Source organism: Barbus barbus (genome assembly GCF_936440315.1).
Source record: "Barbus barbus genome assembly, chromosome: 21".
NCBI classification, from domain to species: domain Eukaryota; kingdom Metazoa; phylum Chordata; class Actinopteri; order Cypriniformes; family Cyprinidae; genus Barbus; species Barbus barbus.
Window position 1 is genome coordinate 18244855 of NC_136749.1, and position 121896 is coordinate 18366750.

Sequence of the window (121896 nt, forward strand, 5' to 3'; positions counted from 1 at the left end):
ATCGTCTAACATGAAATCCATTAAATGGAGGATCGGAGCTGAAACGGGCTGATGGAGTCAAACGGGCCTTTACTATGCATATGCCCCATCATCAGATAAAAGACAGCACTTTAACTCATTCAACTTCAGTTGATTAACTTTCAACTCATAGTTCTACATGACTTCAATCTTTGGCATTTTTGAAGCAGTTATAGCATCTAATGTTCTAAGGGCTGTATGTTGCGAGCCAAGTGTGTGTGTGTGTGTGTGTGTGAAACTCTTTGTACGGGTCTGGGTCAAAGTACTCAACAAATTGTGTATTTGTACAAATGCACTTGTTTGGGATTCTCCAAGTCTAAAAAGATTTTATTCGGGTAGTTCTATAGTCAATTTAATGAGGGTTTTCTAGAAAATGTCATTTTTAAAGGTCAATGATTTAGGTACTTTTTGATGAAAAGAAAAGAAAGAGATTTAAAAAAATGTCTTATAATGAATTCAGTTAAACACCATCAGAAATAGTCTGTCTTGGTACAATCTTTAGCATATTGCACTTTATAACATATAAACTGATTTTTTTTTTTTAGTTCAGTAGTTTTCAGTAAGGAAAATGTAGTGGCCTGTGTACATTCCCTAATGTATTTCTCCAATAACTGATTGCTAAATGAAATCTAACATGAATTATTAGAAATGGTGTGTGAGGCTCTGTAGATTCTGCATGTATGAGACCCACGGCAGTGGTGAACGATACTGCACTCTGATTGGACAGCTCAGTGTGTTGTGTGTCACACACTTGTTGGACAGAGAGCTGTTGTCTTTAATTTCTATGCAATTGCGTTGGGTTTGCAATCACCTGGAAGAGAAGGCAGATCAGAGCAGCAATTTTTGACAGCAGGTTAAATCTGTTTTAAGGTGCGAGGAATATTTAGCAGAATACGTATGAATATTTCATTCCGACTAAAACTGGTTTCAACAACAAACTGTGAAGTCATCGACCACTAAAAAGCATCTTCATCTAGCTTTTGTGTTTTTTAATTTTAGTTTCAGCACTCAAAATAGAAACAAATTTAAGGGGTATTAAATGCTCTCTAAATGTCTCTCTATATTTTGTGTTCCAATCAATCATGGCTGAAGAATTCAGTTCAATATGCAAATGTTTTACAAAGTTATTACAATTTGAAGAGAATTGTGTAATTTATTTTATAATAATTGTTCTTCAAATAATTTTTAATTGTTCTCTGTTTTTTATTTCCCTGCAAAATTTGACAAATCAAGTGAATGTGAAGACAATAGATTGATGAAATGGGGCCTTTACTATGCAATTCTTAATTTTTCTGGGATTTTGTAGAAAGTGATTTTCAGCTAGTCATAGTCCTGTAATGATAATGATAATAACTGAAATCATACTTTAACTTGTAATGCTTGTAAAGTTCTGTTCTTACTGTATGTTTTTCTTTCATGTTGCAGTTGAACGCAAATGTGTAAGATTTTTTTGTTTCCATATTTTTTTTGTATTTCCGCATGTGCCTTTTATTGTCCTGGTATGGATATTAATAAAAGTTTACTTTGAAAACACACTTCTGCTGTTGCTATCACTAATATTTTGGAGAACAAATTTCATACACATACAATTAAATTCAAGAATCCTAAAGGCACCATGTCAGATTTTGCAAAAAAACTAAGATGGTGTAAGCATATAAGACTGACTCATTTTCTTCTGAAGATTTTTTGGACCAGCAATGAACCACATCCAGTCTAGAGTATTACAGTCCAACAGCATTTCTTGGCCGCTCAGATCTGTGTGGCTGTGTGCCAGGAGACAAGGTGCATTAGTGTACTGTAGTCCGTAATGCTGCTGATCTGACACACACTTTAGTCTGTGCCTGAATTTTAACTATTCAATTAAACAACCAAAAATTTAGCTTACTCTGTCTTTGTGTATAGGACTACTACAGCCGTGGCCACATACCAATACATTTTGGAGTTTTCAAAAAGGTTGCTAGTTACAAAGAATGCAAAAATCACAGAATAACTTCAGTAAAAGGATGGACCACGTTCAATAGCATCACTTACAGAAGTGAATAAGACAGCATGCTGCAAATCGTGGTCTTTGTGCCCTTTGGGCTGCAAACAGAACAAAGGAGAACAGAAAACAAAGAGCTATACATCCACCTACCAAAACATCTTGTACAACACTGCTGGATTTCAATATAAACCAGGGCAGTAAGTGAAGGACAGAGAATCTGTGAGTGATCATAAGAAAGACGTGTCCTTCACTGATTACCTTAAGCTGCGTGCAAGGAAACTGTTTTCAGAGAAGCTTACAAGTGACCAGAACTTCATACGTTTAACATACATTACATTTTTTATTTAAAAGTAATGTTATTAACATTTAAAGTATTTAATAATTTGACATTTTTACACTCTCTTTCATGTATTTCCACACAAGTGCTTTTTAACAGTGTCGTGTTATGGATATTAATAAAAGGTACTTTGAAAACAAACCTGCAGTCACACTTTTGCCTCAAACTCCTAATTTGCTGCTTATTATTAATTAAGTAAGGTAGTTGTTAAGTTTAGGAATTGATGTAGGATTAGGGATGTAGAATATGGTCATGCAGAGTATGTGCTTTATAAGTACTAAAAAGAGCCAGTATGTTAATAATAGGCATGCTAATAAGCAACTAGTTAATAGTGAGAATTGGTCTCTATACTAAAGTGTTACCACGTGCTGCCGTCACTAGAGGATTTTGGGACTGTTTATATGTAATACAATTTTAAATATTAAAAATTAAACATACAATTCATTATAAAATTACAACGATGTATATTAATTATTTACCTCTTTACACTGACATCCTTTTCTCCACCAACTGCTGAACCATATGTGTTGAGGATTGTGGAATAACATTGGCAAGAATGCATTGGTGGCCTTCAAGATGATGAAGAGATCTCCGTATAGACTTGTTGTCTTCCTCCATATACTGTCTGTGAATGCTTTCGGATGCAGCCTTGATTTCCAGCGCACATTGATGACTGTCCTCAAATCTCCATCTTAGTAATCAAATGCTAAACAATTCCTGTCATCTGCTAACGGTAGAGTAAATCAACATTGATGTTACTTTGTTGAAAGAAAAATATTGCTCTTTGATTTACTGGTGCCAATGACAAAGGAGCCACAAATGTTTTATTCATCTTTACATCAAGTTTACATTTTAATATTAACAGCACTGTATGAAAATGGCATACAGTAAATTAAGATACTGATGTAAAAACATAATTGTGAGGCTCTTGTATTTTAAGTATCATGTGAAATCCTAATGGAAATTACTAAAGATTCCAAATACTGGTGGTACATAAAAATAGAGATGATAAACCCTGAAAGAAAAAACAGGACATTGCATTAATGATTTATTATTTAACATAAAAGGCTTTTCATATGATTATAAATCAGTAAAGTTTCAATAAGGCTGTAATTTGAGACTTCAAAATGAAAACAAATGTGCACACAAACCCAAAATCCGGCACATTGTATTTTAGTGGTAACTAAACAATTTGGTCTTTGTGATGAAACCTGGGGGAAAAAAAGAGTTTGTGATTACTAGGATATCATTTATCAAGCAGCGCTTATATCCTCATGAATCACCATTTCATTGTTTCTTTGACAGCTCCACTCCAGTCCTGAGCTGCATCTGACCTGGTGTCTGCCTGGTTTGCAAATCCTGTTCAAGCTGCTGAAGTCACTCGGCTAAAACAAAAGCAAGTAAATACAAGATGGAGGATGTGGGAAAGGAATTGCCTCATGGGAAAGCGAACAGCCCCAATGGGCGTGTGCGGCAGGGACGAGGTCACCCCAGCCCGCCGTGCTGGTGTGAATGAGGAGGGACCGGAGAGAGGAGTCAATGCAGACAACGCAACAATGAGAGTTTAAGGGTGAGAAGGATGAGAGGAACAAGAGAACAGACCTGAGGTCAAGTTCAAGGCCATTCTCACTGTCTGGCGATGTAAATGAGCTTTAACACACACACACACAAACACATTCACATAAACAAATTCACACTTTTCCCAGCCCACACAGCATTCCCTCAATACAGCTTCTGCAATGAACTAATGTGTGTGCAACTATTATTTTGTAGATTTAATAGGCTGTTTACACGAGAGCACATTTCCACCTCAAAGCTAAAAAGAAAATTGTGACTTTATTTCCCAATTATGAATTGATATCACACAATGCATCTTTATATTGAGCAATTATCTTTTTTATGTTTTGCTCTGAGGTGGAAATGGGCTTCAAGAGTTTTAGCAACTGCAACCTAGTTTAAAAGAGGATTTTATTAGTATTTTTAGGCTAGTTTGTATCTCGATTTTTTAGATTCTAGATCTCCCATTATTAACACAATCTAAACGATTAACATAATCAAAACTATATTTTTTCAATATTAAATGAAAATGAGATTTAAACTCCAGTGTCTAGAAATTTCGACCTAAACATTGCATAGATATTGTGTTCTGTCAGGAATATGTTTTCTGCTATCTTTTGGTTTTACTGAAACATGTCTCTAAAACTCTTTTGTCTAAATAAAGGTTCTTTATTGGCATCGATGGTTCCATGAAGAACCTTTAACATCCATTTAAACTTCCATTGCACAAAAGGTTCTTTATAGTGGAAAAAAGCTCTTCAAACTAAGAAACAATGGTTCTTTTAGGAACCGTTCATTGAAGGTTCTTTTAGGAACCGAAATGGTTCTTCTATGGCATCACTGTGAAAACCTCCTTTATATTTAAGAGTGTAATTTATGTGATTATTTGCGTTGTTCCCGAATCAGCTAGGAATAATGTCTTGAGAATTTCCAGCACATTCTGCACAACATACACACAAAGACCACATCCTACATTATAATGAGTCAAAACGGCTGTCACTTGCTGATAGACTGTCAGAAGGATGCCTGTTAATTTGAAACAATAGAAAGCTGGCTACACAGATTCACAGAGATTCACTGATAAATATCAGTATTTATTTACAGATACAATACTGAATCTTAATTGCAGAGGAAGGATTTTTTTTAAATGACTTTTTTTTTCTACAGTATATGATTTGGTGTATTATTATGTGCCAATAGACAGGACCACACAAACACACACACTCGTACAGTCTCTCAACCACACCCAGAGAACGTGCACAGCGTCCCAGTGCTGTTCCACAGCTGCTGCGAGTCGGCTTTGTGCCATGCTCCACCTCACTCTCTCCCTCGGTCTTCTCTCACTAGCTTTCATGCTGCCTCCTGGTTGCCGTAGCAACTGATGGCACTGACTCAGAGAGGAAAGAGGTCTGCAGCAGAGAACAACACTTGCGAGCACACACACACGCACAGAACACAAATATATGCCAACGCACAAACAAACACTCGCAGCAATTGGAACATACACTCGTGCCACTGCTCGCACACCAACAAAAACATATTGTATGAATACTTTCTGAAATGTATAATGTTAAGTTCAGTCTCTTACTGAGTGATACAATTATGTTATAAAGAGACATAACCTGTACAGATGATGCAACTGGTTCTGGACTAATAATAACATTTAAACAATGAATCCAGATTTTGACATTTCATTCCACAAGCCCTAAATGAATAGAGTGTTTCAGAAGCAGACCGCAGGTAAATGCACTGGTACTGTGCTGATTGACAGGACCACCAATGCAAGGGGACTGAGGGTTTTGTGTACTGTGTGGAACTTAAAAAAGCTAGTTCTAAAATAATGTACACTACCATTTAAAAATGTGGGGACAGGAAGAGGTTTTAATGTTTTTCTGAAAATTGTACATTTAATCTAAACATTAGTACAATTTTAAATCATTATTTTCTATTTTAGTATATTTTGTCATTTATTCCTGTGACGGCAAAGCTGAATTTTCAGCAGCCATTACTTCAGTCTTCAGTGTAATATGATTCTTCAGAAACCATTCTAACATGCTAATTCAGTGCTCAAGAAACATTTCTGATTATTAAGATTGAAAACAGTTATGCTGCTTAATATTTTTGTGGAAACTGTAAATTTTATTTCAGGACTCTTGAAGGAAAGTATCATTTGAAATACAAATATTTTGTAACATTAAATGTCTTTAATTCCTTTTGATCAATTTAATGCATACTTGCTGAATAAAAGTATTGATTTCTCTAAAATATATTCTTACTGTCCCCAAACTTTTCAATGGTACTATAAGTGGAGTGATTCAGTCATATTAATTTACGCATTTGGCTTGACTAATAGCATTCGAATTAAATGATGTGAATTACATTTTTAGGTACTGGTCACTTGGTTTAGAACAAAATACCAAGGTCAAACCTGGCAGTTATCACTGGTCTGCAAGCTCTACAGGACCAGGGACACCCTACTCAGACCAAACCAGGCCCCCATACTCTAAATAATACTTTATAGTAACTTTTAACAACTTTCAATGCAATGTCCATTGACTACCTGCAATATTATCAAAGATCCATGGCCTATTAGAGCATTGAACAGCATCTATTGAGACTCTTTCCTCAACACCACTACGACTGCATACTTCTGCCGCAGTTTTACACTGGCAATTCGCTGCAACCACTAGGAGAAGCTACAACCATAATCCTTTAGGAATTTGAATTAAACCTAAATCTGCTGGTTAAACAGTGACTGATCAAACTCAACCAGGATTAATAAAACAGGGGAAAACTAAATGAATTTTTAAGTTCAGCATATCACTTCTAATACCAAAATAAAATGGACTTCAATTTCAGGTGTTTGAGAAGGAATCAAAAATCATAATAGGAGATGACACCGAATCAAGGTTTTAAGTGACACTTAAGATTTGCCAATATACACACAAGTATTTAAAGGCATAGTTCATCCAACAATTCTATAATCCCCGACTCACCCTTATGTTGTTCCAAAACTGTATGACTTTCTCCTCCAGAGCACAACTTTTGGAGATATTTTGAAAAATGTTGGGAAGCAAACAGTTTTGGTTACCATAAAAAAAAAAAACATTTCTCAAAATATATTATTTTATGTTCCACAGGTGAAATAATGTCATACACTTTCTGAACGACATTAGGGTGAGTAGTGAGTAAATGATGACAATTTTTATTTTTGTGTGAACTATCCCTTTGTTGTAATGCACTAGCTTTAATGAGACACAATTCAAAAGTTAATGCGATTTTTTCAGAAGTTCCCACAAAATGCCAACCATGTTTCAGACAGATATGAGTCCATTCATTATCATGGTGTGACGTGAAATTTGATAGGAAAGGCTTTCTGTGTGGGATGATATCGTAGATACAGGAGGCCACCGTGCTCTTCTGAGAGTCCTCTTTAATGCTGTCTCTAATATATCACATATGGTCTCGGGATTAAGTGGAAGACAGACAGGAACACACATAAAACAGAGGGCTTGAACACTGGCTGCACTCCACAATGACACTTTTAGGGGGCTGGAACCCTTAATTAAAGCACAGACGTGAAAAGAGGGTGCAGACTGAGAGTAGAGCAGAAGAAAAGCAAATGAGATGGAGTCCTCCAGACTGTCTGGGAAAGAGTGTGGGAGCGTGTTGCCCCTTGTGCATGCGTGCACGTTTATTTTTATTTTTTGGGGGGGGTTGACATATATCAAACTGTTACATGCACAAAATCACTTTAATTAAAACTCATTGTTTCATACTAATGTCCAGTTCTGTTCTAATATTTCAGACAAACACATCACCATACATGGATGTAGGGCACTGCACATACACACCAGTCTTCTGTGTGAGAGGCACAAAGAGTAGGGGTGAAAGGTCAAATAAGCACACTAAGATGGGTGGCTTTCTCATGCTAATTGCCATACCCATGCACCCCAGTTCTGTCTGATACAGAGTTTTGGGGCTCCCTGATGAAATGGGTAACATCCTCCATGAGAATCCTGGGAAGTGGGTGGTAACTGATGGTATGTGTCAAAGATGGATAAAAAGTGAAATATCGTTTAGCCTCATGGGGAGAGAAACGACGACAGGCCGAGACATTAGAGACTTCGTGAAAAGAGCGACGTCTAGACACAAATGAAAGATATTTGAGGCCACGTTCAAGAAGATTGGATTGTTTCAGTCATGCTGTCGAATTACATTGAACCTGGAAAAGACTGTGTTGCATGAGTTTACATGCATAAAAAAAATTGGATTTATTCTGTTTCATGTAAATTGGAGTAAAGCAACATCAATGTCAGAGAAAGTGACTTTTTTGAACTGGTGAAATATGGAAAGCTAATGCAGTCTTGGTTTTTTAAAAATAATGCATCACAATGCATAAAAAAAACACAAAAAAACCCCAAAGTGAAACAATCACCAGAAAAGGCACCTTATAGATAAGCATGGGAGTGAAAACCACCCTTTTATGCGTTAACACACACACACTTTTTTGGCCGTCTAAATGGGGACATTGCATAGACTTATTCCTAACAGAAACTTCTCTGAATTTTTGCAATTTTATAAAAACTTGAATATAAAAACTTAACTTTTTTACTTCTAGCTACAAATATGTTCAGATGGTTAAGTAGGCGTGCACACACACACACATACACACACACACACACACACACACACACACACACAAACATGTAATTGATATATACACAGATATAAGCAACAAATATCAACAGGCCATTTTTCTACTGTGTGCAATTATTTTTAAGTACAGTCAACCTGTGAATGCTTGCTAATCATTATCTAATAATGATGGTGGATGCAGAATTTTGCTGACTTGGAGCCAACTTCTAGAAAAAAAAGACACATCCATTAGCCTAAACTGTGTGCCAATTAAGCCTTAATAGCTAAGAAACTGTTTGGAAACTCAAACCTCACACTTCCCTAATTCTCTCACTTTTTTAATCACCCCTTTGTCATTTTCTAAACTAAAACTCACACATATATAATTTTAATCACGAGCTTAATTACAGCTGCTAAATGTGTAGTTGTGTTACATTCAAAGAAACGGTCTACATAGCTTCACGATCAATGTATTAGCGGTTTCAGACGCTGTCATTGACGGGACAATCCGTGAAATTGTAATGAAGCGAATGCGCGCGCAGCCGCAGGGTGTGTCTGGGAAACCACAAAGCACGACTGGTTTCTTTCTGTAACAACCGTGATAGCGACTCGCGGAGATGAAAGAGTTAATACCACAAACTTGGCGAACAATAACTTATAGCAGTGACACATAAAAGTGAGTTAGGCTATCGATTTGCCATTGAGAATAGCGACATCAAAAGTCAATACTACGGTGGCCGAGAAGTGCAAAACAAATAACGATTCTGAAAACAAAATAACAAATTACAAATTACAAAATAACAAATTACAAAGTGAAAAAAACAGTATGCAATAATAACGTATTGAGTGTAAATTATCATTTTAATTCAAATGGATGCCACCTTATTGGTACAATACAGCTCTCCCTGCACCTATACCCTAACCCTACCCGATACTTTATTTTCAACTTTTGTATTATTTCCTTAATTTTTATTGAAAATAAATACCTTTCCGATGCGATACGAGATTTGAAAAGGAAGAAAAAGAAAAGTTCGGCAAAAGGCGGATTCGAACCCGGGTCGATCACATCCAAAAACACAATGACACGCGCTCTACCATCTGCGTCACTGGAACTGACACTGTCAATAGTTGACTCTGCTGTTCTTCTTCTCGTTCTTCCTGTACACCTTGATTGACAGATGTCTCGTCCAATCAGCGATGAGTAATCTATTCCCAAACCAATGGCGCTGTCTCAAACTATACCTACCTCTTCCGGTTTGTCTGATTTGTCGTTGTGTTTTCTGACTTGTTAATTTGTTTTCTGACTTGTTATTTTGTTTTCGGATTTGTCATTGTGTTTTCTTATTGTTATAATGTTTTCGGAATTGTTGTTGTGTTTTCTGAATTGTTATTTTGTTTTTTAGATTTGCATTTGCGTTTGTAATTTGTTATTTTGTTTTCAGAATCGTGATTTGTTTTGCACTTCTCGGCCACCGTACAATACTGCCCTATAGACCACCATCTATGCTAGAGAAACGAAAATGGTAATAGTATACAAGTAACTTTAGATTTATAAATAAATAATTGTGTGAAGGCAACACAAACACTAACCGTATATATGAACGATTAGACTGCATCAGCCCATACCGTGCTGTTGTATACTTTATACATTCTATTATATTTCTATATATAGGCTAAATTCTGCTTTAGTTCATCATTAAATGGATGTTTATTTGTTTCATCTTAGAAAAACAGAGCAAATAATAATAATAGCTAATAAAAATAGCAAATTCAAGGAAGGAGGAGAATGTCAATAATTAGAAATTACAATGAAATTGTTTTTTTTTTTTTAACTGTCAGTTCTGTCTTAAATGTTCATGATGTCTTCCTTCATTTTTTAAATATTTTATATTAAATAAAAGGAAAACACTGTTGCTCTTAACATGCAACTTCTGGTGAATAACCCAATTATGCCGCCTCATTTTTTTTTCGTTCTTTTGATTTTAGGCATAATTGCGTGGCCATATAGTTCATGGTGTGGAACTTCATCACACGCCTAGCTGTGTTGAGAGAGTGGCGCCCTCATTAGTGCGCGCGCATCTTCATTTTCCTCCACGAGGAATTATGTGACGTCAGCCTCAATTAACAACACACAGGGTCAACGGGATTAAAACACAGACTACCAGTTCTCACAGTTTCGCTCGCATCAAAGTAAAGCGCCTTTTGTTTACTGCGCCTCTTCGGCTGGACTGTGTGCATTCTATACACTGCAGGACCCAATTAAAAACCGGAAAATAGTAAATGAAGGCAATGAGATCATTCACGGACCCGCTGCTATAATCAGAGTGAGCCAAATAAACCCAGTGATTTTCTAAACGCAAATAAGGTTTGTGATTGGGAGGGGGATGCAGACTTATTTCCGAGTGACTGAAACGTAAATATCCATTTAAAGGCATATTTTTGTTATAATATTCGTTGCATTTGGAAGGAATACCCGCGTTTAAAGCTAGATTAATTATTATTTGTGCAGGTTTATTTATTTTAGCTGTGAAGTTACATATGTAGGCTACCTACCAATAAAAATAACAAATATGATTAGAATGCACAGCAATAGTAGCTTTATTTTTGAGACATATCAAATATTATATTATGTTGATCTGATTATATTCGTTTGAATGCAAATGTCAGTATCACGAGCAATGTATTTAGCTTTTTAACATTTCGAGGCATAAACCAAGTTGCATAATTTTTAAAGACACTTCGAATTAATCAGAAGGCAAATATTTTATTGCTAAGAAAATGTCAACACTGTAGATTTCTTTGTACAATTGTTGGTGCGTCAAGAAATTGAAAATATAAGCTAAAGCCAAACAATTTCACTTGCCAGTTATCTTTATGATGCCACTCATTCATTTATTAAATCGTGCATTGATTTGATAAAATAAATATTTATTCAGGACAAACAACTAAATCGTTTTAATTTTACGTTAATTGTAAACAAATAGTAGGCTAAAACATCCAAAACATGCGAAATATAAACTGTAAAATAGACAAAATCAGACCAACAGAAATAAATGTAGCCTACTGTATAACTAAGATAAATGGTCCAAATACAACATAAATGTTTTTACAGTCTGATAATAACTTCAGGTTGCACAAACAACTTTTTTTATTTATTTAGCTATTTAGAAAACCATTTATATACTAGAATAGGCTACTTTAAAGAACCATTTAGCAGATCAATAAATGTGCATCTTTGGAAATGAAAAAGTCCCGTATGCAGCGAAAAATCTGGTGCTGCAAAGAAGCATATATTTGTAGCTATGTGGCGCTGAAGGCCTGGAGCTAAGGTATAGTGAAGCAAGAGTAAGATCAAAAGCTGTGTTCAAGATCATGAACATTTTCCAGAGAAGTGAGGAGAGCTTAAGCGTGGGCTCGCATATACACTTTTTCCGGGTTTGATGTCAACCGAAGGGTGGCTAATGAGAAACGACAAGCGACTGACGAAGGGACGAGAGGTAATTGGCACGGAGTCGTGGGAAACCATAAACAAACAGCTGCCAGTGGCATTTTGTTTTTCTCATCCCTAGTGAAAAGAATCAGAAGCGGAGCGGAGAGCGCGCGAGAGGCCCAAATAACAAGTTTAGGGATTATATACAGTGTGTCACTGGCATCACAGGGTCACCAACACTCACCATTACAGAAAAAAACTCATCATTGTCCCATCACAACTCCTGTTCGTCAAAAATACGTACCTTATTAACGGCGGACGCCATTTTTTAATTGTTCGCCAGTGAAAACGAAGCTGTGAGAGGAGTTTGTACTTTTGGTTACTGCTGTGTTCCTGAATGACGACTATTGATAACATATCATTCCAATAATAATATAATTATACAATTAAAACAAATCCTGGTAAAGTGATATACATTAAATAAATATTATAGAATAAATGGCATATATTTTATACATATAAAATAGGCCTATATTAAATGAAATAAAGTTTATATGAACATTTATATTATTTATGTATTTAAATGACTAATGTAGATACTACCTGCAGTGACACTTTTAATTTTCAGCCACTTTGAGATTCATTACTGATGATGAAAATTGATCTAAAAATCTGAAAACTCATTAAATTAAGTGGAAATAAATAGTTTAGATGAAAATGAGACGTTGTTATAATTATGAAAACATTTTTACTGTGTGTGCCATGCAGAGAGAGAATAAAAAGATAGAACGGCTTCATAAACTAGAACTGTTCAAAGAAAAGATTTGGATTGTTTGTTTTTAATTACAGGGCAAATAGAGGGGATGCATTTCAATTAATGAAAATAAAAACCATTAAAACATTTCTTTTCTGGGTGAAAAGCATCAATATTATGTTTTGTATTTTGGGTTGAAAAAGTTTTTCTGTTGCTTCCAAAGATTTATTGTTTGTGGTCAAATTATAGTGATCTTAGTTTAAGCAAGGAAGTTCATAATATGCCATAGCTGACTCACACGAACAATGAATGAACTGATATATGAATGTTGGTTTAACCTCACAGTGGGATGGACATATCCTTAATCAGTCATAAGGTGGATGTTAAACATAAGGAGGGGTCCCTGGGGTAAGCCCTTGGGGCATATCCCTCCCTTAGCACACCCCGCTATCCTTGTGACCTGCTTGTCCTTGCCTAACAGGGTCAAGCCTCCAATTAGCCAGAGGTCAAAGGTCAGGGTCCTCTCCTCTAACATATGTCTCTATAGGCTGATGGCCTGCTCTTCAACAACAGGTCAGTGTCAGCCATGCAATGTTATGTGAGCAGTGTATTGTAGAAATATTATTTGTTATGCAAAAACTGTTTAGGGTCAATTGGTCCAGTGACTTAGAGACATAAGGAACTGTTTTATTAGCTTGTATGCTAGAATATATATATATTTTTAAGTATACGATTATCGTTGATGAGTTTAAAAATATGATCCAGAGTTGCAATTCCTGTAACTCAGCATAGCTTGTTTCATTAAAGTGAAATAAAAGACGAGCTGGATTTCCCACAATTCTTGTATGTGCTGAGCAAGCGAAAATCAGGTACAAATAGATTTTGTCATCAAACTAGCTTGATTATGTTATAGAAAGCATTTTAATCTATGTGCACATGTAATGGCTTTATCAAAGGTAGAGAGAGTTCAAAAGGACTGTAAATTTAATTCAATTGAATTAATCTTGAATCCCAAAATCTTTTTTTCAGCTGCCCATTTGTGGTTTTCATGTAATCGTGAATGCTTGCTTTGGGATTGACGAAGGCACATAAACTGCTCCCCACCATGGTGTCGCAAAACTACATCGTTTGTGATATATATTCTAGCGATTTGGGGTTTGGAAGGAAAATGTTAAAAGGGTACAATTGAGCCAGTCATGCATGTTCTGTGCATTCACTAGGCGTGGGTGTAATTCTCCAGAACACTTTTCCTTTGATTTCTTTCAGTTTTCACAGTGTCTCTCAAATGCCAATAATAGACTTGTCCATCAGCCTCTCCCTCCCTTGGAGTTAATTGGAGCTGTAGAGATTCAGACCAAGCTCTGAAGTTTGATTCATCATTGGATCACTAGATTATTAGATTAATCCTCCCCAAGATTAATGCCCCACCTGGACCCCCTCTACCCCCCTGCCAGGCTGTCCTGCCCCTTCAATGCCCCTAACAGCCCCTGGGCTCTTTGATAAGGCTGACCTGTATCGTTTCACATACAGATTTTCACTGGGACGCTCTGGGATGTGTGTGTGTGTACTCATGGCCAACCACCAGGGTTGTTTGCTTACAGGAGACTTTTGCAGAAATGCATCCTGAAAACAAGGAGCTAGAAACTCTGAGATTCCTTATTTCACAATGGCACCATGTGCGTTTTGTTTTAATCTAAAAGAAACAGCCATGGATTTAAAAGAGCATGTACAAGTATCTTTGTTGCAGCCCAGCAATGCTGATACTGTATACTGTAAAAAAAATGTTTTAATAGCATTTTTATCAGTAGTCTGCAATGTTCTTAGTTAAGAATCTCCTTTCACAAATGTATAAAATCATGCTCATAATATATTTCACAGTATGAATGGACCAAGCAAATTTGTGCTTGATAGAATTATGATTATGATTTTTTAAAACAATACTAAATATTAACACTAGTACTTGAATGGTACAATCAGTTTTGCCTGGCAGAATTGTTTTTATATTTTTCAAACTAGCACTAAATATTAATGCTAATGATTAAATGGTCTTATGCATTTTTCCTGACAGAATTGTTTTTGTATTTAAAAAAATAACACTAAATATTAATATTAGTGCTTAAGTTGTCAGATAAAATTTGCCTGACAATTATTTTATACTTAAAAAAATAACACAAAACATTAACACTATATTGTGTGAATGGTCAAATAGATTTCACCTGATAGAATACTTTTTATATTTAAAAAATAACACATCACCACTGCTTGAATTTTCAAATAAAATTTGACTGACAAAATTTTTCTATATTAAAAAAATGTAACACTAGTGTTAGAATGGACACATACATTTTGCCTAATGGAAATATTTAATATTTAATAAAATAACACTAAATTAAGCGGCAGTTTCTCTCTAAGTAATATTCTGATCTCACTTCCACGTCTAAATCTGGACCGATCGATACAAACCCAGCATTTGATGCTCCTGTCAGGGCTAGTGAGTTGCACATCCCTTCACAGCAGAGAGCAGAGTGGCACAAAGAGTCAGGCTAATGAGGCTTGAGTGGCACTGGCATATACAAAACGCTTGGCATCTCTTGGCAAGCACATCCTTCCATCTCTCTCTCTCTGCTCGCCCTCTCAGCTCTCACTCTCTCTCTCTTTCTCTCATCATCGCCTTTGCTGGCTCTTTCCGCCAGGCCCATGGTTTCCTGGCAGCGATGCCCGTCTCTGTATGCCATCCTGGGAGGCGTCATATCCCCTCCAGAGAGCTGGCCCCTGCGGCTGATGGAGCCTTTCAGTCCAGAGAATGAGGGCATTGTGAGGAATTGTGGGTCATGGCCGGAGTAGGCGGCAGTTTGCTCATATACAGGCCCCTCACACACTCACACAGGGCGCTTAGAACTGAGAGCCAAAGATAGACATCCAACCTCTCAGCTTTAAAAATGCCTCCTCAGGAAGTAGCTGTGTGAGAAAGTGTGTGTGAGAGAGGTGCATGGCAACACTGGAAGTATGCTTGCAAGTGTTTGTGTGTGTGTTTCTCTTTGACTGCTTAAAAGCTAAAAAGAAACAATTTCACGGCATTGTGCGAAGGCATGTTTGTGTATGTGATTTGGTGCTTGCATACATGCATTCATTGCCTTCGTGTCTATTAGAGAAAGCATTTTTGATCATGCAGCATTTCTGGAGGCACGTTTCTTCGAAGCAGTAAAGTTTTTTTTTTTTTTTTTGGTCTGGATCTATTCATTTGTTCAAATATGTTTATATTTAAAATACCATTTTTAGTAATAAAATGCAATTCTTACATGCAATAACTTGAATAAACCTTTTCTATGATTTTCTGATTTAAAAATCCAAGCTGTAAAATGTCATGTGGGGGGGGGATGTTATGATATTCATGAATATATAACAGGATACAAAAAATATTCTGTTTGAAAATAAAGATGCATAGGCTACACTCACATGTACAGTACTGAAGGTTTTATACTCATGGTTACATTTTTCCTTTATGACATTTAAGAGTCAACAAATTGTAACGTTTTAAAATGTAGAAACGTTTTTCAAAACCAAATTTATTCTGTCAACTTGTCAAATGTTTTAAACAACATTTGTCATTTTATTCATCATGGAAACTCTTTTTTTTTTTTTTTTTTTTTTTTTGCCATTGACACACCGTAAGGACAAAACGGTAATGTAACGTTTGCCTATGAAAACAAAGCATCGATCAGTCGTTCACCAAAAAGCTGGATGATTTCTGAGGGAAGAAAGAAACCGCACAACACAGGCATATAGGCCTATATATAGGATTATACTATATTTTAATCAGAGAACATGTGTATCCATCTGTAGATAGTTTAGCAGCTAAACATCGATGAAGCTCAGTCAGGTAGCTAGCTAGTGTAGAGTGACAAACAAGCACCAGCTCCGTCTCGAAGCTCACTCAGCTCCACCTACTGGCTTGAAGAGGCCACACAATCATTCACCCATTCACTCACTGCATTTTCACACCAGCATCCTAGTTATAGGCTACCTCTTACACATTCTCTCAATGCATAGTGCTCATTTCCCCACCGCTGGCAGCCGGAGTGGCCGGAGGTGTTTTGGCACATGATGTATCCTTCCACAAGCGTAGGAGGAGGAAAATAGTACCAGTGTTTTTATCCTCTGCTCGTGCAGCCCATCCACGGACACCCTACCTCATTAAAATTCAGCCACCGGACTCCTTTCTCTCACCGTGCTGCACTAAGACAAAAGAGCATTGTGGAGAAACCTCCTGTTTTAATTATGACGAGAAGGTGCGGAGGGGGTGTGAATCATGGTGTGTGTGTGTGTGTGTGTGTGTGTGTGAGAGAGAGAGAGAGGACAAACAGCGAATGCATTGATTTGTGTATAAACGTGTGATTTGCTGGTGTGTAAGTCACTCTTTGTGACATTTTATGTGTCTTAAAGTGTGTATGTTTGTGTTTTGTATGGGGTTTTGTTTTCTATAAGGCTATGTTTCTCTCTATCTTTGTGTGTGTGTGTGTGTGTAGTGCAGCTGCAAGTCTGTTGTGGCTTGTTGCCATCATGCAAATTGGCATCTGATAAAACAGCATTGACTGAATTTGCTTAAGGGATGTAGAGGGAAGGAGTAAATAGGAGATAATTAGTTCTTGTTGCAAAACCCATACAGTCACACAGAATTTCTTGCTCTCTCTCTCTTTGTCTTTTTTCCCTCCATCCCAATGAATCATCCCCAAATGAATAAACTAATATCTTCTTTGAACTTAAAATAGCTCCTCCTTTCTTGCTCTTTTTATTTCTTGGAGAAATATGTGCGTTTGATGTCTGACACTAAACTCTGATTCTCTAAGATTCCATAAGCTCCTGATTGAACCGCACTGTGATTAGACAATGTTAATATTTATATTTTTTCAGATTTATATTTATAAGGTGGCCTGTGACTGAGAAGAGTATATTGGCATGTTGATGATTTAAAAAAATATATATTATCATATTATTTTCTCACTGATTTTGGATTTTTAATAATTTCTGACTTGATTTATTTTAAATAACCATTTTCCACTAATTTAATATATTTAATTTATTATTAAAAATATTAAACATTTTTTATTTAAATATTTAACCTTTGAAAACACTATAAGAAGAGTGTAGTGTTGTCATTTGAATAGGCTATTTAAGTTATTATATTTTTTTAACTGAATAAAATAGATTTATAGAGTTATCAGCCTGAAAAAAAGTATCATTATATCAATAATATTTTCTTGTTGGTATAGGAAAGAATTTCATTATTGGTCCATTCCTAGTTTCATTTATTTGATGAATGGATATGTCCCATTTTTGAGTCCGTAAAATATATTTAAATGAGTAAAATCTAAGAAGAAGTAAATGATCATCAAAATTTGGAGTCCACTGTAAACAACTGTAATGTGTACAAATCTTTAATGTAGGCTAAAATTTGTCATGCGCATGTCAAGAGCTGTCATGATCATGTCTTAACGTGGCCTAAGACATCCAGGCACACTTCACATAAGCTTTAATAGTGACCCACTCCATCAGCTGAGCTAGAGGAGAGCCCCTGCACTGTCACTGCCTCATTCAACAGCACCAACTCAATTAAGACTCTATGATGGCTTCACCCCACTTGACCCATACTGACCTCTGACCTCAAAGTTCATGCCTCCCACAATGTCAAGCATGCGTGTGGATGTGCTTGGCCAAGGGGGGGATCACGAGGGGGTCGCTAAAGGGCTTTTGTCCCATGTCCAGCCACCCTCTCTCGCTAAAGGATGCTGTCAGTGCTTTTGTTGTATTCCTTTGAATGTACTGGCCCCTGAGGGAGGGCTTATGAAAGCAAAAATCCCTTAATCACCACACAAATATGAGTTTAAAGTCAGTTTTGAGTGATTTGAGATATCCGGCTAGGTTTTTTTTTTATTTGTGAAAATATTTCGACATTTGTTTTTCTTTTATATGATGAAAATCACCACTGGTCACCTATTAAGTTGGTATTTAATTTCTCACGATTTTGTTGTTCATTTTGTTCTTGCTTTGCTCTAGACTTAATGAACCTCTTGAACTTTGCTGCTCTTGGCGGAAGCAGGTGTGAGCTCCACTGTGACCATATTAGTCCGATTCTCTTGTCTCTGCTCCATTCAGATTCAAACACCTTCACTTGCCAAAGTGTAGAAAATGGGAAACTCACATAAGCACCAATTTCTGCTAACAGGAGACTTCCTGACCACAACGGCCTTTGTTAATACCCATAGGGTGAGATTTTAGCATTCTTATTGTTCTGTAAACTATCAACTGTCAATCAAAAGTTAACACATTTAAAATTAACTAGTCTTATTAAGTCAAAATGATATGTTAGCCAAACTAATTTTAAGGGTCTCATTTTAACCCTTTCGCTGTGATGAAAATCCTTTAACTATTTACATGTTTTTAAATATTGCTTGTAAACCTCCCATTATGCTGTGTTGTTACCAAATATTCGTTATAGTGGAAAAAGGTTCATTAGATTTTTAAAATGTTCTTCACACTCAAAACAAAAAAACAAACAACAACAAAAAAAACACTTCACTGAAAGGTTCTTTTAGAAACCCAAAAAACGGTTCTTTATGACATCACTGTGAAAAACCACATTTGGAACCTTTCTTTATAGGAGTGTAGGTATAGCTCCATAACACAACAACAAAATAGAATAAAATAGAATAGAATAGAATAGAATACAGTGCATCTTGTAGCTGGACACACTGACATATCCATATCCAAAGTTCTGCTGTCTTCGTAGAAATGTAAAATAAATATATGCAAGATAGTGTCATTGTATTTGTAATCCACTAGCTCTCTGTCTATTTTTCTCGTTGTGCTGTTTGTGTGAGCACCGATCAGAGGGAGGCCTGCAGTTGAAAGGGTCCATGGCCCCTGAGTACAGCCTGCCTGTAATCCTGTTAATGTGAGCTAAAGAGAGGCACTCTCCCCATACAGACATGCTTTCAGAGCGCACACAGGACGTTCCCCTCGGCACACACTCCCACTGACTCACTTAAGAGACATTCTTACCGGAGAAAATGGATAAACTCTCAGAGTTGGTCATTCCTGATTCAGGTGTGTCACTAAAAGGTGAATGCCAAATAAACAAAGAATGTTCTCCTAACGTTAGCAAATTTTTCCCATTTGGTTATTTTTTGGGGAACCAATTTCTAATATTCTAGGAAAATTCTCTTTAGGTTCTTTAGACTTTCTGTATTCTCATAACATGCAGGGAGGTAAGAACCTTGTAAGAACATAGCTATATAGAACGTTTCTAATGGTTATTTTTCGGTTTTATCAACAAAAACAAATCCCATAAACTAAAATGAGTGTGCTAAAATTAACTTAATGGCTCTAGGTTTAAACACAGACACACACACACATACAATTGCAATAGACTAGAAAACACAACAATTAATCAAAGTCTGTCACGTGGGCTTCAATCTCCAGCGCAGTTTCATTTTGAAACCCTTAAAGCTCCATTTCAAACAAAACACACAAACAAATCAAGTATGTAAATACCCTATTACGTGCAGTTAGTATTCTACATTTTTGCTGATTATAAAGCGCAATTAAGCACTTCGGCGTTAGCGCCTATTCACATCCCAGCTGTCCACCTGTCTGAGGCCTGGGAAAAGACCTTGGCGCTGGTTCACGCCGCGGCGCCGTCTCTGTAAAACACGCAGTGCGCGAATGAAAAGGGGTGTAGAGCTGCTCCTCGCACAGCCCGTGAGCTCCAGGCGCTCCTAATAACGTGCTATCAAAATAAGACCCCCACTTTCCCTTCTCCGTTTGATCCTAGAAAGTGAAACTGTGCTAATTACGCGACGGAGACCATCTGGACTCTTCGTTAACCCTTTCAGCAGTGATTGTAGGCGCCATTGAGTATTCTTGAATTAAACGGCGCCTTCACTAGGAATCGGCGTGATTTGACAACAAACTGAATGTAGAATTCACGCCCGCGTGACTTTGAAAAAATCACTTAAGCCCACGTGCTGAAAAAACAAACACATTCCCAATTCGGAAAATATACAGTGTATTTCTCTCACACACACCATGACACTTAAGCAATATAAATTTGAACAATTTATTGAATGTCATTCCATACAGAATTTGTCGTTCAAACGCAGGTTATGTCGAGTAGAAATAATCCTTGTAAAGAAACATGTTTTCTTTAAAACAGATAAACATCAGATAAACTATATACATTTAATATCTTCAATCAATCAATAAAAAAAATAAAAAAAATCCAATTTGAGTAGTCAATAAAACATGTTCATTAATGTCCCATATTCACAGTATTTCTAAACTTTTTGTTTGAAACAAATAATCCAGAAATCTGAAAATGTACACTCGTAGGAAATGTTTTAGAAAACCTGTAACTCACAGAAAGTTTTGTTGTAGATATTAAATTCCAGCTGTTTAGGATGAATAAAATTTCTTATTCAATTTTAGGAAAATAAAAAAAAATATATATATATACCAAATGAATACAAAATATTTTCCCAAACATCCCACAACACATTTTCATTGTTCTTGTAAAAATATTCAAAATAAAGAAGAAAGGATAAACTGTATTTTACAGTCAGCTATCTTAAATTACAAATATTTCTAGAAGCTAATCGTGAGAACAATCAGCTTGTCCTCTGTCACGCGCAGCTCTTCATCACCATCTAGTGGTCTTATAATGAATCACAGGTTTGTTGGCTCAGTTATACATTCTCAAAGTTCCTTAGGTAAACTGGGCTAATAGTTTTATATAATAACATATAAACAATAATGGAACAAAGTTTACCTTTTTATTTTAAGAGTGTAAGTAAAATAAATGGCACCTGAAGTGAACGTCACAGGTGATAGGAAGTGATGAACAAATGCAAACAGGTGAACGCAGGCAATTTAGCTGCTGAGTTTTTCCACTTCGTTTTGTGAGGCCACTTCATTAAGCTCATGATGACCTTCCTCCTCTCCTGGTACCTGTTACACATTCACATTTCCTATTAGCACACGATAAGACTGAGTGTCGTTCAAAATACTCAAACTGTCTCTGCATATTGTACATGCAATGTCATATAATACTGCGCATTAGGCAATAATGCCTAATAAGTCGAGGACAGTCAAGGAATCTATGGCTTACAGAATACAGTATAAACTATAAAATGCTATAAAAATGACACTGAAAAGTCTTTACCTCCCAGTAGAGTCCATCCTCAAAGCAGTGAGTATCTGGAGGAGCACCGTAAATAGGCAGCTTCAGAATGAACCCTGAGAAAAACACAGACATATTGTTATGTTTGATCTGAGATCAATAAATCACAATATACTGAACACACATGTATACACAGGGAAGCATGAACAATCTAGAGTTGTCATGATGATCAAATTTTGGTTGATGATTAATTGTAACTGCAATTTAACAATTCAAACGGGAATCATTTCTGTTTTGTTACTCAAGTGTTTTAGGATATTTTTGTCTGTGTTTTAACCAAACCAAACTGAATATATTACTGTGATCATTATTGTTGTGAATATTACAATATAATTATAACAATATTATATATTCCTGTCCCAAACATGAAAATGAAATGAAAATATTTGACATTTTCCAATTAATAAAACATTAATCTCTATGCATTTTGCCTTGTTTATGTTTTCAGTGTGGCACAAATGTGCATTTCATAACATTTGTATATCTACATCAAATTCTTTCATTCGAATGGCACAATATGATAATAGTGCAAAACTTCAAACTGATAAGATCAAATAATTGGCCTAGTGGAAGCATACACACACTGCACTTTCAAACTGTACACCCACCTGTAATGAGACCACCAAACAGAGCCATTCCTAGTGTGACAGCCAGGGAAATTGCCTGAAATCCACCCTTAGATTGAGGTTTCCATTCCCCAGTCTCAACATCAGCAAAAACTCTTTGCAATCTGTGTAAGATGAGATACAAAGGCACATATGTGTCAGGGAATCGAAAATCGATTCCAATTCCAGAATCGGATACTTAAGGTCAGGAATCAGCTACTTGTAAAATTTACATTTCAATTCCACCTATTGATTCCTGTGCTTGCTTTTTTTCTGTGAAGACTAGAGATGCACCGGTTGACCAGCCAATGATCGGAATCGGCCGATTTTTCACATAACCGGCCCGGATCGGTGACCGGCCGGTCAGTCCCACGTCTTGCCGATTCCAAGCCAATCCTTTTATTGCCAGCGGCACAGGCAGAGACGTCACAGCCACGTTCACACTCACAGTCACGTGAGATTCTAATTTTAATGGCATTCAGTGTAAACGGTGACTGATAATGTATTTATGTCGTGCCAGATGAGGCTTGCACAGCCAGAGTGAGTGCGTGAGAGAGACAGCACACACAAAGTAACTCACAGAAATGTATAGATGCATACTGCGGTAGAAAAAAAAAAAAACGAGATTTACAAAATATGATTTAGGTAAGCAACATTAGACGTCCATGATGTTTCCCCGAATAACAATATCAGCACGATTGCAATGTGACACTGATTTTATACAATGGTATGTCAGTAAACATGAGTTAAAATTAAGTGACTTAGATTTTAGACAAAATATTGACTCAGTTTTTGCTCAATTTCGCCGACGAAAATAGTTGAATGACTTTACTGAATGAATCCACGTTTTTGAACGAATCGAGTGAGTCAATGATTCAGTGGCCCATTCATAAGGACAGTCAATTGCCTCGTTTCTGAATGAATCAGCCGTTTGAATGAATAAATGACTCGCTCGTTAAAACAGACATTTGCCACCACCTACATTTATTTGTATGTTTTAAAAAATATGTAAAACATTAATCTTATCAAATTATTTATGCATTTGAAATTTTGCAGTGTAAATGCATGTATGGCACCTCAGCTTCATCAAACTGTCTGTGTAAATGCATCTAATACCACTTCAGATGCAGCTTCTGTTTCCTCAGCCATGGAAAGATAGAGTTTGTTAATACTAATTTCATTTGAATGGTAACAACTCTACAGTTTCTTATTATGCTAACTGAATTAATTGAAACAAAGTAAGAATTTGATGTGAAAGATGGCACATTTAATAAGGTTAGGTGAAAGAAATGACCATTTATAAACAGTGGGAAATGACATCTGTTTTGTTACATAAAACAACTCATTTTAAGTTAACTATTTCTTCCTCTTTCCAGTCACACAGCACTTTATTTTGAGAGTTGTTTAAGTGAGAGAAAATTTGTAAATTATTCCAGATTGGGGGAATTGTAATGTTTAATAATATATTTTATTATGTAAATAATTTTTTGTTGAAATTTGCATAGATTTCTGTTTGTATATGCTGTCAATTATAGTTGACAAAAATCGGTATCGGCAGGGCACACTTCCAAACAATCGGAATCGGCCAAGAAAATTGCAATCGGTGCATCTCTAGTTAAGACCCGACCTGGCGATCTGCCAGGACTTCACTCTTGGTTTGTCAGTGCAGCGTATGATCACACAAGTGTGATTTGAACATTCAGATATGCGTTCACGCTGCCGCTGACCTGCTGTCAGCTGTCATGTATGAAACATCTTCATGAACAGTCTTTTCAACCACACAGTATCAGTATATCGGTGTTACAAACATTCAAATAATAACAGAACTACTGGGATAAACGTTTATAGTTCTGAAAACTCTGATGTGTACGGTCGCGATTAAAATATAGTAAATCACCTTTTGAAAGCAATTTGACTGATCTATTGATTACTTTGTTACACCAGTAGGTGGCGAAAAGGGGCTATTAAAATGTATTTGTCGTTGAACCATTCCGGAGAATCGTTCAAAAATGCTGATTCATCCAGTAATGAAACAAGAACATCTTGATTGAGTCATAAATTACATGTGATTTTGTTTAGTTGTCTAACGTTTTTTTCTTCAGAATGGTGAGAGAACCACGATCTCCATAAAAAAAATCTCAATTTATCGAGAATCATGCAGCTCTATTTTGCACACAAACAGCTCTTAAACGAGTCCAGTTTTTATGTAAAAGCCTGCTGATTTTTGTTCATCGTATTCAACTGCAATTGATAAGCAGAATGGGAAACTGAATTGATCAAATTTAAACGATTCCCAACCCTAGTTCTCACAAAGAATGAGTTCTGCAATATTTTCAGCCATGACACACAAGTATGCAAAACAAAGCAAAAATATGACCTTATTAAATAACAATAATTATCATATAAAATATGAATACAATACTGTTGTGTGACCAGAGGTGTTTGTGGACCAAATCACAAATCATTAATTATGCAAATAATTATTTATGTATATTAACTACTGACTTACCCATGACCATATACGTCTGGGGATGCCAGTGCAGCGGTGACAGCACCCACCACAGCTCCCAGAATTCCTGGCATTCCATGCAGGTTATGAACGCCACAAGTGTCCTGAATCTTCAGTTTTGATTCCAAAAATGGCTAAAAGAGCACAAAACAGCAACAAACATGATATTGAGGCTTCTTGTGGATGTTTACATGTGTCAGAGAAATGTGTGAAACTAACCGTGAGGTATTTGTATCCCAGTACTGAAATAGTTCCAGCAAGGAATCCCACAATCATAGAGCCAAACGCAGTCAGCATCATCTCTCCAGCTGTTCCCACAGCAACACCACCAGCCAGTGCGGCATTCTGAATGTGCACCTGAAAAAGACAGAGGCTTGTAAGAGGGTTTGTTGCGTTGCAGTTTGTAACGTGTTATCAAAGATGGCCATTATCAAGGGGATGCTCACCATATCCAATTTGCCTTCAGGGTTGACTAGGGCGGAGAAAGCGAATGTAGCCAGTGTGCAGGCAGCCAGAGAGTAGTAAGTGTTCATGGCGGTTCTGTGCTGTGGGTCACCGTAGTTTGTAATGGCTGAGTTGAAGCTGGGCCAGAACATCCACAGATAGATGGTACCTGAGCAGAACCCAAGCTTTAGTGGATCAGAGAATCCGGGTTGACCTCAGGCTAGAATTTTTAGGTGTGTAAACTCTACGAGCGACTTACCGATCATGGCAAAGAGGTCTGAGTGGTAGACAGATGAGTTTCTGTGTTTGCTCTTGTCCAGGTTTGGCCTGTACAGCACACGGGTCACCACGAGGCCGAAGTATGCACCAAATGTATGAATGGTCATGGATCCTCCAGCATCATTGGCCTAGAGATACCGGTAACATTTAAATTTGTACTGTTATGATTACACTCAGAAATGTAAGAATATAAATATGTATATAGTTTTTTATAGTCTCTATGCAAACTTCAGCTTATTTGTATTAGTTTTCTCTGTGGATATTTAATTTAGATGTAAAATAAATGTAAATGCGAAGTACTTTAATGTAATCTAGTAGAACTTGTTTTGTTAAAATCTAAGGTGAAGCTGTTACTACATATGCAAGTCTACATTTGGCAAGACCAAAAAATTTATGAAAGTAATCTATACAGTTGGGCAATTTATAATGGCATTAGATATAAAGAGAAAGCAATTCATACTTAATCTACTCAGGATGCAGAATTTTTATAATAGCTTCCAACAAGCTATACTGTGATTATGATCAAACAAAAGTAGTAGGGTACAACAGGGCTAAAGGCCTCCCTTAAGAAAAAATTTGCTATTCACTGTGCCTAAAATGTATAATTGCAGAAAAAATATATACGTTGTATTGAATATTAATGGAGCAACAGATTTTGTGTGAAAATAAATCATTCAAGCTGTTTATTTTGTACCCAAAATCTTATAAATGTATGAGGTGGCAAGAGGGTAAAAGGCACACGGTATTGATGCAAATACTTCAGCTAAAATAATGGTTTTTAAAATAATGTCTAAGTTAATACTTGTTCAAAACAATCACTTTAGCAAAGTTTGTAGTATTTTTCTGCTTATTTTGAAAAATAAAATAATTTAATATAATTATATAAAATATAATACTATAATAATATAAAAAAAACAATTAAAATACAGAAACAAAATCATTTTAATAAGTAAAGATTCTGAAAGTATTGAAGGAGATCCAATAATAATAGAATATATATTTACAGTAATAACAACAAATTATATTTTATTATATGATATGATTAATATCATGTTTTTAAATATGATGGTTTCATTCTAAACATGGTGATTGTCTCTAATATGGACACCCAACATAATATATGATTTACCATCTGAATCTAACCATGTCATGTCAACAAATGGAAAAGTCAGCAATCTATTAATTATCATGTCAATTACTGTGCGCCTTTAGCCCCAACAGCAGGGGTGCTTTTTACCCCAAATACCATACTTTTACATATTCTTTTGTTATTTAAAACCTGTTGCTTTAATTATCTTAAACAAAACTGAAAATAATAAAGAACACCTTTGTCTCCAAATATATGTATTAATTTTAGCGATTCTCATTTTGCTATCTACAACATTTTAAAAAACATAATATATTAGATCAAGTACGCACAGAATCAACTTTGCACTGCTGCGCATGATTGCGTCAAAGATCAGATAAATATACACCTGCACCTTGAAAAGTGGATGTTTTGGAAAGTACTAAGCCATGTTTTTGTGCCATCTAGTGGTGCAGATGAAAATAATATCAAAGGCGCCTTTAGCCCCGTTGTAGCCTACCATGATTTTATCTTTACTATACATGTGTGAAATATTTGGGGTGCATAAAATGTTAGAGAATTTTTTAACTACCTGTATTGGTCGATATTGGATATTTAATTGTGTATGCTCATTTCTTCTGTTTTGCAATACGGTACTTTATAATTCTTTGATGCCGTATGAAGCATTTAAAATGATAAATTTTATGCTTTTGTAGATCAGATAGATAGTGTGTTTGCACTCACCCCAAGGATAGAAAGCAGGATGAACTCATTTACGGCAAACAATATCACTTCGAAAATGGCCATAACAAGTAGCTGCACAGGACTGGTCTTCCCCAAAACGGCGCCAAAAGAGATCAGCACGGAACCAGTGCAGAAGTCTGCATTTATCATGCTGCAGAACAAACATACTCACTGTGAGTAATTATAAATACAGTAGTGCATGTGTCTGTGAGTCGGGGGCTGCACAGTCTAGTCAGCTGCTCAACCGCCAGGTCCACTTGGTGGCGCTGTGTTCAGCTGTAATCTACTTTACACACAAGGCCACAGCAGCAGCAAATGTGCACACACACCTAACAATTACAGAACATAGCAAAGACATTATTTTATCTGTCCTTTTTTCATGAATCACCCCTTCACAGAGCTGAAGTGATCAGACTGTTGTAACCCTTTGATAAAAGATCTTTATTTGCCACAACTGCCGCTGGCCTCCAAACATCACCAGCCTCTTAAAAATGTAAATTACTGTATTGTAAGAAACAAAAACATAAAAGTCATATGTGGGGTTCAAGCTTTACCTAGTCACGCCAACGTGGATCTTGCCATGGTGCAAGCCATGGACAAAGCCCTGCATAAGTGTGGCCCACTGTAGGGAAAAGGCTGCGATGAGGAAGTTAAATCCGACGCTACTGAATCCATAACGTTGCAGAAACGTCATCAGGAACCCGAAGCCCACGAAGATCATGACATGAACATCCTGGAAACCTAAAACACAAAGTCAGTTAGCTGTTTTCCCTATTCTTTCCCCTCTCGTTCTCACAGTTTTACATTTTTAATGGTAATCTCATAAACTGCAATTGCTCACTGACTGGCATGTGTGTGGACTGGACACATACAGATTTTTTTTTTTTGACATAGGTAGCAGCACCATTCAGGGCCAATTTTACACTATGGGTAAGCTGAACCCTACATTAACTCCTGATTTCTTCTCTGTGTAGAGCCATTCATTCACCCATTTCACTTCTTTTGACACAATTAGACTGTTGCCAAGCAACTGGCCATTGACCTGGGCACCAATGAGGATGACATGGCCCTGTGGGAAAACTGTCCCAAATACCTCTCCCTTCTTTGGCAGCCCATAAATAAGTCTATGAGCTCTATGTGTAAGCTGAGTTTACTGCAGGACAAATAAGTCTTTAAATTGATAGTTAACCCAAAAATGATACTAATGTCTTTCCAAACCTGAATGACCAAACTGGTTGGACCCCACTGACTTTGATTGTATGGACAAAATATCTTCTTTTGCATTCAAAGGAAGAAAGAAAGTTCTTTTAGGTTTGAAACAACATTAGAGTAAGTAAATGATCACAGAATTTTCATTTTTTTGGGTGAAGTATCCCTTTAATGAAACCAATTGTGAAGCAATGTATTCACATCCTTACAAAGTAGATAACTAAACTGTGATCAGCAAAGACCACTCAAATAATTATAATACATTATAATTTATTGTATTTGAATACATAATATACAAAAATGTGATTCATCAATCGTCTTAAACCCCTAAATGCAGCTGTTTTAATGTCACACCTGTTGTGTAGTTATGTGTCCTGCAGTTGAGCAGTGACAAGCGAAACAGATGTGACCACTCCCATAAAGGTGAAGATGCATATTGGATTAGTTGAAGATTAGTGAGCAATTACTGTACAGATAAGAAGTCTATTACAAGTCTATTATTCTTTGCAGAGGATTCGCCCCTTTTTCTTTATCCTACATAATTTATGTAGAATTCTGTTAAACCTGTTGAGTGAAGTCTGTGAAATTTGTCATGATTTATGCGAGTCACATGTAGGTGTGTCTTGGGCTTCCAGTGTAGACACAACATGAAATGCAGTAAATGTTATTAAGTGCTTCACAGAAGTCTGGTGCTGAGGGCAAGTTTAGAGCAAATCGCAGAGATTAAAGGACGAGACAGTTTTAGTAAAGCGAGGTGGGTGTGAAATTCAACTAAGGCTGAAATTTGATGACAACTGCACAAAGACAAGCACAAAGTAAACAATAAATCAAGCTTTTTAAAGAGATCAAAGTCTCAATGAAATATAAATGTGCTTCACTTAAACCTGTCAGACCACTCAAACACAAGTTACACAGTTTAGGCCAATGTTCATCTGCAGTTCAACTAATCAAACACATTCTTCGGTTATCAAGTTAAAAGGCACCACATGTGTGTTTCTACTGGTGAACTCGATACATTTTTCAATAATTATCCAATTGCTTGATCATCTCAGATCCGCAAAGATCTTCTCAACATTGAGTGCTGAATATAGTTTTAGTAGTTTTCTACACACCATTCATTAAAAAAGTGTCACTTACTGGGATAACGATAGTAGAACTCGTTCTCGTGATCATTTCTAGTAGCACTATGGGTTCTGTTTTCATTCCACAGCTTGGCATGAGTGTCATCGTTATACTCCACCAGCGTTCCAAAGAGGATGATGAGGATGACTTCCAAGATGATGCATAACAGCGGCAGCCGTAGCCTCATGTTAGTAGACTCAGCCATAGTGCTTCCCGTAGCGCTCACTCTCTATCCCCTTCCCTCTTTCTGGAGCAGGGCACAGGCTCTGATGGGTCTGGAGGCAGAGTGCAACAGAACATTAGCTGACACAAGTCTTTTTATTGTTAGTTTGGCCACTTGATGATCTTGTTAACGCCCACCTGCTCTCTCAAGTCTGCTGATTTGCAGCAGTTCTGGGCTCCTCCCTCACCTTTTTGCTCATGAGGTGCACAAGGAGTACATTTTGAGCCAATGAGAGTATTCAAGTAAAATGTGAACGATGCTATTTTAACAGAGCGATCTTTAACAGGAAGGTCAAAGATTTGGGTGGAAAGGTGAAAAATGTATTTCTGGATTTTTCCCTGGATATGGGAGGCATGAAGTGGCTAAGTGTAAATGGGTCCAGTATATTGGGGAATTTTCTCACAATAAAAAATAAATAACTACAAACTATTTAGGCACAGCTTTCTAGACTAACCCAAAAGCTAAACCCATCAAGTGTTACTTTGACTCTTCTGGTCAACAGTACTTGACCTTTGATCTCTTTCACCTCTGCTTGCATCTATGAGAAGCTGAAGAATGCTGGGATTACAAACATCTGTGTGTACAAGTCCTTTCTCAACTCTCACTTTTCTTTTTCAGACTGAAGTCTTGTGCGAATGCTATTATCTCAGATACCAATATTTCAAGCTCAGAAAATGTGGGTTGGACGTATGAAAAGGAGACAGATATGTTTGTGTAGGAAATAATAATTTGATAAGTGCACAGTCTCCTATCTAAAGTGAGAAAAAAAATGACAAAACCAATCAAAAATGGGCAGCGTAGCTTTCGTGAACAGACGTTTTAACAAGACAAACTCAAATTATCTGTGTGAACCAGCACATTGTACACCAGAGGGAATTTCATGGTGCATGAAAATCAAGTCAAACCTGCACTCCCACTAAGTCTGTCACTGCTTTGGGTGCAGAAGACAAATCTGAACAATTCTTGGGTGTTCAAAGCAGTGAACTTGGTGGTAAAGGCCTGTAGTTAAATCTGTACAAGATAACGCCGCTTCCAAGAGATTCTCTTCATCATCTACAAAGCTACTGCCCAGAGGGGTCTTTTAAAAGATCTCGAGATTTCATATTCCAGGATTCCTCTGCATGCAGCTACAGGCCCTGGTACACACATCCATTCATCATCTGATATCATACGACAGAAGACGGTTAACTTCAATTATAACCAGTGAACCGCTAAATGTCATTCAGAAACTGAATGTATACTTTTATATAACTGGCATGAAGGAATGCCAAGTGTTCTCTTTCTGACAAAGAGGCAAAAATATTATTTATCAAACGATGAAGAACTGCAATAACCATTAAGGAAGCAAACAAAAATGATCGTGTTGCATCATTGCAGGACAACTGTGAAGATTGACAATTGTGAAGATATTGTTAATTGTCAAAAAAATTTAACACCTACTGATAGGAAGATCTATATTATGTCTATAAAAATTATATAAGTCATATCTGAACCAATTACTTTATGTATTAACTGGGAGTGAGTGACCTCGTAAGTGTTTAGAAACATCCACAAATGTGTTATATTGACAGTAAACAAGAAAGAAGCCTAAGTGCCCCTCTTTGAGTCAGAGAGCAGACTGAGGGTAAGGACAGGACTTTTACCAGGGCATGACAAATCATTTCACCACGTCTCTTTTAACTCAGTCTTTAACTGATAAAATGTTTGCATACTCATTTTAAGCTATGGGGGTCTCGGGCATGTGATCCTGTCACAGGCACATAATATATGAGATCAAGTTACGCATACAAACATAAATAATCAAAATGCTACAGAGGTAAATTATGTACCAGTATGAAAATCTCATTTTGACAGACAGTTGACCAGTTCATCATGTTGTAACTATAACTTACCAGACATTTAATAATCAAACAAATAACATTCAAACTGTGCTTCTGGTCAACCATAAAAATACAAAATAGACAACATGCAGAATTTCTCGAGGTCTGCATAATGATTTAATTGTTTTAATTTTTCGCTGCTGATTTGGGTTTATGGATTTGCAGTCTGTTTTGGAGAATTCAGACATGCCTATGGAGAAGAACATGAAAGGACAAATATTCAAGGCAGCTGAAAAAGTGAGCAATCACCGTTATGAAAAACCCTCCTGAGATTTGAATGAGTCTGAAAGCTCCCCTAGAGGAAGACCAATAAGTTAACGTTACGTTACCTGTCCAAAACGGTTAGCGCTCAACTGCAGTAATTAGCAATTAACCAATACACAATAATTCATAACAAACCTCAAGATGCTAACCATACAAATTTGAAATACAAAATATGCCACGAATAAATATATAAAAGCGCTAGACTCCATCCTGGTAAATTCAGTAATATAGGTTAACTAACGTTATCGTGTACACTACAGTGAGGGAGAGGTTTCTAAAACAGACAGCAAAACCATCTATAAAATTTGTGATAACGTTACACGTTTTATGTTCAATTTGCACACGATTACAATAAGGTGTGTATTTTATAACAGTGGTTTTACTCATTACATACCTGACTGGACAGGAAGAAGACGTTAGCTTTCTTCAAACTGGGCTCGTGAGTACCAGGGTGTCGGTGGGGGAGGGGCGCGCTACTGACACCCGCGAAAAGTTTGAAGTAAAACCGATATCGTTATTATTTTTTAATGTCTTAATTTTTAAATAAAAAGTTTATATGGGAAGTTTTTCACAGTATAAATCCTGTTAAATAATAATTTTTATTTTATTTTTTCTCCTTTTTGGTTTAGAGGTGCAGTAAGTAATTTTGTCGTTCTTAAAAAAGTGTTTACTCAAAGTGTGACTTGATTTATTTCAATACCCTAATAAAATCTGTTTATATTGGACATGCAGCAGGTCAGCTCATAGCATGACATTTTAATGCATGCCATGTCTGAATGTTCAATTCTATGAACCCTTGTCACATGGGGTTCACAGAAGCAGAAGCTGTCAAAGTTTGGTAAATGAATGGAAATTTGCCCTAAACCCAAGGAAAAAAACATTAGAAGTGTTTCTATGACTTTCCAAAAGATGGAAAAAAAAAAAAAGTTTTTAATAAAATAAAATAATGCTAAGGTAAAACACAAGTACTATAAATGTAGGCCTACATTAATTTAAAACAAAACCTGAAATATATATAGCCTAATAAGTTTTCATTGTTAGATTTAGTGTTTATTGTAACAGTGGAAACGCATTATCAGAGTATAAAAAAGGTCTGAGTGAAAAGCACATGATCAGCTGTGTGTCCAAGAGGGATACTGAACATCTCAGTCATTCCAAACAATAGTGAAGCCTAAAAAACCTAATGGTCTCGAGTTCTTTAAACCTTAAACGCACAGACACCATCATTTGACTCACAAATGTTTTCAGCAAATTATTTTTTTTTAGTTTAGTATAACCAAATGTAAGATTCTCAAACGTTGCATAAGACCCGCTCCCCACCCTTTGTCCACTCAAAAAAAAATATATACATATATATTCTTGCCAAAACCGCCACAAGCATGCCATGCATGCAATAGATTGTGAGTTTGTGTCACTTGATCATTCCACTTCATCTTTGTGAGATAACACAATCAAGTGATCAGTGAGTATACCTTGGGGTGGGGGTGGGGGGTGATAAACTGAGGAACATATAGGTAACAGAAACAGCTTCAGGAGACGCCAAGATCTCTCCAGATAAGAACATGACAAGACCTGTCAGTTACATAACAGACACATACATAGTTTTAAACAGAAATCAACAGAAACTTAATATCAGAAAGGGAGAAAAGGTGAGAGTGCTTGTGCATTAAATAATATAAAATCAGTAGCAGTTCAGTATACTTTTAACCTCTGTTCTCTTTTTTCACACAGTTGCTCAGTCGTGACCTGGTCATGTGCGTTATGCAAGCCCTCGAATGAGGATCGCTTCAGGGAGCTACAGGTGAGCATTGAGATATGTGTGAGTGAGATTCCATTCATGTGTGAGCGAGAGAGAAAGAGATGTCTATCTAAATGTGTGACTGTCACATGGAAACACGTGCCCAAAAATATCTCCGCAAAAATGTCAACCATCAGCAATTTTAAAAACAGAGGTTTGATGTCGAGGATAAAAAAAGAATTTAGAGCATGATGATAATTGCAACACTCTAATCATAATTAAAATTGATGTAATTACTTATTTTCATTTGTTTGAGTGAATCATTAGATGTACATGTGAGCCAAAGCACTGCAGGTATAGGCTACTGTTTTAGTGCCTCAAAACCCAGCATCAATAAAATAATAAAGTAAATGGTGAACCTAGCATTAATTAAGATTAATAAATGCTGCATAAGTATTGTTCATGTTAACTATAACTAATTCTGACAAATGAAACCTTATTTAAAGTGTTACCAAAAATGCACAAAACCAATTTCTACATGATACTGAAAGATCATGTAGATTGTAAGATTAAAGTTGAATTTAATTAAATTGCAAATACGTTTTCTAGAAATTAGTTGCATTTTTATGTTTTTTTTTTATTTCATGTTTTATTTACATTGTTTACATAGTAATTACTCAATAATATTTACATAATTTTTATTAATATTTATTAAATCTCGTGTTTGTATTTAATTTTGTTTTATTTTTTGACTTCATTGTATTTTATTATTCTTTATAGATTTATTTTGATGATTTCATTATTTCATGTGCTTGCATATGTGAAATGAAGCACACGCAGAAAAAATCTCTAATTAGTCTGCAGTGTGTTCAGAGCAATATAAAGCAGTGATGAAGAAAGTTTTGAGCTGGTGAAACTTGAACAGGTGTGTTCTTACACTGCAGACTTTGCATGCGAGTGAATAACACAGTCCCTCTCCAGAACGTTATCTGATCAGAAGTCTGCGCCAATCTGCTATAAGAATCTCACACTAGTGGCAAACAATGAACATATGACTGAAAAAGAGAATGAAATGGCTATTCATAGAGGAATGTGTGAATATAGCCAGTCTTATCAGTCAGCCCACCAGGGACTGCAGACTTTATTGCAAAGAATACGATTCTTTCTCTCTCATCAAACTTTAGCTTCTGAAGACAATAAAAAAATGATTCAGTGAGTAAAGGTTTAATAATTAATATAATGGAAAAAATAGCCTATACAAACAACAAAAAAACAGGAAGTTCTCTTGCAGATTTCTCTGAATTTTTACATCACTTTTTGTCTGATACAAATGATCTTAATGCGGCATTTTGTGTGGGCATGAAATAAAATAAATGTATACAATAATATTATAACTGCACTTAGCTCTTGAAACTAACAACCCTAACTAGTCTTCTATCATGTTACAATCCATCACGCTTCACAAGGTCGCAAAACTCTGGACTCTTGGTAGTCCCTAGCAAAGTCCACTAAAGGAAGTAGAGCTTTTTGGCATTTGGCTCCTAAACTCTGGAACAGCCTTCCTGATAACGTTTGGGGTTCAGACACACTCTCTCCGTTTAAATCTAGATTAAAGACACATCTCTTTAGCCAAGCATTCACATAATGTACCTCGTAACCCTCATTATATCTGATCAAATGCCCATGATCATAATTTCTGCTTGGTTGGAACATGGAACAGCAGCTATACTCCAAATGTTGTCTCTATTTGCTTCTCTGTCTGCCATGGGATTGGCATCCCAAGGTAACTACACAAGCTTCAGTCTGGATCCAACCCTTACGAAGATCTGAGATGACCGAACACCTGAGAAGAGATGATGCCAACCCCCCAGAAGACCTCAGATGATGCCAACCCTCAGACAACATACAAAACCACCAAATTTTGCTACAAGTTGGATCGCAATATATAATCATTGCATGCTTTTTACTGTACATTTCTGCCATATGGACATCAACTTGACATATAGTCACCACTGTCAAGCTGCTACTAAATATAATGTAGAAACTTTAATTTTCTGTAAAGCTGCTTTGCAATGATTTGTATCATGAAAAGCACTAAATAAACTCGAACTTAATTGAAACTCAAAATTTAGATTCTAAATACAAATGACACAATAAAATTAACAGGCCACACCGGGTACCTGAAGAGCTCTTCTATCACATTATTGAATCTGTAATGTTTGACTTTAGTCTGACTCCAGATAGACTGAGCTTAGTTTGCTCTGTACACAGAGAGCCTGACTAACCTGCTACTGTCTATACACAGAGCAAGAATTAACATGTTTGGTTATGACAGACCCACATACACATATCTGATCAGGTATGGTGTTGATAATGGTATGAAACCTCTAAACACGAAGAGGAAAGATCTCTCAATTTGCATTCTGCTGGGTATACACTCATCTAAAATACTGGATGCCCATCCATGTATTTTTTTTCTCACTGAACACACACGAAAAAACACAATAAACTTAGTCTATACTATATAGCTACAATACAATTTAAAACTCTGGGTTGGTAAGATTTGTTTTAAAAAAAAGTCTTATATTCTCACCAAGACTACATTTATTTTTATCAAAAATACAGAACAGTGTGAGAAATATATCTGTAAAATAACAGAAAAAGTACACTCTACCGTATAAAGAACCTGTTAAGTTAGTTTTTTAACTGTGTTTGCAGATGGATGGGATTAATGCAAAACACAAATTCCAAGTATGGGTTACCACACTTGCCCACACCTCACTTCACTACTGGGGGCCTAAAGTCATGGCCTAATGGATAGAGAGTTGTAACCCGAAGGTCGCGGGTTCGAGTCTCAGGTCCGTAGGAATTGTCGGTGGGGGGAGTGAATGTCCAGCACTGTCTCCACCTTCAATACCACGACTGAGGTGAGACCTTTGAGCAAGGCACCGAACCCCCAACTGCTCCCTGGGCACCGCAGCATAGCATAAATGGCTGTCCACTGTGTGTGTGTGTGTGTGTGTGTGTGTGTGTGTGCGCATGTTTATGTGGTTTATGAGGACACAAATTTGTATAATGACATGGGTATGACAGAGGTATTACAATGTGAAGGTGGTTTATGAGGACACTGCCATGTCCCCGTAATTCAAAAGGCTTAAAAAACATACTAAATGTGTTTTTTTGAAAATCTAAAAATGCACAAAGTCTCCTGTGAGGGCTAAGTTTAGGTGTAGGGTTGGTGTAGGGCAATAGCACACACAGTTTGTTCAGTATAAAAACCATTACGTCTATGGAGAGTCCCCATAAACCACAAAAACCAACATGCGTGTGTGTGTGTGTGTGTGTGTGTGCGCACTTGGATGGGTAAAATGCAGAGCACAAATATGGGTTATACACAAAAATGGGTTACCATATTTGGCCACACTTCACTTTCTTTTCTTCATTATACTCCAAATTGTTATTGTTATTTTGTAAACTTAATTTACTAATTGTGCAGTTATACTAATTGTATACTAATATATATTATAATTTATAATATACACACACACGAACACGAACAATTTAATGAACACACACAAAATAAAATGTCTCTGTAACTCATTTACACATACCATATAAAGGTAAAATCAGTAAAGAGTTAAAGCTCTTGTGTTGAATTATCCACACGTTTTGGTTTTTTCCCCAATAGGTGGCGATGATGCTCTTAAGGAGTTACTGGCCAATAAACAAGAAGAAGATGTTGCATCCGGGACATTTACGTACTTTGCGCGCCTAAACGGGTTGAAACTTTTCTCACAGTCGCCATTTTCTTTGACTCGTGAATCGCGATGCGGAGCAAACGAGGAAAATACAGAGATTAAGTGTTTTATGTTATTCACACAGTATTAATTTTATAACTTTATAACATCACATTGTTTTAGAACGATATTTATGTGCGCGGTTTTAACAGGAAAGTAACACTTAAAGTAAGTGTTTTATCTCATTTACAATATGTATTTTATAACATCATAAACGAATCGGCCATGTCTGTAATTTGTAAAGTAAAAATCCCCCGCAAATGACCTAAATTACCATATTTCACCGAACACCGAGGTCCTGTGATAATATTAGTCCCGTGCGAATCAGCATATCTGTGATTTGGCCAGAATTTGGCGGGTCGTATATAATTTTTCAAGGTTTTTGTTTCCTGTGCGCCTACAGGCCTAACGTTACAGTTGGAAGCAGCTATTCTGCTCTTGCCTGCTCTGTTCAAGGAGGACCCGGGGTTGCTGTTTGAAGTTGAGGTGAGCCATGAACAGTTGACTACAGTGTGTGAAACACAGTCTAATCAAAGCACTACACTTATTGCACATTTTGTTATTCAGATGATTTCAATGCAAACATTATTTTTTTTGTTTGTTGGTCTACACAAACTATGCTATCAAATTGAAGAGAATTTTGTTCAAATGTATTTGAGCAGTTGTGTGACAGTAGTTCAAATTAATTTAACTCATAAGGTTTGCCTTGCAAATAAATATGAGAAGATGGTTAATGCTATTATCTCCTCTCCCCCAGGGCCATTCTCAGACCAGCCCATCCCAACACCTAAGATGAAGCCTAAAGGCTGTAGGGAGGGTCAACTTGTGCAGTATGACCATATTGTGCTCACATTGGATTGACAGTTAATCACAGAGGAGAGCGAGGATATCTCGACGGCACTGGGACTCCTCCTGTAGCAGCAGTTCTCAATTCCAGTCCTGGTGACCTGCCCCCACATGTTGTACATGTCTCATTTATTTAACACACCTGATTTCAGATCATGAGGTCGTCTCCTTGAATGAACTCTGCTCTGACTGACATGGCCCCTACACAGTGTCCCTACACAGAACATTCATTCACAGATTTACACTACTTCCTGTCACTGTAAGTCAATATTCTCTATTTCTTGGCCTCTTCCAAGTCTAGTTGTAGTTTCTATTGTTTTTTAAATCCTGAAGGACTTACGAAAATGTTAGTATGCTGTTGACAGTGAAAAAGTGAAAGATACTGCAGTACTTCAGAGTGTACAACTTAGTTTGCAAGTGCTTGTGTATTATTAATTTTCAGTAATTTCACTCACTATTAATGTTAAAAAGACTAGATTTTTCAAATAAAGTAAAGAACTAATGTAGGCCTAAGACTATAGGTGAAAAAGTTACCAGGGCTACAGTATATATATATATATATATATGTATATATGTATATATATATGTAAACCAGGACTCTCTCTTCTTCAAAAATGTGTATAAAACAACAACTCCCCGTATATTGTGATGTTGTATATGTATATTCCCTGTCTTGTCAGCACTCATTTTATTTGCTGCTGAAATAAATAAATTAAAAGGTTTTGAAAGTGGCATGTATTGTTTTTCTCAGTAAGCATTTAGTACATGAATTTGAATCTTTAAAGCTGCAGTTTGGTAAGAAATTATTAGTTATCATTCATCTTAAGTAAAAGTGTCATTTAGAAGCATATTGGCTCATCTATGGTAGTCATATATGGCACCTCTAATGGTTCTGTGTAACACATTTTGACATTACTTACTTTTACTTTTAGTCATTTAGCAGACGCTTTTATCCAAAGCGACTTACAAATAAGAAAAAGTAACTAAAACTAAAAGTTAACACTCTGTAAATCTATACACACACATTTAAGAAAATACAGAAATTAAATAAAATGGACAAATGCATACAACAACATTTCAATAGTAAACATATAAATGGAAAAAAAATAAAAAGCGATACTTAAATCCTTTGCTGGTGTCCCAGCCCGGTGGAGTCAATGGTCTTTACACTCTTTGGGCTTCACACTAAGAGGGCTTCACACGAGGGCTGCCGCGGTATAATAACCTTTTTTATACCTATCTAACAAATCACTGCTAGAATTAAGCTGAACCCACTTTCCTATTGATCACTAAAAATGGCCAAGCAAGTGCAGACACTGACAAGATACTCGATACAGTATGAGACCAAACGCGATTTCAGCAACTCTCAACACAGAACATTCAGCTTCTTATCTTTAAGAATATGTGCCATATAGTACCAAACGAGGTGTCCCTATGATTAAAAGCCAAAGAACCACTGTTGAACACCATTTTTGAGAAAAAGTGCTATATGGCACCTCTTATGGTACTAAATAGCACCATTTGAAAAAGGTGCTATATAGCACCAAAAGTGGTTCCCCTATGATTACGAGCCAAAGAACCACTTTTGGTGCTATATAGCACTGTTTTTTTTTTTTTTTTTTTTTTAGAGTGTACTGTCAGCTTATTACCAGGACATTATCCATTAATTGTATAGACATTTTTGTTAACATCCTAAAACACATAATGAATTAAATTAAATTGTTAAATTCAAAGTACAGGTAAAACACCTGTAAAAAAATAAATACTGAAAACTCTTTCAAATGAATACATTGTGCCTTATTTTTACAGATTTTTTTTAGTGTAGAAACAGTAATATTGTGAAATATTGTTACTATTTAAAATAAAGGTTTTCTATTTTAATACATTTTTAATAAATAATTTGTGATTAAAAAGCTGAATTTTAGCAGGCAGTGTTCAATGTCACATGATCATGTAGAAATTATGCTGATTTGATGCTCAAGAAAGATTTCTTATTATTATCAATGTTAAAAACAGCTGCTGCTTAAATTGTATTTATTTTTATTTATTTTTTGTGGAAACTGATACATTTTTCTTTTCAGGATTCTTTGACGGATAGAAACTTCAAAACAATGCTGTTTATTTTTCAAAGAAAATAGCAAGTCGCACTACACTTGACATCGGTTAGGCAAGACGGTTATCCTCTGGGGCGAGTCTATCATTTGTCAACCGCTGTCTCTTGTAACAGAGAGCGTATACTTCATTAGAACTACACAACCTTGACTCAAACCCCAGTTTCCCAGGGGCTGGGTTAACATGAGGTTAAACACTGAGCCTGGGTATGTGTGCATGTGCATGTGCATGTGCAGTTTAGGGGTGGGAGAGGGCTGTCACTGATCAACTATGCAAGCTGGATTCCTTAAATCTTTCTTAAATTAATGAATAAAAATAATTTAAGAGGTTTTGAAGTTTAGAACTAATGTAGAAGACTGGGAGTGAGTGTAAGAGACGGATATAGACAGGGTGAGACAAAGGTCATCTAGACTTGTCTTTGCAAGCGCAAACAGTAGAAGATGACAAAAAGAGCCATTGATGGAGCAGCACAATGCAACGTACACTGACAACGCTTGAATCCCATTATACCGCTTTTCCTCCAACTGCTTGTTCCCTTTTCGTGTTTTCAAGCTCTCTGCTGCCGGTGGGTCAGTGCTGTGGAGTTTAGTGACAAAGCTGTCATTGTGCTCATGGTTAGAGAGAGACGGAGAGAAAGAAAGAGAGCACAAACTATGGCCCATTCCACTTCCTCTTTCTGTTCTGACCTGGTCAGCTATGGCTAAAAGTGACTGGTCATGCAAACAATTATGACAGCACAATCTGATCGGTCTAGTCAGATTTCAGTATATGACCTATATTATAATAACCATGTAGTTCACCAAGTAGGAAACAGGGTTGTTACTAAAACAAAAATAATAAAAATGTGAATTAAAATAAATGTTTACTGAAATAAAATATACAAAAACCTAAACTTATTTTATTGTTATATTTATACATATATTGCTCAAAATTGCTTACATTTTTGCTCAAAATGAGAAAAGTCGCTGAAAGGAACAATGAGAGTCAGTGTAATACTCATTAACATCTGGAGCAGAGGAGAAAAAGCCTGCGTACACGTCCAACACTTTTCAGATGACCCTGATCGGTGTGTTTCTCCACTGGAACCAGAGCTGAAGAAAAGACGGTTACTGTCATGGACTTTTTAAATTAAGCAAGAGGCTGAAGACTTAGTTGAGACTTTTTTCCTTTCCTCACAGCTTTCTGTTTGAATCAAATATCAATTAAACTATAATCATCATGTTGTTTAGGGAAATGGTGAAATCCACAATGAACTTTATTGCTGTGTTAGTGATTTCAGCCTGTTTCTTCTCTTGGACCTCTGCAAAATACCACCAAAATAATCAAGGTAATATAATTTAAACACTTAGTTCATATGAGAGACTTTGTGATTAAAATATAAACATGATTTGAAAGCCTTTACAAGATATTTTAACACATAATATTAAATTACACAATGGTTTTACAACACTTTTTTTTCTAGACAAGGACAAAGAGCTAAAATACCTCTTGGAACCTCTGGTATATGCTGAGGTCACTGCTCATCGTGGACACGCAGTCATTTTGCCCTGTGTGATGAGGTTCAAACCATCGCACTACAGAGTAAAGTGGACCAAAATCGAGTCCCCAAGTCAAGGAGTGGAAAACATAATACTGATAACAAACGGACACGCTGATAAGCAGTATGGCTCAGTCGGGCCCCGGGCGTCTCTCTTGCGTGCACATAACCTGGATGTTTCTCTCCGTCTAACTGACCTGGAGCTGGAAGATGATGGCAGCTACCGCTGTGAACTGATCAATGGAATTGAGGATGAAAGTGTCATTATTACTCTGAGGATTGAAGGTAGGACAGGCTGACAGTATTTTATTAAATATATACATTCATATATTTTAATATATTAATTATAACTGGCCATGTATTTCAGGTGTTGTATTTCCTTATCAGAGCCACCATGGTCGGTACAGATTTACATTCTTTGATGCTAAAGAAGCTTGTGCTAAAGAGGATGCAACAATTGCCACTTACAAGCAGCTTTACAGGGGTAACAATAATATTTACACACCTAGATTGTTCACTTTAACATACACCTTTGAGCAGTATTGGCCAAAGTTTATTTAAATTCCCAAAGACTGTCACGTTTGGTGCTTATCTATATTAATACTCTGATACTCATATAAATGATCGACTTTACAGCCTGGACTGAAGGGTTGGACTGGTGCAATGCTGGATGGCTAAGCGATGGAACTGTCAATTACCCAGTCCTGCAACCACGGTCAGCTTGTGGAGGGGATCTCCTGTCAGGCATCCGAAGTTACGGACCCCGTCACAAAACACAGGACCACTACGATGCTTTCTGCTTCACCTCAGCCACTAAGGGTCAGTAAATGAGGATTCTGCTGTGATGGAGATTAGAATGGAATTTAGATGACAAAGACTGTTAGTAATGTTAGGACAGAGATTTTCCCACATACTGTATGTTAAATTGTTTATAACATACTATTCTGAAGTTTGGGGTTAGTAAAGTTTTTTTTTTTTTCAGAAAAAAATAATACTTTTGGTTAACAGGGATGCATTACATTTATCAAACATGACAGTAAAGACATTTATAATGTTACAAAAGATCATGGGCGCCACTAAAATATTAAGCAGCACAACTGTTTTCAGCATTGATAATAATAAAAACATGTTTTTTGAGCACCAAATGATTTCTGAAGGATCATGTGACACTGAAGACTGGAGTAATGATGCTGAGAATTCAGCAAAATATAAATAGAAAATAGAAAATAATTATTTTAAAATGCAAAATTATTTCACAATGTCACTATTTTATTGTATTTCTGATCAAATAAATTCAGCCTTGGTGATCATATAGGAGACTTCTTTAAAAAATAAATAAAACCCAAACTTTTGAATAGTAGAGTATATTATTTATTTCCCATTATATTATTTTGTGTCTAGATCCATGGTGATCCTATCCTGAAAAAAATAATTGTTACAATGGTATATAGGTAAACTGAGACAGAGATTTAAAGGACGGATCTTCCCTACTAAACTGTTTCTGTTTAAAACAAAAGGCCATTAGAAACACACTCACTGTTTGTTCCCCCAATAGACTAGAAGTGACACACCCAGTCAGCTCTGTTGTTTTTGTATTTAGGAAAGACAAAGAGTCTGTTACTCTGTAGAGTGACATTTGAGCTCCCATTATGCCTGATGAAACTGTTGAATATGGAGATGAGACTGGAAAATTGAACGTCAGTAACAGAGATACAGGAATTCCACCTAGAAAACAGTGCAGTTTATTATGCAGATCACAGTTGTTCACTAAATGTAATTATTATTTCTATGCTGCGCTTAGAAATACCTCACTTCTTTAATTCTCTTATTTTGTCTCTAGACGCAGAGAAAGCTTTTGATTCTGTTGAGTGGCCTTATTTATTTTACACCTTAGAAAAATTTGGCCTTGGAGAATGCCTTATAAAGTGGGTGCGAATACTCTATACGGATCCTCTTGCTGCGGTCATTACTAATGGTCACAGATCTGACAATTTTCCTTTATTTCGGGGTACCAGACAGGGCTGCCCCCTCTCCCCATTGCTTTTTGCAATAGCAATAGAGCCATTTGCTCAGATGATAAGACAGGAGGCAGCTGTGTCAGGGATGTCTCTGGGAGGTAGGCAGCACAAGATCTCTTTATATGCGGATGATGTGCTGCTCTTTCTTTCAGATCCCGAGGTGTCTGTGCCAAAAATTGTAGACCTTATTCAGGAGTTTGGGCAATTCTCTGGGTACAAGATTAATTTTTCTAAATCAGTTGCCATGTTTTTAGGTAATAAGAAGTCTACAAATCAGTCTCCCTCCTCTCTCTTTAAATGCTCTGAAGATGGTTTTGATTATTTGGGTATACATGTGACCCCTACTTTCAAGCAATTGTACAAAGCCAATTTTACACCAGTGCTAGGGAAAATCCGTGATGATTTGAACAGGTGGATGGCTCTCCCTCTGTCTTGGCTGGGGAGGGTGGCTCTGATAAAAATGAATGTCCTGCCCCGTTTACTGTATCCAATGCAAATGATCCCTGTTTTACTGTCCAATAAGGCTATAAAAGAGTTAAATGGGTGGCTAAGTTCATTTATCTGGAGCAAAAGGAAACCCAGATTGAAATTATCGAAACTTCAGCTCTCTAGTGCAAAGGGTGGCTTGGACCTCCCAAATATTAGATTATATCAGTTGGCTTGCCAACTTCGATTTATTAATGAATGGCTTATTGAAGACCCTAAATCAGTGTGGCTTGATATCGAATCCTCACAGCCCAGTTGCCCCTTACAAAACCTATTATTTGTTCATAACGCAAAGCTTAGCAGAACTCTGTGTAATAGTCCTCTAGTACGCAATACTCTCAAGGCATGGTGTGCTATTCGAAGGCTGGAAGGCAGGTGCGACATAACCTCCCCTCTTCTGCCAATTTTGAACAATCCAGAGTTCCTGCCAAGTAATACAGACTCGGGTTTTAAGTCATGGGCTGTTCTTGGTATATGTAGGATGGGTGACTTGTTTGAGGAAGGATCCCTAGCGTCTTTCGATAACTTAGTTTCAAGATATAATCTGCCTAGACAGCACTGTTTTAGATTTTTACAAATTAGAGATTACATATTCTAAAAATACACTTACATCTAAATACTCTTTTTCAGTTATTGAGGAAATCCTTCTGAACCCTCCTCCATACAAGTTGATTTCCCTTTTCTATAAAGCTCTATGCTCTTATGGTGCAGTCAGCACTTCATATTTAAAACTGACTTGGGAAAGTGAGCTGGGGATGGTTATTCCAGAAGAGGAATGGGAGACAGTCTGGCTCCAAGCTAACAGGCTCTCAGTTTGTAATAGGGCAAGAGCCATTCAGCTAAGAATTTTACATAGAATACATATAACGCCACACTTAAGACATAAATACAATGCAACTCACTCGCCACTCTGCCCTAAGTGTAAATTTAATATAGGAGATTATATTCATTGCATATGGAACTGTCACATGATTCAGGCTTATTGGTCCAGAGTTGTGGCTCAATTAAATAACATCTTTGGTTTGGATCTGGAGCTGGATCCTTTGTCACTTCTTTTGGGTTTTCCCTGTAAGCTTTTTTCTAATAAATTTGAAAGGCGACTTTTTAGTCTGTTAACTTTTGCTGCCAGGAAGAATCTACTGATGTCTTGGATCAGTGACAAGCCTCCCTCCATCAAAGGCTGGCATTCAATTACTAGGGAGATTATTCCTCTGGAACTCTTGACCTGTATTATTCATTCTACAACAGCAGCTTTTAATCGTATATGGACACCTTACCTGAATTGCATAAATGCTTCTACCTGTGACATTTTGCGGTTTGGTATGACAGTTTTCTTAGAGGTGTATAGACGATTCATGTATTCTCCCCAGATTTTATTTTTAATTTCGATCGGTGATGCAATGCTCTGTTTGTCATCTTATGTATAATTTTGTTTTTGTATTCTCTTTTGTATATCTGGCAGCGTGTGTATGTTTCTGTTTTGTATCGTGTTGGAAGTTATAAAAAAAAAAGAAAAAAGAAATACCTCACTTCTTTGCTTTTCCAGGCTCTGTGTTCTTCATTGCGGGGCCTTTCAATTTTGCCGAGGCTGAGCGTGCCTGTAGACGGGATGGTGCCAGTATAGCGAAGGTTGGCCAGATCTACTCATCGTGGAAGTTTCAGCAGCTTGACCACTGTGATGGAGGCTGGCTGCAGGATAGCAGTGTACGATTCCCCATCATCCACCCGAGGGAACGCTGTGGAGGGATTGCAGAACCGGGGGTTCGTAGCTTTGGGTATCCCAGCAAAAGTTTGCGGCTTTATGGGGCTTATTGCTACAGGTAACTGCTCCATGTTTTGCTGCCTGGTAAATGTCTGCTACAGGAAGTCTGCACTTACATGGCACACTGGCCTAAAGGTGAAGTCCCTAAAGAAGCGCAGAATGTATCCGTAACGGTATGTGCACCACTAAAGGCTCCCTGTAGCGTAGAGCTGTAGGAAAGGGAATGCAGGAGCTATAAAGTTAGCATTCTGGATTACAGCTAGCATTCACACCCGTCTGGTTTATATATCAGTTCATTTACTAAGCCCATTTTAAAGCAGAACATTTTGGGTCCTTCTGGGAAAACATCAATCAAGAGTGGATTGATACAAAGGCTTTAATCCTGCTTGAATAGCTACTAGCTTAAATGCTAACTCAATAGCTTTGACTGTATAGTAGCAAGAACAATATGTAGCCTAAACTAATTCTAACAATTATTCAATAAATGTATTTGTTTAAAAAGAGAGGTGAACTTAATGTTGCATTTTTCCATAAATTTGTCCAAAGGGAACACATTGTCTTAAATGTTACATTGTTTAGCACCATATACTGCATGGTACCTTATACTTGGATTTTTATTTTATTTATTTTAACACCGTCAATGAACAAATTAGTAAGATTGTAAAATGAGTGAATAAAATTACCAATGAAAATATGAAATCTGTATTTACATAAGTTTTTTTGGTGTGACAATCCTAAAGTGTCATTTGGAGTATGTTACATACACATGCAGTGTTTCAAAACTAGCAAACAGTAATCAACCTACAAGATAAATTACCATAAAATATTCTTGTTCCTCACAAATCACAGGCACACTACTAGTAATGCTAGTTAGAATATTAACCACAGATTTGTTAAATTAATTCTTAACACTTATACACACATATTGTGATACACACATTAACATATGCAAGAAAATTCATAAACATTTCTTATTGTGACAACTTTTTTTATTGTGATTGCTCTGATTGCTTGGAATGTAATTCATTTCATGTTTCTAGAGTGATAAAATACACCCTGGTTTCAGGCCATCAAAAACTAAAATATGGTTTTGTTAGTGATGCATCACTGAATCAAATGAATCTGATAGTAGTCTACTGAAAATGGCCATCCTCCAGAGTACAATACAGACCTGAAAAACTGAGCACCAAGTTGCAGAATGACCAACTGTCTTTCCATAAAAAGACTCAACGTGGGTCTGGAAATCACAAACATTGTGGAGTGCATAAGGAATCTTCCCTGCTTCATAAAGCTTTGCTGACCTAACATCATTAAAACAGAGGATAGGTTGATATGCCTCAACTGATTTGATTGAGTTTTTTTTTGTCCAGAGTACTTTAAAGCCAACAACAAGCACAAGAATATTCCTGTTTTGTTTATTAAGGAATTCCTGTTAGTTTATGACAAAGTTGGGGCATTGTTAGCCTAAGAGTCTTGATCTCAAGTGGAGTCTTGGTTGGCAATTCTAAACAAGGAAAAACACAGGACACTGAGTGTTTAAGAATGGTTAAGTAATACTGCTGATGAGGACATATTTAGTAACTACAAGGCAACAATGTAAAACAAAATGATTCAGACCAGCTGATGTTAGAGAGCATTTGTTCATAGGTTCATCTCATAATTTAAAAAAGAAAAAAAAAAAAAGGATGAAGTGAAACAGAACAGGTGTCTGGTCCAAATGGTTACAAGCTTTGTTTGGAAGTTGCATTTTATCTAGTGTGCTTTTATGGTATCTTAGAATTACAAAATGTAATTCAGTGTCGAGGTCTACAGAGAGAAAAAAGGTAAAAGAAAAGAGCTGAGTGAAGAAAACAAATATTAATAACCTTTTAGTCTAATTTAAGTATCCTGTTATGAATGTTTGGTGTATTTAAACTGTTATCCAATTGGAAGTACCCTTTTGAAAAAAGTTAAGTGGGACCATTTTTTTTATATAACATTGCTGTTATATACTGTTAAGAACTTTGTAGAGCTGATCCATGGACATTTTTAAACAGGATAAACGAAGGGATGACATGATAAACAGGAGAGTGAAAGAATGCTGTGTGGTTGCTTTAAAAGTTCCATTTTATATCCACATATTCAGGTGTTGTTGTTTTTGTTGTTGTCTCTTCTATGATTATTTCCTTGTTCTGACCTGTGGGCCATGTTACGGGTTCTCCATTTGAGTACGCTGGTGAGCAAAATACATGAAATGAACACTAAGTCATTTGGATTCAATGACTTAATATAATCAACAAAAAACTATTTTTCACCTGGTGAACACGTGATCATAGGTTCCTCCCACTGTCCATTGCTCTGACATGTGATGATAGGGTTTTGTCTCTGGATGAAGCCTGGCTCACAGTAGTAGCGCACCTGTGAATTGGCCCTGTACTTGAGTTGACGAAGTCCAAACATTTTAGCGTGTAGTATGAGAGGGGGCTGGCCACAGAATGCTGCTAAAGAAAAACAAACCATGATGAACTTTTGCTTTTCCTGGGCCCCGGCGCCACCACAGTAGGTGATGTACTCACCAATGCCCTTCTTGCATGTGTAGGACAGGTGGTAGTTGCAAGGGATATCACTCCAACGCCCATCATCGTACCACACCATGACAACACAATCCTCACCTGACAGGAAGTAGCTGTCTGGTTGTCCACGATACCAGTTCTCATACAACTGATACAGAGACAGGTCAAAAGTTTGGAAAAAATTAAGTTTTTTTATTTTTTGATGTTTTTACAGAAAGCCAGATCACTAGACTCACCAGAGGGTTCCCATCTGACCAACGGAAATCTCCCTCAATGGTCTTGTCATTGAGACCCGTCCACTGATACTCCCTGTATTTATCTAAGGAAAGAGAAAAACACAAAAATGCCAAAGAACCAGCATACACCATCAGTAAGACACAACATAGACTCCAGTTCCAGTTTAACACCCGGATGCATCATATATGATAGACGTACACAGGACCTTTTAACACAACCCTCATTCACTCGCATGAATACGGTGACACGCTCAAAGCCCTTCAAAGGTTTGATGATTGTATAGAAATGCAGAACAAAATGCAGGGCCTCTCAATGTTATGCCAACAAACCTGGTCTTTAATGAATTCCTTTATGTACTGTAAACTAAAATGCTTCAGTAGTGTGACACACCTCTTAGTTGCTGCTTAGTTTAAGCAAGAGTACTGCTTTTCTGATAAACAACTTGCAAAACAGGAAGTTAGTATTGAGTAGGCTAACTTACAATTTAGAGAAAATATTGCCATTTTAGTTGGTCAATTTTTGCTCTTCACCAATGAAAACAATTCCAAATGTTCACTTTTCTGAGTAAACATACCGTAATGGGAGTTTTTTCCTGAATAAATTAGTGTTTTTTATCCAACTTATTTTTCCCTTTAGAGCAGGTACGGCCACTTGTAATTTTAATGTGTCTGGCTTCCGGTGTCATTCGCTTCCTGCAATTTTTAGCTGTACAAAATAACTTGTTTTGCTGCTTGATATTGCAAACTGATGTGTCTTACCGTATTATTATAATTTATTATCTTAATTATGAACACACTGTTTTGTAGTGCAAACAGTTTTAGCATTTACTGCACTTTCTTCTCGTTGTTTCCCTACGTGTTTCACAGAAAATGGCTTACTTCCATGTTGATAAATAAGGTTGATAAATCAGTTGAGTAAATAATTCAATGACTCATATAAAGAATAAAGACTTTACTTGGTTTGTACTTGAGCGAAGGAAAAGAATTTGTTGAACAAATGATAATTCACTCATCAAGACACTCACTTTTGCGCCACCTACTGAGTTCCTGAAAAATAAAAGCCATTTGCAAAGACAGACAGCCTGTCTTATGACACCTTGTTAAACACATTCCATTAGGTTCAAATCAGGTTCCATCAAGTTAAACTTTTTAACATATGATAAGAAGTCAAAATGATTAGATCAACAGAAAAGGCCAACTCTACAAGTAGTTGTTCAGACATACCATTGATAAACTCCTGTTCCTCAGGTGACATAACAGAGACCAGGTGACCTCCGCACATGCGACAGTGCTGCTCTGCCACCTCCCATTTCTGCCGTTTCGTAAAATGTTTGTAGCAAAACCCTTGGAACTTTTCCCAGCCTGGTTCACAGTGCTCTAGATCTTTGTGGGGAGAGATTGGACAAATTACAACGGAGTTGCTCAAATTATATATATAATTTTTATATTAATCAACGAATTAATATCACATACACATAAATTTTACATTTTCATTAAGAATCATAGATCTAAATTTACTTCCATAAATTTTATTCATGTAAATTATTAAAGAACCACAGAATAAACATTAGATAAAAAAGTATAACAAAAAAGTATATGAAATGTATTATATTGTAGAAGTGTAATGAGATATGCAGGTAACTCACCTGTCTCGCAAAAGTCTCCTCCATAAGTGGGTAGACAGAGACACCTGTGACCTGCTCCACTGTCTACACAGGTGCCTCCATTTTTACAAGGGTTCTCCAGACATGCATCTAAAAGGCCATTCACATGTTTTTATAGCTGACTATAAAAATATTGCACATAAGTGCAGGATTTAAAATAAGTAATGATTATACTAAACACAAGGTGGTGCTACTATGCAGTAATAGCTGCACTGAGAGTATGGCATATAATTTGTGGACCATAAAACAAAAAACAGGCTAAATCTTGATCCCTGATTGGTTCTGTTAACCTCTATCTACATAAAACATGCCTTAGCAGCACCGGATACGTTGCCCTTTCTTTCCAGTTGTTCTGTTATCAATTTCTAGTCATCATGGCCCCACTAAACCAAACTCTTCCTTCATGCACGACTGAAACTATTTGTTGTGATGGGGGTTACACACTTTGGATAAATTCTTTCTGTCTCTACTGTACTCAATCAGTTGGTGCAGATTAGTACATATCAGTTATCAAGTTACCAGGTATTTTGAAGAGATACTGTATTTGCTAGTGTTCGGAGGGAAACAACGCCCTCTTTTGATAGCACGGTTAGCTCAAGAAATTTAAACAACCAATAGAGGGCGCTATCACTCCTAGATGTTTAAAGCAGTGTTGGTATTAACCCAAACTAAAATGATTAAAAATGTTATTTGAACTTGTAAGTGAAATGAAGTTGAAACAAATGCAAGTATTAGATGAAATATTTTAGCTAATAACTTCAGCTATTTGAAATAAAATAAGCTGAAGTATTAAAATGACTAAAACTGAAATAAAAATGACATTCATCATTAAATAGCACTGAAATACTTTTAGGCATTTTTTTTTCTTTTTTAAATGCCCACATTAAAACAGAGAACAACTACAGCACAGAGAGCACTTTTTAAAATATAAATAGTCTGGCAGTCTGGAAATTGAGACAATATGCTTATATGCTTACAATATTCTTACCTGAAATGTAGCCTGTCCTGACCAACACTCTCTGTGTGGGTCTGGCAGGTAGAGTGGAAGACTCAGGTGTGGTTGTGACATCATTCTCATATTCTGTATTGTCTGTGTTTGCTTTAGTCATGAGTTCATAACCATTATCATCATCATCATCTCCTTTGTTGGCTGACGTAGCGGATGGTTTTTGGGTTTGCATTGTCTTCTCATTGATGGGTGCATTGGTGGAGTCAGATTCATCTAAGGATTTGATGTCATCTGTGGTAAGTGCCGCTTCCCCACTGAATTCAACATCTGCTCTGAACTCTCCTGGGATTGTGGAAGAGGCCACAGTTTGCCAGATGGGACTTTGGGTCCCATGAGGAAGAAATGTAACCTCCAGACTTTTCGTGGATCCCACAGTGCTGGCCTGATTATCATCATTATCACTATTTGTTTCATTAAGGTCTTGCATATCTGTCAGATTAGAGGGAGTGATGGTGGCCACATCGGAGTATGGGTGCTTAATAACTGAAGACCTGTTTCCTGGAGGTTCTCTTTCTCCGGAAGACTCATCCTCATCACTGCCATCAACGCTGAAAGTTACAGTAGAATTATTAAGCTCAGTGGATGTGGTGATTCGTTGATTAGGTTCCTCTCCAAGCCCTTCCTGCTCCACCCTCTCAAATTCTTCTTCCACAATCCCAAGGCCAGATGCAGCTGTGCTTTCAGAGAAGACACCTTCCATTTCCTGTGGAGAATTGATCTCTACTTGTACAGGCCCATGTGTGGTTGATGTGCCCAGATGAGGCGTTGGGGTGGTCAACAGTGTGACTGGCAAGATGTCATCATGATTGCCAGAACTTTCAGAAGATTCGGTTTCCTTCTGTGCCGTACTCATGGTCGAATAATCACGGGCATCATCATCTGTACCAAGAGACACAGGAAGAGTCTCAGTTGAGATCTCCTCAGCATTGTGATGGTCTGCAGAAGTGTCTTCATGCCTGGGTGTAAAAGCTGCAAGTGAACAATCAAACACAACAATTTAATTATAATTTGTAAAGCAAAACATGATCAGGATATGTGACTTTCTTATTTGGTGATTTACAGTTTATCTATTGCAATTTACTCACAATTTGGTAACACTTTAGTATAGGGACCAATTCTCACTATTAACTAGTTGCTTATTAGTATGCCCATTATTAAGATATTGGCTGTTTATTAATCCTTATAAAGCACATATTCTGCTGGACTATATTCTACTTCCCTTATCCTACTCAATACCTAAATTTAAATTTAACAACTGTCTTACTGATGATTAATAAGCAGGAAATTAGGAGTTTATTAGTTAGAATTGGACCTTAAAATAAAGCGTGAACCACAATTTTTATTTACAGTTTTACTGTATCATCCATCCATTCATTGTTTCAAACATTCTCTCTGTCTGTAAGGCCTATAAACATTCAAAGTTCAAGGCTTTTTCCTAAAACTGTTCAAATATGTATCTCTTTGAATTCCAACTGTTTTTTTATTAAACAATTTAAAAGGCATTCTCAATTCAGTTCTGAATGACATGCATTTTAATTTATTTTTGGTTATTAAAAAGCACACAAAAATATTATTTGCTGATACACTGTATAAGCATATTGTTTCTTTTTACTTACTTGGGCTAATACTGTTCAGATGTGTTAATGAGAAGCTCTCTGTCATAGTCTCAGGTGTGGATGCTCCATATGTCTCAGGTGTGGATGCTCCATATGTCTCTGATGTGGATGCTCCATATGTCTCTGATGTGGATGCTCCATATGTCTCTGATGTGGATGCTCCATATGTCTCTGATGTGGATGCTCCATATGTCTCTGATGTGGATGCTCCATATGTCTCTGATGTGGATGCTCCATATGTCTCAGGTGTGGATGCTCCATATGTCTCAGGTGTGGATGCTCCATATGTCTCTGATGTGGATGCTCCATATGTCTCTGATGTGGATGCTCCATATGTCTCTGATGTGGATGCTCCATATGTCTCTGATGTGGATGCTCCATATGTCTCAGGTGTGGATGCTCCATATGTCTCAGGTGTGGATGCTCCATATGTCTCTGATGTGGATGCTCCATATGTCTCTGATGTGGATGCTCCATATGTCTCTGATGTGGATGCTCCATATGTCTCTGATGTGGATGCTCCATATGTCTCTGATTTATGCGAGGTGACCAGATGTTCGGCCTTTTGTGTCGATAACATGGTCAAATCCTCACCAGAACCCTCTAACAGACCTTTAGTGCTGGATGTGCTTGTTGACGTGGACTGAGTTGTGTGTGTAAAAAGACCCTGGTCTTCATCTGGCTCTGGAGTTTCTGTGATATTTCCTGCATTTTCTTCTACTGTAGTACCTTCAGGTAGGTATGTTGAAGGACTTGACCTGACTGAAGTATGCCGAGTTGTGGTGGCATTGCTTGAGTCATATTCCAGTGTAGTATCCTCAGTGGTCATGGAGATCTCACTAGTCACATGATCTTTATCCTCATCCTCCAGGTTGGTTTCAGGCATGGGTTGGAAGTGTTTGGACCCATCTATCTCCTTCGGTTGAGAGAACGGTTCCTCTGTTGTCTCAGGCTGAGCCTCTGTAGGTGGGATGAAATTGATGGGCTCTCCCGGCTGTAGGTTGGTATCTGGCATTGGTTGGTAGTGTCCATGATTGCCGCTCTTAACACCATCAACTGATGAAGCTTTTATATTTGGTTCTCCTTTTTGTGTGAAATCAGTGTGTTTTGGATCTATGTAAATCTCCGGAACAGACTCAACTTTTTGCCAGGTGAACTCAGTGGACTCATAATATCTATCTGTGCTGGTTGGGGTGGTGGAGTCTCTATAGGTGCTATCTTCATCTAACTGAGGGCTTGTGGTGTGGTTGTGTTCCACAGGCTCTGAAGTAGTCTCTGTGCTGTAAATAGAGAAGGACTCAACAGCCCCCTGTGCTTCATTTTCTGACTGTTGAGTGATCTGATCCACACTATACTCCTCTTGAGGATCTGCTAAAGTCACAATATGCTGCTCGGTGTCCTCTGGCTCTGTTGCCATATGATCTATAGGTGTGACTGTCTGAGAGTTGCCGTTAGCTGCAGAGGAAGAGTAGAAGAGATACCATTAACCAAGAGATAAAGGGATAGTTCACACAAAAATTAAAATTCTGTCATTAAGTGCTCACACTCATGTCGTTCCAAAACCACAAGACCTTCGTTCATCTTTAGAACACAAATTAAGATATTTCTATGAAATCCAACAGCTTTCTGACCCTGCGACGGAATTACCACATTAAGGCCCAGAAACATTGTAAGGACATTGTTAAAATAGGCCATGTGACATCAGTGGTTCAACCTTAATTTTATGAAGCTACGAGATTACTTTTTGTGCACAAAGAAAACAAAAATAACGACTTTAATCAACAATTTCTTCTCTCCTGTGTCATTCTCCACCACCATTCACAAGAGTACCACAACGCATGTGTGTGTCACAGAACGCTGCGAGGGTGTCGTGGAAAAGACGGAGTCTGGGTCCAAATGCAGGTAAGGCTCTCTTTTAATCAGAAACAAAAAGGCCAACATGGCACAAAAAAACTAAGTAGTAACAGACTGGGATACGAGACGGCAACACAGTGCATGTATCCCAGACCAGAGCAAACACTAGAAACAAACAACTACAACACATTTACAAATACACAATGCAACCAGGCTGAGTGGTGAAAGAGAGGAGACTATATAGTCTGTGGCAATGGGGAACAGCTGAGGGTGTGATAATGAGACAGGTGTGTGTAGTTTAGAGGAGTGGAGTCTGGGAGGAAGGGAGATGGTGACCTCTGGTGGAGAAGGGAAGAACTGCTGGGCCCGGACTCATGACAGCGTGGTGCTGCTGACGCAGGAGCCAGCATTCTGACGTAGAACCTAGATACACCTTGTTTATAAGCAGAGGAATGCACACGCATGTATTTTAATAACATTACAGTTGAACCACTGCTGTGACATGGACTATTTTAACGATGTCCCTACTACCTTTGTGGGCCTTGAATGTGGTAGTTGCGTTGCTGTCTATGCAGCTTTCAGATTTCATCCAAAGTATCTTGTGTTCCGAAGATGAACAAAGGTCTTATGGGTTTGGAACAACATTTGGTACATTTTTGGGTGAACTATCCCTTTAATATTGTATGGGATCGATAGTTTAGGTGAGGAGTTTTCAAACTTTTTGATGCCAAGGATCCCAATGATATCATTTGGAGGGACTCCCTTTCTTTCATGTAAAAAATCTATTTATACAGTGTATGAAACATTATCACATCTTTAGTGCACAGTCCTAAAAATGCTTTTTTCCCTCAACTTTTATCACAGACCCCATAGCACACCTTTGCGGCCACCTTGGGCATCCCTGGACTCCAGTTTGAACCTTGGTTGACTTATGACAGTTTTATAAACTTTTAGAAAACCTCAAATTAAAACATATCTGTAAATACCTCGGAAGCAGTAAACGTCATGGCGAGTGTGTGGTTCAGGGAATCCTGTTTGATTGCTAAAACGATAAACTGTCTTGACACCAGGTTCAGAACCCCCACACCGTTCACGAGGGTTCACAATGGGGTAGCGAATGCTTCCATCAGCAAGCCAGCCAGGACTGCAGTGGTTCAGACCATCATTCCAGGCGGCATACAGTTGGCCAGTGGTGGCTAGCTGAGCTCCCTGCTGCTCACAGTATGTCTTAGCTTCCAACAAGCTGAAGCGCTGTGGGGACGACCCATGAAAAACCTCTCCTAAAAACAGTTACATCAATGAATGAACAACCAATTTTTGCTTTTAAAAGACTGACAGTCACCAACAAGTCATCGTAAACATTCTTTGAATACAGACTGCTTGCCAATATCAACAGTTTGGAGCACAGTTAGCATTGTTTGCAAAAGTGTAATATTAGCAATGATATGGGAGTGGTTTACCATGAATGTTCTCCACATAGCAATACACATCATATAGTTCATCATAATCCACCATGCCGTAGTTTCGAACACCTGGTAATCCATCCATGTCTCCAAAACACCCTTCACGTGGCATCTGGATTGGGTATCTAAGGCAGCAAAGGCATAATATAAAAACTGAATCCTAAAGATACATGTCTTTTTGTTATTAGTCAAAACCAACTATACTTTACTCCATTAACTAATCTATTTTCTTATTTAGTTTTTATAGCCGAAGCACTGCAACAGGACAATGTTTAGCTCTGCCCCAATCCAGAAATCATTCCAAACATTAAATGGGAAATATGTTCTGACAGACTGTGATTTTGTTGCTTTACAGGTGAATAGACAAATTGCTAGTACCTAAAAAGTTGTCTGCATCAGTTTTACTGCAAGTATATACAGGATATGCTCAGTAGTTGGTTATCTGATGTGTCTGTCCACTCACCTAACGGAGCGATCTGAAAGCCAGCCTGCATCACACTGCTCATAACCACTGCGGTACTCAGCCAGCAGCTGTTCTGGAGAAGCAATCTGAGCTCCAATATCTTCACATGCATCTTTGGCCTCATCAAAAGTGAAGGCATAGCGACTTGAGGTATTGCGGTAGTGGAAGACGACACCTAAGAACACACAGCATGTCACTGTTTTCATATATCATAGTATATACCACATATAATTCCACAGAAATATTAAGCAGCACAACTGTTTTCAACAATGATAATAAATATTTCTTGAGCACCAAATCAGGATATCAGGATGATTTTTGAAGGATCATGTGACACTTAAGACTGGAGTAATGATGCTGAAAATGGCAAGAATAAATTACATTAAATATATAAAATACATTCAACTACAAAAGATATTTTAAATTGTAGTACTATTTCTCAATATTACTCATTTTACTGTAAATAAACTGATAAATGCAGCCTTGGTAAAGATTTATTTCAAAAACATTGAAATCCTTCCAATTCCAAAAGTTTGAATGGTAGTACGTTTGTCTGCAAAACACCGTTGACTAAATATGGCAAGCCAATCTGGGGCTGCCAGTGATCTTTGCACATAAAGTAGTTTACATAATAATCACCTTTTACTTTAACTTGAGCCTGGTCATGAGCGTCCTCCAAGCCATGCTGGACTTCACAGCGGTAGAAGCCTGTATCGTTGTGTATCAGTTCATCCAGTCTGAGGGTCAGATCAGCTGAAGAGGCAGCATAATTCAGCAGCGATGCCCTGCCTTTATACAACTCACTCACCTTTACCCTCTCACCACGGGCCACTAAGATCTCTGTCTCTCTGTTTGATGAAAGAAAGCTCCATTTGACTCGTGGCTGGGTCAGTACAGCATGTCGACCCAAAGATGGGGTCCGGGAGAGACTCACCAGGCAGGGCAAAGTCAAGGAGCCCCCCAAAATGGCAGACACTGGGGGGCTATCAGGAATAGTCACTTGTAAGAATGTGGTCTCATCTGAGGAAAAGACAAGAATGATTGAGATACTAATCAACTGACAGTTTAATACTGAACTGAATTGGATTTTTATATTTCAGTGTGTGCATTCACTTGGGCAATAAAAGTACAACAACATACTCTGTAACTGGACTCCAAGAGCTTTCTATGTCCTTTACTGTTATATATCATTAATTATAGGCTATCTTGTGTGTTGAACAGTAGAGGTGAGACACACCTGCTGCAGGACTGAGGACGGCAGAAGATGACAAGACAAAGAGGCAGATGGCACACAGCAGTATATGCAGGAACATTGCTGATCTGAGACCGAACAGAGAGAGAGAGTGAGACAATATATAGAAACAAAGTCAAAGAACAGCATTATAAAAGTCAAATGGAACTGTGACATACCACAACATAAGATATTTGTGTTGAAATAAAAGATGCAAACATTTATTTCCAGTACAGCAATTTAGCTCATTTATGTCATTTAATTTAACTGCATTCTGTTCCAGTGTAAGTTCATGGATATTCATAGGGGAAAACGACACACTGCCTTGTGTGAGAAAGCGAGAAAATAAGAAAGAGGGAGAGAAAGTTCTTTGTGCCTCTGCTGTTGCCAGATTGTGAGAATTCATACTCTCACTGCATTTTTTGATCCTTCTAAAATCAAACTTTTTGGCTGCAAAATTTGAACAGCTATTGTAATAGGCATTAAGACACTAAATTGGGTGATTTTAAATCTCTTCATATGAAAAGAAAAATGCTTTAAAAAGGGGATCTCAGCATTTTCAGGACCAGGAATCCCTGCCAAGAGGTATATATTTTGCTAATACTTTATAAAGTATAGCATTTATTAGAATGTAGGCATTATTACATTACATAACTAATGTAAAAATTGTATGGTTATATTTACAGTTTTATTTATTTATGTGTGTGTGTGTATACATACACACACACGCACACATACACACACACGCACACATACACAACACAGTTGTAGAAACTGTCCCATAAGAATATATTTAGATTAACCAACCAACAGATATTTAACACTTTTAAAGAAGATTCTATATAGTTATATATTTAATCATCTACGCCACAGATCCCTTTTGTATATCTCTGGTTGAAAACCCTGACTGAATGGAACAAAACAGAAAGGCTTGCCTGCAGTTCTTTAGAAAAAAACAACAAAATGCTCAAACAGCGCAGTAAACTAATTTTCACTGCAGACCCCACAGCACATTCTTTGGAGGGTGTGTTTATTCCTTAAACGATGAGACACTGCAGACTTATAATTTGTGTAGAATAACATTTTTATTTGTTTTACTTCGCTTTATGTGTGGTTTTGCATTTTCACAACCCTTTCTGAATCAAAGGTTACTCGAAGCGTCCCAGACAGAGGATTTGGCAACCCTGTGCAACGTCCAGCTGGCATGATTCAGATCTTTGGAGTCTTTGGGAGCACTTGTATGTGCTCGGAATTCTGACGAGTCACCGAACAGGCTAACTACCCTTTTCTAAACATGAGCATCTCTTTACCAGTTCATCCATCTCCAGTAATGTCATCTTTATGCACCTGTCTCTGTGCAGCCCTTAAACTACACACACAGCACAATATAGACTGTGTTTAGCTAAACGGCCCAGTGAAAGGAAATGTTTTTAGTGGCTAGATGGATTCTAAGTGAGACAGGCTGAAATAAATAAATAAAAGACCACCTGCTAGATCCACTGAAATACTGGTTGTAAAGACCGAATGAACTGAATAGTCATGTCTCAAAGAGTGTGCCAGAAAAGCAAGTAGACATAACAATGGCCCAGTCATTCTAACAATTTTCATTATCCCTGTGACTTTTTAAAACCCGTACAAAAAATCTGAGTAAGTTTCAGCAACACTACACAAGCAATGCAGGAGTCCAGGCACCATTTAAATGAAGTGGAAGGTAATGAGTTGATTACATCAATTTTACATGATGATAACATATCATTGGCTTTAAGTTATTTTAACGACAGGATGTTTACGATGATGTCTGAGTAAAATTAGGGGTCATTTAAGTATCTAATTGCAACTTTTCTCTATTTACTTGAAATCTTTTCCAACCAACCAGATGTGAAATTACAGACTACAATCCCTAAAGACAGACCCTCATTCCTGATGTGCAATGTTACCTAATAGAGCGCAGACCGATGAAGTGGAAATTTACTGATGGGATGTGAGTTTTAATCAACGAAACAAACAAGTCTTCTGAACAATTCTTCTATGTACTACTGCTCTGGGTTTGGACATTTGGACATGTGAACTGCAAGAACACCAAATTCCTGACAGCAAACCTTCCTTATGGACTCATTAAAATGAAAATAAATACATTTATTACAATTTCTAAATAAATATGTACATTAAAAAACAAAACCTTTCACAACACAAGTTTGGTATTTTAAAGTTTTAAGGAAATATTTCATATTATTATCAGTGTTGAAAACTGTTTATTTACAGATTAATTTAAATTTATCTATTAATGCATTTATTTTTTTATTTTGTGGCAACTGTGATACAGCACCATCTACAAATAACCATTTAAAAAGGCAAGTAGGATTAAAAAAAAAAATCATATTTTAAGTGAAAGTGAATACATTTATAATGCTACAAATGCTACTGTTTTTTTTTTACTTTCTATTAATCAGTGATCATGAAAAGAATATCACAGTTTCCACAAACATATGAAGCACTCAACTTTGATAAAATAAGACAATCAAATAATAATATATTTAAATAGAAATCAGTCATTTTAAATTCTAATATTATTTCACGATATTACTGTTTCTACTGTATTTTCATCAAAATGCCGTCTTGGTGAACACAAGAGGTTTTTTTTCAGTACATTAAGAAAAAAAAACTGTGATTTCTCAGAAAAGCAACAATTCAGTACACTTCCTTGATGTAACCTTTCTCTCCTGTTTTCAATTTTAAAAAGAAGTTCACCAAAGATATGGTCCATTAAGCTCTCTGATCCAGAGGTCTAACAGAAGTGGTTTACTGTAAGTACAAGACAGGAACTACAAAGCCCAGCAAAAGGAGAATTCAGGGCACAAAAGCCTCAGACGCACCAGAGCAGGAAGTTCTGACGCTATGGTGCATTTTTTAGTGATGTAGAATAATGGGTACATGGAAACGGTTCGCCTGAGAGGAAGAGAGAGAGAGAGATGGATGGAAACTGGCATGAACTGGTTGACCTGAAGTTGGATACACGAATGCGTGTTAAAGACTACTGCCATGGAGAATAGGGGTGTGTTTGCACATTCACTGTAACTCCTCTAAAAGTGCACTTGGACAGGATAGAAGCAAATATTTTTGTGACAGTTTCCAGAATCATGAGCTATAATACTGAGAAGACTAAATAAAGCTGCCTTGCTGTTTAACTGCATGTATCTGCAAGCATTTGATCTGTCTCTCTGCTTATCTTGTACCCTGTTCTTGAGAACATTACAACAGATGCAGCCACGTTTCCATAAGCCAAAATTAAAGCCAGACTGCTGTAAGGGCAAACATGGAGGACGGGGCCCAGCAACCTCAAGAGTGCTTAGGCAGGCATCTCCACGAATGTCTGGTGTCTGGAATACAGAAGGACTTCATTTTAAAGGAAAATGGGGAAGGAGGTGGTCTATTTCACTTACATCACAGCAGTGACTTTACCGACCGTATAAGAAGGTCACTATTTCTTGCTGAAGATTTGGATTTAGTTTAGTTATGCCAATGGATAAACTCTCAGACAGACAGGGATGGTAAAAGAAAGCAGAAAACTTTCCCACACACATCATTCTCTGTGGAATGCTGCATTTTTTCCTTTCCTTTTTTCCGTTGTCTGTCTGCTTGGTCATGGACTCTTCCCTTTGCTCTTTCTTCTCTTTCAGTGCCACACCCACCTTCAAACTCAAGGCCTTTCTAACCTCGCATGACTCTCTGTGACTTGGTCCATCACCCGGGGCAACCAGCACTGTCCTCAGAAACACAGACCGACCGGAACTCACACAGAGAGAGACAGAGAGGGTAATTCACCCATGCTGCAGAGGTCTGAGGTGTTATTAGCCAAGCAGCCTGTGGTAGGTCTGGCTAGCCAAGCATACAGCCATTCTCTGAGCTCTGTAAGAACCTGCAGAGAATGGATGTGAATAGTGGACTGAACTCACAGCCTTACCAATGAACAACATTGTATATTGTGTATAACCATTAACGTAGATGCATAAATGCTATTCAAAAATCGATGTAAAAATATATAATATAATACAAATTGAAGTCACATGCATGAGTAAAATTTTGAAAGAAAAACTTGACACATTAAAGGGATAGTTCAGCCCAAAATGAAAATTTTGTCATCATTTATTCACCCTCATGTCGTTCCAAATCTGTATGAGTTTCTTTTTTATGTTGAACATAAAAGATGATGTTTTGAAGAATGCTGTTAATCAAACAGTTGATGGCCCCCATTGACTTCTATAGTATTTCTTTCCCTTCTGTGGAAGTTATTTAGGACCAACAACTTTTTGTTTCTTCAAAATTCTTCAGAATATCTTATTTTGCGTTCAGCATAAGAAAGAAACAAACAGGTTTGGAACAACATGAAGGTGAGTAAATGATGACTAAATTTTCATTTATGGGTGAACTATTCCTTAAATGAAATAATAAAAATAAATGGAGTATACTGTACACTACCGTTCAAATGTTTGGAGTCGGTAAATAAAAAAAAAGCTCAATAAGGCTGGATTTATTTGATAAAAATACAGTAAAACAATAATATTGTGAAATGTTATTACAATTTAAAAGTAATGTTTTGTATTTGAATATATTGTAAAGTATTGTTTTCTATTTTAATACATTGTAAAATGTAATATTTATTTAATTTGATTTTATTCATGTGATGACAATGTTGAATTTTCAGCACCTATAGTATTATTTAAGTATTATCCCATGATTCTTCAGACACCAATTTAATATGCTGGTACTTAAAACATTTCTTATTATTATCAATGATGAAAAAAGTTGTGCCGCTTATATTTTTCTGGAAATTGTGATACTTTTTTCAGGATTCCTTAATGAATAGAAAATTCAAAAGAACAGCATTTATATAGAAATTATTACATTGTAAATGTCTTCAATGTTACTATTGATCTTGTTGACTCTTTGATATAATGCAGCCAACTCTTTGGTATAAAGTATTACATTTATCATGAGAGACCCTTTACTATTCACACTGGGGTGATCAGGACTGGACATGACTGCTGTACAGTTAAATTAGGTCAGATGTGTCCTGTAGGGGTTTGTGCAAGTATTTTGGCAATGGTTTTTGAAAGAGAAGACACCTAATTAATTTGAGAGGAAATGACCAAATAGTTCATTTTTTTCCACAACAGCTAAATATAAGTGAAGGCATCTCTAAAGAAAAGCAGCAGTGGATAAGAAGACGTGTATTTAAATTAATCTGTCAGGTGATATGAAGGATCTTTATCTTATAGCTGCTTGAAAAACACTCACACATCGACTTACTTCTGCTCTGCTACGCCTTTTTGAGCGATGGGCTTAGAAACAAGCTTAGCCACTGTGAAGATGAATGGTTGCTTTGGCACAACAGCCAATAAAGTGTTGCAATTTTACAGCTGAAAACACACTGCAGACATTAACGCTCAATGTCTCAATAGAATTAAGTTGACTCACATAAGCATTGGAATAGCTGTAGATGTAGACCAAACAGGTATTCATGAATCATGGCTCTCATGCTACATTTGGCACCTGGATTTCTGCTTAGTTTGTACCACAAAGCAAAATCATCCAGCAGGTGTGTTGCAGAAGTCTTTTCCTCGCTTGCTCAAAAGCCTCTAATATTTCTGTCTACAAATCCTTTAGTCTTAGGCACAATATTAAGAAGAGCTAAACTCAGCATACTAATGTTATTTTATTTTTTCATCAATTCAATTCCAACAAGGGCAAGAATAGATCCTGAACTAAACTGGTGTTTGGTTCTCACATTAGCAAGCCTTTTCAACACTCAGTAATCTGTAAAGTATTATATTCAGAGTGAAATAACTGGCCATTTTTGTGCAGTAATTGCAGGTAATGGAGATAAAAAATAAATGACTGCAGGTTGAGTGTTTGCTAAGCTTGCAGCAAATTAATTTAAAATGCCGTCTCAGTTTCTGCTCATGCATATAGAACACACTTTCCTTTAGAAATGTCAAGAACAGGTGTTTTCTCTTTGATGGCTCAGGCTGTGTAAAGCACTTATGCACCATCCAACACTGACAACCTTTCAAATGCATTCTAAACAAATTCTAAAATTAAATCTCAGTACAAGGACTCCAGGAATAGATATGCTCTCAGCAATAACAGATCCACATGAAAAGGGCTTTACAGTATGATGCCTGGTGTTTCATTAAAGAAAAAAATATTTTTATGCTCCGGTTGCTGAGAAAAAAAAAAAAAGTGCTGGTGCTTTAAAAATCCAGATGCAAATAGACTGATCCGAAAAGCCTGCAATGTAACATTAAGAACTTTTTAATCTCCAAAGAACCATTTACAGCCCCGCAAAAAAAAAAAAAAAAGAATTCCTGCAGCCTGATGCCAAAGGGGAACCTTTTTAGTTTCACAAAAACTTTTTACTCTCCAGTTCATAAGAATATTATGTACTGGTGACTAAGACAGTTTATCCAAGAACAATTATTAAATGGTGTTATAATAATAATCTGAATGGATAGTGCTCTGCATAATAGTCTGTAACAATTCACAAGGGCTGATGCAACATGCATATTCAGCACAGTAATGTCCTCCATAACATCTTCTGATCTGCTGTGCTCTAAAACTTACAAATGTACAGGGCAGAAAATGTTCTGCATAAGCAGAATTCACTAACCCTAAAAATTATGTCCAAAAAGTAAAAATCCAAAAGCCATGAAATAAATTTGCCAAGTTGCAACTACTTTTACAGAATCATTCAATTTAAAGCCACATACCTCATTCCTCTTGGATTCCACTTGAAAAGCCCCCGTGCAGATGAAAGATTGAATAGAGTCTCATAGAGTGCAGGCTGGAGATGATGGATGCTCTGAGCTTGTCCAGAGGAGGAGAAGAAAGAGAGAGAGGATGACAGAGAGCGGAGGAATAAAGGCGCACGAAGGATCTGTGATCAACCCACTCTCTTTAACCAACAGGGTTCATTTTCCTATTTGTCCCTGGCACACTGAAAAAAGTGGGAAGGGATGGAGGAAAAGTTAAAATGTCCTAAATTAGAATGAGCTGAGCGAGAGAGAGAGAGAGAGAGAGAGAGAGAGAGAGAGAGAGAGAGGGAGGACAGTAATACAGTATCATACACACCTGAAATATTGCTCGTTGTCCTGTTATTGTCCTATAAAAAATGGTAAACCCAGAATAGGTAACGCGCGTAATACTATTTTAAAATGATAAGTGACCGAGAATTGAATTGATTTGATATGAGCACTCATGAGAAGCATGCATATTTTATGCTTAAAAGAACAAGAAAGCGCAAAGTATTTGGCTGTTATCTTGACCGACATTTATTGATTCTGACAAGGTATTAAAGGATTAAAACCTGTCGAGGTGAAGACAGATACAATATGGTAAAACAAAGATCAAACTGAAGCTTGAGTAAAAGACACACAATATAAGTGTAAAGACTGTAAAATGATTCAAATGAATTGTAGCTCATAAATTAAGTCTAAACATAATTATGTGAGACAAGATTGAGTGGTGTTAGTTTTGTTTAAAATCAACATTTCCATGATCGACATGAGCAACCTTCAATCTTAAAAATAAAGCTTTATTGGCATCAATGGTTCCACAAAGAACCTTTACCATCCATGGAACCTTTTCATAAAAGGTCCTTTACAGTGCTAAAAGGTTCTTTAGATGATTAAAATGTTCTTCATACTAAGAAAAAATGGGTCTTTTAAGAACTGTTCACTGAAAGGATCTTTGGGGAACCAAAAGTTATTCTATGGCACCTCTGTGAAAACCCCCTTTTGGAACTTTTATTTTTAAGAGTGTTGTACAATTGCATAATTTTAGTTATGAATTAAAAGAATGGTTCACCCCAAAAAATGAAAATTTGCTGAAAATGTACTCACCCTGAGGTCATCCAAGATGTAGATGAGTTAGTTTCTTCATCTGAACATATTTGGAGAAATTTAGCATTACATCACTTGCTCGCCAATGGATACTCTGCAGTAAATGGGTGCCGTCAGAATGAGACTCCAGTTCATCAATTAACATCTCGTCAGGTGAAAAGCTGCGTGTTTATAATAAACAAATAATGGCCTAAGGCCGGGTGAGTACATTTTCAGCAACTTTCATTTTTGGGTGAATTATTTCTTTAACAAAATGTGCCCAAAAACTTCAATTTTTAGGTTGTCTTAAGGTTTGTTCCAGAAATAACAAACAAGTTAGTCTTAGTATAGGGTAATCTTTTTGTTACACGAATAAACATCTTGAGGAAACTATCACTCTCACTGAATTTACCCATTGTTCAATGTAAGAATTGCTATTTAAGATCAACTTTGCATTGAGCAAGAGTCCAAGGGCTGAGTGTGTCAAGGCTGGTGAGCTTTCATAACTAGATCTTTCAGTAATGATGAGACAACTGCTTATTCAGAGAAATGACCAGTTTGAAATGGTTTTGAGGCATGAGTCACTGCTGATTCACATCTGTAAGTTTGAATCTGATCCATTTGTGAGTCATGTCTGTGAAGGGAACCGCATGTGGACACAACAGACCAGAGTCTGGCCTCTTAAAACAGTAGCAAACTCTCATAGATGAGAGGCTGTATGACAGAAGCAAAGAATAGTTTGTACACACAGAGAGAGGAGAGTGAATATGTCTTTGTATATCACATATTCTTCAACACAAGAGGAATTTACCAAATCAACACAGCTGACTGTCTCAGAAATCCCAAAACTATGCTGAAGATGAGAAATCAGGTAATATCACTCTGAACATCTACAGAAAATGACTATATGCATAAAAACTACCGTGCATTATGGTAATCATTTAGTAAGTAACTATATGCCTTAGGACCAGACAATAAAACTACAGTGCATTATTTATTGGCTCTGGCATTATGGTAATCCTTTAGTAATAAGCAAGGGTACCGCTTTCTGTACCACAAGATTACCTCTGCTTGCCAGCCATTGAGGATTTTAAAACTTGATCCGTTTTACAGACATTACTTCCATCCACATCCAAGCCACAAGTAGGAAAGTATGAAGTCACTGACTGCCTTCTCGCTACAGCACATCCTATTAACACCAATTTCATCAGGAACACTTTAAAATTACTAACAATATTGAATGCAATAGGTATCATAAACTAACAATAAACAATTTACAGCATTTATTATTATTATATATTATGCATATTAAATATTTAATGTTACTTTGTGTATAATACTTATTTTATAAATGTATTTATTGAAAATTCATAACACATGCTTATTTATAAAACTTAAAATGTTAATGCATTAGTACATGTAGAAATTAATTTTAGCCAAGATGAATAAATATTGCAAAAGGATCATTTATACATTGTAAATGCAAATATTAAGGTATATAACTTTAAAGTATTGCAATTTCATCCCAGATTTACCAAGTCATTAAAAATTTGAAAATTTAAATTTCATATTTGATATAGAAATTAAGTTCATTAAAAGTGACTGTAAAAAAAGAATCCTTCAATTATGATCAAGGTTCCATCAAAATATTGAGCAGCAGTTTTGAAAAAATATTGAGCAGCAAAACTGCAATGATTTCTGAAGAATCACGTGACACTACATATATATGTTTAATACTCCAACATTTCAATTACATGTTAAAATCTGATGGCAATCCAATTTATTTTTTAAGGTTGTCACAATTAAACTTAACATTGGTATGATAGAGAGATAAACAAGAAAAATTACAAATATGGCACTGTCAAAAACACCCATTCTTTAGAATAAGGCTGAGGCAAACCTCATACATAACAGTATTCACCAAGTGAGCCCTTTAGGACTGCACTAAGGATTTTTACAGCCATTCTAAATGTGTGGGCCTAAATGATCTATATTGAATCAGTTTTGCTAATTTTAAAGAATACTTATCCTTAATCATACAAAAAAATGCAAAAAGTGAGATTACTGTATGTAATGCAAGTATCAGACTGTGTTCTACAGTATGTTAGATCGAACCTTTCTGCAAGAAAATCCCAAATAAGGCTAAAAATCAGTCCATTGTGAGCTTGTTCAACTGCTGGGAAACTGGTGGGCAAGGAACATCCAGCTGCTTCCCAAACATCACCAAAGTGGTGCAACCGGACTCTTAAAAACAGACTTACTGATGATTGAGTGGGTTTGGAAGGAAAAGAGGTTTGACTGTAATCTCAAGGATAGCAGTTGAGGCCTTGCTCATTTGGACAGTTAAATACAGGAGGAGCTTTAATTCATGTGGTGGTGTTGAATTCCGAGTAGAAGAGGAATGCTGACTCGTCCTGTTCATCAGACATCAGAAAGACAGACAGCCGGAGAGAGCAGTGAGAGCTTTTCTTTTTTAACTTTCTGTAAAGATTCTGAACAGAACTTGAAACATCATGTGGACAGTTTATCATGTCCAATTATTTGCAACATAGTTGCTTTAAACAGCAAACAAAGCCGATATTAGTTAACTTGAAATACTTTTTTCTTTTTTTTCTTTTTTAATAGAAATTGAAGAGCCCCCTAGTGGCATTTAAACCCAAGCATAGCTGACATGCTTTGCTGATAAAAAAGGTGGGAAGTAAAAGCTTTTATGTTTTTTTATTCAGAGCTACATCCATTGCTTTCGCTGAAAGGCTGAGCGCTGAGTTTTTGCTCCCACATGCTTTCCACTACTTTGAACAGTTCCATGGTGGCTTTGGCATCTTCTACTGATGAGTGGCCTCCCTTCCCTGTCTGAAAATATAAGAAGAGTGTTTTTCAGTGGAAAAAATTCAAAGCCATGCCCGTCTTTATTTTCTTTATAAAAATAGTCTGACTTGTCCTCTCTCAGTCCTAGGATTCAAGAGCTGCTTTGAACTGATTCCAGATATACAGTGTCTTCAAAGTCTGACAGCTGATCTCCTCTAAGCACTCTGATCTCTGTGGCACAGGAGAAACTGACATCCGCTGAGCCACGTTACAACGTTTTGTGCTGAGTTAAACCCACCTGTATGTCCTTTTTGAGAATAGCCTTAGTGAGCCTCTTCAGAGACACCATTTCATTCACAGGCAGTCCAGCTTTCTGGTTTAGCAATGGAATCCGCACCGTATCTCGTGTTTGCCAAGCAGGATGGAAATATTTTAAGGCCTTAAAGTCATTATGGATGGCATGGCCCACAACCACTTTCCCTGTTATTATCTTCACAATCTGTGGGCAAAATGTATAATAATGCTTAGTAGACTTACAATATCAATCAGACTATTACTGGTTTGTCATTACTTGGTTTATTTTGAGCACAATGAATAAATGGATGATATTTTTGTCTAAATAATTAAATAAAAATAAATCAATAAAAATATATAAAAACAAGAAAATCTAAAATCAGTCTTTTTAAATGCTGTGAATTTAGGCACAAAGCATGGCTGATAACTGATAAGATATTGTTCTGAAAACAAACATTCTAACATTTTGATGTTTCTATGGTGATATTTTTACTGATCCACTAGAAATGTTATACGTTGTTACATATTATTATGTAATATGTCCACAAACAAATTGTAATATTATGTGAAAAAAAAACAAGACTTAAAGCCTTCATTAAATGTAATGGATGTGTAATGTTTTAAAAATATTTTTGTATTTTCCATTTTCATTTAAATTTTCATTAAAGTTTTAGTAATTAAGTTTTTTTTTTTAAATATGTCTATGTAATCATTTTTATTTCAGTTGTAGTTATTTTATGACATCAAGATAAACTAAATGGAAATGGGAAAGAATGCTCTGACAACTAGCTGAAGTAAAATAAGTGTTTTTATTTTTTATTTCAGTTAATATTTATTTCAAGCGACAACAATAAAAACAGCTGATTTGCTTGTTAAAAGTGTCTTCTATAAACATAAACGCAATATATATAACATGATGACTTAAGTAGAGAAGCTCTTTCATACCTCTCTCTGTGCCTGATAAAAGGGTATGGCATGGAGTAGGTCCTGCCTCCTGATTCCACTCCAGGGAGTGCGGAAATCCGTCACAGGATTGGTGGGTTTGATATATTTATCATAAATCACATCACCCTCATAGGTGACGATACTGCAGCGGGCGAGTTCATTGCGACTCCCCCTTGGTCCTGTGCCCACCATCTCACAGTCCAACGCTACATATTTTAAAGGTCCAAGAGTGCGGGGTGCCGCTTGGTGTGTCGGAAGACACTGAGATGTGGAGGCAGTGGATGGAAATGAAAATGTGGATTTCCCTGAAAATGTCCCTGCAGAACTAGAAGGCTCATTGGTCTTATTAGGCAGAGAAGAGGTAAATTTAGGAAAAATAGCACCTGGTTTTGATTGATCACCTCCATTGAGCTGCGTGTTTTTTGACTTGTTTTTATTTTTCTGCTTGTTCTTTTTGTTTAGCTTTTTATTTTGTTTCTCTTTTAACAAACCCTTGTGCTCCAGGTAATGTCTCTTTCCAAGGAAACGTTCATGCTTGGCATTTCCTCTAGATTTATCTGATTTACCTCCTCGACTAGGCTCACAAACCAGGTTCAACTTAAGCCCTGACATTCTTGTTCACCCTCAGTGGTTGATTACAGCAGTCTTCTTGATGCTCTTTTACTCTTAAATAGAAACAAAGAAAACGAAACATGACTGTTAAGACAAAGAACTAAACTGACCACACAAAATGATTGTGATAATCATTCTGTAGAAAAGTGCACAAAATGTTTAAATAAAAAATAATTAACATAAGATACATCTAATAAAAAAATTTACTCAAATAATTGACTAAAATAAAAAAGCATTGAAGTCATTTTTAAAAAGTATTACAATCAATAACTAATAAAAATCTTAAATAAATAATAGAGTACAATACTACAATGAATAGTAAAACATTTAACTATGTAACAGAAACAAACTAAATAAACAAAATAATATTTATAATAACTTTTCACTGTATAAAATGGGTCTTTATACATTGAAAATATGTGACCCTGTACCACAAAACCTTAAGTCACTGGGGTACATTTGATCTTATATTTAGTCTTAAGTCGCTGGGGTATATTTGTAGCAATAGCCAAAAATACACTGTATGGGTGAATATTATCGATTTTCTTTTATGCCTAAAATCATTAGGATATTAAGTAAAGATCATGTTCCATGGAGATATTTTGTAAATGTCCTACTAAACATATTAAAGCTTAATTTTTGATTAGTAATATGTATTACTAAGAACTTAATTTGGACAACTTTAAAGGCAATTTTTTTCTTGTACCCTCAGATTCTCAAATAGTTGTATTTCGGCCAAATATTGTCCTAACAAACCATACATCAATGGAGAGCTTATTTATTCAGCTTTCAGATGATGTATAAATCTAAATTGGACCCTTATGACTGGTTTTATAAACGATGTTTTTAAAGCTATGCAAAGACACTAACGTTAGCATCTACGTTAGCACAATATAGCGAGAGTTGACAGTTTTACTAAACAGACTTGACATTTTCAGTTTTGTTACAGTTCCTGAGTCTTGTTAGAGTTGGATAAAAAATAACAGGTCGTTAACGTCTTACAAATAAACTGATTATGAACACTGCTCTTGAATTGCATATCAGAGCACATTTCTATGATGGACAAGTCAAGCTATCTAGCCAATTCGCTGAGCATTGCGAAATAAATTGTGCGATTCTACTACATATAAGTTAAGTTAGACATAAACTTTCAAAATTGCCGAACACATACCTTTATTTGCTCCAAAACCTCGTCCTTTGATATTTTTTTCCTAGTATTGTGTTCAAGACAAGCATGTCGGACATGTGACTGCATATGTATTTCCGGGTCGGAGTTTAACGGTTATAGGAAGTTCGACTCTTTCGAACAGTTCATTTCAAAGAACCGGTACTTCAGTAAAGGTTTCTGTTTACTATTTATTAAGTTTTCGACGCCGTTTTTATTATTAAGGTGATTATGGTATATCATAATTTAATTTTTGACACAAATTTTTAGTACAAAAAAACTTACACACAAGTGCATTGTTCGTAACCAAGTAAGAGTCAACTACCAAACATGAATGAATCATTTAGGTCGGTTTTGTGAATCAGTTCAACCGAGTCATTGATTTATTCACAATTCGGACATCTCTAGTAGGCGGCGCGTGTGTGGTCGGATTGCTATATGTAAACACCAAAGTCTTAATACGGTCCCAATTAAGTTTCTATATTAAAAGACTACTCGGAATATTGAGGGGCACCCAGTTTAACCTGCATGGTGTTTTTAGTGCCGAAGAGATGTTTGTGGCGGCTTTTTCAGAGCAGGAGCAGAGAGAACTAGCTGAGAAGCTGACTTCGCTCCTGTCAGCCTACAGACACATATCAGACTCCTACATAATAGTAATAAATCAACAACTTCTTGTACTATTTCAGTGTGTGTGCATTATAAACTGCTATGTTTTGGAGTTTATCACGAATTCAAGTGTGAGTGTAACAGTAAACGGATAATCCTGTGTGTTAAACCGTGGGGTTTCTGTCAGCTGAAATATTTATGTACATGTGAAAGTGTATCTGTGTTTGTACGCAGGAGTTCTTCAGTGAGAGTTTGTGGGACACTGCCTGTGAGCTGGCAGGACGCCCTCGGTGATCTATACACCCCCACAGATCGCTGATCTGCTGCTGGATAAAGAGATTAAGGACAGGCGGTAAATTAGTTTATTCTTTGTATCTGTCTCTGGTTGCCTTAAATTAAGATAATTTTACAAAGCCAGAACATTGCTCAAAATCCGCTTTGGAGCATTTGCCTGTAGAAAAAGCTTTGAGATAAATAGATGAAGAGTTCAGATGCAAAAGCCTCTAAGTGCTGTTTGAAATTTTCTTCTAAAATGAGCATTTTTATCAGGCTCCTATATTTAGTTATTTCACTTTAATTGCATAGAAAAAGGACCTATGCATTGCCATTACAGTAAAATTACGGAACCTAAACGTAGGAGCCTGTTAATGCTCATTTTATGAAAATTTCAAACAGCACTTAGAGGCTTTTGCATCTGAACTCTTCAGATAGAAATGCATGAAGTGATCAAATATATACGAATGCAAGGAAATTTCTTGTCTGCAAAAAACAGTTTTGTGTTGGGACCAGTAATTTACATTGGACATAAAGCGGTGATCGAACACTTATTGTACCAGTGTTATTTTAGTATCATTGTGATGCTTTCGTGGGTTTTATTATTATTTTCAATTATTTTTCTCTTATCATTTAAAATTTGTTTAAAATTGTAGTATTTTTGTTGGTTTCATTAGTGTTTTTTCTATTATAAGTTTTTGTGTATTTTATTTCAGTTAATGTTTTGTTTCTTTCTTGGATTTTGTTTGTTAACTATAATAAAACTATTATAAAATTCCTTGAAATCAAATGTAGAGTCCTTCATAATCAAACACTCATTAATATACCATGAACTACACAAGTAAAATATTCACAGGCACATATGTGTTTGTGTGTGACTTTTTTTTAAAAGGTTCAACATACGATATATATTTTTAAACTATTTTGTATAGTAAACATATAAATTAAAGTAAAAGTAAATTCAAAGGTGTTGTATTTATTCTGTCTTTTAGGTACCCATCTGTGTGGCCTCTGTCCTTACTGGCACTGCGGACAGCAGCACATGCGCTGTCGTTTCCACGTAAAGCACCAGGTGGGCACGGTCAGGACACAGGTGCAGCAGTGCTAGAAGAGTTTCAGTCAAATCAGAGACAGAGTTCTTTGTCGGGACACATTTTCCGTAAACACGTCAAAGCCAAGAAGCAGCACGAAATCCGCCGACTAGGCACGGTACATTATACTGCATGTAATGTCAATGGGGAAAGATTCTAAATGACATTATTAAAAAAAAATATGACTCCATTAAGACTATTTGATAACCTAAAGATCATTTAAAATGTTTTTTGTTTCTGCTGAACTGTCTCTCCTAGCTGGTCAAGAAGTTGTGTGATCAGGCTAGCTGTAGCTGTGTGGTTGATGTTGGGTCTGGACAGGTACAGTAATGTCTTGTTTAATGTTCTTACACTAAATATGCATATTACTCACTTTAATTTGATCTATCCCTCCTGGGCCATTTGACAAGGTTTCTATCTTTTGGACTCGGCCTGGATGTCACTGGAATTGAGGCTGACCCCAACCTTGTTTCCATGGCTACCAAATTTGATAGACAGCTTGTATTGACACTCACCAAAGAGAATCAAAAGGTATGATCCTCACGAATTATTCTATTATATAATCCATTAATTTTATCCTTTACGTCATGTATTTTCTATTTCGTAACCATCTTTTGATATTACATAATGATTGATAGATTTTTAAGCTTGTATTATCACTCTGACCAAATTTTTTTTGTTATTTTTATTTGATATTATTATTATAATTGTTGTATTTTTAGTTTTATTTATTTATTTTTTAATTAGAATTATTTATATATATAATGTAGTCTGGAAATTCTCAAAGTCTTCATTCTGCACCTGGTCCTTCTCCTTGTCATGTGATGGGCTGGGTCAACCCAAAGGCTTCATGGGATGTCTTCATTCAGCAGCTTGGTGTGACAGCAACTGAAAGTGACAGTATTGGAGCAACCACTGGGCCATATGAAAAGAAACAGCGGGTGAAGGAGCTGAATCTAGATCCACATTCATGCCAAATGAAAGCAGAAGACTTACAAAATACATTACCGACTCAAAAAACTGACATCAATACTTCAGACTCTGTAGCCCAAATAAACACGGGGGTTTTCCTCTCAGGGATGGCGACCGAAATTCTTACCTGTAAAACCGTACCAGTTACTGATGGTGGTGCCAAAAAACCTGGTCGTTTTGTACTCACGGGTCTTCATGCTTGTGGAGACCTTAGCTCTACACTTCTGCGTCATTTCACCAACTGCCCTCACGTTCAAGTCATCACATCGGTTGCTTGCTGCTACATGAAAATCTCAACCCAGGAGAACCCAAACCCTCCAGGTGTTTTCCAGCCCCCGTTTTCTGCAGACACAGTGGTGGATTCCTGTTCAGAATATGGTTATCCAATGAGTGACTGGGTATGTGGATTACCAGGGCACCAGTTGTCGTATAAGGCACGAGAGGGAGCGTGCCATGCAATAGAGGACTATCTCCACCGACTGAGAGAGGAGAGCGGCTTACTGAGAACACACTGCTACAGAGCCATCTTAGAAAGCATCATCAGAGCGGAGAGGCCTGTTATGCGCAGACCAGGAGTTCAGACTGTTAGGAAAGCCCACGCACTGTCCTTTTCTGAGTTAGTGCCTTTATTGTTATATTTGAGAATAATAATATCTTTAAAGGGGGTCATGAACTGCCTCTTTTTATCAAGATTTTTACATCCAAAAAACAACAAAATTTTGAAATAATTAGCAATTTTCTGTACTGTTTTTGACCCCCCTCATCAGAACGCTCTGTTTGAATAGGCGTGGCAGATTGTAGACTCGAAAGTAAAAACCCACTGCTATGATTGGCTAACACTTGTGTATGTTTGACAGCCTACATCCTTCACAGATGGACACTATTGTGTTTTAGGTTAAAACCGCATCAATACTCATCAAACAATCTGTTTAACAGACAAAGCAATAGTGATCATATAATAAAACAATTACTCACACTTGTTTGTTGCGACAGTAATATATTAGGCACTGCATGGTCTTTTAGTTTCAGTCTTTCTGAAAATCCTGCATTGTGCCTTGTTTGTAAACGAACCCGCGATAAAATGAAGAGAACAAAAGACAAAAGAGTTCTTACTGACGTGGTCTAGAACTTCATGAAAAATAAAGTTCATCCACTTTTTCCTAATGTTGGGATCAGAAGGAAAGCAATGTAAAGACAATTTTTTCCACAACTTGGCACTGCACAGCATCTTGTTGTCTTCAGAGCCACGTTTATCATTTGGTTTCTGTGTAGACCTGTGCGCTCAACTCTCTCGTAAACGCTACGAATCGGTGGGCGGGGCTAAACAGGCATCAATGTACAAGCAGGCCCTGATCATCTTCTGCGTCTTCTGCTTATCCACAGTATTACATCATACAGTATGTTTACATGGACAACAATAATCTGATTTTAACACGATTAAGACAATATTCTGATTAAGAATCTACCATGTAAACAGAGATTTTTGATTACCTTAATCCGACTAAAGTCATACTCAAAGTAAACACAAATCGAATTAAGACGTGAAGTATTCCTATTTTAGTCGCATTAACAAAGTGCAGTATATACATGTACACACCTTAATCACATTATTACTGTCGTGTACCACTTTTTACCACATTATGCGACAGGATACACACACGGCAGTGGTCAATCGTTTGACGGCAAATAAAAGAGCATGGCTTAAACAACATCGTCGTCTGCTTGCACATATAGCATGACAAATGATTAACTGCATTTGAAGTTTTTGTAAAATTAAAACTGAAACACACAAAACCGTGTATGGCATCATAATGAAGATGAACTGTATGTTTATGCGTGAAATTCTGGAGGGGACGTCGGATGGCATCACGTGGTGACGTAATGAATGACATGTGTCATTAATCGATCTATGTACTATAACATGTAAAACGGGAACATGAAAGGAATATTCTAAAAGCAGCTCATGTAAACACTTTAATCATAATATTATAGCAGATTATTATATAGATCATTCTAAAATCAGTTTTGGCAGACTGCCATCAGTATAAGCTGATTTTAGACTGACGAAATAGTTTTGAGTTCTGAAACTTACAGGATGTTTTTATAGTACAGTGACCACTTATATGTGAAAAGATTAAGGGAAACCAAAATTCTGATTATTTCATTTAGGTCTACTGAACTAGTTTCAGGGGTGAGTCTTCAGTTCCTGGAACAGGAAGGACTTGAGAAACTAGTTCAGTAGACCTAAATGAAATAATCAACATTTCTATGACGTGTTAAACTGTCAAGTACATCTGAGATACTAGAGAGCTGCATTATAATATTATTTTTTGTTTTATCACAGGTATGCTCGTTTGGCATTGCCACGAGTGGGCCTATCTGCTGATCTCCCATTTGACACTGTCGCTGTGGATGCAATGCTAGCGCACCAGGGTAAAGTGGTGGCGTACTTCAGCCTGGTTCTTCTCCTCGCACCTGTGGTGGAAACTCTAGTGTTACTGGACAGAATGATTTTCCTGCAGGAGAGAGGTAAATGGAGCAGAGCCAGTCATTCATATGAAGAAATTAAAATGACCTAATTAGCTTTTTTCTTTTGACACAACTGTATTTTTTTTAAGTACTTTAATTTGTAAAACTTTTTTCTTTTTCAAAAACGTAACACTCCATAACATATTATATATTGTGACGAGTCGGCTGCCTCCCCCCTGTCCATCATCACCACCCCGTCCCATATTCGCCGCCCTTCACCAGGCTCCCGACAGGAGTGGGTGTGTGAGAGAGGAGGGGCGCTGAAACAGCCAGGGCTGGCGGCGTGTGATGAGGCGCACCTGACGTGAATAGAGCCTCATCACCGCCGCCGTTAAATGCCGAACGCACCTCTCCTCGGGAGACCGGTCTCTTCCCCGTGCATGCACGCTGGTGTCCTCGTGGGTCCAGGAAAGGGAGCGTAGAGGGAACTACCCGCCGCCGCCAGAGACGCGAGCGGCCGGACCCGCAGCCCGGTAGGACGCCGACCCGTGGAATCCCGTCGAGCACCCGGGGATTAAGGAGTTGGACGAAGCCGCCACAGAAGCCGCCGTCACCCGCGCCCCGGGACCTCCAGACGGGAGCGCGTGCGGCCGCCGGACTCCGCCCCTTACCTGGACCCTTCCCTCCTGAACACTGCCCTCCTTCACGAGCCCCGCAGCACAACGAGGACACCAGAGCCCTGTTTATTTTGGACACTTTTCCCCCTTTGGACACTTTATTTTAATATTTTGTTTAATAAAAACCTCTCCGAGGCTTGACGCCACGCCCACTGTGTCTGTCGTTGGCTCCTCCCGCCACAATATATATACTAATACAATATAAACAAAATGGGTATATACTTTACCCTATACCCCCCCTCCCCCAAACCCGAACATGCACCAAATATTCATGAAGGCAATTACACATCACCATCAGAAGAGCCTCAGCCGGACCAAGGAAAATAAAAAACAAAACTAGAGGAAAAACTAAATCTAATGACACATAAGCATAGCAAGGACATCTTTAAAATATAGACCTGAGAAAGGGGCCCCAAATTTTGTCAAAATCTTTAATCTGCCCGCTCTAGAAAAACGCAGCCTTTCAAGCTTGAGGTACGAAACCATTTCAACATAACATCTAAACCATCTCCCAGAAGCATAAACACACTCTTCTCCCAGTTGATCGAGTAGCCAGAGAAGGACCCAAAGACTTTAAATATTTCCATTAGACATGGGACAGCGGTGGAAGGGTCTTTTAAAAATAACACTAAATCATCTGCATACAAGGACACTTTAACCTCAACTTTGCCACAAGGCATACCTCGGATCACAGAATGAGTACGTAAATAAATAGCCAGGGGTTCTAAGGCTAGATCAAATAGCAACGGACTTAGACAGCAGCCCTGTTGCTGTAACTGAAAAAAAGCGGACCGATCTGAATTGGTAAGAATTGCCGATTTAGGGGCCAAATAGAGCATTTTAATCAACCGCATAACATTTTTTCCAAAGCCGAATCGCTCTAACACCGAGAACATATAGCTCCAGTCAATTTGGTCAAAGGCTTTCTCTGCATCTAGGGAGAGGATTGCTGCCTTAGATTTTTTGGACTGATTATTATATAAGATGTTTAATAGGCGCCATGAATTAAAAAAGGCAAACCTCCCTGGAATGAAACCCGTTTGGTCTGAATGAATGAGTGAGTCTATATGTTTGTTTAAACGAATAGTCAAAATCTTAGCAATCACCTTCTGATCACAATTAAGAAGGTCTATAATTTGCGGGCACTGTATCATCTCTGTCTTTTTTCCTCAAAAGGCACACGTCTTCTTCATATCAAGAATCAGGGAACTTTTCCAACTCAATAGAGTGTTTTAACATAAGAATCAGCAGAGGGGCCAATACAGATGCGTTTGCTTTATAGAATTCCACGCCATACCCATCTGTTCCTGTAGCTTTCCCCTTAGCAAGGGAATTAATCGCTTCCAAAACTTCACAAAGATTAAATGGTTCCTCTAATTCCTTCTTAGCACTATCGCTGATCTTTGGAAAATTCACTTTATTGTGAAAGCTATGTCCCACCTCACTCATCTCTGAGCAATTAGAAAAATAGAGCTGCCTGTAAAATTCTGCAAAACAGTCATTAATCTCTTTAGGATGCGTTACCAAATCCCCTTTACGTATTCTTATTTGATGAATGGCGTGGCTAGCCTGCAGCTGACGAGCAAGAAGACTATCCGCTTTATCACTGAGTTCAGATTGTTTCTGTTTAAGCTTCAGTAATAAATTAGAGACCTCAGAATCTAATTGTATTCATATTTCAGTCTTAAAATCGCAGTGAGGTCAGATTGTGCTTTAGACTGTCCAAAAACTTGTTCCAAGGAAGGAAGAATAGATTTGATCTCAGATAAATGCTTACATCTTTCTTTCTTACGGGAAGATTGAAAAGCAATAATATATCCTCTCATAACCACTTTCCAAGTTTCCCACAGACAAGAGTCGGACACTTCCCCATTATCATTAGTCTCTAAAAATTTACTCAACCGATCAGTCAAAAATGAGGAGAACTGTTTATAGAACTGAGGATAAAAACACCAACAATATTGGACCTTTGGTAAGGATAAACTTAAACTCAGCAAAACCGGGATATGATCCGAAATTAAAAAGTTATGATATTTTGAATTAACAACCCCCTGAATAAGTTTGGAGTCAATAAATGAAGTAGTCGATACGAGAGTAGGTTTTGTGAACATGAAAAAAAAAAAGAAAAAAAGAGTAATTCCGACCAGTGGGGTTCAGTAGCCTCCACACATCCAATTAATTCATGGATTTAATTAGAGCATTTAAAACCCCAACGGATTGAATAGTAGGAGGAACTTGAGAAGAAGAACGGTCGAGATAAGAATCTAAATAGCAATTAAAATCCCCCGCGATTATTACATTAGTAGTACTGGTCTCTGGAATAAGCCCAAATAGGCTCTTGAAAAAAGCCGGATCATCCATGTTGGGCCCATACACATTGATGCACATGATAGGAAAATTAATACATCCTTACACAATAATATATCTTCCAGCTGGATCCGTTATCCGTTACCCCCCCCTCCCCATGCAGAACAGCAAGATTTCCCCATCTTCTCGGAGACAGCAAGAGGACAAATCAAGGAATGCAAACTTCTTACCTAGTTCAATCATAAGATGAGTAACAAAAGAAAAGAAAAAATGAGAGGAAAAAAATACTCCCTGACAACCTTAGGTAAGGAAGAGAAGGATAGCCAAAAGGGAAAAACAAAAACATAACCAAGATCCACCCTCTACAAAATAATGAACATCTCTATCTACCATTTTTTTTATGTTTGGTTATGTTAATTTTTTATTATTTTAGTAATATTATTAATTGTCTTTATAATGTGTGTGCTTTTGTACAGAGATAGAAGTCTCATAGAAGTTTGATTCACTTAATGATTAATTTATTCATATTTTAATTTATTTACATGACTTATCTTGATTACAGAGATTTTTATTTACTCAAAAATATCAGTATCTACAAAATAAAATATTTTAGATCTTGATGTAAATTATATTCATCCAAGTTTCCATAACCTTTTTCTATGATCAGTTTTCCAGGTGTAGAAATCAGTCAAAATTCCCTAGCATAATTATATTTCATCTTTGTATTTTCAAATTTAGGTTTCCAGAGTAAACTCATCCCACTCTTTGATGCTGCACTTTCCCCACGAAACCTGGTACTGGTGGCCGTCAAGCCCAAAGAAGCACAGCGCTGAATGAAATAACATACACCAAGATATTTGAATCCAAGTTCTGAATCACAACCGCATAATTAGATTAACAGTTACATTTTATAAATAAAATGGCCTTAAATGAACCGTCATGCAAACCATCTAACATTTGGAAACTGAACTTAGAGGGCTGATTTTCTGTTTTCCAGAGTGACCCATTAATGGCTGACATAGCTCTGTCATTTTTTTCCCGTCATGCTTGCCTTCACTTATAAGCAAAAACTGTCTCACATATTAAGTGAGATCTTGTCTTAATTGGAGAGAGGGAAATTCTTCTTTTAAATTCGAAAAGTTAATATATGATTTTAATATTTTTAACTAATAAAAAGACAAGTTCAAACTAGTTGTCAGACTGGATTTATTGCATAAAATGTTCTCTAATTGTTGTTTTTAAAGCACAGGATTTATATTACACTGGGCAAAGTTGTTATCGTCTATGGTTCATCTCTATTACAAAAGACATATTCAGACCCTGAATCTACTGACCACAGGTGTATGAATGTTCTGTTTGTAAATAAAAACAAAACACTTTTTAATGAAAAGGCTGACATGTTTTTTTTAACCTATAGATGGCACTCTTAATATAAAATCAGGTCAAACCTAAGGGCCTTCAAAGCCCCCATGATATTTCTAGTAAGTAAAGTATGCTGCAGTCACTAATTTTAATTTAATTGTTTAATAACAATTTTATTCCATAACACATTTACATTATTTTTCAGGATTTACATAAATTAAACTTACATGACTTTGTCATTTGTGATTACAGGGCTTAAATAAAATTTATTTACCAAATAAAATATTTTAGATGTCAAAGTTTCATTTAAATTTAAAGATCTTTTAGGGGTTGATTAATTTCCGTGACTTTTCCAGGTCTGGAAATCACTCTTTCAAAATTCCCTCATTATATGTAGTTTTTTCCAAGACAGTGGGAATCCTGCTGGTTCTTTAATATGAGAAAATCAAGGGAACAACAGAAGAAATACAATATCAGTTTAAATCTTGATAATGTGTTTTGTCTTATTTTAGGCTTGTTTTGTCTTATTATAAATCATTTTAAGTAATATTGCACCCTTCTGTTGAGAACCACTGGCTCCAAACAAAACACTTGACAGTTCACTTCCACAAATGTACTTTCCATACACACATTGTCTGCACAAGTTTTTATTTTTATTTCTGATAAATAACATTTACAAAATGTCACACAGCTGAAGAGAGACATGGAAAAACATTAATTCTTCATGCTCTCTACAAAGAATTCATTACATGCCACTGTGAGAGCAGCCACCAGCACAACAAACTCCTGAAAGTCCACTTCTCCATCCCGGTTCTCATCCAAATCAGACATGATCTTTTCCACAACCATGGGGTCTTTACTCGCCTACAACAGGACACAGTTGTTATTTTATGCATGTGGGATATTAATGTTACTGAATGTTAATGCTACTTAATTTGTTTAAACTTACGGCTAAAAAGTCACCGAGTTCTCCCTGAAGCAAACTCTTGAGCTCGGCTTTGCTTAGCTTGTACTTGTCTCCTTCTTTGGAGGAGTATGTGTGGAACACTTTAATCAGGCCTTCCATTGCATCTTCCAGTTTTGAAACCATGTTGTTGTTTTTCTCTTTAGAAAATGTAATCTGGAAAAAAAAGAAAAGCATTTTGCAATCTCCAAGTCTAACAAAGTCCACATGTGAACACCTGAGAATCTACGCTTTTTTTTTTTTTGTGGACATGCTCATATTAATTTGAATGCATTGTCTGTATTAAAAAAAATGCATGTCTTGTGAAAATGCATAGCCCTTTTCGATTCTTAAAATACTGTACTGTTTGCACAGACACTTGCTGACCCCAGGGGCCCCGCCATCCCCCTAAGAATGGGGTTACACAGCCACTGAGGAATCTAATATCTGTGAGCGAGCAGGCCTTTTGGCACTGGCAGGCTGATGACAATCATGAGGGAGATTGAAGACAGGTACACATCAATTATTCAATTAGTCTTTTGTATGAACTAAAGGCTCTTAGACTATTTATCCACCATTCAAGCATGTAAAAAAATATTATATGGCTATTGAATCTAAAGTCTAGAAGAGAATAACATTGAATGAGAAATTAACATCAAAATATTTAGACCGTAAACAATCCACAAATGCGTTTATGAACAATAACTTTCCACCAGCGCTATTAAAGCGAGTTTATAATTGAAGTTAGTACAAGAATCTCTCATATTGGTAACAATATGCAAGTATGTAGTAAAAACTGCCTTATTCGTATTACATGGAGAGTTATCTATGTGCCAAGTAATATTCTTAAATAAGTCTCATTACATGCATTAACCTTTGACATCATTAAATAATTATATTAAAGTGACCTTTACTCTTAAACGTCTTAAACCATTGTCAACTTTGTTTACAAATAACGGCGTATATACAATATTTCCAGAAAGTTATAAGTATAACATTAGTAAGTCTATAAAAACAAACAGAATTCTCAACTTACCTAGACAAAGAAATGGCAACTAGCGCTTGAAAAGTTACTTGTGCTCATTCATTAAATAGCATCCATTCGCCTGAGCGGGGGGGATAGCCAAGTGGGCGGAGCTTCTCCCAACCGCAGCACGCACGTCCAATGACGTCATCACGCACACAATCCAAAATCTCTAATAATGTGCTCAAATAGACTAAAGGGATAGTTCACCCCAAAATAAAAATTCTGTCATTTACTCACCCTCAAGTAGTTCCAAACCTGTATGAATTTCTATGTTCTGCCGAACACAAAGGAAGATATTTTGAAGAAAGTTTGCAACCAGGCTGTTTTGGGGCACCATTGACTTCCATAGTAGGAAAAATAAAAATACTATGGAAGTCAATGGTGCCCCAGAACTGCTCTGTTTCCCACATTCTTCAGAATATCTTCCTTTGTGTTCAGCAGAACAAAGAAATGTATGCAGGTTTGGACCTACTTGAGGGTGAGTAAATGATGACAAAATTTGAATTTTTGGGTGAACTATCCCTTTAAATCAGTGGTCTCAAACTCAATTCCTGGAGGGCCACAGCTCTGCATAATTTAGCTCCAGCTCCAAAGCACACCTGCTTGGAAGTTCCTAGTGATCCTGAAGAGCTTGATTAGCTGGATCAGGTGTGTTTGATTAGGGTTGGAGCTAAACTGTGCAGAGCTGTGGCCCTCCAGGAATTGTCTTTGAGACCAATGCTTTAAATGCTATCTCTCGTTTAAGTATTTTTTTTGTAGGTTCACAATAGAGCACAGGTAAATGCTTATATTTTTATTTTGAAATAAAAATTATATTTATTTTCAGTTTTATTAGTACACTAATCAAGGCAAGGATAAAATTAATTCACATCACATATAGCTTTGATTTTTGCCAGGAAAGGCTCAGTGTGAAGCTTTGCTATGTTGTGTGGGAACTTGAAGCATGGCTCTCTTGAGGCCAACAAAATGAATTCTTGGCATCATTCTATCTCAGATATTTCTTGAGTACTTTTTGTCTTATGAAAACATTTTTGGTTCAGTCTAAGGTTTAAACCAGGTCAAATGATATCTGTGTCAGACTAAAGGAATCTTATATTGCGCAATGTTATGAGGTGGAGTGAGGCATGTTTGTGGCAGCTCAAGTTGGTTCATTATCACAGTAAAAAATGTGACTAGAATTAATCTATTAATGACATAAAATTGTATTTGTGGAAAAATTTAATTGTTATTATCAGGGTTATTGCTGTTAACTAAACTTAAAATATTTCCATTACTTTAAGGAAAAGAAATGTTAATTAAAATACATTTAAACATAAAAAATATACATTTTATTTCAACTAGCTGCCTTAACCTGAAGTACTAATATAACTAAAACTAAATAAACTAAAACTAAATAACAATAAAAAGACTGTATATACATTAAAAAAAAAACTAAACAACCAGCAAAATTACTAAAAGTAAAGCACAACCAGAAAATATAGAAATAAAAACTAATTCAAAATATTAACAAAAACTGTACTACTAAAGCAGTACCACACTGATAAAAATTCTCTGCTTGATTTACTTAAAAAATATGATGAATTCTTTTGCATAATTTTATTATGTAGATCCAACAAGACTAGTCTTTGTACAAACTACTTAATTTTTCTGTTTGTTGAAATAAAATTTGTACATAAAGTTAACTTAATTTTAGCATTGCTCTAGTCATTTTTGTGTGTGTGTGATCTACATAACTTTAAGAGTTCTAAATGTGTATTTTTGATTGAATCCAACTTAATTTTTACATTTCAATATTACAAATTTCAAGTGGGATCTACTGTTTTCAAAATTTGTTAGTGTATTTTAAAGTTACATGTACTCAAATTTTCTAATTAGCAACTGAGTATTATAAATGCAAATAGTAATGTTTTACTACTATAGTAAAAGTTCAACACTGGTACAGAATGCCAGTAGAATGTACTCATCAAATATGGAAATCTAGTTATTACATTACATTACATAAAGCTGACATTTTGGCCATTTGATAGTAAAAACTGACAAGGTCAGTATAAAACAAAGTATAATAAAATATATCCACCTCACAGGATGAGACATTGTTTACAATAGAAAATTGTGCTTCATGGTGGTGCTAGAAGAAAGCTCATTAAGTGAAAGTTGACAGGCTTTATTGTCTTCAGAAAAAAAAAAAAAAGACCTTTACAGAATATTTTCTATAAAATTGCGTTTTTCAGTCCTGTACAGTAACATACTCTAAGACTTTAAAACAACACACTTACACATGTATGATCACGTATGAAAATGGAGATCTTCTAAGAAACCTACATTTCAGTTTCTTTGGGTAGCTTAGTAGCTTATCACAATAAAATTACAATAAATTCACGTTGTGCAAAATATTTTCCATGAGTCATGCGTTTCTCGCTTCTTCACAGTCATGTTTCCTTCAAATGCTCATTAACAGACAAAACATGGTCCCTATATGAAAATGCAATAGTAGTTACTATTGAGAGTGCATTAGGAGAACCTGAGAAATTGAACCGTAAAACTTGTCAACAATGTCTGTATCGCTTTTAGGCCAGTAAGCTGATCTTGAGATCTTGAATTTTGGAGGACATGTTTTTGTTAACATCCTCCAGCTCCAGGAAGATCTTCTGAAATACCTCAAAGGTGTATTTAAGTTTCTTTGAATAGCTTAGCTCCAAGGCATAAATAAGGCCCATAAGGTAGGTGCAAGCATGTGCTACACTGGGAATGCAAAAAAGGACCTCTGCTCCCTCGATGGCTATTCCAGCTTGCTTCTCGAGACCTCCATCCCTGGCTTTGCTGACCACAAAGATGTTGAGTACAAATGAAGTGATGGCCTCTTGGATGGGTGCAGCATCGTCGTCAACACAAACCTGTGAAATATACCAGAGAGAATTTAACCTACTTTTTGTTTGCTAATGTGAAGAATGCATTTAGCTCTTTGCTCTCCCTCTGAACAGAAATCTGGGTGGGATTTCGTGGTTGCTGTGGTAGTTTTGATCTATACACTTATGTACAATTTGTGCCCGAAAGTCACTCGAAGAATGTGCTGCGTGTTGTCGGGATTTGGGCGGGATTACGTGGTTGCTGTGGTAGTTTTGAGCGGTGTTGTGATTTAAGACAATTTTTTTCTCACATGCATTTGTCTACATTTATATACAATAGCAATCTTGTGTGAACTGAAAAATATTTATGTGGAGAGAGTCATGTGTATATATATATATATGAGTGTGTATATTATATACATATATGTAATATGTATATAAGTGCAGTGTAAAACTTTCTATATAAATCAAGAAATACATTTGAAAATCTTTCAGTATACCTATGCAGAAATATAATTTCTTTACCCAATAGTCCTTGATTAATTCCTCTGTCTTTTCACCTAGGTAGAGAATGAGGCCTCTGATCACAGTTTCTCTTCTGGACTCAATGCTGTTGTCCTACAAATATATGAAATATGGGATTATATTAAAGGGTTAGTTCACCCAAAAATGAAAATTCTCAAATTCTTTCGTTCATTTTAGGAACACAAATTAAGATATTTTTTATGAAATGTGAGAGCTCATCATGACCACTTTCAAGGCCCAGAAAGGAAGTAAAGACATTGTTAAAATAGTCCAAGTGACTACAGTAGCTCAACCTTAACTTTATGAAGCGACGAGAATACTTGTGCGCAAAAAACCCAAAAATAACGACCTTATTCAGCTATTTATTTTCTTCCGTGTGGGCCTCTGACGTGAGTTCATGAGAGCGTCACGACGCATGGGCGAGAACTGAGAAGATGCTGAAGATGACGACCTCATAGCCAGAAGCGTTTCACTGTCTGTTAACAAGCAGAGGAAGATGCGCACTGTAAATAAAACTGTCTTTGTAAATATGTCCGCAGATTTTGAACAATTTAGAACCATTTTAAACACTACATCGTGACCTAAAGCATAATCAATGTGGAATTCAAATAGCTTACATACACAGTATGTCCCCTGATTGTAAACAAACAGTGAAGCGCTTCCGGCTATGTCAGGACGTCATCTGCGTTCTCGTGCATGCATCGTGGGGCTCTCATGAACTCACGTCAGAGTCCCACACGGAAGAAAATAAATAGTTGAATAAAGTTGTTATTTTTGTGGGGGTTTTTCGCACAAAAAGTATTCTCGTCGCTTCATAAAGTTAAGGTTGAGCCACTGTAGTCACTTGGACTATTTTAACGATGTCTTTACTAACTTTCTGGGCCTTGATAGATGCAATTACCAATCAGCCTATGGAGGAGTGAGACAGCTCTCAGATTTCAAAAATATCTTCATTTGTGTTCTGAAGATGAACGAATGTCTTACATGTATGGAACGACATGAGGGCGAGTAATTGCTGACAGAATTTTCATTTCCGGGTGAACTGACCCTTTAAGTTAAAATTCTGTCAATTACTCATCCTCATATTGTTCTAAACCTGTAAGATTACACAAATTAAGATATTTCTGATGAAATCTGAGAGCTGTCTCACCCCTTCATAGACAGCAACGTCATAACCACTTTCAAGGCCCAGAAAGGAAGTATCGTTAAAATAGTTCATGTGACTACAGTGGCTCAACCTTAATGTGATGAAGCGACAAGTATTTGTTTTTGTGTGCAAAAAAACACAAAAAGAACAACTTTAACAATTTCGTCTCTACTGTGTCAGTCTCCTACACGGGTTATGTAGTAAACACAGAGTTGCGCTTCAACACCGGCTTACTACTGGCCGACACTGTTCACGCAAGCACAATGATGCATGCATGTGATGCTGACGCAGGAGCTGGCCAACCAGAGGCCAATACTGAGCTGGCGTTTTGAAGTAGAACACGGAAAGGCAACGCTGTGTTTACTACGTGAACAGCATAGGAGACTGACATGGAAGAGATGAAATAGTTGAATAATGTCATTATTTTTGTGTGCACAAAAAGTATTCTCGCTGCTTCATGGCATTAAGGTTGAGCCACTGGAGTCACATGGACTATTTTAACGATGTTTTGACCGCCTTTCTGGACCTTAAAAGTTGCAATGACGTTGCGGTCTGTGGAGGGTCAGAAAGTTCTCAGATTTTATCAAAAATATCTTAATTTGTGTACCGAAGATGAAAGAAGGCCTTACGGGTTTGGAACGAAATGAGGGTAAGAAATTAATGACAGAAATTTAATTTTTGTGTGACCCTTTAAGTACAGATATCGGAATGCTACAACATTAAAGTAACAGCTACAATTTTAAAAGTACATGCCTAAATTGTTGAGACTCTACAGGAGGAAGGGAGGAGCTGTTGGGAAGAAACTTGATGAGACTCTTGAAATCATGAATGAGGCGTGTATTCATCCAACTTCCCAAAGAATGTGGACTGTAGTGGCTTCAGTGTGATCCTCTGGAATTCCTCCTCGATCTGAGAAAGAGACCAAGAAAGATGGAGAGACATGAGATACTGAAAGAAAAGAATTAGAGACACAGAGAAACAGAATACCAACTAGAAAAAGTAACCCTAGAAATACACTAAGAACGACATTTAGGTGGCCTGATGTCTGGGATGCTACACCGGATGAGAGCTAATTTAAGTGCATGGTTTCAGTTTAGTTAAGTTAGCAGCTTAGTTTCAGCAAATTCCACACTACTCCTAAGTCACTTTTTTACAGGACTATAAATTTACTCTGTGAAAAGCAAATAAAAAAATAAAAAAACAGGACAACTGGACCTTTGCCAACTGAGTTATAACTTTACCCCCAGTTTCCTCACTACAATAAATGTATTATATAATTAAAATATAATTTATTGAAAGTTACTTACCTTTATCCAGTGTAGCCTACTTGTCAGGAGAGTCACCTGGTAAGGACACAGTGTTATGGTTAGTAACTGGCCAAAGCATGAAACCCAAATCATAGCAAATCATTTAACTATAACTATAATTAAAAATAGTTTCACATTTTCTTCTCTCCACAAACACTGCAGGTAGTTGACCTGCCGATCAGACAGCTAATTGTCTTCAGTTTCATATGAAAGGTTTCTTTGTGTTTGTTTTTCCTCGGAGCTCAGGTGAGAAAGTGTACAGGGAACCGCGTCATGCAGAAGGCAGGATTATGGTCACGTAAAATGATTGAAAGCTGTAAACCTCTAATGAGCGATCTAACCATAGACCGTCCAAACTACCGTCCTAACTAACGCAAACCACGAAGAGAAACAGACAGAGCGCGCTCTTTCAGCTCTTCAGATCAGTGGTAAATGGAGTAACTTATGCATTCTGTATGACCAAATAGTTTGAAAACTAAATCGATATTTCTACAAATGCGCGCACGTTTGGATAGCCTAGGGCCGATTTAAAAGATTGTTGTTCCCATCAGTCACTTAAACACAAAAACATATATTTTTTAAAGAATAAAATAAGACCCAGATAAAAAAAAACGACGTTACACTACATTATTCATGGCTGTTCTAAAACTCCACGTGCTTACACTACGTTAACTTGCATGCCTTATTTTATTGCTGCATTCTAATGTAAGCTTCAAATTACACTACAACAAACTATTTTATCTCCACTTGCAAAGTTTCAATTAGGCCTACCGTTACATGTAAAGCAACTATAGCCACCTACCAGGGTAACCACATGGTAGGCCTAATGCTAATTAGAAAATCCACGTACAACAATCTTCAATTACATTTAAAGCCTCGTTTTTGTACAACAATTCAAGAACTGTAAAGAATGTACCAACCCAAGTAACATTAACTGTTAATTTGCTAACTTTATTCTTACCTTAAGTTCAGTCCGCGTCTTCGTCTTCATCTTCGTTTGAATGCAACGAAACAGGAAGGGGGAGTTTTTTTTGTACCGAGTAAATACAACAAGGTATTGTTTGTTGTGCGTGTGTACCTAAAAAGCTTGGCTGGGATTACTTAGATTAATTTTGTGAAGGAAAAAAATACACATTGTTTTGTGTTTTGAACAAATGCAGATTAATTCAAAACTAGATATATTAATGTAAAGATACAAACATAACATTTTATTGTTGATATCACGCATTTTAATTACTTAACATTTACATCCACTCAGATTTACTTTTTTCAGTGCACCCACACCAACACACAAAACAGTGATGACTAAACATCCGCCACATTTAATGTTTCCACTCCAGAAAAATCACGTGAGAAGGTAAACATACAAGACTGCAAATTGGATAACACGATACGTCATAGCTTCTTGTTTATTTGCAAGGATCCATCTGTTCAGTAAAATAAAATTTATGATTCATGATTTACAACTAAATAGAGCAGACATAAAAACATCATTACTGGAGTCGATTGTGAAGTTAGCTGTGGGGATATCAAATCAGAGTGAGGGGCACAGGTTATGTTTAATCCAGATCATAAAGAATAATGGAATGACAGTGAAATTATTTTTAAACTGCCTTGAGATAGAACATTGTGGTGCCAGCCATTAATATCATTAATAAGATATATTTTAAAGAGGCACAGTATAATATGCCTTTTTTTTTTACAAGAATGATACTATTTTATGTGGTAACCATGGCAACTTATGAGTTTCTCCTCAGAAATCAATCAAGCACATCTGTTTCTCCATCTATCTATTCATAGTCCTGCCATTACCATTAGTTTTTTATATATAAAAAGATGGTATCACATTTTTTTCAATCAAAAATTCACAGATACAAAATACATTTATGTGTATAAAAAATACATTTAAAAGTCTGGCAAAGAAAGGTAGAAAATTAATGTATAAAATCTGAAAAGAGTCTGTATTTACAAAATAAATGTAAATGTTAAATATTTTCATTTAAATTTATTAAAGCATTATTTAATGACAATTATATACTGGCATAAGGTGTGGGAACAGTATTGCAGTTCACTGCCCTAATTAAGATAAGTATATACTTGCATACCAAAGTAAACAGAACTATTGTATTGATTGAACTATTTTATTGATTGTGAGAGTGAGCATGTGTGTTGTTGAGTATGTGGTTTGTCTACTTGTTTTTGCTCACTGACTGAACATATGAGTCAGAATAAACTTTTTCCAGTCCTTCTGCAACCAGTGAGTCAGACAAACTGGTTTAGACAAATCTTAGCTTAATATCATTGCAGATCAGTTACCATAATGCATGTCATATTCTGAATGTTGGGAAAACAACAGCTGCATGTTCTTTCTGGTCATCTCTGTCACTGATGACCTTATTTATGTGGTGGCCATCTTGATCTGTACCTGCAGATCTTTGGTTCTGTGGCAACTCAATCAGGGAAACAGACCTCACTGAAGACAGGCGGCTATGCCGGCTGGTCGTACGCTGTCTTACGATGTTTGGTTTGCCCAGAACACTTCTCAGCTGGACCCAGAAAAAGCTCTGTTCTGTTGGTTGCTGGGGCCACTCTAGGTAGGTTTTGGTATTGAGCATCCTTTTGAGCTTGCAGAATTTACTGGGAAGAGAATTGGGGTCTATGGGCTCCTTCACAATCAGGATAACATCACTGAATGTCTTGCCAATGGCTCGTTGTTGGGCAAAGTAGAGCTCGTAGTTGCACCACTCGCTGTTCACGAAGTTCCGCGACAACACGAAGATTACCTTAATAACAAGAAAACATTTTAGGATGCGGTTTTGGAATTTATAAAATAATTATTTGCTCTTTCATTTACTGTTAGGGGTTATTTTATATGAAATCCCATTTCCACCTCATAAAAAAAATAAAAAATGTAATTGAATAACAGCAATTGTGAGAAATTTACATTAAGAAATAAAGTCACACTGTGTAATATAAAGTTAAGAATATAAATAAAGCTGCAATTGCAACAAAATGACACTGTGTAAAGTTAAAAGTGTCAGATATGTTGAATGTTGCAAAATATAGTCACACTGTTAAAAGTTTCAGTTGTGAAATACACAACTGTTCAAATGTTTGGAGTTAGATTTTTTTTAAGGAAGTTAATACTTTTAATCAGTGAGGATCAGTTGATCAAACATGACATGAAGACTTTTACATTCCTGTACAAATGATTTCTATTTCAAATAAATTATTTCTATAAAGTATCCTGAAAAATAAAATCACAGTTTCCATAAAGCGGTTTTCACCATTATTAATAATAAAAATGTTTTATGAGCATTAAATTAGCATATTAGAATAATTTATGAAAGATGAAAAACTACATATATAATAAAAATATAATAAAATATAAATCAGTTATTTAATTTTTTTTAAATGATTTTTTATCAAATAAATGCAACCTTGGTGAAGAGGCTTATCCTACCGACCTAAACTTTTGAATGGTAGTGTATAATGTTGAAACTGTGAGAAACGTCATAGTTATGGGAAATAATGTTGCAATTCTGAGATATAATCAATGTTTTATTTTTTTACTCTGAGATGGAAATAAACTTTTATAATTTGAAGGCTTAGTTATTTACGTCCACACTACACTTTGGTGATGGAAGTCTTCATTAATTAAGATTTAGCAGAATCCTTGTTCCAATAATTTTAAGAAAGGTGACATTGCATGTTTCTTTTGTAAACAGGTATCTTTGAAGAACATAAATGTGTGTGGACACACCTTGCGACTATCTTCAATGTTGTCAATGATGTTGTCAATGATCCACTTCCCTGGAGTGAAGTCTCTTTCATGGATGCAGAGGCGGTAAGGAGGCTTAGAATTCTCTAGACAAGGGAGCAGCTGGTTTCGAACCCAGTCTGCATCCGCATGGCTGTAAGAGATGAAAGCATGAAAGGTGTAGTCCACAGCCTGGCCTGAACCTTCTTTATGGGCCCTGTACTTGGCTCTGATTATCTGGTATGTAGCTTTAATGTACCATGGCATGCGAAAAATGTAGCACAGAAGCATGAGACCAAGGACAACGACCGCCGTTGTTGACACGCAGATGATGATGACGAGTGTAATATTACAGGCTAAATGACCAGGGAAGTATTGTGATACCATTGTGTTGAGAAGACGCTCGGGATGGTAACACTTGTAGTTGTTTGGCCAGTCTGTGATGGTCACTTTGCCCTGGCTTGTGGTTTCCTGTATGAAGGTATAGAGATCACAAGTACAGTGGTAAGGGTTGTTGCCTGCGGTCAGAATACGTAGGCTAGGCATGTCCTTAAAAGACGTCATACTGACAAGTCCAAAGGAGTTCCCATCTAAAGCGAGCATCCTCAAGTATGGATTCCTCCAGCCAGAAGGAATGAACTTGATCTTGTTTCCGCTGAGGAGGAGCTCGGTCAGATTGGATGCCTTATTAAAATAGTTCATATCAAGCTGGTCTATGCTGCTGTATGAAAGATCGAGGAAGCTTACAGAAGTGGGAAGGCAATTAAAACTATCACTCGCCAGACTATTATGATGAGCGATTACTTTGGTAATGGTCGGCCTCCAGGAACAGTCACGGTTTCCCATATATCGCAGCTGGTTGTGGCTCATATCGATTGTAGTCAGCTTGACAAAGTCTTTGGTCAGAGATGCCAAGTCACTGAGGCTGGTAAGTCGATTGCGACTGACGTTGAAGGTTTCAAGCTTGTTTAGTGTGTTTCTAGTGTCACATAGTGGGTTATAAATATAACTGTCCCTCAGCTGGTTGTTAGAGATGTCCAGAAGCTCAACACTTTTCATCTCCAGCCACGAGTCGCACGGCACGCTGTTGAAGTTCACATTCCATACAATGAATTGGCGGACATGATTGAGCCAGGTAAAGCTCCAGTCGAAGCGCATTATATCTGGATTACTGATGTCCCTGTAGAACAAGAAGCAAGATCAAAATAATTCAGACGAGTCTTCCTTTAAGATAAATACATACAGGGAAACGAGAATCAACTATGCCAATTCCTCTTAATGATTCTGATTCCTTGATAGTTAACAATTATTTTTGTACTTTTAAGAAGTAATTATAATAAAATAATTGCTGTTTGGATGCTGTTTGTTTGTTTAGTAATCTTGAAGATTGTGAGAATAATATAATAATAAATAAAAATATATGCAAGTGAAATAAAAAGAAATGCAATTCTGCTGCCAATTGATGAGATAATTTCAATAATAAATACATTTAAAGTATTTCTTGCAAAAGGAGTGTTTTTACAACTTTTAAAACTATATGTGGTAACATTTCATTAATTTCTTTTTAATAAATGACACTGATAATTATTACATAATGTGTATATTATTTAAATACACTTTATTGTTTGAACAACCAGTCAGTGACTTTACTGTAAGACTCTCAGTTAGTTGTAAGATACATGTATTTGATTTACTAAAGAAAAAAAAAAAAAAAAATCATTTAATCCTGCTTTTGGGAAAAATGGAAATGGTTCTAATTAGGATCCGTTTCTTGGTTCCTGAAACATACATGTGAAAAAAAAAACATTATTATGAAAAAACAGTAACATTAGGATAAATATTTAAGCTTTTTTTTTTTAAATCAACATTGAAAAATAGAGTAACTTACGAGAGCACCAGCTTTTCCAAAGTCAAGTTTGTTACACTGGATCCCTGGGTTCTATTCTGTGAACGAGCAAAGTCGATGAGCAGCAGTTCTAGGCCTTTGATTGAACTGATTTCCAAATTTACCAGAGCCATTCTCATAATTTCCTCATTGAATTTACCTCGATAGAAGGTTAGGAGTTGAGTCTTTACATACTGCAGGCCATTAAAAATATCCTGTTTACCAGTGTAGTACTGAAATTCAAAAAAGTTTCGGAAACGTAGCACATCAAAAGTCTTGTTTGCCAGATCTTTCAATATCATAGGAAGCATTTCTGGTTTTTTGTCAAAAGCTATATCGAACCACAAGTTTTTTGTGTTGAGGTTGCTGAAATACCCAGGTTCGTAACTTTTAAAACCAGTGCCGGTTTTAATAGCAAACTTGTCCAATGAGATGTTCTTCAACACATAAATGTCACGGTGTCCCAAACGACTGACCAGCGATCCACCAATGGACAGCTCTTTTAACTGGGTGAAATTGAAAAAGAAGCATCCAGAAATGCTTGTGCATACAAATTATTGGACATTTCTAAAACCTTTAAATTTGTGAGCGGCTCAAGAGCTTTGAATGGAATTTCTGTCAGAGAGTTATTAAATAAGTTTAGATTCTCCAAAAAAATGTTTCCTTGAAAAGCATCATCCACAATCAGAGAGATGTTGTTGAAATTAAGCTTGAGGACTCGCAGATGACTAAGTTTGAACAGATCATGTTTGCTGATGACCTGTATGATATTGAAAGACAGGTCGAGCTCTTCCAGAGAGGCGGGCAGATTTGTTATAGGCACATGGTCCAGCCGTAGACCTCTACAGTCTGCTGAAAGCATATCAGATGTTATTGTACAGGACTGATTGGCTTTAGCTGGTTTAATGTACACAACTGCCTGGAGGCTGAGAAGAAGAGCCAGTAAAACAAACATTCTCATGGGCTTTGCTTAGATCTGAAACAGAAGATAAGGAAAAATATTTCCATTATTAGCAACCCAACCTTTCAGTTTCAGCATTTCAGTTTGTTACAATAGTAGATGCTTAATGACATGGACGAGGTCCGCAAGTAAATCAAGGTCAGAATTTACTTAAATATGCCATGTTTACTGGAAAGGGTAAGAAATTATTAGAACTACAGTAATTATATATGTAATAGCTATGCAAGCATGGCTGACAATGAGGAAATGAGAGAAGTTGGCAGACAATGAATGGTTTGTTTCAGTCATGAATCAGTCATACTGTCAGTTTACAGTTGTTGGAAAAAATAAATGTTCTCACAATACACTTTGTGTACAACAGCTTCTAATGTTGACTTTTGAAAATGTGAGCATATCTCAAAATCAATCCTAATGTTGCTATGTGAATATGAAAATATGACAGACATCCTGTTCAATAGTTACTATAGTTAATAGACTTTATTTTGCATTATTTCTTCACGCTATAAAAAAATCATATTGCATGCCACAAATTAAAAAAGCAATAAATTAAGAAGCACATTTTACTTTTTACATGAGAATCTGTAGTTTTTTCAAAGTCTGGGTTTGTGGAAGAAGCAGGAATCCACAATAAACCCTCCAACTTTTGGTCAATTATATTAGGTTATATAATGAATATCATATTAGATGACTGATGTAGTATTTTAAATTGTATTTGTATAACATGGTGTAGAGTGTACTATGATGCTGGAAACAAGGGGGGCTGTATGAAATACCGTATTGTGCAGTATCTTTTTCTCTTTTATCTATTTATTGCGGTGAACTGCTGTGACGTGAATTTCCCTTTGGGATTATTTAAAGTTAATCAAATCAAAAGTCTAGTCTTTTCGTGTTGCCTTGATGTCTGGTTCCTGATCTTCTGCCTTGTACCTTGGATTAACCCTTTGCCTTCCATTTGGACTCTGTTTGCCCCTTCCTGGACCATAGCTCGTGTATCTGGATTACCCCTCGTCAAGCCCACTGGATATTGTTCACCGATTGAAGACCATGCCCGTTTACTTGAGTACTCATTGGTCTTGCCCTCGATATACCTGTTTGCCATTTGTTTGACCCTGTCTGTGTTTTTGACCATGTCTATTAATAAAATCTTGCACATGGATCCATACGCTTCATGTCTCGTTTGCCCCGTTACAACAGTAATAATTAAACACCTTTTTGCCATGTGACTTACTGTGCAAATCAATATTTCTGCCAAGGACAGAGAGAGGAAATTATTAACCTAAAGTAGCTCTGCCCTTTATAACAGACCCTTCTTTATTCTCTTTAGTTCCTTACCAAAAAAAAAAAATTCCCTGCCGAGTTCCATTAAGTGATTCAATGTTTCATCGGCAAAGCAGGATTTTAACTTTTTTCTTTTTTTCCTTACAATTTTTCTGTTTTCTGTAGGGAAGAGTGAGGACGGTTGCAACAAGGCTTCCACATGGCTTATGTCAATCAGGAATGAGCTACAGAGAGGATATTCAAACTGTACATGCTCAATTAGCCCATCATTCTTTCTTTCAGGAAGAAAGCAGCCACGTGACCATTTCTTCTACAAAGAATAATTTTCATGTTAAAAGTTTTTTTTTTATCAGATTTTTGTCATTTACGTGATGCATTGTAAAGTCATATAATTGTAATCAGTGTTTCCTTCGCCTCTAGGCATAGCTAGCATGTGCTAAAGATATTGCGCCAAGCTAGTATAGGAAGTTTTATCACGGCTGTCAGTGTAGGGACAATTGCAACACATTGTTGCCATAACATTACAAAATTGCAATTTGATGGATTAATAAAGAACCACTTTCAATAGTCAGATATCGCTCCTTTTTTAAGTAAATAGGTTTTTAAAAATCATTTAGAGTCTAATGTGGATTAATTTCCTTCTCTCTGTCACCCTCTCTTTGTCTCTCACACACACACACACACACACACACACTAAAGTCTGTTTCATAAAATGGTAGATTTGTAAGACTGATTTCCACTTGGTTAACTGCTTGTTAGTCAAACTAGTTCTTAAGACACAGTCAGTGGCTACTGTGTTTATGCAACTGGCCCCAGTAAACTTTAACAGACGTTGGCTATTATTAAATTGTAGTGTCTTGGTTTTGATTCAATTAATATTTTTTAGTTCAAATGAATTGTAATAATTAACCAACACGTTGTTACCCCCCTCCCCCAGCCAGTTTAACTTAAGGCAGTTTAACTTATGACCCCTGTTATGGGTCAGTTGCAACATTTGTCTGTTCAAGTATAACTTGTATGCATATTTTCCTATGTAGACATGTTACAGCAGTGTGGGTGGGCAGCTGACAGAGGTGGCTTTTTTTGTATAAGATTTGGCTTTCCAATACAAAACGTCTCTGAGAAAGTGAGGGAAATGCAAAACTGGTAGAAAACGTCTCCACACTCCTCTACAATACTCAGCTATAATGTACTCAGGCAAACACCTGGGAAAAAGCACATCTGAGGAGCGTATAGTTCACGAGTCCTTCAGCAGTGAACAAGTATTTGGGGATGTGAAGCTCGCGAAAATTCGCTATTCCGCGTTTTGTAAAGTTAGGTCATATCGCACTGCCACTAGAATAAATATTGTGGCAATATAAAACAAGCAGGAGGAAGAAAATCGAGAGGAGGGAGAAAACGGTGTTTATAAAGTTGCTTCCGTTGGTACACGAGTCTGAGCTTTAAGGTTTGATTCAGTTGATAAACATTTACAGACAAACGCACACGTGTAACGTTAGCTAACATAAACGCAGGTGAATTTTAGTTAGCGACTGTTAAGGACCACAATGGTTTTAAAGTCGGTAGCTAAGCTAATTTTGTACAAGGCAGATTTTTACGATTTTCATCGTTCTGTTTTAAATATTTATGAATAATCGTTGTGGGGCAAAAAAAAAAACATAGCGTGTTTATTTTATTTTATAAGACGACAAATTAATGCTCACCTCTGTCGATCTGGAAAAAAACGAGTTTTCAAACTTTGACTCTCTAAAGTTGTTCCAGAAGTCGCCGCAGTGGAGATATAAGAATGTTCTGGGGCAGCTCGAGCACATCGTATCAGCTTTCACCGAGCTCCATCCTTCAGTCTGTGCCTGCTTGTGCTGTCTGTGATGTTCCGCCCCATTAACGCTTCAGTTATTCAGCTGTGGGGAGTGAAAGTGAAACACTGCGGTAAAGTTAGTTAGATGTTTGACATTCGGTTTCATATCAATTAAACTCTTTGCGCCTGTTATGTTTTTAGCAGGGGCGTGTCTAGAGCATTTTAAATGGGGGGGGGGGGGGGGGAGGGGTTGGATACACAATGTTAATAGGCCTATATTATAGGCGATTAATTGCACAGTGTGAGATTAATTGGTCCTCACAGAACTTTGTGAGATCGCGATGAACAAAGAGTGACAGCTTTATTGGTTATGAGCACTCTTTGCGAGCTTTCTAAGCAATCCATTTAAAATGTAGAACTTTGTTTTTTGCCCACACACACGTTGCAAAGTTTTGGGAATGACATCTGCATATTTATGCGGGATTCGCTCTCGAAGTAGCAGCATATTGATAGCAATAGAAGGGACAAAATATGTGAAAATGTGCATTAAGAGAGCACCCCCACTTATTTCAGAAGCAGCCTAGTGATTATTTCTGGAACCTGGTTGATATGCTTCTATAACTATATACAAAAACAACAAAATACAAATGTACTACATAAAATAATTGAATAAATGCATATTTACAATTTAAGCACTTAACTAAAATAAGTATTAATAAAATTAATAACTAGAAGGCTAACTATATTCAGCTTGCTTCCATTTAGTGAGAAAAGCCTACTCTTCACTTGAATTAGAAAAAAAGCTTTTCTGGTCTTCAGTGATGCGAGGATAACGTTTGAGCATACACACGATATCTGAGTGAGACCCGAGACAATTCATAAAAGAACAATGTAGATTTAAAAGCACACGTCCAGTTTTGTGCGAGTGAAGGAAATCCGCTTGCGAGTGGAGAGATGCGTGCTCGCGCATTACATGATCGCGTAACATTATGCGCTCTCGACATTTGTCATTTAGATCACGCTAAAATGCCTAAAATTAATAAAGAAGAGAAGAAAGCGGCCCTAGGCAGCTGCCTACACATGCCAAGATACGCCAGATGCAGTTAGAAATTAACTAAAAACAAGCCTATCGCAAGACATCTGGTAGGGAGGGCACCTGGGGTGGCCAGGTCAAATTTCAGGGGGGGCCGGTGCCACCCCTGGCCACCACGTAGACACGCCCCTGCCCTGCTGGACCTGAGACTCGAACCCACGACCTTCAGGTTACAAGTCGGACTATCCATTAGGCCACAACTGCCCTAACAGGGCGAACGAGACATGAGACGTGCGGATCCATGTGCAAGCTTTTATTAATAAACAGTCAAAAAACTGGCAGGGTCAAACAACGGCAAACAGGTATGGTACGGGCAAGACACAGAGCAATCCTAGGACTAGTGAGAGTCGACGATCAGCGAACAATATCCAACAGGGAAAGGCAGATAGATAATCCAGGTATACCAGCAGTAGTCCAAGAGAGGTGCGAACAGAGTCCAAATGGCAAGGCAAAGGGCAAATCCACGATACAAGGACGGGAAACAGGAAACGAGACTATAAACAAAACAAACTAAACTTAGACTTAGAAAACACAGAAGGCTCGGTAAGTCAGCTAACATTAGGGGAGTGATAAAAGCAATACAATACTCGGCAGATAGGAAGAGGAAGTCCATGGTTTATGTAGGGTGTGTGATCAGTGCGTCAGTGCAATGGATGATGGGAATTGTAGTCTGAGGTGGCGTGCAACAGTTAGTGTGGTGCAAGAGTCCATGTGGTGAGCGAATGACCTCTGGTGGTGAGTTAACGGAAGTTTATAGACCAGATTCATGACTATTTCAATCGTCAAGAAATTGCCGGGACTCAATTTCTTTGAAAAACTAAAAAGACATGAATGAACATGCATGGGCAAAAAACAATTGATTTTTTAAATCACCAATCCATTTTTAGTTTTTTTTTTTTTTTTTTTTTTTTTTTTTAACCAAACTTTGTGTAAAGATGATTCTCAACTATGTTATAACAGAATGATTCAATATACCTTTTTTCTTTATGCAAAATGTGTGTAAAATGGCCATAAACAGGTTTTCTCATAATATACAATGTATCTATAAAGTAAATCTAATTTGCATATTAATGTATTTTGGGGCAACATGTAATGAAAAAAGAAGTGTAATAATGGGAGTAATAATGGACCATATTCATCGTAATATATATTTTATAGAATATTGAAATATAATTCATTTCCCTATTCATTTGTTATGTCTCCCAAAATGCGTAATAAACATGCTTTTAGTCCCGGTGTCCTCATATGAGGACATGAAATCAACGTTCTGTTTTTCGTAACAGAAGGTCATATTTTGATTTGAAACCCCATAACATTTTCCTGAGATGTTGATTTATGACACACAATTTAAAAATTAGACACATTTAAATGATAATTACAAAATGGTATAATATTTCCATAAGAGTGTCACTAAATTCTCATCTGGGATGAGAGTTGCTGAAATCGCGTTTGGTCTCGTACTGTATCGTGTATCTTGTCAGTGTGTGCACTTGCTTGGCCATTTGTAGTTGATAAACAGGAAAGTGGGTCCAGCTGAATTGAAATGATCATTTTTTGGATTGGTATAATAAAGGTTATTATACCGCGGCAGCGGTCGCGGCAGTCGTCGTGTGAAGCCCTCTTAGTGTAAAGACCATCGACTCTACCGTGCGACTCCACCGGGCAGGGACACCGGCAAGGGATAGTAGTAGCTTTTTATTTAATTTTTTCATTGATATGTTTATTATTGAAATGTTTTTGTTATATGCATGTGTCAATTTTATTTAATTTCTTTATTTTCTTAAATATGTGGGTAGATAGTATATAGAGTTGTAACTTTTTAGTTTTAGTTACTTTTTCTTATTTGTAAGTCGCTTTGGACAAAAGCGTCTGCTAAATGACAAAAGTAAAGTAAAAGTAAAGTAAAAGTAAATTAATTTCAGACATTTTTGGCAACCAGCTTCAGCAGATTTTGAGTTCTCTCAACTTATTTTTGTAGGAGATTCTCAACTTTTTGTTGTATAAACTTTTTGTTGTATAAAACAACAAGTTGAGAAAACACAAAAATCTGCTGAAGCTGGTTGCTTTAAAATTTTAAGTTGGCTCAACTTTTTTTTTTTACATTGTAGGCGTCACACCGGTGGACATTATCTGTCACACCATAGGACATTTCAGCACTTTTCTGTCAATTAATGACCTTGCTATTCAAAGCTAATCTGTCATTAGTGGTTAGCAAGACACATTTGCATAATTTTCCATAATTATGTAGTTTAACATGCAGTTTTAATTAAAAAATATAATTTAGGGGTGTCACACCAAAGGACAACAAAACATAACACTTTTGTAGCGGTTCCAAAAAAGTTAAATATTTGAATAATTCTGAGACAAAAATTTACCATCTGCTCATGTCATGTCATGCTTCACAGGGGGCTTCAGTAACACGACCATGAATGAGGTCCTTCAACTAATTAAAGTTTTCTCTGGAATTGGCCGATTTAAAATTAGAATATGGTGTCACACCATGGTTTTCAGAGACAAAATGTATCAAGTTTCTACGCTTTCAGAAATATATGGATGAAAAAAATTATTTTCATTTATTAAAATAGACACGTGGTATTTATTAACATTTTTATGCTTTTCTTTTTAATTTATAAAAGTTGTGATTTCCTGAACCATGCTTGAGACAGTCACACCATGAAAAAGGAAGAAAAATCGAATAACACTGCAGCTTTAATAACAAAGGGTTCGTGTAGGACAAAGAAATGTTTAACCATTTACTGCATTTTAAGTAACGACAATATAATATTAATTTTTATCTTGTGGGACAGTAAAAATGCCATGTCACGTCAACAACACACACACACACACACACACACACACACACACACATATATAAATACATAAACACACACACATATACTATACACACTATACACAATTAATCTCTAAACACACACACACACACACTCACATATATATATATATATATACATATATATATATATATATATATATATATACATATATTATATATATATATACACAGGTGCTGGTCATAAAATTAGAATATCATGAAAAAGTTGATTTATTTCAGTAATACCATTCAAAAAGTGAAACTTGTATATTAGATTCATTCATTACACACAGACTGATATATTTCAAATGTTTATTTCCTTTCATTTTGATGATTATAACTGACAACTAATGAAAGTCCCAAATTCAGTATCTCAGAAAATTAGAATATTGTGAAAATGTTCAATATTGAAGACCCCTGGTGCCACACTCTAATCAGCTAATTAACTCAAAACATACATATATATATATATATATATATATGCGTGTGTGTGTTTAGAGATTAATTGACATGAAACCGAATGTGTAATGAATGTCAAACATCAAACTAACTTTATACCGCAGTAACAGACACGGCCGTTCTGGGGGAAAAAAATCTCATTAAATTGGTAGTTCACCCAACAATGGAAATTCAGTCATCATTCACTCACCTTTATGTCGTTCCAGTATGATTTCCTTCTTCTGTTTAACACAAAAGATGAAAAAGTATGAGGCATCTCTCAAATATCCACGTTTAGAGTGAGTTAATGGTGATAGAATTCCCATTTTTGGATGAGCTATCCCTTTCAGTTTAAGCAGATATTACCCTTAGAGCAGGGGTAGGCAACATCGGTCCTGGAATGCTGTTGTTCTGTAGTTTAGCGCCAACCCATAATCATACACACCTGAACAAGCTAATCAAAGTCTTCAGAATTACTAGGGCTACAGGCAGGTGAGGTTTTTTCAGGGTTGGAGCTAAACTCTGCAGGACATCGGCACTCCAGGACCGACGTTGCCTACCCCTGCCTTGGAGTATAATGTGATTTTTAGAATACAGTAAATTTAAATTCAACTGTGATTCAGATTACATTATCATATTGTTTGTTTAAACTTTTTTTTTTTTTTGCAAACTTAGTAACCAATTCAGTTTAGACTGATTTATAGTGTTAAGTTAAGTAATCTTAAGTATAGCTTAAGTTTGGTTGTTCTCTCAGCATATAGGTTTGGAACAACATGAGGTTTAAAAGTCCACCCAAGAATAAAAATCCTATCATCATTTACCTACCCTCATGTTATTCCAAAACTGTCTAATTTCTTTTTTTTTCTGTGGTGGAACAGATATTTTGGTCCATACAATGGAAGTTGTTTGGTTACAATGGTAACCAAAACTGTTAGGTTGCCAACTATCCAAAAACTATCTCCAAATATCTTGTGTGTGAGTGTTTGTGTGTGTTTAAAAGAAGAAAGAAGTGTAAATATAAGCATTTAAATGTGGAACAGATTTACCTTTTCATTGAGATATTCCTCAATAAATTATGGCAGAAATTTCATTTTGGGTGAACTGTTCCTTTAAAGATCTGGGATGCTATAAATATTGCAGGGTTGATCCCAGAGCCCTGCACACCCTCAGGGTGTCCTAGAAGTCATTACAATTAGTGCACTATTTACCTTTGCCAAAGACATTTGCTAAATTAACATGTGACCACATGTTGAATGCTTATTGCCAAGGAAATTCCCTCATTCAGGTACTTCTACATTGTGTAATAGCAACATTTTGTGCCATATTACAGCTTTTTAATTGTTTTAATGTACACTTTTACAGACCATTGGTGCATTTTTTTGTTTTTGCATGTTGCTTTATGTTTAAACATGTTCTGTTGACTTGAAAAGTCCATTTTAACCACAAATTGCACAACAGCATTTTGTACCATATACATGTTAAAATAGTAAAAACATAAAAGCAATAGTGATAAACAATAAAAAAAACAAATACAGTATATTTTTTGTTATTTATTTTAATGCACATTTTCAGGGAAACATTTAATGTATAATTATATGTTTCTGTATTTTACAATGTCTTCAATCCCTTTAGAAAAAAATTGCTGACTTTTGGTAACCAGTTATAAATATGAATTATTAAGTGCAAGCTTACACAACCGCAAGATGCTTTTGAGCAGTAAACCGTGCTGAGCGTCCCTACATGAGAAAACACTCCCTGCCACAAGTCTCGGGCGAAAAAACACAAGGCATAGCAAATGACAGACAGACAGACAGTAAAAACACAATGGTCATAAACTATATTTGCAACACCAGTTACAGAGTAAAAAAATAATTCAAAAACATAACATGTAACAGTTGTTTACAGTTGTTACTTTGTGTCATCTACATTGAAGGACCCTGTGTCACTTACACTGCCAGAAGTATTTTAGCGTGTGTGTGTGTGTGTGTGTCGTGTGTATCTAGATACTGCTGTATGTGTCAGAAAGGTAAACATTTGGCTTCGAAGCACAGTGGAAAAGTTAGAAAAGCTCTTTGACAAAAACAACACAACATTGGTTTGGCACTACAACGTTCCTTCATTTAGTGCAGTGTAGCACATTAGGCCAAGAGACAGAGGTACGAGTACACATAGAGGGCGACAGTGCTGTGGCATTCAGCATGCATGCAAACAGAAGGTTAGCACACGCTAGCATAAATAGCTAATGCACTAATGTGTGAAGCAACACTGCAGTCAGTCCCTGTACTATTTACATGGCTTTACATGGCTATATATGACACTTATGTTTGCCCGAACATCAACCCAGAGATTCAAATGTTAAAAAAAAAGTTTATGATTGGCAGATTATGTCACCAGCAGAGCAAGAAACAGAGTGACACAAGACAAAGTCACAACATCCATCATCTGAAAACACAATGCACTTCTGGTTAATTAGTGATCAATTCGCTCATAACACCATTGTCCTGCTCCCAAAATATAGCGAGGAAAGAACAAGGTTAAAGACAAAATTGGCATTTGGGGTCAGTTGAGAGTACACAACAGAAATAGTGGTGGGGTGTGTTAGGGGTGCAGATGACGATTAGAAGTGTGCTAGAATGTTCTTATATGTGCGTTTTTATTTGTTCCTTTTTGCAATGTGTATGAGATAACCACCCTAAAGTTTTATCGTCTGAAGTCATGATCAACTGAAACGTTATGAAGTAAAATGCTGACAGATTTACACTCTGAGCACCTTAGTGCAGGATGACTGTTTAGATCCATCAGGAATACTTCCTATTCCCATAGGCAGCAGTGGTGAAGAACAGCATATGCAGAGCATTACAATTGAAACAACAGCATAATGTCAAGCCTCTGTACACTGCAACTACAAAATGCAACTCCATGTTACATGTACTGAAGCTTATTGACCGCGAAATGTAAAAATGTCTTCCATGAGCATGAAAAGTACAGGCATCAAGGATGCAAGAGTGTTTATGTATGTTTGTTAAACACAGTGATGTACTAAGATAAACTGGAAAATCTGGTTATTATGAATTCTGTTTATTCTTCCTGTCCACCCACTGAGCAAAAGCAGTCGAATCTGTGTCCGTTTTGTATGGATTTGTTTTTCAGTTCACATTTCTAATTGTGGTTGGTGTGTGATTTCAAACTTGCCAAACAGGTGCAAACAAATCAGCTGTTTGTGCTGAAATAACATTCTGCGTCAGGTCGGAATGACTCAATGGAAAGACAAAGCCAGCAGATTCTGCAGGTTCTGCTCAGTTTGCAGGTTGTGCTTAGGATGCGACCATTAAAGCTTTAAAGGGACTCATCCTTGTTTTAAGGCTTCAGTACTGTCCTAATGGCACACAATGGAAAAATCGAAGGATTTCTAACAGTGTATTCATGTTTCAGCATGTACTCGCACATCTAATACTACTGTAGCAATTCTACATACCAACAAAAGAGTAACACTTTCAAATAAGGTTCAATTTAATTAAATCATTAGGTAACATGAACTAAAAATGAACAGCATAAATCAAATTTTCATTTCTGCATACACGAATGCATTTTAGCATCTCAAGTTTTTAAATGAAATGTTTTCCTTTTTTCACCTTTATATAGTGTGCATTCTGTCTAAAGGAACATTAGTTAATGCATTATGAACAAACATGAATTGACAACGAATAATAGCATATTAAATATTAAATAATCGTGAATTAACCTTGGTTGCTAAATGCTGTAAAAATTGTTCATAGATAGTTCATGATACCCTATTCTTACCTAATGTAACTGAACCTTTCTGAAAAGTGGTGCTACTAAGAAAACTAACCAAGAACTGATCTGGATTCCATGTCTGAGTGTAGTTAGCAAAGCAGTCCTCTGAATCATCTGAATGATGGCACTAACGTTTTGCAAGCAATGTATTATGCAGTACAAATCTCATGTATTAGATATTGAATATACAGTATATAAGTCTAAATGCTTTCAGGCTGATGGCATGAAATAGTTCACTTACGTAAGTTCATGTTTTACATAACACAGAAGTTTGATAAAGCATTTTGCAAAATGAGATGATTTCAGGCATTTTCTCGGCCCTTTAAAGAAAAGAATAAACTTGTGATTGCTCTGAATAAGAAACACAGTTTAAACAGAGACCAGCTGCTCCCCTGCAGTTTAGTCGGACCGACCTTGGTACTCATGCTCTGCTGACCTTAGTATTAAACTTGTTTCCTTTTGAGCCGCCAGGATTCATTGGATCTACAGGAGCCACTGTGCCACAGCAGCCAGCAGCAGAGCCGACCCCAGGGTGGAGGCTAGCGAGGTGGAGAGGGGCCCACCGTTGAACACCAGCTTGTAGGACACCACCTCCTGCTGCAGGCCGCTCTCCTCCACCATGCAGCGGAACACGCCCTCCTTCAGAGGCAGGTCAGGGGTGGGCGCCAGCACACAGGAGGAGCCGGAGATGGTGCAAGGATATTGCTTGATGCAGTTGTCTTTCTCCCAGCGGTAAGTGGCATGATAGGAGTGCACGGGGCACGGTAGCAGGACGGGTCCATTTTTATCCACTAAAACCTGTTTGGGGATGGTGCTACGTGCCTTAGGAGCTGTAGCCCAGGATGACAGGAAATATTTTAGTGTGATTAAGTCATTTTGAAAAAAAAAACTTTAATTTTATGTATAGACTACTGTTCAAAAGTTTGGGATCAGTAAGATTTTTTTTTGGAAGAAGTCTCTTATGCTCACTGAGACTGAATTTATTTGACCAAAAATACAGTAAAATCAGTAATATTATGAAATGTTTTTTTACATTTTTAAAATAACTGTACTATTTTAACATATTTTTAATCATAACTTATTCCTGTAATGGCAAAGCTGAATTTTCAGAAGCCATTATTTCAGTCTTCAGTGTCATATGATCCTTCAGAAATCATTATAATATGCCTAATTTAATGGCCAAGAAACATATATAAATATATATATATATATAAATATTTTTTTTTTTTTCAGTATTCTTTTACTAATAGAAAGTTTAAAAGAACATCATTTTTTTAAGTACAAATTTTGTAATAATGTAAAAGTCTTTATTTTTAATTATTATTTTTAATTTATTTTAAATGCTATTGTTGCAGACATGATATGACTATTAATGTGTATGTCTCTTCTGAACACAGAACACTTGCTCTTCATTAAACATTTTTATTACTAGGGTTGTAGGTGTGTATTGTTCTGTCATTTGTAAATGAGATTTTCAAAAATAATTTTCAATGGCATTAAACCCTGTTAGGTCAGCAAACTCCAGAACAAATATTTTGGTCACACTTTATTTTAAGGTCCAATTCTCGCTATTAACAACCATTATCTATGACTTTTTCCTCAATAAACTCCTAATTTGTTGTTTATTAATAGTTAGTAAGGCAGTTGTTAAGTTTAGGGATGTAGAATATGGTCATGCAGAAACTTTATAATATTATATGCTTTATAAGTTCTAATAAACAGCCAATATGTTAATAATAGGCATGCTAATAAGCAACTAGTTAATAGTGAGAACTGGTCCCTATACTAAAGTGTTACCAATATTTTTATGTCAATCAAAAGAAAAATACAAACTATATATAGAATAAATGGCGAAACTGTGTTTCAGTGGGAATTTGGGAAAAAGAAAAATCTGAAACTGTGCTATAAAGGGTTCAGAGCTACAACCAGAAAACTGCACATTATGATGTCTATTTAAACAACCTACCTGTAGCATAGCCACAGACCGAGGCATTGGAGTGGTCAAGGGCCTGAACAAGGGTTCTGATTTCAAATAGGGAGAATAGAAATGTATGAGTTTACCTCAACAGGAAAAACAATAATGCATTATTGTTTTGGGATATTTGTGAGTCCATATGTACCCAGTGCTAATGTTGTAGTCTGGTGGGATTGCAGTACACTTCTTCTTGGACACATCCCACGCACAGTATGGATCTCGTGAAAGGATGCATTCCTGGCAGCTGGCTCCGTAACGACCACAGTCAGCCAGGGGGATGCGCTGCACCTCAAGCTCTGTGCCAATATAGAGATGACCCTGGCACAAAGTAGATACAAAGTATTACAGAGGTGAAAGGTGCCATCTGGCTCCTATCAAACACTCTTTTAAATATCTATGTGAACAGCCTTTAAATTACTTTCTGATTGTAAAGTAAAAATAGTGATTGAAAGCTAAATATATTACAGTGGAATAATATGTCCTACCACTGCAGGCTAAAATTGGCCTGTTTTAAAGTGAATTAGCTTATTTAAAATGTGAGTCTCTACCTTTTTAGAGTCAATAGCCATGTTGATGACAGGACTATCATCGTGGAATAAAGAGTACTGTGCTATGATAAAGGCTCCTTCTATGGCATGAAGCACCTTCAGGACTTTTCCCTTCTCTGTACAAAAAAGGAAAAGACACAAAAAGAAAATATATGGGTGCCATATATAATATTTGTTGATAGTAGAGATTTTTTAGAAATATTTATTGGTATCACTCAGTATAACAATATAATCCATTATATCCATATAATATATAATAATGGATATTTAATAGTGCTGCTCATTTACTCTATTTTTTTACATTTTGATTACCTTTGCTGCATCTAACACATATTATTCTTCAAAAATACTAATAATTTAATAACACCGTTAAATGTAATCTTTACCACATATTAAAACGATTATCCATTTTCTATACTATACATTCATGTATTGTAATGCCTAAAATCCCTTGTAGCATTTAAAACTGATGATTTTAGTTTGTCATGTTTTATTTTTATTTATTTAGGCAAAATAGAATAGAATATTAAAATCTGCTATTTGTCTATCAAAATTCCAATATTGTTGTAGCTTGCAAAAGTATACTATTTTAGTGCTATTTTAAAGCAATTCTCTGCAATTCACAGTACCTGTTCCCAGATAAATGATGCTGTAGTATTCATCATTGACAGCCAAGACTGTGTCTGCCACAATATGTGTGAAGTGGTCTTGAACTGGCAGGTCTAGAGGAGCTTCGTCGACCGGGATGATCATGTCCTCAATCTCAGGGTGATCCTTGATCACAGTCAGGATCTTCTGGTTATGAGCCTGAGTGTTATTCCTAAAAGCACACTGGATAAAGGTGAACCATACAAATGAAGAATCAGGCTGTGCCTTTGTTTTGTAGATAGATTATTTAATGAATGTTCAGAATGTAATCATACTGTATGTAAACATGTAACATGACTGTCTGTTGGCACATAATTTTGTTTTTGACTGGTTAATGTTTCAGTGTGTTGTACCGTTCCAGGACGGGGAGTTGACAAAGGTGAGTTGTAGCCCTTCAGTTTGGATGTAGAAAAGGCTTGGTCAATGTTTTCAATGGAGTAGGCACACACTACGGTGGTGTTCCTGTGGAAAGACATAAATGTTGAAATTAATAATTCAAAACAATTTTTGCAAGCGTTGTTATGGATTATGGATTTATATTTTGGCCAGAAGAGAATTATGGATTTGTTTTTTACAGAATGATGTATTTTATTTATGTCTCCAAATCTGTTTTGACAAAGAAACAAACATTTTGGATTGCCTGGGGGTGAGTAAATGTTCAGCACATTTTCATTCTTCTGTGAATTACTGCTTTAATCAGTTACAGATAAATGTAATGAGTCAAGTACAGCAGCAAAGCACAGACATTAAAATTCTGGTTAGACAAAATGATCATTATTTTTATGTTTTGACCAATAACTATTTACTCTACTAATAAATGTATTAAATTAAACACTAAATATAAATTAGTTTGTTTCAAACGCAACAAGTGTATTTAAGATCCTCAACATTATAATGAACAGTATGAAAAATTTATATTAATTCAGAGATCTGCTAAAGATTACGTTTACTAGTGTTATTAAGTGAGTATTAAAATAAAAATAGTGAAAAATGAGTGTGCACTAAACATGCATTAAATTTCCAATATTGAACCAATACTGGTAAATTAAAAAATAAAAACTGTAATATTGATTGATATGGTACCCATATTTGTATGTACACTCTAAAAATGCTGGGTTAAATAAAACCCAGCGCTGGGTAAAATATGGACGAACCCAGCGATTGGGTTGTTTAGACCCAGCAGTTGGGTTACTGCCCAGAAGGTTGGGTTAAACATTTAACCCAACTGTTGGTTGAAAACAACCCAGCATGTGTTCTGGCCAATATTTACCCAGCACTGGGTTGTATTTAACCCAGCATTTTTTAGAGTGTACCTTTTATAAAAGTAAGCTTGAAGTGAGCACAATTGACATTGTTTTTATCAATGTTTTGAGTAAAAATTTATTTTTTTGGTGTATAATGTAGTCTGCTGGAGGCATTATTCAGCAGCCTGATGTCAAATGTCTTCTCACTCACTTTTAGACTTTACATCTGCTTACCAAGCATTGGAGAAGATGCCATATATCAACCCAGTGCGTTGATGAGAGGACAGAACGAAAGCCTGCTTGAAGTTGTTGTACTGTACAGGAGTTCCAGCTTTCCCACACATCACACGTGCCTTCAGGAATGTAGTCCAGGAGTTCGGCAGCAGGTTCTGAAGCCCTCCCTCATCAACCTGAGCCACAGATGCAAAGGTTATCAGAAACCTAGAGTCCGCACAGCAGTGTATATGAAGAGAATGCATAAAAGATTGTTACCATGCAGACTCGCCCTATGCGAGCCCTGTATGGCTCGTCATCTAGACTGGCTGTACTGTTGACCTCACTGAAGAAGAAATAGATCTCATCTTTGAGTTTCTCTGTGTGTGGTATCACAGCGGCACCTGCAAACTGGGGATCTGAGGGAGATGGTGAGAGCAAATGTATTATTTTCTAAGACTCAAACTTGCATTAGTCTATGAACCTATACCTTGGTTGAAATGTTTTAATGTTTAAAATGTCTTCTCCTATCCCATGTTAATATGCAGAGATTTAATTTGTCATTTGTGAGTTTAGTTGAACAAAAATGTAAACACTGTTGTGCTGCTATCAACATTGGTGTTTGAAAGGCATATCATGCAACATCCACTCATTCTGAATGACATAAGGCTGGGGTTGGACTACTAGTCAAATTCAAATGAATAATTCCTAATATATATGTTCTGTATACTACCATTCAAAAGTCTTTCACTCCAGAATTTTCAAACAAACTCTGTTTTACAGTACTATACTGTACTGTATCAGATTATATAGTAAGCTGACACACAGGTGAATCAATTAGTTCAGTCCTTCATGAAAATCTATGCTAATGCAGTTTAGATAACAACTGTCAACTCACTCTGTAACCATTTATTCTCTGTCTTCAGCTGCTTTTTGGAGCCATATGTGCGACGGATAGAGCCAGTCTGTCCCGCAGCCGCTGACAGAGCAGAGTACAGATTCCCATCTAAATGAGGAGAGAGAGATAAGTATATCCATCAGCCAAACCTCTGTGACTACTGTTCTGTCAAATCAAAGATTCCCTTAAACTTTGATTCAAATTTAGCAATGTTTGCAATACTTTGATACTCAAACTAAAAAAAGAGGCCTGTGAATGTACACACAAAGCATTTTCACGGCAGCGCTATTTCTACTTCCTTCTGACTGACAGTTAGAGACATTGTTGAGACATGCTACTTCTTTCAGAATCAGTGTTGACCTTTCAGCTCTGTTAAACTCACATGGCATATAAAATACTCAGTTTTGTACCTGACATTTAGAACTTTAAAGAGGAGGGTGAGAGCTCTCTTTGTCATATACTATAGGGATCGTTGTTCTTTTTGGAAGTTATTCTATAATTTCATCCACTACACGGTATATTTTCAGTAGAGATCTGTCAAGATTTGATTCACTGAGCCTATAATGCATTGTTTATAACAAATGGATCTCTGTTCTCTGAGGGACGTCATTTATGTCTGGTCAGAGAATAAAATTCATTAAAAGTTCCATTACTGTCTGATGTACTTAAATACCTATCAAAATGAAGGAACTAAATGAAAAATTTGAACAAATAACATTCTCTCTTGTCTTTCTTGCATTATATCCTTTCTTTTCCCTTTCTCCATTCCCCTCCTCTCTCTGTACCTGCTGACAGACTGATGGAGCGCTGAGAAGGGAAAGGTGCCAAGATGTGAGATGCTGCTGTTTCCTCCGGTATGTCCGTCAATACACTGTCATTTACCTGGGTGAGAGAGATGATGTGATTATTCACTACTTCTTAGGCTTCTCATTAAAAAAAAAAACTGCATAGGCACTGCAGCACTTGGAGAAATCAGGCCACTTTTTAGCAGAAAAGATGCTGAAAACTTTTTCCATAATCTTATTTATATACTAAATGCGCGTCCCACATTTCAGAATGTCAAACTCTAATTTTATTGTATTGCTTTCCATTCTGTCTGGTTTTCATCCTAGGGAAACTGTTAAATGGTTGGGTTATAAATCACACCCACGACAGAGACACACTAAGGTTATGAAAATGTGCACAATCATAAAGAAGCAGTTAAATAAATAGCCTGAATTCTGCCAAAGCAGCTGAGCTCACAGGGAAAACTAGTCTAATTTTCCTTTAGCATGTTCAGTGGATTACAGGAAAAAGCAAAGCGATTGAAATAGTGATTGAAACAACTTACATTCGATAAGTGTCTTCACAACAATTTGTGACATTAAAGGAATGTGAAATGTCTGCATGTGAACAGTTGTGATGTGCATGTTTTTTTATTTCATTTCTGCAATTACAGTATAGATAGATAATTTGGCCTTCCTGTGTCTCAAACAGTAGAGCATTGCACTGGCAACACCAAAGTCAAGGGTTTGATTCTCAAGGAAAGCAAGAATTGATTAAATGTGTCCTCTGAATGCAATCTAAGTTGCTTTGCCAAATGCGTACATGCACATATAGACACTAACAAAGAAAGACACATCTTAATCTTAAACACTTTTGTGGTTTGCTTACAGATGGAGTTTAAATTGCTTCAGGACTGTGATAGTCACATACAGTATAATGGCAGGTAATGCATCTTACCAGGAGCCAACATTTAGGAGCACCTGCTCTTGTCCCACACACCACGAACGAATCACCAACTCTCTCAATTACTGTGATGAAATTAGCACACTCTTGCTACAGAAAGATGAAAGAACACAGTATGTCAATGCAAAACATACAGAAACAGATAGAGTTGCTAAACACAGTATATCATCTAGTATGGGCATTTTTACTTTTTTCTATACTAAACTGGATTTTGTGGACATAATCAAGTTTGTTTTTCAGAATGAAAACAACTCCACTTAACAACTCCTTACCACCATCTTTATTTAGATATTTAAAGAAGCACATCACTCATCAGTTGGCTGTCTGTGTCATTACCCTTAAAAACTAGCCTCATTCAGTCAACTCTGAATGATGACCTGCTCATCATGGATGACTATTTCTGTATATGTTGAACCAGGGCAGTGAATTCAGCCAGGCTCCAGCTTGCATAATGAGGAAGTGTTGGAAACATGTTCGCAAATGTTCTGATTACAGTTTCAGAATTATGTATTTATTCTAATCCAGCTAAACCTGATGGGTGTAATTCACTCAGAGGGTTTATGAGAAACGGATAATTGGACACTAGTCATTTCTTGTGGTTAGATTTGTGCGTGCACTGAATCACTAGGCTTAAATGAGTCGAGATAATCTTATTCTCATATGCAACTTGAGGTCTGAATTGACTGAATATTGTGAAATTGAGAATATTGTTTCTCTTACCTTCCATGCTGGTGATTTAGAGACACACGTCTCTTTTGCATTCTCATCCATTACCGCATGGATCTGTGAGCACATCAAAAACATACTAATCATGCTGCCTTGCATACACCGTAATCTAGCGATGAATTGTTCTCATCATGTTAATGCTATATTCTATAATTGCAGTGACAAAAAGTCATAAAGTGTTATGGTGACAGTAAAAGGATAAGATACCATAACTATCTCTCCTTGGCAAGAAATGCTTGCTTTTATGCAACCACAAGTAATCGTTTCAGAGAGCCTCCATTATAAAGCATTGTTCTGCTCCACAAATAATAGCACATTTTTGCTACTTACTGAGTACCATCTATCTAGGTCAGACTCAGGATTTAGAGCAGTGATAGAACCTCTTTGGCTCCAGGTTATTGTGTCAGCCCCCCTACCTGCGTGTCATGCACTCCTTTATCACTGAAGGTGAGTTTATAGATGACACCTTGGCCCCCCAAATACAAGACATCAGTTTCCTGTTGGTGGTAAACCGTTGTGAAGTTCTCCGGTTTCATGAAGCGAAACCGAGGTGACTCTATAGAGAAATTGACAGAAATGCAGTGTATAAAAATGTTTCTGGCAGTCTTTAAATGTATATATTCACATACTGCATGAATAAATAATGTGTGACAACGAAAATAGTGGTTTTGAACAGGAGGGTTGCAATACAAAAATGGGTCACATTTGCACTATGCAAAATGCAACTAGACATAAAAATATGTATAATTAGGATAGTAAAATAAATAAGCTTTTTATATGAGATCATTTAAATGCATGTGTGTTACAGCACTTGCTTGCCAATGGATCCTCTGGGTGCCGTCAGAACGAGAGTTCAAACAGTTGATAAAAACATTTCAATGATCCACAAGTAATCCAGCCCATCACTTATCAAAGTGAGTCTATTGTGAATTGAAAAGTTGCATGTTTGTAAAAAACAAATACATCATTAAGATGCTTCTTGCGAAATACTACTCCATAATCCATAATAATGCTTCATCGAGTGAAAAAGTGCATCACCTGTTGTTCCCTCAAATTAAAATCCTCCAACCTCTTTGTTCAGAATTGTTTTGGACTGTTTACATTTAATCTGTGCATATTTCAGCCTGATTCAGACAAGACTATTTTTCCTCACTGGAGAAAGCAATATTATGGATTAGGGACTCATATTTTAGCTGAAAGCAATGGTTTTGAAGTTAAAAAGTCTTAAAAATTGATTAAAATATGCAGCTTTTTACTTCACACAATGTTAATTTATGTTGTGTGCATTACTTGTGGATTATTGTGATGCTTATCAGCTATTTGGACTCTTATTCTGACGGCACCCATTCACTGCAGAGGCTCTATTGGTGAGCAAATGATGTAATGCCAAATTTATTCAAATCTGTTCAGATGAAGGAAACTCATCTACATCTTGGCCGAACTATTCTTATAACAAGACTGTCAGTTCTCCTTTTCAGTCTGTTCTATGTAAATCATTTTGCATATGGTTGGAGTTATGCACTTACTAAATGTATGTTAAACATTATGCTATAGCCTATTATTTGAGGGATTTGAGTTGATTTTCACTGTAAAATGGGTTTTGGAGCAAAATCATTTGAGATCTGAATTATCTAAATGATTAATTCAAATGCCTAAACCACTTTCGTGGGTGTTTTTCATCTGACCTAAATGGAGAAAACGGTCAGGGGTAACAGCTGTAAAACTAAATGATTCCCACTACATTGTATAAAGCGGGGATTTGTGAATATTTCATAAAACATGTTGCAACAGGTGTTTGTCTCGGTCTGCGCTGGTAGAGATTTCATCTTTATAACTGGCTATTCGGAGCGGGGGCTGGCGAGGTCGAAAAAGCCTGCAGACCAGTCTGATCCGGTTTCTATTTGCATACGAAAGTGTCGTTTTCCATAGCACAGTACTTTAATTTATTAGATTATTTGTCTCGCCATCGCATCCTTCCTGATTTCAGGGAAGACGTGCGCTGAATTGAGGATTCCGGGAAGCGTCGTTGTCCGTGGTGCTGAAGTGGGCGGTCAAGACCCACAAGCTCATTGGAGACACATATTGGTCTTTCTCGTTGCTCTCTCATATCTGTAATTGTCTGTGGTTGTAGTATCACGTAACACTGAGAGCGATGACCGTGAGACATGTTGATGTTTTCAAATAAACACTTGTGAATCGCATGACCCATTTTGGTTGTATCGACATTAGACTGCGAACGTGCTTGGAATAGATAATAGTGGTAGGTTTCGCGGAATTTTCCAAGGGCTATTCTCTTCTGCGGGTGTGTTTTTCCTTGCATCGCATGTTGTGCCCTGAGTCTTGGAAATGCATCAGTTGCTGCAGTGCCATCATTCCCGTTAGCTCGCGCACCTGCATTGCAGCTCTGTAGATTGCGTCCTATGAATTTCTTAAATCAAACCCACTTGCAACGTATTCTACACGAAAACTGCGTTCATAATCAGCAACGTCATTCAATGCATTTACAAGTTTAGTTAGAAAGCGAATGATCGTTTCAGAAAATTACTTATTCTGTAGCCTCCAGTAAGATTCAGGAGCTTGTTTACTCATACATCCCAAGCAGGCTACTCGCTCTTGAACAACATTACTAACATGTCTTAAAGATAGCCTGTTACTATGGATACACAGTCGAAAATCCTTCCAGCATCCTTGTATGAGCCTTTGGTTCTTAGATATGTTAGATATATTGGCTTCATCACTATCTGCTTAATTTGTATACAATGTCATGGCGTTGCGTTTTACTGTATTTCACTGTAGTCTAATATATAGGCTTATGAACTCTTAACCATGATTAATACCACACATACGTCATAAAGGGCAGTCGTGGCCTAATAGATAGAGAATCGGACTTGTAACCCGAAGGTCGTGGGTTCGAGTCTCTTGTCCGGCAGGGATTGTAGGTGGGGGAGTGAATAACCAACACTCAGAGGTGAGACCCTTGAGCAAGGCATCGAACCTGCAACTACTCCCTGGGCGCCGCAGCATTGGCTGCCCACTGCTCCGGGTGTATGTTCAGTACTGTGTGTGCACTTGGATGAGTTAAATGCAGAGCACAAATTCCAAGTATGGGTCACCATACTTGGCCACACACCACTTCCCCTTTCCCTTTCCCCTAAAGTGAAGTCATATGCATATGAGCCTTAATCGGTTTTTGTTTTCAAAACAGCAATGTAAAGCAGTCAGTGCCCCCTCTTGGCCTGCTTCCATTTACTAATGTGATCCGACTTCTTCTGTTTCTACATCCTAATGGAATTGGAAGTCTTATTACGCAGCAATTTTTGTTTTCCCGAGGGGGAAAAAAAAGATGAGCAATTTCTGCATAAGGATAAACATCAGAGACCGAGAACGAGAAAATTCCAGAACTCTCCACCGAATCCATATGCAGACTGAAACTATTGCACCGAAGAAAAATAAAGACTTACCCATTACGGTGAATTTCAGCCGAGGTGATTTTTCGGCCAAAGCCACTGAGAAAAGAGTCGCCAGTATGAGAAGATTCATGTTGTTCCGCGATGCTTTAATTGGAGTGACGCCACGTTAATAAAAGTCTCGTTTTAGATTAAGACCGTTGTTGTTTTGCAGGAGTGCGCGTGTGATAAGCGTGCGCCGCCTGTCCCTCACCAGACCTCTCTGAGAATCTGAGGGCTAATTGCCTTCACGTCACGCCTTTTGAAAGAGAGAGAAAGGAGCGAGCAGACATGCGCTCACAACAGCGATCACGCGGATTGACATCTTTAGACATGCAATGCATTGTGAATAATGTATTTCATTGTAATACACTTCAGCTTGTAGATAGTCTAAATATGTCTTACAGTTTATCATAAAGTTATCATAGTTTACATGTAGAGGTGCAAATAATTGTAAATTATTTTTCACTTAAGTAATTTAAATAATTAAATTATTATTCATTAAAAATAATTGAAAATGTATATAGTGTTATATATTGGGGGCTCCCATCAACAAGCCTGGCTGCCTTTCGGGCCCCCTTATAGTTGTAATGTTATTGCACCAAACAGTTTTGGGTGCAAAAAAACTAACCAAATTCGACAAAAATGCACCTGTGCAATTAAACAAAATCTAATCCAGCTGCTGTGAATGGAAATGGAAAGTGTCGATTGTAGCATTCAGTTTAGATTCGCCAGAGTTTTGTTCAGTACCTGCACTTGCTGACTGAATTCTGCACTCTAGAGTAGTGCAGATGTATGTACGAAGTAAGAGATTAATTTCACAGTGTAGACACTGATTATAATGGGAATTTTAAATAGATAGTTAACCCAAAAATGAAAATTCTTTCATTAAGTACTCACCCTCACCCTTTGTTCATCTTCGGAACACAAATTAAGATATTATTGATGAAATCCGAGAGCTGTCTGACCCTCCATAGACAGCAAGGGAACTACCACGATCAAGGAACATAAATGTGTTAAGGATATCATTAAAATAGTCCATGTGTGTGTCAGTGGTTCAACCATAATTTTATGAAGCTACTAGAATACCTTTGTGTGCAAACAAAACAAAAAGAATGACTTTATTCAACAAATCTTCTGCTCCGCGTCACCCTAGCTAGGGTATGGGCCATTTCTATGGGACACACCCTTGCCAGGATTTCTATATTGCCTAAAATATCCAGGTTTTGTCTGTTTGCACTGTGCAGATTTATCGTTGTATGACATTATTTCACAAGAGCTATCTGCAGAGCAGATGCTTTCAAATCCTAATGCTTTCAAATCACTCTCGCGGTACTTTGGTGTCATACAATGATCGGAAAAGCTCATGCTTGCGTCGTGATACTCTCCAAAATGTCCCTATAGTGTGACACGGAGGAGAAGAATTGTTTAATAAAGTCCGTCTTTATTACAAGCACAAAAATTATTCTAGTAGCTTCATGAAATTACAGTTGAACCATTGATGTCACATGGGCTATTTTAACGATGTCTTTACTACGTTTCTGTGCCTTGATTGTGGTTGTTCCCTTGCTGTCTATGGTGGGTCAGAGAGCTCTCAGATTTCATTAAAAATATCTTAATCTGTGTTTCGAAGATGAATGGAGGTCTTACGGGTTTGGAACGACATGAGGGTGAGTAATTAATGAAAGAATTTATATTTTTGGCTAAACTATCCCTTTAAACTTGCTCTAGACTGAAGTCAGTGATAATGTTTTTTGATAATGTTAATGTTTTTGCTTGTTTAATTTCTGTAGGCCTGTATAATTCTGCTGTAATGAACTATATCCACTATATTTTGCTATAGTAACTTACAATGTTTTTATTATAAATTGTGATAATGTTAAATACAAATTCAGACTCATTAAATGACCTGACACCCATATCCGGTACTGGATACTTTTAGCCTTTACCCTGGAGTTGGTTCACTCTCTGCCTATGCATCTAGAGATTGCAGTGATAGCCTACATGACAGTAAAATTACTTGAAATAATCCTGAAAGTACCTTGAGATAAAGTGTGCCCCTTAAAAGCATAAGTGGTCCTTGTCTGACCCAGTATTTTAACCTTATGATGTATGCATTAAAAATGACTAAATCACCAAAAATACTACCCAGTGATTTAATGTAGGTTATTGGTAGTTTATAGAGAAGTAAAGATTTTAGTATCTATAATGTTTAACTACATTATATTTAACTACATTATATTTATATATTGTCTATATTTATCTATTTCTCTCTCTCTCTCTCTCTCTCAATATATATATATATATATATATATGAATGCATGCCTATGCTATTTTTAATTTTGTCATTTTGAATATCAGCATTTGTCATATTTAGGCTTTGTAACCCACGCAGGGGGCCAACTTACTCCAGTAGAGACCATCTTACCCCTTTTTTAATATTTTACATTTTGTGCTATAACAACTAAATTAGCAAATGTTTCTTTTATTTATTTGTTTTTCTTCAGTGTGCTGTTCATTTTGCTTTGTCAGGTCTTGCCAATACTCTGATTTTGACAGAATCAGCATTTAGGATCAGCTCACTCTCATTCATCAAATTCATCAATACTCCTGAAGCTCAGATACAGTAAGCCAATGCTCAGTGCATCAGTGAAAGAGTGGGCCTGAAAAGATACTTAACTTTGCCATTTCCTC

At 36.7% G+C, this 121896-nt stretch overlaps 6 protein-coding genes and 2 pseudogenes across 9 annotated transcripts; 2 read left to right on the plus strand and 6 right to left on the minus strand.

The window, feature by feature from the left end:
* Positions 1-20768: 20768 nt before the first annotated feature.
* LOC306886985 (ammonium transporter Rh type B) lies at positions 20769-32893 on the minus strand. The gene is made up of 11 exons (XM_079444422.1): positions 32693-32893; positions 29947-30206; positions 28155-28341; positions 27601-27751; positions 25771-25918; positions 25514-25680; positions 25287-25424; positions 25068-25201; positions 22562-22683; positions 21936-22009; positions 20769-21721 (listed from the first exon to the last, which is right to left on the minus strand). The coding sequence occupies exons 2-11, from the start codon at positions 30134-30136 to the stop codon at positions 21644-21646; spliced, it is 1389 nt and encodes a 462-aa protein (XP_079300548.1). The 5' UTR covers positions 30137-30206; positions 32693-32893; the 3' UTR covers positions 20769-21643.
* A 9146-nt stretch (positions 32894-42039) lies between these two features.
* hapln2 (hyaluronan and proteoglycan link protein 2) lies at positions 42040-48257 on the plus strand (the record flags this gene model as incomplete). The annotated part of the gene is made up of 5 exons (XM_079445999.1): positions 42040-42118; positions 42254-42613; positions 42696-42812; positions 42965-43147; positions 46379-48257. The coding sequence occupies 5 exons, from the start codon at positions 42040-42042 to the stop codon at positions 46654-46656; spliced, it is 1017 nt and encodes a 338-aa protein (XP_079302125.1). The 3' UTR covers positions 46657-48257.
* LOC306887940 (brevican core protein-like) lies at positions 47571-65635 on the minus strand. Its single transcript, XM_079445998.1, has 14 exons — positions 65450-65635; positions 58689-58771; positions 58091-58471; positions 57452-57626; positions 56986-57113; positions 56512-56805; positions 53672-55126; positions 52035-53024; positions 51029-51136; positions 50607-50765; positions 49383-49465; positions 49150-49294; positions 48889-49071; positions 47571-48806 (listed from the first exon to the last, which is right to left on the minus strand). Exons 1-14 carry the CDS (start codon positions 65452-65454, stop codon positions 48688-48690), a joined length of 4308 nt encoding a protein of 1435 aa, XP_079302124.1. The 5' UTR covers positions 65455-65635; the 3' UTR covers positions 47571-48687.
* A 2272-nt stretch (positions 65636-67907) lies between these two features.
* LOC306887760 (interferon-stimulated gene 20 kDa protein-like) lies at positions 67908-72482 on the minus strand. Of its 2 annotated transcripts, none has more exons than XM_079445769.1 (4): positions 72390-72482; positions 70607-71271; positions 69666-69866; positions 67908-69412 (listed from the first exon to the last, which is right to left on the minus strand). In XM_079445769.1, the coding sequence occupies exons 2-4, from the start codon at positions 71216-71218 to the stop codon at positions 69278-69280; spliced, it is 948 nt and encodes a 315-aa protein (XP_079301895.1). In that variant the 5' UTR covers positions 71219-71271; positions 72390-72482; the 3' UTR covers positions 67908-69277. The 2 variants fall into 2 exon arrangements, with proteins under 2 accessions (XP_079301895.1, XP_079301896.1); XM_079445770.1 differs by having other exon boundaries at positions 68273-69408.
* A 340-nt stretch (positions 72483-72822) lies between these two features.
* On the plus strand, positions 72823-81719 carry LOC306887761 (methyltransferase-like protein 25B; annotated as a pseudogene). Its single transcript, XR_013785959.1, has 8 exons — positions 72823-73036; positions 73224-73341; positions 74255-74471; positions 74612-74674; positions 74750-74884; positions 75124-75941; positions 77670-77854; positions 81517-81719. The product of XR_013785959.1 is annotated as a methyltransferase-like protein 25B (transcript).
* A 1135-nt stretch (positions 81720-82854) lies between these two features.
* LOC306887028 (protein S100-A1) lies at positions 82855-83230 on the minus strand (the record flags this gene model as incomplete). The annotated part of the gene is made up of 2 exons (XM_079444488.1): positions 82855-83004; positions 83090-83230. The coding sequence occupies 2 exons, from the start codon at positions 83228-83230 to the stop codon at positions 82855-82857; spliced, it is 291 nt and encodes a 96-aa protein (XP_079300614.1).
* An 8834-nt stretch (positions 83231-92064) lies between these two features.
* LOC306887081 (toll-like receptor 2) lies at positions 92065-99597 on the minus strand (annotated as a pseudogene). Its single transcript has 4 exons — positions 99523-99597; positions 95584-96556; positions 93699-94875; positions 92065-92718 (listed from the first exon to the last, which is right to left on the minus strand). The product of its transcript is annotated as a toll-like receptor 2 (transcript).
* Positions 99598-105538: 5941 nt separating this feature from the next.
* LOC306887566 (semaphorin-7A-like) lies at positions 105539-119442 on the minus strand. The gene is made up of 14 exons (XM_079445399.1): positions 119218-119442; positions 116173-116312; positions 115751-115813; positions 115025-115120; positions 114088-114184; positions 113303-113410; positions 112684-112823; positions 112426-112601; positions 111301-111409; positions 110929-111130; positions 110300-110415; positions 109897-110069; positions 109743-109798; positions 105539-108606 (listed from the first exon to the last, which is right to left on the minus strand). Exons 1-14 carry the CDS (start codon positions 119294-119296, stop codon positions 108260-108262), a joined length of 1902 nt encoding a protein of 633 aa, XP_079301525.1. The 5' UTR covers positions 119297-119442; the 3' UTR covers positions 105539-108259.
* Positions 119443-121896: the final 2454 nt, after the last annotated feature.

What these genes read in the sequence shown, in the direction of transcription:
- LOC306887940 (XM_079445998.1), bottom strand. An exon ending in CGTCCTCAGTCCTGCAGCAG is followed by an intron (nt 58,472 to 58,688) that starts GTGTGTCTCACC and finishes TCTTTTCCTCAG; the next exon opens with ATGAGACCACATTCTTACAA. An exon ending in TCTGAACAGTATTAGCCCAA is followed by an intron (nt 53,025 to 53,671) that starts GTAAGTAAAAAG and finishes GTTCACTTGCAG; the next exon opens with CTTTTACACCCAGGCATGAA.
- LOC306886985 (XM_079444422.1), bottom strand. Translation starts at nt 30,136, where the DNA reads ATGGCTGAGTCTACTAACATGAGGCTACGGCTGCCGCTGTTATGCATC. An exon ending in CTGAAGGCAAATTGGATATG is followed by an intron (nt 25,425 to 25,513) that starts GTGAGCATCCCC and finishes TGTCTTTTTCAG; the next exon opens with GTGCACATTCAGAATGCCGC. An exon ending in TGGGATACAAATACCTCACG is followed by an intron (nt 25,202 to 25,286) that starts GTTAGTTTCACA and finishes GTGCTCTTTTAG; the next exon opens with CCATTTTTGGAATCAAAACT.
- LOC306887760 (XM_079445769.1), bottom strand. Translation starts at nt 71,218, where the DNA reads ATGTCAGGGCTTAAGTTGAACCTGGTTTGTGAGCCTAGTCGAGGAGGT. An exon ending in TTTATCAGGCACAGAGAGAG is followed by an intron (nt 69,867 to 70,606) that starts GTATGAAAGAGC and finishes TTTTGCCCACAG; the next exon opens with ATTGTGAAGATAATAACAGG. An exon ending in TTCTCAAAAAGGACATACAG is followed by an intron (nt 69,413 to 69,665) that starts GTGGGTTTAACT and finishes TTATATTTTCAG; the next exon opens with ACAGGGAAGGGAGGCCACTC.
- LOC306887566 (XM_079445399.1), bottom strand. Translation starts at nt 119,296, where the DNA reads ATGAATCTTCTCATACTGGCGACTCTTTTCTCAGTGGCTTTGGCCGAA. An exon ending in CATCATTTATCTGGGAACAG is followed by an intron (nt 110,416 to 110,928) that starts GTACTGTGAATT and finishes TTTTTTGTACAG; the next exon opens with AGAAGGGAAAAGTCCTGAAG. An exon ending in GGTCTGTGGCTATGCTACAG is followed by an intron (nt 108,607 to 109,742) that starts GTAGGTTGTTTA and finishes CCTGGGCTACAG; the next exon opens with CTCCTAAGGCACGTAGCACC.